Source organism: Trachurus trachurus, assembly GCF_905171665.1.
Source record: "Trachurus trachurus genome assembly, chromosome: 11".
NCBI classification, from domain to species: Eukaryota; Metazoa; Chordata; class Actinopteri; order Carangiformes; family Carangidae; genus Trachurus; species Trachurus trachurus.
Window position 1 is genome coordinate 11,900,139 of NC_139904.1, and position 144,179 is coordinate 12,044,317.

Here is a 144,179-nt window from a genome sequence, read left to right on the forward strand (position 1 = left end):
ACAAATAAAGTAAAATAATAATAATATTAATTAATTAATAACAGTATTCTCAGTGTAAGTTACAGTGTACATTCCTACAGTCTATGGTACATTCCCAACGATTAATTAAAATATTTTCTCATTATCTAATTTTCCCATTGCCTCTTCCATATTCCCATTTTTAATCAGTTCCAGAAACATCTTCCAAATGTTATAAAATTCAGAAGCCCTCTTTCTTACAATATAGATTAGTTTTTATTATATGATTGCTATTATATTATTAGTAGTGGACCAAGCTACTAAATACTGGCTCATGCACTTACCATAATGCAACTTGATAACATCTTCAGTTTGTGTGAAGTGAATTGTTTTGTAATGATAATAAAGGTCTACATCTGTGGTTCCCAACCATTTCCAACTCAAATCTCCAAATAATGCCTTTTTTTAATTTTAATTTTAATGGACTAGTCTCTTTATTGTTTGACAGAGGGAAATTTAGTTCTTTGCTTTTAATGTTTCCTGAGGCTAACCAGCTGTCTATTTTTTCACTAGCATGTGGTTGTCATGTGGTTATCATGTGGTTGTCATGCGGTCATCCAGTGACGACCACATGAAAGCTTTTGTCACTGTCTTATCACTGTGATTGGCCTTGACAGGAGACTCTTTTTTTTTTTTAACTTATTTTTGTATTTGTAGTTATTTTTTCTTCCAATTGCATCTTTTCACCAAAATTGTGCCCCACTGTTTGGCATATAATTTGACGGCCCAACCTTTAGTCTCTGTACTTATCCTACATATCTTGTGTGTTACTGTATGTATTTGGATTTCAATTTATTATATTGTTGGAGTGTGGAGTTTGCATTCTTTCACTGTGCAGGATGCAAACCACCCAACGTTTACTGACACTGGGTCCAACAACAAAAAGCCCTTCCCCATCAAGAAAACACTCCTCAAGTTTAGGATAAAACACATTTATATTACAAAAGTAACGATCACACAGTTCTTGATAGGACACAAATGGCATCTCTATATATTAACATAATACATTTACATCCCTTTTGTAGATACTTGCAGCCTGTCACAACACCTTTCCGCTGGAAGCAAATTGTGCAGTAGGCAGCGACAGAACTGGGCCGTGACATTGTGTACATTATGTGAACAACATAATAGTCCCATTCATTCAAGCAGTATACAGATCTTAGGAGGAGACAACATAATAAATAATCATCAAGTTCATCAGGTCTAATGTCCAGAAGTCCATGAAGTCACTGCCGTTCCAGGTTGGTTGTAGTTATTTTGCTGTTTGAGTCTCTTGCAGCACCTTCAGCTGCTCCTCGATGGTTTTCAGTTCCTGCTGCACGGCCGACATCTGAACACAGGAGGAAGGAGGGGTCGGAAATGTCAGTCACATGAAAACTCTGACTGCTCATATTTGCTGGTATGAAGTAGACAACCATGTAGAATGATAGTAGTAGTAGTAGTAGTAGTAGTAGTAGTTTATTCTATCTTTTACACCGAATTATTTACAGTTGACCATCAATCCCAGTCAGTCAACCTTCCATAAAACCATCATTCGTTCAACTAGTTCATAAATAGATCGAAAAGGTGTAGGCTGAAGCTATCTAGCTTATAGATGCCTAACCTTTAATTCAATTTTCCATTATATCCATTAGAGCTCTTCATGATTTCAAAGTCATAGAAAGAAACAAGTATCCAATAATTAACAAATGTAGCCAAAAAATAAAATAAATAGATAATTAAACAGTATTACAGTTGCAATCAAAGTTGTAGATAGAAATAATTATCCAATAATTAACAAATATAGCCAAAAAAATAATAATAATAATTTAACAGCATTGCAGTTGCAATCAACACCCAATTATTCAATCCTGTTTATAGCTTTCTATCAAAATAAAATAAAAAGACAATTAATCATCTGATCAGAGATGAAGGTGTAGCAGTTTGTATTTGGGTGTTTTCTTTACTTGATGTGTATTCAGTTGTCAGGGCAGCCATTAGGACCACATCAGTCAATCCTATAGCTATAACTCCCTGGCCCCGAGTGTCCAGTTCTCACCTTACTCTCCGTCTGCTGCCGGACGTGAGCAGGAACCTTGGTCAGGTAGTCTGAAGACCCGACCCTGCGCAGGATTTCCTCCAGCTTTGGAGCGAGCTTGTCTCTGCGCTGAGAGAGCTGCAGGATCTGTCTGTCCACGTTCATCCCACTCTGAGAGAACAAGAAACATATTACTAGACGTCAGACATAATCCTAAATAGTGGAACCAACCAGCGTGAGGATGTGCCACTGCCTTTTGCTGTCAGCACATAGTAAAGTCGATGCTAGGCACATTTCACAATCAATTTCTGGTCAATATGGCAGGACTATACTTGGAATATTACTATCATCATCCACATGCACACACGCAACTAAAGCTAATGCAGTTTAATATCCATCAGTCTGTAAATGGAGTTTATGATGTTCAGTATTTATTGAAACTGCTTCAGACCAGTGCTCAAGCAGCTTCAGTGTCCCTTTGGAAGCTGCAGTTATTTCTATTATTTTATCATATTGTTTCTATTCATATTCAGAGGTTGACAGTAACAATGTACAATATCTTTTTCTTTTCTTTTTTTTTCACAGTGTGTGTTCTTTACTTATAGTATATATATAGCACTTTAACTCCACTATATTTCTATGAAGGACTCTTACTTTGAAGCAGAGATTTTAGTCAGTGGGATTTATTTTCTTTTATTTTGAAAAGGTGATAGAAAAACCAATCAGAGCCACTCCTTGTCTTCATTTGGCCCTGGCTCTTTGGACTCAGTCTCAGACTTTAAAATCCACTTGTGTACTTTTGATTCAGTGTGTGGATTGACATGCTGCATAACTGTAACTTTTACATGATTATATTTCTGTGGGCTGGCAGTTTGTTTTGTCTTGTTGTATATTATCTGTGTTTTTTATGTGGTTTAAACTTAAAAAACTTAATAAATAAAGTGTCCAAAAAAAAAAAAAAAAAAACCAATCAGAGCTGATTCCTCCACTATCAGTCATGTTTGAACCTGTCAGTGTCCTAATGATACTATGTTAAATGAAGAAGCAGAAGATTCTTCACCATGATCTGATCAGAGGTCTGTGTTTGAATTATTTAAAAATAAAGCAAGATGGATTTAATTTTTAATGTTTGCTGTGTTTACCACAACCAAACATCAAGAAAGAAGAACAGGTTTTACGGCTGTATGTGCTTTTGAATTATCTATGATATTAAGTGTTTTTTAAATCAGGTACTTAAGTGCTATAACTGCTGTGGACTTTGCCTCTATTTATGTTTAACATTAAACATCTCACTCTGCAACTGTGGGTCAGTAACAATAATAAATCCTCTAAAGCAGTTTCAACATCATGAAGCAGGATTGACTGCGGTGCTCTATATATTAGGCTGCATCAGGTGAGTGTGTGTTTGTACTACACACTGTTTTTAATTAATCAGTCAGTTGGGGGTCCGGTATCACAATCTGCTCTCCAAAATCCCACTTGAATTAACTACAACTCAAGCAGCTGTCGACTTCCACATGTCTGTGCTTCGGAGGGAGGCTGAGGTTGAGTTGGTACCTGTACGTGGAGGTGCAGCTGACACGTGTGGTCCACCACGTCGATGAGGCTTCCTTCAGGCGGAGCAGTGGAGCGGAGGTCGTCTTCACCATGAGGGCAGAAGATGTGGAGGTCGGAGATCCGGCTTAAGGTGCAAACAGCCGACTCAAAGTGAAGGAGGACCTGGGCCTGGCTGGGCGAACACACTGCCCACACTGAAACACACGGAGCAACATGAAAACAAATGAGGATCTCATTAAAACCGATAGTTTTGTCTCCGTCGTCCCGGATTCACATCAAACTTTTCTGTGGTTTTGAAGCGGTCGCTTTCAGCTGTTTAATGACTCACTGGCAGGTTTTTCTTTGGTCATGCCGCACTGGGCTCGTAGCGAGCGGGCCGCGCGGATCACTTCTTGGACCAGCGGGAAAGATCTTTCCTCTTCAGGGAAATGCCAGTGAGTCTGGTGGGATGGAGATGAAGTTATACAAAAATAACATCAACCTGTCAGCAGAAACACAAGGAAAGTTGAAAATGGATCCGGGCCAACGACTTTCACAAGGAAGATCATCGTCAAGAAGAGCAGATAGCTTGAAATATTTACACCTGTTCACCTGCTTAACTAGCCATTGTGCTATTCATGTGAGAGCGGCCATATACAGGTGCATCTCAATAAATTTGAATATCATGGAAAAGTTTATTTGTGTCAGTAATTCAATTCAAAAAGTGAAACGAATACACTATATAGATCCATTACACACATAATGAAACATTTCATGTCTTTATTTATTTAATTTATTTTAATGATTGTGTTAATTGATGTAATGATTATGGCCAGAAAGTATGTCCATCTATAGTATGTACTCAATACTTGGTTGGGGCTATTTGGCTTGAACTACTGGAAATTGACTTTTCCATGTTATTCTAATTTATTGAGATGCACCTGTAGAAACAGAAACACATACAATTAATTAATAAAGGATCTGGAGACATGAAAAAGACAAAAAAGGGAGGAACAGCCCAGTGTTAGTGTGGTGTTCCTAATAAAGTGCTCTGTCGGTGTATGTTGTACAATCTAAATGTACAATACAACTGTAAAGCAATGAAGGTGATCCACAGTTCAGTTCAGAGTAGCTGAGTTTAAAGGCCTGGTGCCAACTGTAAACACTGTAATTAAGTTAAAGCAGATATCAGCTTCACGGCCGTTTCGGCTAATGCTGCGTTCAAGGCAGGCTTTTGAAACCGTAAGTTACAGCTTCAAGTCACAACTACGACTTGGTAGCGTTCCAGGTAACCCGTAGCTCGTGTTTTTACCATCCTGTTGTCTGTGAAAGTTCCCTATAACGGCCACTCGTAACTTCCGACCCGTGAACTCGTACCAGATCGAACTGGTATGACTTCACAGGAAGGAAAAACACAAAGTACGAGTTTCTTTGAACGCACCATGAGTTAGCAGCCCCCGCCCTTGTCAGGCATCAATTGGTCCTCGTGCTACGTCACCACATTCACGCGCATCCCTTGGCTGCACACACAGCCCTTCATGCCGTTCTCTCTCCTCATTGGATAACACTTGTATCCCACAAGGAAAATTTTCTCCTCGGGTTACAGCAGAGCAGAGTGACGGAGAGACTCGTGTTTAGGCTGAAATACTTCATGTAAGTGATTGCTGACGGAAAATAGGACTATTTAGGACTTATATTAACAAAAACATTCCACTGATATCTGCTTTAAGTTAAATATATAAAATGTATCAGCCTATGTGTTTATATCGTTTTTTTTAAATAAATGTATGTACATGTGGTGGTTGTGAGGCGGTTCGGTGGCTGCAGGCCTACCAGCTGAGAGGAGCAGGGGTACGGCTGTAAATACAGGCTGCTCTGAGCAGCAGCAGCTCCGGGTCTGAGCGGCTGCAGCCTCTGCCACAGCTCCTCGGTGATGAAGGGCATGAACGGGGAGAGCAGGGACAGGGACGTGGACACGCAGTGGTAGAGGACGCTGCTGGCCACCTGCCTCGCTCTGCCACCGTCATGCTCCTCCTTCTGGGCCAGCACCGGCTTCACATGCTCCTACAGAGGACACACACACACAGCAAAGGAGCTGACAAACACGACATAGGTTTCCACACTGACACCAAATCAGCTTTATTTAGGTTAATCTGTCTTCTTTGATTCCCTGTGACTGTGACTGAGCCTCGCTGTCGCTATGAATAAATCAGGTAAATATATCTTCCCCTGTGTCTATTAGACGGGAAGCAGATTACTGCTGATACAAAGGAAATGAGCAGGGATCTCATTTCTAATCTGTGCTTCAAAGTGCAACCTACGACGCCTCTCTCACCATGTAGACGTCACACAGGTTGTGGACCCAGAAGGAGTACAGGGCCGACGTGACGGCGTGGAGCTCGTAGGCCTCCAACGCCTGCTCACACTGGACTACAGTGCTGTAGAGTCTGGAGCAGATCCAGCGGTCCATGCTGCTCAGAGGAGTCGTCTACAGATTGGAAAAAGAGGAAAAACTGTGAAACAACAGATACACAAACATACTGTCAGCTGAGTTTGTGTTAATGTAGATTCATTTAGATTATTTTTAACGTCTTTTATGATGCCACAGAGGATCTTGGTTTGAATCCCACCTCGCTGGGTGTTCACTAGGAGCACCAGGCGACTCCATGGTCTTATCAGCAAATACATAAATTCATATCCTGGCTCAAAGTAGCTTCCAACTTGCTGATATAGGGAGAAACTCCTAAAAATAATCTCCTCACGTAGGACCCTGATTTCTTTTTGACTAAGAGTGACTCACTAAGCGTCTTAGCACTGAAAATAGCTCCTAAGTCTGAGAGAAGTTGGACGTAGTGGAGAGGAGACGACTCTATACGCACCGAGACCAAAATCACAAAGAAATTTTGTCTTAGATTTTTTTTTTTTTATTGTGTAATTAAATCTTCCCTGAAACTCAAACCTTATCATACAGGTGCACTACTTTTATAAACACCAATCTTTTATGATTTAATAGTATTTTTAAGCTATTATTGCTGTAGGGGATGTTACACATGTGTTTTCAGACCATGAACTAATCACTGTGGTTCTTGGACGAAGCTCAGCCATAATAACATCATCACATTATCACTTTGCTCAGGAGTTTTGCTGTCGACAACTTGTCACATTAAGTGCAATTAACAATTGCAATTAACTGGGAACAGTGGAGAGACTGAAGACGGGCAACCTTAGGGACACACACTGCAGTGTGTAGCTCCATCCAAGTTCGATTAAAGACCCTTCATTGTATATTTTTGTTTGTTGTGTGATGTTACATCCCCCTGTTTCCCTCCTGACACGTTCATGAACTTCTCCAACAACAGTTGAAGTAAACACTTTAACACACAGTCCAACAGGCTGCAGGGTTTCTTTCCCGTACCTCCTCCAGCGTTCCCACTGGTTCCACGTCGTCACCCAACACTCCCAGTGTGAATCTCAGAGTCTGCCACATTTTATTGCAGAAGTGTCTGGAGCTCAGGACCTGAGAGATGGACAGACTGATGTCTTCTCCTGATAAAGAGGTGGTTAAAAACACAAACACATAAAGTTAAGTTAAATAGACTTTTATGTTGAAAAGTTTCCCTTCGTTGCTGGACGGTTGTAGGGAGTCAAACAGTGTCTGTATGTTTTCACAGTACAAAGGACTAAACACAACCACAATCACCTCCTCGTGGTCGTCGGCCTCCTGCACTCGCACTAGATTCAGGTTTCATCTCCGTTTATGCCGAGTCAGATTAAATACGAGCCCTTTGTGTGAAACCTTTGACCTTTGATCACTAAAAACAGCTCATCATTGAGTCCCAGTGAACCTTTGTGGCAAATTTGAAGATGTTTCAGCGAGGTGTTACCGAGATATTTAGTCCATCGGAATGGGACAGACGTATGGACAGATGGACTTACGGACTTACGGTGGAAAAACAACAAAACTTTTTATGTTGGCACTTAAATTAGACAACAAAAGAATTTCATTTAATGAAAAGAAGCTGAGGTTTTAAATTTTTTTATGTTTTTTTAATGTTAAAAAAAATGTGTAAAACCCCAACACTTCATCTCACTCATGTTTAAATCAAAACACATCCACCCAGAGAAAAAGGCAAATAGATGATCACAACACGCACAATGCTGTTTCTAAGAGACACTGCATCACTGTTGCATCAACACCAGTGCAGTCTGCGTAAAAGGAGAGGTGCAGAAAAATGGGTGAGACTCTTCTATGCCTCACAGTTGGAGCAAATTGAGGGTCATTAAAACACCTCAGTCAAAAAAAAAGCTTTAAAAGCAGCTGTGAAAACATTCACTGGTAAATCCTCACAGTCTTTGAGGGGGTGAATATTTCAGTCCAAACCAAAAGGAGAACTGAGGTGACATGTGCTGCAGGCCTATTACACAATCGCATCAAATCTGCCTCGCGCATTAATTATCCCAGAGGACTAACGAGAGCCATTTAACAGCTGAACTCCAAATATTTCATGGAAGAGTGTGGAGAAAAAAAAAAGAGAAACTGAAAACACAAAGCAGCTCGTCTACAAAACTGGGTCGGGCGACCAGCGAGCGACAAAAGACGTGAGAAAACTGATCTGCGGTTCTGTCACAAGAACTTTCTCTCTCTCGGCTTCGTCTACTCTACACATTGGCACATTCATCCTCCTGACAAATGGTCTTCCTCCTCAGATAAAGGCAGCAGTGATGAGAGTCACTCACCCTGCATCTTGTGGGAGCAGAGGGCGAATCTCAGAGCGTCAGTCCCACACTGAGGGATCCCCCTGGGGAAGTCTGTCCTCTGTTGGGGGGGAAGCAGATGGAGCGGCCAGATAAGACAAGGAAGTAATGAGTCAGTGTGCTCAGTCAGCCACAAAGAAGACGGAGAGGAGAGGGGAGCTGACCTGTGCTTCCATGGCAACTAGCTGCTCCCTGGGGTGAAGGTTTCCCTCCGCCACTTTCTCCTGAAGTCTCTGCGAGGAAAAAGCAAAAAAATATGAGGAGTTTCATAACAAAATGTGTTTTTGAGAGAAAGAGGACAGAAGTCGAGGCAGGAAATCTCCAGCAGGAAATCCTCATCACTTCTCTATGGAGGATAAATCCTCCCATCATCTTTCATACACTTAGACATCTGAGTGTGTATGAAAGATGGGAATTTGTTTTTTTGTGTCAACCCAGTGTTTTTAAGCAAAGATGTCACGTGTTCTTTGTTTTCGAGGCAAATGCAGAGACTGCTTGCCAAAGAACTGCCCCCGACAGGAACGCACATCAGCGGTTTTGCATGAATTTACCTCGAAAACAACTCTGTCTCGTAACGTTCTGTGATTATCTCATAGTGTGGTGAATGTGCAGGTCACAACTTGTCCACCAGGGCATTTTGGAGTTGTTGGATTGTGTATTTGATGAGTTTGATGAGGGAAACCAAGAAATCCCATGAGCCTCCGTAGCGTAGCTCTGAGCAGCTCGCGGCTCTGCTCCGCCATTCTAAAAATAGCTTGCACCGACAATGAAAGGCTACGAACCTACTGCTAAGACTATAGGGATTATGGCAATGGGCCAATTTGCCAAAATGTTGAACTATCCCTTTAAAAGAAGCGAAGTGTAGTGGATTTCTAATCTATTCCTATATTTCTAAGGACTAACAGTGAAGATCCCATAGTAGTGGGAGGTTCAGAGACGTCATTCAAGGAACCAATGATGATGATTACACGCTTCTGAAAGCTGCTAAACAGATATTTTCATTTCATTCATAGGCTTTTAATTTCTCTAAATAACTCCAAGTAGATTTCAGTTACTGAATTATCGAATATCAATAACGTTAATTGGCTGAATAAATGAATTTCACCTCTGGGTGAGTCCATTCATCAGCCGCTGGAAGTGATGAACAAGTGATGATAGCTGAGAGAGAGATGGTTTTTTACTTCTTATTCTTAACCACTAATATCTTTTTATGGATCGACACGTCAATAAAGCACAGGAGAAGAAATGATGGGCTTTTAATATTCAACACGCAAAGCTGTGGTGAAGAAATGAGCAGGGAGAGCATGGAGACGTCTTCTTAACCCAGCATGAATAAAACCTTCTAAACACAACACTGACTGTACACAGATGTAGACATAGTAAAAGAAGAGGCTCAACAGCTCAGCTCGGTTGTTGTAAACTCAGGAACCTGGCGCTACGCTACCTACCTCCAGAGAGACTCCGTGTATGACGTCCAAGGGGTCGATGACATTTCCGAGGGATTTACTCATCTTCCTGCCGTGTTTATCTCTCACCAGAGAGTGAAACAGAACCTGAGAGGCATGATGGGAACAGGACGGTGAGTTGGTCAATAACGATTGTGTACCGTTTTTATTTCTAGGGAGTTCCTCTTCATCTATAAATACCTGCTTAAAGGGCAGCTGTCCCGTCAGCTCTGTGCCCAGCATCACCATCCTCGCCACCCAGAAGAAGATGAGGTCACTGCCCGTCTCCAGAATAGAGTTGGGGTAGTAGCGCTGAAGGTCGGTGGTCTGTGGGGGAAATAAGGCTGGTGAGCGTTATCACATAAAGGCACAGAGTCGTATATATTGGGCAGCAGGCGGAGGAGGTGCAGTACCTGGTCAGGCCATCCCAGCATGGCGAAGGGGAACAGGCCCGAGGAGAACCACGTATCCAGGACGTCGGGGTCTGAAACAGGGAGAATAAAAGGTGTAAAGTAATGAAGAAATACATCATCAGTCAGGCAGCGACAGACTGATGGCCACGTCCACTCTGCTGCATTTTAATTTGACGAATCACACGGCTACGTTTCCTCCTGCAGGAAAACACAACTACACAGTTTTCCATTACCTGACACAGAGATGTCTGGAAACTCTGCTGAAGTTGAAAACTGGGGTTGTGTCAAATGTTTATTATGAGACATTTAGAGCTGGAGAAAATCAGATTTTTACAAAAAAATTAGGAAAGACAGTTCAATCGAATCTGGTAGCAGTTTATTGATTATTTTAATAGCACCATATGCCAAGTTTTAGAAGTGCTTTTAATCCCCAATCGTTCTTTCTTTGTTTAGGTTTGTTTTATGTTTTTTTTCTTTGTGAGTGTATGTATATGTATATATACTGTATATATTTATTTATTTATTCATGTATATTTTTTTTATAATTATTAATCTGTGTTTATTTTTTATTTTGAGATACATGAGTTAATATAACTTTAATGTACTTTATATGTAAACATGTACGTGTAAATGTGTATGATGTCTGTATTATTGTCTGTTGTGTCAAATGAGAAAAATCAATAAAGAGAGTTACAAAAAGAAAGAAAAAAACTGGGGTTGTGTTGTAGTTTGAAAAAATTAAGACCTTCTGAAAGAAAGACATCGACATGACATCGCCCTCGACAACTTGTGGTGAATACAACATGAGTAACAAATTCGTGTTCAGACAATCTGCTTCCTGTTTACAGCGGCTCACATGTGCCTGTGAATGGCCGTGTGAGATGAGTTCCCAGGGTGATACGGAGTGATAACAGCAAATGTATTAGTGTTGGAGCAGGCTGAGGTTGTCATTAGATTCGGCAGGATAAGATGGAGGTGACTCACCCTGAGTCAGAGTAACGGCGTCTGGGCTGACGCCATATTTGACGACAGCTCTCTGTCGAGCCTCGTCCTCGCTGCGTCCCCAGACCCACTGCTCCTGCTCCTGCAACAAACACACACACACACACACACACACGTTAGTTTTGCAGACATGACATAAACTTAGAGTCATTTCCTGGAGACGTCCTTCGACTCTGACCCTTTTAGTGCCAGCACAAACATCTGCTTTTTCCCCAGTCGGCCCAGCGTTTTGGTCGCCACACAGCCTTTTACAACCCCCATAAATATCATTAAAGGGATAGTTCACCCAAAATTCAAATTTCACTCATTATCTACTCACCCTCGTGTCGACTAAGGGCTGGGAGAAGTTTCAGAGTCCTCCGTGCCTTCTCTGAGTTACAGCGGGGCTCCATGCAGCACTGCATGGACTACAATGTCCATATGACGGTTGCGAACGGAGCTCACTTTTCTTCGTCCAAAAAGACACACCAAAAAAACATCCAAATGCCTCCATAGTGCTCGTCTGTAATGTCCCTCTTGTATTGAAGCCCCAGCATGAGAAATTGTTCCGAAAAAAATTAAATAAGTCTATATTTTAAGCTTGTTTGTAGCGGAAGCTCCCAGTGTTGCTCTGCCGGAATCGCGCGAGATTTGGACGGACCAGGAAGAGCAGTGCTGGGAGCTTCCACTACAAACAAGCTTAAAACATATACTTATTAAAAAATTTTCGGAACAATTTCTCATGTTGGGGCTTCAATACAAGAGGGACATTACAGTCGAGTACTATGGAGGTATTTGGATGTTTTTTGGTGTGTCTTTTTGGACGAAGAAAAGTGAGCTCCGTTCGCAACCGTCATATGGACATGCAGTGCTGCACAGAGCCCCGCTGTAACTCAGAGAAGGCACGGAGGACTCTGAAACTTCTCTGAAATTTGAATTTTGGGTGAACTATCCCTTTAAACAAACACACAGGGTGAGGAACCTACGCCACAGTCTGGGACAGATTGCCACCAGTGTGTCATGTGGGGAGTGGATTCATCTCATCACTCAGTCGGTGCACTGCTGCTGTAAAACATACCGACATAATGTTTCTCAGCGGGAATCCCTCACAAAACATCCACATACCTCTCCTTTGACAGCGCGGTCAGGGAGCTCCACTCGGTAAGCAGGGATCTGATGACCCCACCAAAGCTGCCTGGAAATGCACCAATCGCTGCAAAGTAAACAGAGGGACATTGTTGACGACCCAAGTGTTGAAACAAGAGCTTATTTATCATCAGAGTGGTGTCATTTCACGCACGTCGAGCCGGCAACAATGACACAGACGCCGCCATTGTTCCTCCTCACGCCACTGTGCAAGTGCATGAAGTGTTTTTTGTCCAAGTCAAAGGTCAAAGGGCGAGTCTACCTGATGTTTGACAACCAGTTCTTCCACGTCTTGGTGTAGAAGTGAGGGATGATTTTCAGCTGTCCGTCCTCCACGGCCTGACAGGTGAACACAAAAGTCGCGTTTGAGCATTTAATAAATGTCAACAGATGTTTTCCATGATGGAGTCTGAATGAAACAGAGTCGGTGATACAAATGTAAAAGTTGAGCCTCTAACTTACCTGTATGGCTTTTTGAGCCATTTTCTCACAGCGGACGAACCACTGCTTCTTCAGAAGAGGTTCAATGACGTCTCCTGAGCGGCTGAGACAGAAGGGAAGGAAGAAAATATGAAAATAAAAACATCACCACACTTGTTTCAGGAAGGAAAGAAGGTGAACGTGGCGCAGTTTATGCCCAAAGCCAGAGTGATTAAAGGGACTACGAGGAGTTTTGGAAAGCGAAGTGTTTTCACACTACATTTCCCATGAGCCTCCGCGCACACAGTGAAATTCTTGGACCGGTGCGAGATGGACAAAGCGTAACATTTACCAAGAAAGTTTTTATTGATCAAGAATGAAAGTCGGAGGTTCGAAGATGATCGGATACCGTCGCAGTTCCGACCATAAACGGCCATTTGGCGGCGTTATTCCCATGACCCACCGGGCAGCGTCCGGGAAACCGAAACAAGGAAATACTGGGCGAGCCAACCACTAAATAATAATAATAATATCAAAATAACTATAAAGACAAAATGATATATTTATCGAAAATGGACCCATTAACAAGTTTGGGTAATGTAGATTCATCCACATTAATATGAGACTCTTTTATAACCAAAAGCAAACTCCTCGGGGTCTCTTTAAAAAAGCTCATAGCTGTTGTGAAAAACCTTTCAGAATCAGATTGTTTTTATTTCCAAGAGCAGTAAAGGTCACTTTACAGCGCAAGGAATTTGACGTGGTGTCAGGTGCAGACCGAAAAAGTACAAAAATAGTAAAAAAGTAGCAATAAAATAAGATAAAATAAAATACATTTAAAATATTATAATGCAAAAAATACGCATGCATACGCTATAAACATATACTTTGTATGATTAACAGCAGAGGCATAAATGTAAAGACATAAAGTCAGATGTCTGATGATGATACCTGCACACAGGTAATGTCATGGCGTGACTCTTCTTTCCTCTGAACAGCTTCTTCTCCACCAGTGCGTCCACGACGAGCTGCCTGGCATCGAAGCGCTTCACTCCCTAAGATGCAAATATCGAAACATTATAACAAAACCTGCTCAGGGTTTCGGTCCCGACAGACACGTTACTGATGATGCTGCACCTCCAGCCACCGTCCGCACGAGGGAGTCATGGTGCCGTCTCCTCCGATCACGGTGAGGCGCGGCAGCGAGTGTCTCTGTGACAGCAGGAAGTCGGTGTGGTCGTGAGCCGGAGTCACCTTCACTGCACCTACAGAATGAGATGCAAACAGCAGCATCAGCAGCAACGTACAGGAGCTAACAGGCTACCAGGTGTCTTGATGCTCAGTTTGATAAAGATAAAGATGTGACCGTGTGTTTCTGTCACCAGTTCCAAGCTCCATGTTCACCATGGAGTCGGTGATGATGGGCAGCAGTCTGTCGGTGAAGGGGTGTCTGCACAGCTTCCCATGAACAGCCTGGAGAGGAAAGAAGACAGAGCGGAGAAACCTGAGCACAACTGATGCACGTGTGGAGTTTCATTATACAACCTCAACTTTAAATTCCCCCTCAGTCTCGCTGGACGGCTGCAGTTTCAGAAACGTCTTTGTAGCACTCTAGTTTTCACATCACTGCCACCTTAAGTACGTGGATGACAGAACAGCACTTAACGAGTTGGACGACTTATTATTATTCATTAATTTCTTTCTTTATCGCTGCTATAACTGTTATTATACTTGGATTACATGCACACACACACACACACACACACACACACACACACACACACACACACACACACCTTGTTCACACTTTGTATACCGATGTATGCCTCCAATAGTTGTCCAAAACAAATTGGACAACTATCAACTATCTCTGACTAGGAGAGTAATGCCTTCAGCAGTTCAGGAATATATTATGGGCATAAGAAAATATTGATCACTATATTACCATATTTTATGATGTAGAACTGTATCGATTCTCTGAAGGGTTGTATCAATATTTTATAAATAGTTTACATGGATTTTATGTTGTGTTTGAGGCACAAACCAATGGTTATTCATGTGTTCGGGAGTAGTACTATGATGTAGAATGATATAGGCATAAAAAATAATATTTGTTTGTTCGTGCATATAACTTTGTTTATATAGATTTTTGAGGGAAAAAATTGCAATCTATCCTCACGAGACGGCTGTGAAACTGCAGCCACAGCAATATACTGATGCACATGACTAGACTAGAGCTCTAATAGTGGGGAAATATCTCCATCTATAGGTCTGCTGGGGAAGAGGAGAGAGGAGAGGAGAGGAGAGGAGAGGAGAGGAGAGGAGAGGAGAGGAGAGGAGAGGAGAGGAGAGGAGAGGAGAGGAGAGGAGAGGAGGCAGAAAGAGGAGGAGAGATGGTGAGAGGGATGAGAAAGGAGTGAAAAGCACAAAAATCAAGAGGAGAATAGGAGAACTGGAACTTTATTTGCCTTGTTGAGTTGAAGCATGAAGAGGAAGTCAGGTGGTGGGGAAGTAAAGGTCAACATTTCAAAATAAAAGCTAAAGAGAACAGTGCCGACAGTCCATTACAAATCAGCGCTCACCTGATATCGAGGGTCGTCGGGGTGCACGGCTACGGCCACATCTCCCAGCATCGTCTCTGGACGGGTCGTGGACACGGCCACCTCTCCAACTACAACACAGTGTGACGGGGAAATCGTTTTATGACATAACACACATAAACAAACCCACGTCCACGCATTCATCATATCTCCAGGCGGTGGTCACAGGTCACTCACCATGGCCGTCTAAAGGGTAGGCGAAGGTCAGCATTGTACCAAACTCCACTTGGTTCTCATAACCAGGCACAGGCAGCAGGGTCTGTCCAGACAGCTCCTTGGAGTCGACCTGAAGCAGAGCCACAAAAATAAATGAAATGAAACGAAAAACAAAAAAAAATCCATGCAAAATCCATCCTGATGTCTGTGAAGAAGTGTGAGCCGGAATCACCTCTATGTCAGAGATGGCCGACTCCAGAGCACAGCTCCAGTTGACCAAACCCTCGGAGCGATAAATCAGACCGGAGTCGCAGAGTCGGACGAAGGCCTCGGTCACTGCCCTGCTGAAGCCCTGAGACACAGGCAGACACGGTGAGGTGGTGCATGTACATCCGAGCAGTTTGATCATTTCATTTTAAAGGCCCCATGCTGTGCACTTTTCTCTGGGTTTATTTACCTGCTGATATCCCTAACAAGATGTATCATTGGTTTTGAGTACCTGTGATCTGCTTAATATTGTTTATACTGCCCCTTTCTGTTGCCTCTTTCTGGAGCTGGTCACACAGGTCATTTGGCCAATCAGAAGAGAGAATGAGAACCTCTCCTCTGATTGGCTCACTGTTTTTGAGTGGCATGTGGTTGGGCCAATCACAGGTAAGTAACTGAAACCTAAGCTGCATTCATAAAAATTGAAAAAAAAAAAAAACTGGTCACGGTGGGCGGAGTTACCTTGTGTGTGACATCACAGAAAGGAGGAAGTGCTATCCACTCGTCTTAAAGAGAATGTTCCTACAAATGGGCGAATTGCGTTTCTCCGTTTATGACTAGTTTGATGCATGGGGCAGTATATACGTGGCCCAGAGACCTCCCCAAGCACGAAAGAATAACCAAAATCACATTTTTCATGCCATGGGGCCTTTAAACCAAAAAAACATAAAATCAAAGCAGTTTTTGGTTTAAATAAGTTATATTCAGCTGTTTATAAATTCCTTTTTTATTTATCAGTGAAGGCTGAGAATGATGAAAAGCTGTCAGGTGGAACCAGAGATAAATATTTCAAAATAAGAGTCAAGGGAGAAGACTGAATGACAATTTGATAAAGTGTAGCAAATACACACACGTAAATTAGATGTTTTATTTTCTTTGAATTAAGATATGAAAGTAATTTCTCAGACGTGTATGATGTATTATTTACTATTGACGCATGAATTAATATCCTACTGGTATGTGGAAATACACTGTGTGGTTCCTCCCAGGTAGTGTTGTCTCCAGTAACCAGCTGAGGTCGCCACTGTTCATCCTTTCACAACATGACAACCTTTATTCTGAAATCCATTTAGACACCACATGGTGAATAAATAACTCTAACACACAAATTCATCCACTTCAGTTTCATCCACTTGACTAAATGCTTTCCTTTTTTTATTTCAACAATGTAAACATGTAAAAAAGAAACTCTTTCGTTGGATATTTTTTTCTGATTAGATGTTTACCATTTTGTAACTGCTCATGTGCATGTTTTTACGTTTTCTGGTTTAAAACAAACCAAAAATAAAAGGTTGATTACATAGTTTACTAATGTCCAGTAAATGAACATACAGTAACATCTGTATGGGACGTGTGTGACACGGTGCTGTGGTCTTACTGGGTCCATTGTGAAACAGGCTCTGCTCCAGTCCAGAGAGGCTCCCAGCCTCCTCAGCTGCTGATAGATCTCCTCTCCTTTCCTGGGAGACACAGGGACTGAGGTGAGCGAGGGAGACAAACACTCTGCTGATCAAACAGTGGACAGGAAGTCATCATGATGATGATGATGATGATGGTGTGAAGGTGAGGACTTACTCGTTCTTCCATTTCCACACCTCCTGCAGAAACTCCTCTCTGCTGAAGTCCTGTCTGTGCTTCCCTTGTTCCCTCAGCAGCCTCCTCTCCACCACTGTCTAAAACACACGCACGATTAGAGTTACACACACACTTTTGAGCAGTGCCCATGGGCCACATTAAGCCGGTAGTGTCACTTCACAGTTATGTTTCAGACAGATGATAATTAACTTTAATTCTCCGTCTAACAAGCTTCTTCTCACACTTAGCGGCTCGTTTACAAGGAGCCTGAAGACACATCAAGTTCAAATCAAGTTGAATTTACTCATTATGACGACAGCAATTAAACTAAAATCACAGCCTCGCCTCCTCCAACCAACCAAGTTACAGGAAATGTGGTCACAGCCTCTACTCACTGTGGCAGTGTTGAATAAATGTAAGAACAACAAGTGGGGTTTTTTTGCACAAAACTATGTCACAATGAAGTTTGACTGTTTAAATGTTAAATGTAATCATTTCATTTTATCCTCATAGACATCTGAGTTTAACTGTGCCCCAATTTGTGAATGAATTTGTGATTTATGGCGCAAATCATAGAATCTAATCAGCTCGTCCTTCAGCTGAGGGAGACAACAGAGCTACAGAGTGAAGTGACAGCACCGATCACAACATTAGAAAACACCATGATGAAAAGATTGAATAAGTCTCCAGTTTGAAAAGAAGCTAATTTAGATGATGAATGAGGAACAGTGAGTCTGCTTGTGTGGAACAGGCAGAGTGTGTGCACTTGTGTATGTTGGCAGATGTTATGCTATTGACAATGCCCCTTAAGACAACAGTGAGACACTGTGCCAACAATGTGCGTGACCACACCTCACTTTCAGGCCAACACACCCATAGGTGCTCAGATCGTTGGAAGTGTGTTTACTATTTAAACAAAGTGGGAACCGGAGAGGAAAACGGCAGCTTTGTCAGTCTGAACTTAGAGAGGACTTTGTGTGTTGTGCTTTAACAGGTGTAAGATAGTATTATCAAAACTGCAACAACGCCAAGTATAGTATCGAAAATTACTTGCAGTTTTTCTTTTTTTGTGTGTCACAAATATGTCACAATAGACCATTTTCAATGTGATATGAATCACCGATGTACAATCACAAAATCAATTTCAAAAAAATGAAAATGAAAATCAGGACTCTATACCTCAGGAGACATATAGTTCAGATCAAAGATACACGTTACGGATACTTTTACTGATTGCTAAGAAAATGATAACATGATCCAAAACCATAGACCATAACTCAGTGGGTACAGACTGAAATGTCTACATAATGGAGCGAATGACTGCAAGTCTACAACTGAAAATGGACACTTTTGAACAAAGGTGGAACTGTATTACTCTCTATTTGGAGGACTAATGGAGGAATATGGGTTATTATAAGATAGTTGTGCATCTCTATGATTGATATTGTACTGCTGTAACTCCCCTTGGTGCAAATATCTATTTTCCATGTGATTTCCCTTTATGGTATTTCTATTACATTTTATTTACTTATATTTTAATACATAAGGTCCCATGTCAGTGAATGTTTTGTTTTGTGGAAAAAAGAAAAAAAAGCCATAAAACAACAACAAAAGCCTTCAGATTGTTGTTGGTTTTTTTGCACACTGCTCAGTCATATTCTGTGAAAACATCCGCTGATGCAGTTACAGTGTAAGTGATGCTGAGCTGGCTAAACCCACTCTGTGAGTAAACACAGTCTAAAGTAGAGTGAAGCTGATGAGAGGCTCCAGTTACACAGAGATGCGTCAGACTGGTCTGTCGTGCTGGTGCAGCCACAGACCAACAGTTTGTCTCTGTGAAACTGGCCCCATAGTCCTCATTCAGTGACTGCTCAACAGGACTGTGGATCTGTTCAACATCACAGGACCTGAATTAGGAAAAGACTATTCAAGGCCGGTTTGAACTAAACATTTACTCTTTCAAATTTGAATATTTGTTTTGACAGGGATTTCCCTTTAAATCCTGGTTTGTCATGTGAGAGGACGTTGTCATACCTGTGTTGCAATACCTGCATGGTCACATCCAGGCACCCACAGCACTCTGTAGCCCTTCATCCTCTTCCTGATGGATCACACATCAATATATTACCACATAAGTGACGACTGATACTTCTCACGACATGCTGCACCTGATGTACAGAAATGGCAGTTACCATCGAACCAGAGCATCCTCCACGGCCACAGTCAGAGCATGGCCCAGGTGCAAAGTACCGGTCACGTTTGGTGGAGGGATACAGAGAGCAAAGGTCTGATCCACAGCGTGAGACAACCTCTCCTGAAGGGACATGAAACAGACACGGCTCATGTGTGGGCAAGGTAGAAAGATGAATGAGTAGTAAGCATTAACTTGGGCTTGCAAAATAGTGAGCCATTCCCTTTACTTACACTTTTCTGGAATGACACATTTTACATTAAAGAATCTGTTGCTTAAAGTGTATAAGTATTTAAACGCATGTCATGAAATCCTCACGTGTTGCTCTGGACTGAACAGTCCCTCTTTCTCCCACCACTGGTACCAGCTGGACTCCACATAATCTGGACTGTAGGAGGGTGGGAATGGCAGGCTGGTGTCTGCAAAGAAAAAACAACAACAACTTTTTTAAGTCTAAACACAAACACAACATTGAGACAAGCTGGTGCTGGAACACAAGCGACAGGAGTTTGGTCACCTTTCTTTGTCCCAGGAGGTGTTTGAGCAGTGTAGACGATCTTCTGCTTCTCACTCCATTTCACCGACTCAACCTCAGCAGCCTGGAAACAGAAACAACAATGTGAAACAACTTTGTGATTGTTCTGCTCAGGGTGTTTAGGATCAGGTGTTTTAACCAGTACATGAAGTATCCCATTATGGTGCCAACATTTATAAGGACAAAAGTGTCTGGGATGTAGTTCCGGCTACGCATTTGCTCTGAAAACAACTAGTCTCGTAATATTACATCATTATTTCATAGTGTGGTGAATGTGCAGGTCACAATTTGTCCACAAGAGTGTTTTTGAGTTGGATTGTGTATTTGATGAGTTTGATGAGGGACAGGGGACCTCTACCGTTCACCTCCATTGTGTTCACTGAGCAGCTCACGTCTCTGCCCCGCTGATCTCAAAACAACATGCACCAATAATCAAAGGTAATGAACCTACTGCTACGACTATAGGAATTATGGCAATAGTACTAGTAATAGTAATAGTAATAGACTATAGGAATTATGGCAATAGGAGAATTTATCCATCTAAGTCTAACTAACTTTAGTTTCTGCAGTAAGAAGACACTCTAGCTGGATCAACAACATCACTTCAGACCGGACTGACCATGAACTCTCCATGGGTAAATAGATTTTAAATGAATGCAGTGTTACACCTTTTAAACTATTTTCTTGAAGGTTGTTTCCTACTCACTCTGTGTTGACGTGACAGTATGGCTTCCTCTCGCTCTCGTCTGCGTCTCTGCTTCTCAGTTTGAGGCCGCACAGAGGAGGAATTTATCCGAGAAGAAGATGAAGAAGAGGAGGAAGAAGAGGAGGAGGAATACTTGAGTTGGTTGTTGGTGCAGAGTTTGGCTGCTCCTCCTCCTCTCAGCCTCCAACTGAGGACGCGACTTGCTCTCCACATCTTCAGTCACACACTAACGTTACACACGGAAACAAAACACACAGTGTCACGCAAATGCTGACACTTGATAACACAGCATAAGTTTATCTGTATTTTCCCCTCTAATAAAGATTAACATACTTACTGTTTTGAGTCCAGTCAGTGCTCGGATGTCAGTCACCTTCACTTCGCTGCCTCGTCATTGCAAAGAAAACAACGTGCAATGCCACTAATTTGCCGCCGTTACAGATAAATAAACATTACATCCCTTTGTCGCTTTCTCAACTCATTTCGTCATGTTACTTTGATAAAAAATAAATATATAAATCACAGTGAACATGCTGTTTTTTGGGCGGACAGTAAAAACGTACGGACAACCGGAAGTGACCGCTGCGTTGTCCGTCTGGAAATGTCTTCCCCACAATATTAACTGCTGTCAACGGACACTAAACAGGAAACATGCCTCGTTTTTAAAAATAAAATAATTTGTACAAATCGTATCAACTAAAAGGGAATATCCACACCTTAAATTAAATTTCGACACCTTTTCAATATGACGATGATTCGCAATATTTTAGTTTAATTTTGCGGCTCCATAATAATCGTTTTGACCTACAAACATTCAAACTTCCGTTTTGAGTCCGACGAACAAAAACTAACTCAATTTGCAGCTTGACTCCGTGTTGGCCACATCCCACTGAAGTGCTCAACACATCCTAATCGTCTAGTAGTCAACAACCTTCATTTTTTAATACAACAGTTTGTAATTTGAGCAGCCAAGGTGAGCTACTGTAGTTAGCAGCATATAGTTATATATATTTATAAGTTAATAAGTTAAAGCCCGGTGGTTGTTTTACGTCTTGACGCTTTTAACGGTGACGTTAGCAGAGCAGCTCCAGGGATGGCGGAGGTTCCCGGGACATCAAGTGAGACGATAACGGAGACTGTTCAGACCAGCACGCCGCCGCCGCCCCAGCAGGTACATTATGATTATGTGTTTTATTTCCCACCTGGTTGTTGCACCGTAACCGAGCCGAGCCGAGCCGAGCCGAGCCGTGCTACCATGCATCAGTACTGGAGTAATAACACGGCCGTGAGAAGCTGGACAAGGCCCTAACGTGATAAGCTCCTTTATAATGACAGTGACAGTCGTCAGGTGTGATTATTTATCACCACAGCAGCAGTCCCACGTCTCACAGTGCACAAACTGTTCCTGTGCAACGTTGTGTGGGCTATTAAACATAACAATAACTCCGTGTTGGGCTTCTCTGGGCTGGGTCTGCAGGTGTGGCTGGGACACACACTAGCTATCACACTCATGCTGTATAATGTCATTTCATATAGTAATAATAAGATTATTAATAAATAAGGTGGGTTCTGAATTATTTACTAATCTAAATATGATATATCAATATAGGGCTCCAGACTGTCTCTAAATGGGGGCATTTTGCCTCTAAAATTTGAGACAGCACAAGTACATTTTTCATCTACTTGCACATGTACATCCAGTAAATTTACCTTACACTGGTGAAATGTGGAAGGGGCGACTCAAAGAATTTGGTATCTGTCATTACAGGTGTGTGAGGATCATGAATGAAAAGAAAATGTGAATATTTGCCTTGCAAGGTGATTTATGCCCCTAAATATCCTGCTTCAGCTCCTAAAAATTTAAGTCAGGGGCCACTGTGCTCCTAGTGGGGAAAAAAGTTACACTGGAGCCCTTTAGTAATGTGTATAGCATTATGTGGACTGGTCTGGTCTTTGTGCCTCAGGTCTGAGTTTCCCCTGGGTTCACTGTTTTGTTTCTGTTACATTATTTTTGACATGTTTGCCCTTTGCCCTGGATCCATGTTCATGAACTACAAGGGAGAGCTTTGACATGCCTTGACATGTTCTACATTGTTTTCAGCAGCACTGGCAATAGCAGAGAACATAAAAACTCCTCATAGAAAGTCTCAGAGGCTGCTCTTGCTGGACTTGGGGCCTTTTTCTAACGGGTCCTGCATCGTCTTTTAACTCAGAATGAACATTTGCTTCCCAGCATCTCACAGCAGACCTCTCACATGTTACAGGAGGGACGAAGCCTGACAATCAAGCTGAGGAAGAGGAAGACTGAGAAGAAGGTGGAGTGGTCTAGTGACACTGTTGACAACGAGCACCTGGGAAGAAGGTCTTCAAAATGTGAGTTTCATCTTCCTCACCAGGACTCATGCGATGGATGCTTCTCCTTCACCACAGCGTGGATTATTGAATTTAGTAGCTAGAGCTGCTTTTGAGATATTGTTGTTTTATAGGCCATTACACATTTTTATGAGTGGCTGTAATGGCACCTGTATGTTACATGATTTACATATCTGAACCAATAAATCAGACTGAAGTAACTGATTAATATGCTTTTAAATGGACCAAAAATAGTATTTAAAAAATTCAGCCCACAGTCCTGCCATGTACTAGGATTGTTGCTAAACCTGGTGTCAGATAGATTTAGTAAGTGCCACAATTATCTTGCAATGTCCTGACTGGAGGCCCCGTCAGTAGCAGGTGCAGTCATTTGAATGACAGGTCCTTCATTTGTGTAATGAAGCAGTTCTGCATAAAGGAAAAATACCAAGCATGAACCTCTGAGGGTGAAAAATGAAGACCCCAAAAATTACAGCTCCTCTAATGACCTATAGAGTGAAGCTCCAGCAGCTCCAAATCCATCAATACAGTCCTTGCTTGTCAAAATTGAAGGTGTTATCTCGTCCATGAGAATGGGACAGACAGACATTATATATATTTTATCTATATATTGATGGACAACCTGAATATATTTATTTAAAAAAAAACAGTGTAAAGGTGTATTTGGGCAAGAACCACATAAAAAAAGATCGACGAGACAATAAACTTTATTCTGCTGTTTTCTAGGTAGTTACATCACAATTTTTTCCTCAGAATGAATCATGAATTAAATCTATTTTTACCGCTCACACTCACTCCCTGTAGCTGCTATTTCTGTCTGGGCACATTTGAATAATATGTTGTTCTGTATTTTTAATTTCCCCAAGAGAGCTAGACGTTTCCACCGAGGCAGTGAAGGCATCACCTGGATTAACATCTTAAATGTGTGTGTGTGTGTGTGTGTTTTGTCCTCTAGGCTGCTGTGTTTATGAGAAGCCCAAACAGTTTGGAGAGTCGTCCTCCGAGAGCGAGGGCGAGGACGACGACGAAGGCTGCGGCAGCGCTCACTGCATCCTGGGCCACGGCAGGAGAGGCCACGGACAGAGAGGGGCCGGGGGGACCACGGCGCCCCCCAACTCCGGAGGGTCACACTCACACGCTCACTAATGAGGAGCGCCGCCGGTTGATCGCGGTGGGCCTGAGTGGTTTCCCTACTACGACCACCGCCACCGCCACCGTCACCACCACAACGACACATTACAAAGCTGCACTCTTTGTTTTTTTTCTTTTCTTTTTAGGTTAGTTCCATCACTGAGGTACAGACAGGCCTGGCGCTGCTGCGTTCTAGTCGTGAGTCACAAACCCCCGGCTGCTGGAGCGGGCCCCCACTGAATTAGCCTCATTGAAACCCTGCTCTCCTCTCAGCCGCTGAAAGCATGCTCCGCACCGTGCCAACAAACAAACATTACACCAAAAGATAAAAGCAAAGTTTGCTCTTCTCGATTTCTTCCTCCTCCTCCGACCTCTTATGAACACATGCTGCAATGAGAATCAGATTTAAAGGGCCATACCGGTGTTTTGTTGTGTGCATGTTGTTGCACCTTTTTTTGTTTTTTGTTGTTGCTACAAAACCACGCTCACTATGCACTAGCTCTCTAGTGGGTGTAGGATGGTATTGTTTGAAATTGTGCCATATTTTCCAGGCAGACACTGGTTTCCACTCATTTCACAGTGATATGAAGATGGAAGTTTTGAGCAGTGTCCACATGTCACTGCTACACACTGATTTGTATCACTTCAATTTGTATCAATACAAATACAGATGATTTGACACACTCAGAAATCTGCTTTATTGGAGATTTTTCCCTGTGTTTTATTTTTTTAGGATGTCAAAAGAAATAAAAAAAACTTTAATAACCATCACAAGTTTAACATCTTAAAATGTTGTTAAAATGTAACAAAAAAAAAGGGAGTTTTGCTGATAAAATAACTCCAACAATAAACCAGTTAATGTTCATTTCTGACACTGTTCCCCTCCGTTGGGTGCAGGAAGCAGCTGCCAAGTGAATGAAATGTGATTTGTCAGATGAGCCCAAACAGAGAGCATATAACATTTCAGAGATCCCATCGTGTAGGGATACACTGTACATGAAAATATGGATTATTCATTTAATGAATTAATACAACGCCCTGTCCCTGTCGACAAAAGTGCCAACTGTTTCGCCCCTGTACTACACTAAACCACAGACTCACACCGGTACGAAGCGAAGGAGTCGAGTATCATACTGAAGCAGTGAGTGGAAACAAAACAAAGTGTCTGCAATTTGTCATGAATTTGCTAAAAAAAAAAAAAACTTTACAGTGACATTGCCACAGTCAGGTGGTCACTGAGCCCCTCTGTCAACATGTCACACCCCCCCCCCCCCCCCCACCCGCCACCCCGCCACCCCCTCCTCCAGCAGTGTGTAGGACAGTGAAGCGCCTCTGGAACGCAGCATCCAGCGAGTCGGGAGCGGAGGTAGAGAGGCTGTAACGTGTCTATGTTCCCTTCGACAAGTGGCAGAGTTAATTGTATATAATATAGCACATTGCTTTTAATTTCATTTGATTTTTTTTTTTATTAGTAATATTATTATTATTTTTATTTATTTGCTGGTCTTGATTCTGAACGATGCGTTTGCAGCTGCAAACCACGATGTGAGAGAATTTGATCCGAGACCAGAGACCAGAGAGTTAATTCCACCTTTTTGTGAGGATTTCTGACAGGACACATTATATATATATATATATATAATACAGTATATATAGTCTTAATGACATCATCACTGCGCATGCTTCTAGCAGCATCAGTATAAACCGTCAGACAGCTCAGCGCCGGCCCTCATGTGTGACTCACTTTTTTTGAAGTAGATTTCAACGTGAGTCTGGATTTTTTTTTTTTTCTCTCTTTATCACTCCTTCAAAGTTTAGCTGCTGACGCTGTTGTCATAGCAACAAGGCGTTGACCACACATGTAACACAGTCACACAAGATAGTAGTGATGACATGCAGTGACTGATCACAGGCGGAGCTGCAGCAGTGGGTCTGATGAAACCTCACTCTGCTGGTTTTCATAAAATAATCTCTTTGTTTTTGTGTTTTTTTTTTTTTTTGTTTTTGCGTATGTATGACGGAGGGAGGGAGGGGGTTGGGGCTGTCGCAGCAGTTCAGACTGATAAGTGCTCACTCACTTTAATCCCTTGGGTGAAGCACCTGTAGGTTTCCTGCTGCGTCCAGCTGGCTGTGTGAGGGTGACTGACTGACTGACGTAGAGGGGGATGAAGCTGTAAAGATGGCGCCTCCCTCCCCCTCCTCCTCCTCCTCCTCCTCCTCCTCCTCCTCCTCCTCCTCCTCCTCCTCCTCCTCCTCCTCCTCACTGACTGACGTGGAGAGCAGGACGGGAGACGAGGAGATGCATGACCGCCGGCCCAGGCTTTATACTATGTCTCAGCTATGACCAAAACTCACCTGATACAGGTTCCATCATCATCATCTTCATCATCCTCCTCCCCTCTTTCAGTTTCACACCCAGCTGTTTTGATATGTGACAGTAACTGTGGATTACACTTTGATTTATGCCGCCTCCTTTCTGTACTCTATCGACACACATAGACATTGTTACATAATGTACATTGGTCTTGTACTGGTAAATGCACCGTGCTGTATATACTATTAAGCATAATGAGAGCAGATTTAATGTGAATTAAAAGTTTTGAACTGTGATTACGACGCCTCGTTAAGTTATGTCTCACGTTACCAAGAAGGAATGTTGAGTCACACAGACTCCTCTGCAGTCGCCATGGCGCCAATGATGCACAGAGGCAACAGCTAGTCGGTGAATCATCTGCATTTCTGTATGAATGTGTCAAATATAAATAAACATAACCTATAATCATCAATAAGAAGACAAGTCTTATAAAATGTATTAACCAATGCCTATAGATGTACAGATTAGTGAAATATCAAGTGATTCAAAAGATCTCAACTATCTATTGATCATTTACAAATGATTGTTTCATGGTTTACTAAAGATTTATAGATGACTTTTGAAAACCGTTTACATATTAACACAGCTCTTACTAATCATATATAAATAATTTGAGAATAATTACATCATCATTTAACTGAGAGCTGATAAATAACTTGTAAAGACTGTTTTTCTTCTTCAACGCTCCCACAGTGTAACTGGTCGGAGACACTTTGACCTTTAAATGACACAGAGTTTATATCATCATTAATCCAGTCAGACAGATTACGATTCAGTTTTGTGGTTATTCTCTCCAGAATTGAACATCCAGCTGTTATCTGACTATAGAGACTTAAATCTATTGTAGCCCACAGCAAATAGGACTGACTGGAGAGAGGTGCAGGCCAGGATGGTGAAACCAGTCTGAAGCCGAGCTGCAGCTCTCAGTTCAGTCTCCTAGCGTCATGCTCATGTTATTATCCACCTTTGTTTCAGGACAGAGGTTGCTTTATAATCACTGTGTGGAGCCAACCTGCTGCAGCTGTGCAGCTTTAAGAGGATATGAGTCTGCACTTCACCGTTAGTCACTGGGGGATGTTGGGTCACCACGTGCTCGAGCTGGCAGAGGAGGCTGGAGGCGGTTAAAACATTTTGTACATTTCTCTCAGTCACTTATTTTGGACTGGGCCAACCAAACATGTGCAAACCTAATTTGCCAAAACTACATAGAAACTATACGTGACAGATCATTCATATTTACTTGTACGAAAGAACTTACTCTAACTAATCCTGTAGGGCTGCAATATTTTTAAAATACACTACATTTCACACATTAACATTGTATATGAAATACAAATTAAAAGAATGTAGGTATGATTTTAATAATATTTATCGAAGAGCAGTTATTGAGTTTGTGTTGACTAAATCAAAGGGGCTGAGACTCCTCATGTCTCATGTTACTGGTTATAATTATTCAAGTATCCTATCAAAACACTCAGTGAGATGAATTGGACCATTTAACAAGCCATCAACTTATTTTCTAGGCTACCAAAAACATCTGAAGGTCATAAGACAAAAAAACTGCGTCATGGTTCAGTCGGACATGAAAAGACCGCGGCTAATAAATCTCAACAAATGTAATAGTTCATCAGCTCAAAAAACAGGAAGTTAAAATAAATCGTTCACTTTGCTCCAATGTATTTCTTGTAAACAAGCATGGACTCACTGTATCCATGGCTACAAACTTCCTGTTTGTTGGAAAAGTTTAGTTTCTATCAGTTCTGCTATCACGAGTGTTGCCTTCACTGCTTATTATCAGCGACCACTGTGTTTAGACAGACTCTTCTGCACTGGCTCGTCCCTCCATAATCAAGATGTGTGTAGGAAATGAAATGAAAACAGAGACCGGTTGGTAAAACAACATCAGTTTATTGGGGAGTGTTTGAACCTCAGGGGTAGTGTTCGCTTCAAAGTGGCCACTAATGAGACGTACAGAAACAGGTCAGAGCGGACTCCTCTCTAAACTCACACCACTAAGTGTCGGTGCAGGACAGAGTTTATTCAACTATACACTTAGTTGTTAGGTGTTCTGGTAACTCTTAGAAAAATAGTCAGCGTTAATATCACTGCAATTAAAAGCTCCAGACAGGCAAAAACGATGAATAAAAAGGCATCGATGAGTGAGTTCTTCTCCGGACTCAAACTCTTCATAGAAATTTGGTGGAATAATAATAAAAAAAAACAAGATAGTTACATTCTGTCTAAGGAAGTCTGTGGCTGCTGATATCATAACAAGTATGAATTAAATACAATTATGATACAGCTTGAAAGTGTTTCAAGGCTAACAGAATTAGCAGAGAAACCCATTTTCAGGACACTAATAGCCGAACACTGTCATAATAACGTTGGGGACATTGTTGTGCAGTGACCCAGTTTGAACTCAAATGAAATTAAAACCTGGCTACAGACAGCGCAGGCCTCTGTCACAGTCAACTGCTGCTCAATTGACTATAAAAATAAAACATATTTTTTACATTTTCCTAGAAATGTTTTGGCTTTCTTTAATTCACATCGATGTGAAGTGACGCACTTGCAGTGTTATCTTTAGTAGTGTGCTGAAAATGTTTTGATTTGAAGTTTGAGCACAGTTATGTGTTTTCATTCTTGTGCACACAAATGGACCGTCTCATTTCAAATCAAGTGTTTGGTTACAATATTGTCAGGGAGGGTCAAGACTTCCACATCTAACAGGCTGTTTACACAGATAAGATATACATATATCAACGACCCAGGATGCATTTCTTAGTTGGCGCCAACGGTTGATTGGCACATCACATCACATCATCAGAAAAATCATCGTACAACGAAAAGAGTGTCGAGAGCAAAACATGCCACTGTGCGCTAAAAACCACAAGATGTTTGGTCTCTACATTTTTTGTGCCTTAAAATTGAAAGTATGAAAAAAAAAAAAAAGATAGTAGGGGGAAAAAGTGCAGCCTATATTCCCATTAAAGTTTTAACAAGCAAAGATAATTGCACAGAAAAAAAAGACATAAGGCAAAAATACAAGTGTGCACAGAGAAAAGATTCAAATCTGCTGCTGGTATTAATGTGTCAATAGTGAAAATCTCTACGCAGATCAGTGGTAACTTGTCGTTTTAGTCTGTTTCAGTTCAATGTGTGAAAATATATATCGTACAAAACGGTTCCACCTGTTGAAATGAGCGTTTGATTTATGGTTGAGAGCAAACGGCAACAATCACAGCCTAAGCACTGAGGCCTCTTCCTCCATAGTAGGTCAATTGTTCTCAATTATCTAAAAATGCACATTCTATTTTTGAAGAGCTAAAATCTAAGGTCACTGCTGGGTTAAGGAGATCTTATGGCTTCAATACATTACAACTACGTGTGTGAAAATTCAGATTTTCATTCGACCACACACGGAGGTCGAGGACAGGACGATGGACGAAATTCAAGCAAGTCCACCAAAGCATGCTTCAATTTGACTGTGCACAAGCTTCACTGGTTTAAGATGGATTGAATATTTGCAGAGGGGTGGAAGGTAAAGTGACCGTACCTTCACCGATAAGATGGTGGCAAAAGACTAAATAATAATTTAAAAAAAGGCTTCAGGATTGTTTTTCTCTCTAAGTTGACTCCTCGGAAAGAAATCATGAGGCAACACATTAGTCCACACTATGACAGTTTCCTTTTAAAACGCACCTTTGTTACTTTACAAACCCTGACCTCAGAAACATTTTGAAACTCTGACCCTGAATTCATTGTCTCAATTGCTGCTGTTTAATTAATTAGTTTTTAGATTCCAACACTGCAGTTCTTTGCTGTTTCTCATTCATGCTATCTATAGCGATTAATTAACAATCTTCCTGTTCACACAAGTGTTGCTCAGGTGTGGTAGTGTTTTAAAAATGCTGTTTTCAATATTAAAAGGTAGTGGTGTGTGGATGTAGCCTGAATCTAACCAGAAGAATGTAGCAGGTGCTGCGCAGAGTGAGAGTCTCCTTATTTGCTATATTACAGAGCTGACTTAAAAAGGGGGATTATATTGTGTGACGTTCTGGTAGTGGTGATGATTGTCTGAAGCTCTGCCTTCACATCAAGACTTCTCCATCCTCAAACGAACCACATTTTGGTTTTTTAGTACATCAGTCTGTACATTCAGTTGTTTTGTTCCTCTCACCTGCTCCTGACTGTCTTTTGGAGAATCATGACTAAATCAGCCCTGCTGTCTAACAGAGTGCTGGGGAAATGATGTCTCTTTTCATACAACAAGCACTTCCTGAACATTCATGGACCCTATTATTATTACCTGACCCCAAGTTATAGTGGTACTGCAATATACTTTCTGATGCTAAACTTTAAATAGATATCAAATGTCAACACTCTGTTAATGACAAGAAGATCAAGTGAGGACAGACACCTATAAAATGCAGAGAATCAATAGTGTTGAACGTAAAGTGACAAAAGTACAACTCGGAGTTTGTAATGAATGTGCAATACAATTATTAAATCACACTGCAGATCACAGCAGTGAAGTGAAACAGTCTCTTGTGTGTGTGTGTGTCGTCCTCCACCGCGCCGTGATGTCCGACACCTGGACACGGTCTGATACAAAAGCTTCTGGGCATCTGTGGAAAAGACACAAGTCCTTTAATAAACAGGTGAGCACATATTTTTGGGACTTTTGATTTGGTGAATTGATAGTAATCATTATATACCGTTATCTCAGTCTCAGTGTTGGGCATTGTGGCCTTTTTATGGTTGTATTGTTCCAATGTCGTTATGTTAACTGTGATTTGTCCTTTTTTTTCTCTTTCGTTCTATTGTTATGCACAGTTTTTCTTTTTTTGAATTGTCGAACATGTTTGTACAATGAGTTCATGTTTGTCTATATGTTTGGATCCCCTCGAAAACGAGATGATTCATCTCAAGGGGGTTTATCCAAATAAAGAAATTCAACTATATCCGACAGGTCAGAGACGGAGCAGTCAGACGATGAGACGGGCTGGATACACAAAAACCTCCAGGTTGTTTTTGGATGAGAAAACAAAAATGTGCAGTTCAATGACTACTCGATCTGTTGCAAACAGATTCAGCTTCACCTGCTGCTACTGTGGAGGTGTACACAACATGTCTGTCCAACCCTGCCTCATCCTCTGACCGTCTGTAGTCACTGACCAGGCGGCGGCTCCACAAAGACACTTCAGACTGGTCTGCTGTAATCCACTCTTAGATCATTTCACACAAATAAAGACTGACTCGTTTTATCATAACATAACAACATCAGACATCTTACCCCAAGGCTTATTCAGAGCCAAGACCAATGTTACTATGGTAACTATCAGTGACATCTGCACTTACCGGTAGCAACCAGCAACAAAAAAAAACTGGAAAAACATGGCTCATAATGTGAACAGAGAGAAAAGTGTTTTTAGAGACCACAGCAGCTGTTTTGTTCTTTGTAAAATATCGTTGTAACCGCTGAACTCTTGCTCTTGACACTTATTGTGAAAAACTTTGTGAACGTAGCACCTGGTCTCAGCGATGCATTTGAAGGGTACACAGTAGCTTTACAAATAAGACCCCAAAATAACCATCACCTGTCCTCCATACATCTAAATTGAAGGCAGCTAATTATAGTTAGAGTAGCTTTTACAGCAATAAAATGGTTTCCAATGTCTCGGGGCTGGTTAGTGTTAGTTGTTCCCCACACAACTGGTGGTCCATTAATCTGTGAACTGCTAATAATAATAAAACTAAAGCAGTGGGAGCTCAGAGGCTTCAGGCAAGTGAAATGAATTATCTTTGGCTCCCAGATGAATCCTTGTATCCTCTCTCTGTGGCTGCAGCTGGTTTCACACCACTCACACAATGTCACACTCATTTTTCTATGGTAACAGGATCGGAATAGATTAGCAGACTTGAACCAGATACCACAGATAAATTGTTATCAGCCTTAATTTTGCATTTCAAATGTTCATTTTCTTGGTAATTATCCACTGGCACATGTGCATTAAAGGGAAAGTTCAACATTTTGGCAAATTGGTCCATTGCCATAATCCCTATAGTCATAGCAGTAGGTTTGTTACCTTTAATTGACGGTGCAAGCTGTTTTTAGAACGGCGGAGCAGAGCCGCGAGCTGCTCAGAGCTACGCTACGGAGGCTCATGGGATTTCTTGGTTTCCCTCATCAAACTCATCAAATACACAATCCAACAACTCCAACGGAACCTTACGAGATTGAGTTGTTTTTGAGGTAAATTCATGCAAAACCGCTGATGCGCGTTCCCGTCGGGGGCAGTTTTTCAGCCAGCAGTCTCTGCATTCGCCTTGAAAACAACTACTGTCTCGTAATGTTCTGTTATTATCTCATAGCGTGGTGAATGTGCAGGTCACAACTTGTCCACCGGAGCGTTTTGGAGTTGTTGGATTGTGTTTGAAGAGGGAAACCAAGAAATCCCACTAGCCTCCGTAGCGTAGCTCTGAGCAGCTCGCGGCTCTGCTCTGCTGTTCTAAAAATAGCTTGCACCGACAAATAAAGGTAACGAATCTACTGCTATGACTACAGGGATTATGGCAATGGGCCATCCCCTTAAGATCATTTTGGCCAATATTTGGCTAATTTATCAGTTTCATTTTTGAAACTCTGATAGTAGACATCTCGCTTCAGTTTACACAAACCACTAATCCAAGCAATTAAGACAAGAAAAGAGGTGGTGAAACGCAGGAGTGAGAATGGCTTACCTGGTGTTTAACTTGTTTTCACCTTGCCCTTGTCTGCCACTCCATCTGTGCTCTTTCCCTCATCGTCCTTCTCTTCTTTTTCTTCCTCAATGCCCATTATCACGCTCTGTTTGATGCTGACAGAGATCACCACCGCCTGTATGATGCCATAGATCAACGCAAACTGAGGGAGATACTCCTGGATCAACCAGAGTAATCCCGCCATCCCCACTGTGGAGACAAAAAACATGGCCATACCATGCAGCCACAGCCTCAGCGCCCCCTGGACGCCCAGCACCTCCAGGATCAGCTTGGTCGGAGGGGACACGGTCCACAGGAAGCCCACGACGAACAGGTCGAACAAGTGGCGGAGGAAGTTGAAACAGATCTCATAGTGTTCGGGAAAGATTTCCACCTTCCAGCTTTCGGCAAAGAGTCGGAAAGGAGAGGTCAGCTTAGACGGAGGCAGAGGAGACGGAGGAGGTGTCCTGTAGTCTGCAAAGTCCCCATCGATGTCATTGTCCCCAGCACCTCCATTCCTTTGTCTCAGCTTGCTTGCCTCTGTTTTCCTTGGCCACAAATAATAAGTCGGGAGAAGTTTATTCCACCATCTGGGAACTTGTTTGGACTCCTCCTGATTTCCTGCGCAGAGATCTTCGACTTCCATAGGCTGGATCTTCTCCTGCGCCTCCCAGAACTCCTCCGCTGAGCTACTTTGGTCACTTGGACGCCTCCACCCTCCCCAGATCCAGGAGGTCCACCCCCTGAGGCCTTGGCTGCCACAGCTGTGCTTCTCCCCCTCATCTTTTACCACTGTGGTATTCTCTGACACAGCCTTACTGCTGCTACTGCTACTGCCCCATGAGCGCACCCACCCCAGTGCTCTACCTACCACAGCTGTCATTGTTTTCTTGCTGAGCTTGTTGGGAGTTATATATATATATATGTAAAATAAAAAAAATCACAGACTGTCACTTGTCAGCTCTTCTTGCCTTGGCAGCTCTGCATTCACACAGAGAAAGAGAAAAGAGAGCAGGTGATAGAGAAGTTGTAATACTAGTTCACTGCTAGGACCCAGGTTGGGGCAAGGTGACGTCCTCGGGCTGCAGACACACCTGTGGGTGTGTGTCACGTCTTGTCTACATGTCTTTGGTTGAAAACTGGCAACCTTTGAAGCCGTGGACGTTGGTTTTCACTACATTCAGATATATATATATATGTGCTGGATAAGCAGTTAGCACCGGCGAGCTACAACTACAAAAGAAAACTCAGCTGGTGGAGTTGACAAAAGCTTTCAGCTCAACAACGTCAGATAAAGCAACATAAATGCGAAGGTTTCACAAAGTTGTCTCTTTATGTCTGCTGAGACAAACTGCTCCAGTCTTCATACCTGTAATAAAAGGAAAAAGAAAGATATTTATAGTTGTTTTAAACCGTATATCTTATACCTCCAGCTCCACGTCAACAACAATGCGAGTTTACGGGTCTTGGTAATTGTCTCTGCCTCTGCTAACCTTTAAGGCTTTTCTTTAAAAAAAATAGAAAATCAAATTGTTAGTAACTGACGCGAGCTATCTTAACGTTTAAATCTAATCTAAGCAAAACAACATTGTTAGTTTTCAGTGTCACTAAGCGACAGCAGCTAATTTGATAATGTATAAATGTTCACCTCCGGAGATGTTAGCTTCTGCTCCTCTGTTAGCCTCCCGTTAGCAGCAAATAACTCGACACAACGAAGACCAACTTCCTCAACTTCCGGCTGTTGTGTTGTGTTGGAGACACACCAACGTGTTTTTTTCCTTAGCATTTGGGAAAATTAAGACAGACTCCTCTCTGGTTCTGGTTAAAGCTAACCGGCAGGTACAGTTCACAGTACTACTAGTTAACAAGGAGCCACAATAGACACTGGTACAGGTCCGACTCCGCCCGCTGGGTCGGTCGAGGCGTTTACCTCGGTGAAAGTGAACTTCCGGTTTGATTTGGCCTTTCAAAATAAAACTACAGTTCACCGTACTATTGTAAATTGTCCTGCTGTTTATTTGCTCTTTATGAACTTGTCAAAAAGATGGTGTAATGAGTTTTGTAGATAGTTTTGGGCAGCATATGTACTTAATATTTTGTGATTGCATTAACTCATGATGCAACACAACTGTAATTCTGGTATGTTAGATTGAAGTTATTGTGTAGATGCAATAAGATGAATTCAACAACTTTCTGGGATTTTATCAACAGCAACAATGCTTTGATTAGTCATTATCTGCAAAAACAAATAGATTTTATAAGAATGCAGTGGACTACAGAAGTTAGAAACAACTGAGGACCCCAGGCTGCACAGCATATTACAATCAAAGCAGCAGCCATCAACTTCTTGGGATTTATTTATAACCAATATGACAGTGGGTGGATGGGTGGAAGAAAAAGCCAAGTTTGTGTTTTCAATCATTTTATTTCACTCTTGAATCTGCATGTTTAAGTCACATTACATAGACTGGAAAATTGGAAGGTCAAGGTCCCTTCAAACTGTATTGCTACAGTGGGAATTTATCTTCCAACTCCCAGGAATGTTTCCATTTCCTGGACGACTCCCATCTTGCCCTCTAGAACCTTGAGGCAGTCCCAGCTCACAAGTTGCCATACCTGTTATAAGAAATAAAAACACCACATTAGCATCACTCACCAAGGACAAGTCATACAGTCTGTAAGGAAAGTCAGCTAAATTTCAAATACAAACCTGGTTCATCATCTGTTCTGTCTTCCAGTCAGGATCCAGTTGCATCTGAAAAGATTGAAATCAATGATTTCACATCCGTTGGGCTTCATACAACAACTCTTCAACAGAGGATCTGGTCTGAGTGTCTCAGTGCGCTGCGAGTAAACTTCATTATAATCAGTCGAACCGAAAACTGCATCATCATCGATCAAGCCCAGACAAAAAAGCTACAGGGTTAAAAGCCCTTTAAAGCCCCAGTTGGATGGTCTTGATTTATCAAGAGGGTTGGGCAATTTAACATTAAGAGCACTAATGGTTTAGCTTGTCTAATCCCAACAGGTCTTGATACTTACATTTGCCTTCAGGTCAGTCATGGCAACTCCTTTCAGGTCAGTCGTGGCAACTCCTTTCAACATGTAGACAAGCTACAGGAGACAAAACAAAGGAGCCATCAATACAGACATCCAAACATGGCACAAAACACATGTTGAGACCACCACAGTGTGCTTGACTGTTTTAGCCCAGGTACTGCTGTAACGCCGTGTCTTTTCTATTATATTTGTGTTGCTGTAAACTTTGATAATGCACCTTTAAGATGAAATGCCATCATCATGGCTTAAGAAATTTGCATGGCGATTTACATTTATACTGGCAGTAAATGGGCTAAACAGCACACCTGTGGTGTAGTAATGTGGTCAGTGCACTGTGAAATAACTTCATGAGTTTTCAGAGACTCTAGTCTATGAATCATCATCCCACATAACAAAAATGGACAGCAGAGATGCACTTAGATCCTTCACTTACCAGGAAGAGCTGTATCCATTTCCTGGGTGTGGAAACCTGCTGAGCACAACCAAAAAAAATATTAAAATCAGTCCTAAACTTCACAAAATGTATTGAGAATCAGTTTTATACATGCTCAGTGCACTGTGAAAGAGCATCATGGTATATCAGAGACTCTAGTCTAGTGAATCATCATAGTAGCATGTTGGTCGTTTCAGAAACCAGTCAGCAGTTTTCAGTGTTGATACTCACATCAGCTCAATCTGCAGGACTCCACTCCTTCTTGATCAGGAGTTTTACTGCTCCATCAGTGCTCAGGTGGTTGCTGTGTCCATCTTCACAGTGATCTGAAATTATACACGTCGTTGTAATTACAAGATATAAAACACAACCTACTCGCTTAATTTATATATTTAAAAAAAGCATGAACAGAAACATACATTTGTTAACTGCAGTTATGAAAGGACACTGAAGCCCGCCCAATACATGCTATGCAAGTATCTTAGAAGTTGTTTTATTGTATTAGAGCAGGGCTTCATGTTGTCTATGCAGGGAAAATTAAGAGAAAAACTGTAGCTCTTCAACAGCATTTTCACTACAAGTGATTGTAGGTCTTTAGCCACGTGTTCCTTTATCTCTGGGAAAAAAAAGATGCATTTTACTATTAAATTTGCAGCTCCTGCACTGTGGATATTGCACTTGGCCTTATTGAATTTAGCGCCATTTCAATTTTTTGTGCAGACCTTGCCAGAGCCCTGCAGATGGTGCAACAGCTTTGCCTATCTTTGCACACAAGGAGCTCGATTTGTGCAACGCACGCTACACTGGTTAATGATAGAAAAAAGTCTCACTATATATCGATGGCCTAAATATGGATTTATATTAAAACCCTAAAAAAAAAATACTTTCAAAATCTGCGTATGTTTTGTTATAGCCCTGAAATCTAAAGAGTACTCACTTCATCCATATCTGAACCTGGAGCTCCGACTCGGCCTCTGCAGAACAGACCCCGTGCATCCGTGATGGAGATTCATCCTCGGACCTCCTGGAGGAAACAAGAGACCACATGTTAGGCCAGGGCCTTACTCCACCATTACTGTACATGGCTGTTACCACGTGTTGCGCACATGAAAAAGCACAGAGGCGGCTGGTCGCGCCATTTCTTGTGGAGACCATGGTCCATGGCCTCAGATTTAAAATAACTTAACCTGCAATAAAAGGTATCATATTTACCTTGTCTGTTTTCCAGGCAGCTTTTAAAAACTAAAGTTAAAGTTGAGCCCCAGCATCAGTCCGACCAACCCAAGCGCAAACAGGGGAAACAGAGACTGAGGAGGAGTCCGCTCGCGCATTATATAGCAAGGGCCTTCACTACGTCACGTGGTTTGGGCATCCTGACTACTGCCTGTTTCCACGAATAACTACATTTTAAGAAAGGGAAAGATAAACAGCATAACCCACCATATCAACGACCATAAAATTGATTTTAATTGTATATCAGTTTTCGTTAAGCCACATTTTTAGATAGATTTTTTACCAAATTATAACAATAATACACTATAAAAAAGTTCTTAGGATATATCCATGCTGCTTATGGGGCCCATGCTTCCCCTAGTCTGGCCCATATAATTTCACATTTGGGCAGAATTGGGCTTTAATCATTCAGTGTTTTTTTTTACAGTCTATGTTTCAGACTGGAGAAAAGTATTTCCCAGATACTAAATGAAATTTACATCTGCATAATGACCTCTCATATATGTTGATGGGTTTTTTTTTGTTGTACTTTCTCCCATTTAAACCTGACTGACCATTCGTTTTGCCCCTTTATTTATTTCAATATATATATTTCAAATGTATGAACATTTTATAATGTTTTTTTTAATTGGTTTCTGTTCTTACTTATTATGTCATTTATTATCAATCGTATTATTATCATATTTGTTAATTATTTATCATTATTTATTTATATTTTATCATATGTATTCATTCATTCATTCATTCATTCATTCATTCATTCATTCATTCATTCATTCATTTTCCAAGACACCTATTTGTAGTCTAGTTTTAGTCATTGAACTACAAGTACCAGCTGTCATCGGGACTTCCATGGGCTCCAGGTTCACATGGGCTGGGAGGGAAATCCACATTTTACATACTACGCCCTCTACGGGATACACAGCTCGTATCTGGCAACACACACACACACACACACACACACACACACACTCACATACACAACACACTCGCACACACATAACCCACTCACGGCTGTCGTCACTGAGGTCAGGTAGACGGAGCGAAGATGGCGACCGCCTACGAGAGATACAACCTGTAAGTAACATTTAAAGACGTTTGAATTATTTTTCTGTTGAACCGCCGTTATAACGTCAACGGCCGGTAGAACGTCGGTTAAGACGCGGCGGTTACGAGCCGGTACATTAGCCCGGTAGTCCGAGAGTTAGCAGCGGCAGCGGCAGCGGCAGCAGCGGCGGCGGCGGGTTAACGTTAGATGACACAGCAGCTGAAGTTCGCTGACAGGCTCGGCCGGTAGAGCGAGAACCGGCCAAGTTTCACTCCGCTCTCATTCATTATGGAGGAAAATACGTCGGCGTCCTGGATGCGGGTTCGGCGGGAGGCGTGAGGCGGCTGTCAGCGCTCAGCACCGGGCAGTTGTTTGTTGCTAACACGGAGGAGGAAGAAACTTAGTTAACGGGTAACGTTGCTAGCAGCGGCGGCAGCAGGGTTGTTGTTGACGGCTCTGTCCGTCCGGGGGTCCGCTGTTCGACTCCCCTGCTGCGTCTTGTCCTTTTTCTTATTACTTTCATGAAAGTTGACAGGGATCTGTGTACTTTTGTCAGACACACCCTGTTCGATCCCCCAGTGAGCTGCCCAGCCCTGTCCGCCTAGAGATAGATACCTTTGAGCCTGACAGTTGTGTTTAGTGAGAATAAGGAGCTTTCCTCATCTTCTGCATAGTGTGTATCCCTGACATGATGGGTTTACAGACAAGTTGGAATTAAAGGGTTTTGTATTTATCTGGTGAAACATATAGAAATTGTGGAGGAGAGGCAGCAGAGCATTTAATTTAAAGGTCCATACTTGACTCTTTTCCTGCTGTGTTTTAGAGCTCAACAGATCAATCAGTTAGACCAACAGGACATTTAATGAATTATCATTATCTGAAGAAATATCGGATCTGATATCTGGGCTACATCATCTTTATTGCGCCACAGACAGCCAAGGCTACTATTGTTTACCTACCTGAGATCATTTCTACTTACATGAATGATCATTTTGTATAAGACAACTTCAGTCATAAACATTAGACTTAAACTCACGATGACAGGAGGATCTTTGCAGCTCCCTTATTACTTTAAATATACCATGAAGTTGTTAAAATTAGCTACATATCCTCATTTTTCTATTAATTGATTTAAGTTTAGAAATCTTTATATTCTACTCAGTGTTCATTTTCTGGCAGTGTATCAGCCAATGAATCCTGCTCCAAACTATTGTTCTTTTAACAGCCTTTAAAGATCCACTATTGGTCGACTGTGTTTTTTATGTTGAGGCGTAACATGATACATCTGTGGCTTCAAGAACCAAAATAACATCTTGTTTTAGTTTTATATCTCATAGTAACAACAGGTCAGTGAGCCAATCAGAAGAGAGGAGGCTCTGATTTATCGTCTTGTCTGATAGTTTTCTGTGTGATAATAAATAAATATAGCAGATTTCAGGGAAATATCCATAGAGACACCAAATCCTGTGATCACTGTGTGGTGGGTTCAAGTGGGCGGCGGGGGCTCAGAGCTTTGGTTGTGACAGCTATGTTGTGACATCACAAAGTTACATAAGTCCCGACTCCCGAGACAGCTGGTTTTAAGGCTCAGTTTCTGAATACAGGCTGTGTACATTTCTCTGTTGATTCACAGGATTACTATTAAACATAGAACTGCTTTATAATCAAACAAAACATAGACATACTGTATACATATGGGCAAGTTGAAGTAGTGTCTGAGTTCTGACTCTCCAATCAAACAGGTATTTTACAAGAAAAAGCAAAAACATAATGTAAAGTCTGACAAATATATAATATTATTTGTCAGAAATATGTTTATAATCATAGAGGTCATTGAACTTGTAGTATCCACAGGAGTTTCCAAGGGGAGTCCCAGGTTTCTACCATGATAATATATGTGCCTTTAAAATTCAGTTTTCACTATGGTGCGTTGATCATTTTGAGAAATCTTGATCCACTTGATTAACTCCAGTGAAGACTGTGTGTTGGTTAGCTCATTCAGACACATGATGTCGATTGTGGAAGATGCCTAAGGAGGAGTGAATGAAAACCAGCATGTTAAGCGAAGCACATCTGGTTTGAGGAAGATAGGCTGAACCATGTGAAAGGGTCTGCGTGTCCTCGTATAATAGTTATTATATCACTAATACGACTTTGCGTTGTCGTAGCTCAGGCATGTGTAGTGTGTCGAGATTACTCAAGGCCAACAATAGAGCGCTTGTGTGGCTTTGTCACCGCTGCAGCAGCTGAGCTTTTCGCTACATCACCCTGAGCTCCACTGAGGTCACTTTTTTGTGTGTTGCAGGGATTTAAAGCTCAAATAGTTGTTGCTCCATATAACATATCAAATCAATGGACTAAAATCGGCAGTTGTCTTCATTTTCTGTCTTTTTCTTCTCCTCTACTTGATGTTTGGGACCACCCTTATAATCGCAGTCCATCCAGCTGCTGGCAGTGCAGATATAGCCTACATATACTCGATTTTTAGACCCAGTGTTGTTTTTAAACTTGTTCTGTCATGTTGATTTTATTCACTGTTTTGACAGTAGACAGACACAGAGTGAGAGAGTGTGAGGATAACATGAAAGAAGCTGGGGCTGCTCACTGCGCTCCTCGCACTACTTGGCAGCAGGGAGGCCGGGCTGATCATGGGTTAGGCTACATAGATTATGTAATGCTGTTAGTTACCCACAACAGAGAGAAGGACCCTTCCCCAGGGGAGTCAGAGGTCGCTGTCGACTGTAAAGCTGCTCATCCATAGCTTTGCAGGAAGTCATGCAACAGCAACCAGATGATTCGCTAAAACACACAACTCACAGATTCAGACCAGGAGCATGCACCATTCATAAAACAGCACTTAGGATCCAGCAAAACAGTAATAAGATGCCTCAAACTGTACACACACATCCATGCAAGCTCCCTTTAGAAATCGATCAACTTGAACTTGAAAATGCCTCTCAGTCAGTTCAAAACACTCTCCATAAACGGTGAATTAAAACGCTGCATGGGTATTGATCTGCATGTTGTTCCTGTGGTGTATTGAGGCAGCGTTACACACAAAAACACAGTGTGAACGGCTGCAGCAGGTGTGTGTGTGTGTGTTTGAGCACTGATGAAATAATGCTCGAGTTGGTTCACATCTTTTATATTTGTATCATGGAGCAGCAGCTCTGCTTCACTGGCAAAACAAAGTCTGAATGTTTATGATAAAGTGACAGAGGATGCGACAGGCTCCTCCCCAGTTCTCCTCTTCCTCCTCCTCCTCCTCCTCTTCCTCCTCCTCCTCCTCCTCCTGCCCACCGGCACTGCCAATCTCTGCGGTCTCCGAAATATAACAGACAGCTGCTTGTTGTGTCATCATCGATTTATTCATCTCTCCTCATGAGAATACATGACCGAACATAGCGGATGTTTCTCCACTCTGCCTGTGTACTAGCTGCCGAATAGGGAAGTGTGCAGGTGTATGGAGGTACATTTGTGTCTTTACTATTCAATCAAAAGAAAAGTTGATTTAAACAATCAAAACAAACTTGACCTTTTCAATCAAAAGAAAAGTGTTTAAAAGCAAAAAAATATTTGAGACCCAAAAAATTGCGTTTGAACCCTTTTTTTCTTTGATTGAAAAGGTTTTTTTTTGATTGAAGTGAGTTATTATTTGATTGAAAATATCTTTTCTTTTGATTGAATAATAAAGACACAAATGTACCTACCTCCTCCATACAGGAGTTCCTAAAAAATGAAGCACTTACCATCCTCATTCTTCTGGGTCACTTCACAGGATCTTTCCTCCCTGTCCAGAAAGCCACCGTTCGTGCCTTGCTTCATCTCTGTAGGGAGGGAGAATACGATGATTCATCCAGCAGAACCTAATCACAACTTGATATGATCGGGAGTGTCACTGCACCTTTGTGTTTTGGGCGTTGTGTATTTTTAGGTGTTCCAGGTTAAACGTGTCTCAACCTGACAGCTCCGGTCGCCTGGTGTTCAGGCTGCATACCCAGACACCTGCCACCGTCTATGTCTTCACTAATGGTCAATTAGATGACTTAAAATATCACATTATCACATGGTTGCTACTGGCTCTGAGATGTTTCTCTGTAGTTCGTACATCACAGAGTTACAGAAGTCCTGATGGCTCGTTTTAGGGCTCGTTTTCTGAATACAGGCTGTGTGCATCTCTCTGTGGACTGAGGCTTTGATACTGTCACAGCATTAATATGAAACCATGACCTGCTTTACATGGACATCTAACTTTTTATGTTGTTGTATGGACCTTAAATACAGATGTTTTATTTCACCAATTGATCCAATTATACGTTTTCATTTGTCTGTCAGTGTTACTGTCTTTAAACACAGATTTTTACATAAAAGATGTTGAACACCAGTGAAGTGAAGGTGAACCCAATGAAACTTTTGCAAGCTGCAGGTTTAAAGCTCAGGTTGAACTTGTTTTTTTAACACCACCTCTACTTTCTCTCCCAGACACACCACCCCAGAGAAGTTCTTCATCGAGGCCTGCGATGAGGGGGCTGATGCTGTGCTGGCGATCGACAGGGTCTCAAATGAGATGACCCTCACAGGTAGAAACTCTTTGAAAGTTTAATGACATCCAGTTCACAATCATTCAAAAAATATGGCAACTTCTTCAATTAATGCAGTGTCGATCCTGACACGTTCTTAACCGTCATCTTTTGTCTTGCACTTAAATTCACTTTCTCTTGATTTGCATGATTCAATTAGTTTATGGCATGAAGAGATGTGCCAGACAAAAGGTCAGACTTTCCTGCAACATTAAACATTAGTTAATTGGTGGAAGTAAATACCTCACAGAGACAAACATGGGCTTTGCAGAAAGCGTTGATTTTCTAGTTTAACAGGAAAAACCGATGTTTGTAGCTCAAACCACTGAAGAAAAACAACACTGTGCAGCCAGTGGTATGGTATTACATCAGGGGAAAAGCAGCTGTGGCTGTAATTGTGCAATCTGCACTATAATCCTTGTCAAACCACCTTTTATGGGAACTTTATACACCTGGGTGACATGCAGAGGATCCCGTGACGTGCAGCCGGCACAGGGCGGCTCAAGGATGACTGGCACAGTCCAGACCGGTCTGTTCTCTCTGAAATGTTCCTTTAGCCATGAAAACACAGGGTCAGGGGCCATGACTGCTCACCTCCAGGAGGATGATGAAGGGGCCAAAGAAATCTGTGTTTTCTCTAAACACCTTTTCCTCTCTGCATTTCTGCATCTTTTGCACTTTGATGTCTGCTTATTTAATTGCATACATGTGTGTGACTGTTTCCAATAAGACTTTGAGCAGTAGATGTTTCGACATGTGACATGTGGTCCTACATTGTAATTCAATTCCTAATGTAGTACATACATGGTAGTACTACTAAGCAAATTCTCATGTTAATCATCCAACTGTGAGTGTGAAAGTTAGCTAGAGCTGATTACTGTAAATAAAATGTCAGCCGTTTGCAGAGCCAATAAAAACAAATGAAATGGTCACAGTTGTTGAGATGATAATTATCTTAAGTATGTTTTCATAGCCCAGCCTGTTAGCTTAGCTTGACCTCTGTTTGCACTGCAGCTTCCCCTCACTGGATGTTTCCAATGTGGCTTCGTCTGCTCGACTCATCTGCCCACTTCTGCTTTCATTCTTTCAAGACATGATCTTTGTGGAGATTATATCATGCAGTTAGATTTTTAGAGCTAGATTTTCAAAGCTCCTTTTGAGCAAATAATCAACTAATCCTCATTAAAATAACATTCACTCATATGGTTTGTTGACTTTCTTTGTCTGATCAATGTACCGTAGGTAAAAAGGATGTTCCACCCTCGGCGGTCACCAGGCCGATATGTGGCATCATGGGAACCATTCGCCTGGTAGCAGGTAGGCTCCTCTGTGATATGACGGTCATATCTTTGACACCTGTACAGTCAAACAGCTGTGAGTGACCTCACACGTTCACACTCACACCTCACAGGGATGTACCTGATCGTCATCACCAGGAAGAGGAACGTGGGCAGCCTCCTGGGCCACGCCGTGTGGAAGGCCGTGGATTTTGACGTGATCTCCTACAAGAAGACAGTGCTGCACCTCTCGGAGATACAGGTCAGCAAGATTTGTGCTCTCGTTAATAGCGTACACACTGCTGCGGATTCAGCCAACAAGAGCATCTGAAGGCAGAAGTATACTGTTTGTCCTTCCCATTCTGGTATACAAAACTAAACAGGATAGTCTTGTTGACATCATAGCAGAAACATTTTATAAAGCTGACGCCCTCCATAGTTGTAAGTGTTTGAAATACTTCAGTTATTTTATTTATTTATTTTTACCCACAATTTATTTCAAGCTTATATATAAATAAAAAGTGATGATGAAAAGACAACAGGAACTGAAAACCAAATAAACGAACAAATAAGCTCAAAGACGACATGATTCCTAATAACAAAAAGCCTGAAAAGGAGTAGGAGGAAGTGTAACACTTATTTAGTCCTACCCCTACATCCACATAGAAAACTATAATATATCTATCCTGCACACAACAAAGAAGGTTGAAAGGAAAAAGAAAAAAAAGAGAACAAAGCAACAACAACAGAAAACAAACAAATTAACAAACAAAACAGTATAACCATGACCATCAGGTAGTATTTAAACAGCGTTTTCCCTTCTATATTTCATGAACATCGTTTCCTTATGTGTTTTTCATTGATTTGTGTTTATGCATTATTTTAACTGCTCATCCATTGTAATCTTACAACAGAGACACAAAAACTTTTCTTAGTGGTGCGTACCCTTGATGTTTTGAAGTTTTCCCTTCCCCTTAAAGGAGAATTCCAGTCATTTTCTAAATAACGCTCTACAGCTCTAGGTCCCCGAGTGCGACCATAGGAAAAAATCTGAGAAAAATATGTGCAGCCTGGACCTAGCTCTCCTCCTGCTAGCTGCACTACACTGCAGTTAAACAGCGAAGTAGTGTTAGAAGAAGTGTTCTTCTAACCGCGACTTTGGCCTCTATATAATGCTCAAAATATCACTACACAATGCTTTGTAACATCCACCAGTTCCTCACCACACAACACTGAGTGTGCATAACTCTGTTAATGTGAGAGAGCAGTGTTAACGTGTGTTTTTATCACGTAGCTCTGTTTACTCTAGCTTCCTGGGTAGACCTTACTAGTCCACTGTCGAGCTCGAGACTGTTTCCATATCAACAAAGACAAAAACGTGAGGAAAACATGGATTTAGGAGGGAAAAAATGATTTTGGATGGGGAAAAAAAGCAGTTATATTGATATTGATTGATTGATGCGTTACTTAGAAAATGACCGGAATTCTCCTTTAAGTTGTAATTCCCTTCCCTTCTCTACCTCAGTTTGTTGTGTTATTATGTCTCCACTCTGGGGGTCAAAAGTCAAAGATTGTGACCTCACAAAACATGGCTTCAGTCATGTGACTGACCACAATATCTCAGTTACATCTTGACGCGATCATTCAAATTTGGTAAATATGTTCACTTGGACTCAAAGACAAACTGATGAGGTTATGGTGGTCAAAGGTGAAGACTGACGTGATGAGCTAGCTGAACACTTTACAGCCATAACTCGAGTCTTCACACAGCAGTTATGACTAAATTTCCTGACATGACATTTGAGACCAACAGCAGTCGCTTACTGTCTCTGACCTGGCCTCCCACTGAAGTTAATGATGAGAGTCAGCCTGTGAACACCATTTGCGGTACAGTGTGATGGATTGTGGGTGTCTCTCAGGCGTGCACTCTCTCTGACTGAGACCTCATGTTTCAGTCTTTGCAGTCGGTGCTATCTCATTTCAGCGAAGCAGGCAGTGCATTATTAATCTGCTGCTGCTTCTATTCTTGGTGTACTAATTGAAGGATCAGCCTTGGCTGGAAACGTGATTCATGGTAAAACACTGTGTATCCAGTGTCCAAATGATAATGAGGAACTGGATGTGACAGAATAGTGTTTGGCTTTTATCAAGCTGATTTTATTTAATGATACTAGTTCTTTCCTGCCTGTTTTTTGTCTAATAGTATCTAGTGAGGCTCTAAGTCGTCGGTTTGAGGCTAATCTATGGTAACAGTGGACAACACAGAGCAGATAAAGGGACAGGAATGTAAGAAGTAAAGGATGGAGGTGTAACGTCAGGCTTCACTCTCTGTGCTAACTGGCTTAGCATCCAGATCCTATTAACATGACAGACACACACAAAGCACGAAACTCTCTTCTGAGTCTGAATGGGCAGGTGGGAGGAGGGGGAGCTGAGCTTCACCAAGCAACAGTAGCACAACAACAACAACAACAACGGCCAAAGTCAAAACTGACCCCTCACCAAACCCATGTCTCTGTTAGTGTCAGACTTTTCACTCAGGCCTGGCACATGGCGGAGCGTCTAGATTTGAAATGATTGCCCCTTTGAAACAATGACTCCTTGATATGAGACAGAAAAACAAAAAGCTGATTCTCATCTCAAGTTTCCAGCCATCAAGTTTGTCATCTGGCAGATGCAGTCAGTCTCCTGTAGCTGTAGCTGACACAAAACCTTGACCTCTTGTCTTATCCAATAAACATCTATCTGTAAACACAACACTGTAGCCGTGCTGTCAGTCGCTCAAGATTCATTGAATGACTGTATCCTACCACCAGCCAAGTTAAGTGTTCAAGTTTAGCTGATTCCTCCATCAGCCATGTTGTACATTTGATTATATAAACAGTCGTTACTGTCTTTAGTCGAGCAGGTGAAAGAAAGAAAAACACAACAAGGAGCTCAGCTGAGTGGAGTTACTCTGTGAACACAAGAGCCAACAGAACCAGTCTAACCACAACCACTAGCACATGTTAGCTATGCTGTGATATGCATCAACAGTTAGCCAGTCAACTATTTACACTTTTAGTGTCAGAAATAGCTGGTTAACTACAGTAACTCTACCATGTCTATTGTCTAGAGAAGCTGTGGCTGATGCAAACAGACCTATAACATTATGAACCATCAAGAAAAAAGACTTGAATTACAAAATATGTTGAGACACCATGGCTTTGTTCAGGATGCCTTCACTGTACTATTTATTTACATAGAAAACAGGTGTGTGCTGCTGTAATATTGTGTAAAATCTCTGGTATAAAACCTTTAAATCGCCAGTAAAAATGAACTGGGAAAATAAATCAAGTCAGTTTAATAAACCTTTAAAACTGTGAGGAGGAGAAAAGTGCCTGAGTGCAGCGATTTGTTTGAGAAACGCGGAGCTCGTGTTCATATTTACTTTAGAGCATTCCTAAGTGTTGTTCTTGAAAGTTGTATAAACGCAGGCCCACAGCTTTTTCTCCCCTGGCAGTCAGCAGATAGAGCTGAGATAGATGAGAGAGGAAAAAGTCGCATCTGTGCATCCCCAACACAGACAGTACAGGCGGTTTCCTGCAAAGTGTATTGTCATGACTTTTCCCTGAGCACTCAAAGTGTGTTTTCTTTCCTCTTCCAGTCGCAGGAGAATAAAACCTTCCTGTCGATGATTAACAATGTGCTGACCACGGATGGCTTCTACTTCTGCACGGACTACGACCTGACACACACTCTGCAGCGGCTGGCCAACACCAGCCCTGACTTCCAGGAGATGAGTCTGCTGGAGAGGGTGAGACGTCCACGCAGAAAAGTGCTGCATCAAAGAAAAAAGTGCTGTCTGTTGTTGTTTCTATGACAAGAATATCGAGACATCATCACTGCTATTGCATGAGCAATACTACTGAACTACAAACACTTCCTTTTTTTATTTTTATCTTTATTTACCTTATATTTTTTCATTTTCTCTTTTTTCTAACAATAGAATGAAGGGTAATTAAGGAAGTGGGACAAGTAATCGATTTATTTATGATTTTATATATATAATGATAGACAATTAGGCTCAGGATACGTCTTTACTTTGTGACTTCCGGGCAACAGACACACAGAACAACTACTGGTGCCGCTTGGCTCAGTAAACACATCCAAAAATGTTTGGCCAACCAAAACATAACACAGCAACTGCCTTTGCAGTAATGACCCACAATGTGACAACCTCAATTGTAAATCACTTAAATCTACAGTCTCCTCTATGCTCCTAACTTTATTATAAATATAATTAATATAATTAATTAAAGTTGGTGCATTCTTGCAATTGTTCAATTGTCATACCAGCCATCTGTGTCATCTGTGGTATGTGTATGCATATCGTTGTGTGCATAACTGTAGAGCACAATGTGTTGCTCTACACGACCACTAACAGTAACAAACATTACATTTGTGTGTATGCGAAAGCCTGATTCTGACTCTCACCAAGCACTTCATCAGCAGCACCACACTGACACTGGGCACTTCCTCCCTTTGTTTTAAATATGTCACGCATTCTGCAAGATGTTGGAAATAGCAGCACTGCACAATGATCATTACTATGTCGCTTTTGCTTTCCGTGACTGATGAATCGCGTGTGTTGACGTCTCGACTGTCTCGTGGTTTTCAGGCAGATCAGAGGTTTGTGTGGAACGGGAACCTCCTGAGAGAATTGGCTGCACAACCAGAGGTAACGCATGTCATTCTGAAACCGTGGCCTATTTGTCAGTGTTTCTGACCTCATTTTATTTCATCAGAATAAATGTGACTATTTCCCCTCTAGCTTCATAGGTTTGCACTTCCTGTCGTCCATGGATGTATCCTTTTTTCATCGATTGTCTTCTGATTTTCTGAGATGAGATACAATGGGAGGTAACACTTAACAATAAGTACACACTATTAAGCATTAATAAATTCTGAATTCTTCATTTATAACACATGAATACTCTTTAGTATGTAGTTTATAAGTACAGTGCTTAGAGTAAAACATTTTTAACATGAGATGAGATAAAACAATCTTATCTCATTGAGATCAGATCAGCTTCAGAGCCTTTCCTTGACCCCTCTGGTTCAGTCATCGTCATGAAGCCATGTCGTATAAACGGAAAGATCTTTGAGTGGATCCTCATCTCCAGGAGAAGCTGTTTCCGGGCCGGTGTCAGATACTACGTCAGAGGTAACAGACCCTGGGCGTCACGTCTCGATGAGAGCAAATAATCTGACGGCTTTCACTTTTCGATAACCAGTTCTACTTTAATCTCCAATGCACTTCACTAGTAGCATTAGGTAATGTTGTCTTCCACACCGCTGTCCTGCTCTCCTCTCAGGCATCGACTCTGAGGGCCATGCTGCTAACTTTGTGGAGACGGAGCAGATCGTTTTGTATGAAGGAGCAAAGGCCTCATTTATTCAGGTGAGTGTTATTATTATTATTACGGCGGCTCATACTCTCACTTTTAGATCAGATGTTTCAGAGATGATTTTTTAAATGATGTAACTTTTTTTTTTTCTCTCTGTCCCCAGACACGAGGCTCAATGCCCTTTTTCTGGAGCCAGAGGCCCAACCTGAAATACAAACCTAAACCTATAATCAGCAAAACCACCAGTCACGTAAGAGGAGGCATTGTGCACTTTTGTTTAATCCAAATTCTGATAGATTTGATAAAACCTCTGACCATGTGAAATCTGTCTGTAGCTGGATGGTTTCCAGAGGCATTTTGACTCTCAACTCCTCATCTATGGGAAGCAAACGATCCTCAACCTGGTGAGGACTCTTTTTTAAGATCTTCTTTCAAAAGCAAAGAGAAGAAAGCCTCTGAACGATGTGTGTTTTCGTCTTCTCTTGTTGTTCCAGGTGAATCAGAAGGGCTCAGAGAAGCCACTAGAACAGGCCTTTGCCAAGATGGTGTCAGGCATGAACAACGGTATGCTCAAGTAAGTGTTGCCCAGTGCCACAGTCACTTATAATGACAATAATAATGGTAAGAAAACTAACACCATTTGTATTCCACTTACCTGTATAATTCTAATAAAGTTACAAAGAGCTTTAAAGAGGAACTATGCAAGTTCAGTTTCTTTTCCGCTGTTTTGCTAACCCTCCTCTCAGCCATGTGCATTTGTTTACAACAAAGCCGGCGAGAAATCAATCAACAGAGCGGTAGATAACATTATATATCATATATGATGTTACGACATGTTTGTGTAGTTTAATCTGTCATAAACAAGAGATTACGGGTTGCGGTGCGCAGAGACGAGAGCTAGGACACCGGGGCGGGGGCCGCGATCTTGAAAAGTTGTTTATCAGCCAAGAGACGCTACAGTAGGTGGAAGGCAGAGAGCCTCCAGTCTCCCTGTAACAAGTTAAAAGTCATTTATTAAACCATCATAATTATTCCAAAACTGTTTAATTAAGGTAAAAATGTATCATAGTTACGCTACAAATCCTGCATAGTTCCTCTTTAAAAGAAAAAAGTAAAATAACATGAAAGAAACTGTCAAAGAACGAGAGGAAGACGCCTAAAAACCTGCTGAACCACTGATCGCATCCAAAGACAACAACTCCCATGACCCCATGCTGCTTCATGACGTCACCCGATTCCGTCTCTTGTTATTGTTTTGATCGAGAGGCCCCCTTGAGGCAGAAGTTACAGACTTATTATTAGCATTAACTGTTTCGGACGTGGTCTGCTCTTGTCCTCAGTTACATCGCCTTCGACTTCCACAAAGAGTGCAGCCACATGCGATGGGACCGTCTCCAGATCTTAGTGGATTCTGTCGCCGAGACACAAGAAGAATACAGGTAACTTACCGGTAACGTGCGATTGCTGTGGATGGAATATGAAGCTGTAACTCTGCGAGGGACTAACTCAGATGCTTGTCTGCGCGCAGCTACTATATGGTGAACTCAGACGGGAAGACGTTGGTCCAGCAGAGGGGAGTCTTCCGCAGCAACTGCATGGACTGCTTGGACAGGACCAACGTCATCCAGAGCCTGCTGGCCCGACGCTCCCTACAGTCTCAGCTCCAGGTACGTCTAACCCTGCTGCTGCTGCTGCTGCTGCTGCTCTGAGCCTCTAAGAATAGCAAGAATAGCAAAAAGCTGGAACTCCAGCCTCCAGGTCAAGCTCGTCGTGTGCAGAAATGAGAGAAGAGTGCAGATAAATCACATCATGGCAGATTATATAAAACGATAATCCAGTTTGGACAATATCTCCAGAGCTCTCAGGCGCATCCATCTACTCTCTATTGACATGAGGTTCACAACATTATATCCTTGAGCCCCCCCCCCCCCCCTCCCTGCTTGTGTCCAAGACAAGCCAGGCCCTCCCATCCACAGCCCCTGTAAAACAATAAAGTGATCAGTTACAAACTTTTATTTACAAAACTAAACTGCAGCTGTAGGTTTTTGTTCCTATTGTCTTTGTTTATACATAATTCTGATTAGCCAATTGGGTGTGTTATTTTTTTTTAAGGGCGCACTCACACTAGGGCCAGTTGATCCGTACCGTGCTGAAGCCCGAATGCCCCCCCTCCCCTGTCCCCCGCTGGCCCGCACTCACACTACCTCGAACCCAAGCATGCTGAAGCACGGTTGTCTCCGACACATACGTCATCACGTTGATATACCAACACGGCGGATGCGCTCTGACTGCTGAAAGAACGGCGCTTTGACCGGTTGTCATGGTTATCTTGAAGTTTAATCAAAGCGACGTTAACTAGCGATGTTTACGGCGCGACGTAATCGTTAAGTGACTGTTGTTTACATGCGGTTGCAGACACGTGGTGGAGAACGAGCCCGCAGCGCATTACGTGTGCGCATTCCTGGCCAAGCGTACCGTGCCCAAGCACACCTCTCCCAACCGTGCCGGGCCAGGGAAGTGTACCGTGCTCAGGCACGGAACGCTTGCACTCACACCAGCAATAGAATCCGGACTTTAGGGGGCAAACGTGCTTGGGCACGGTACGATTGCCTAGTGTGAGTGCACCCTAAGTATACTTTTTGGGCTTTTTTATTGCCTTTAATTGACAGCACAGTAGAGAGAGAGAGACAGGAAATCAATTCAATATGCACCAATACAATTTTGATAACCTCACAGTCTCAGAACAGGCAACGGTCTGTGGAGCTCCTGAGATCTGAGGTTGGGAACCAACGCACAAGGAGATACATGTAGGTGGATTGTGCTGCTTTAGGCAAGGCAAGGTATCTTTATTTATATAGCGCATTTCATACCAAGGCAACTCAATGTACTTTACATAAAGACAAAACTTTTTTTTTTTAAAGAACAGCATAAAAACAAAAAACACAGAGTTAAATGCAGGAGCAAAGAAGAATAAAAAAGTAAAACAAAAGAAAATAGATAAAGTTTAAAGTTATTAAAAAGAGCTCAGCTATAAGCACATGAAAAGAGAAATGTTTTTAACCTGGATTTAAAAGTGCTCACAGTTGGGGCTGATCTCAGTCCTGCTGGTAGTTTGTTCCAGTTGTGTGCAGCATAACAACTAAATGCTTTAGGGTGGTGTGTCCCCTTTTTTACTGACCTGTGTGTGTGTGTCTTGTGTGTGTGTGTGTGTGTGTGTGTGTGTGTGTGGACAGAGGATGGGCGTACTGAACGTGGGCCAGCGGATTGAAGAGCAGGCCGAGTTCGAGAAGATCTACAAGAACGGTAACTCCTCTCTCTTCTGCGCCAGACTGTTAGCATGTGTGGTGTGTTTTTTGTTTTGTTTTGTTTTGTAAAGTAGAAGCTCCGACCTCTTGAGTGCGTCCTCACTGTTCTCTGTGTGTGCTCTCTAACCAGCATGGGCTGACAATGCCAATGCATGCGCTGTACAGTATGCAGGAACCGGAGCCTTGAAAACAGACTTCACCAGGTACGGTACCGTTACAACCTCGCAACAACACACAACACATCAGTTGACTAATGTGTTTTGCATTGTGGAGTGCAGCTGCTGCATCATTATTACTGTACCATCCGTGGCCGGTGTGTAATCGGAGGTTGATTTCTCCATCAGGACGGGGAAGAGGACCAGGTGGGGGCTGCTGATGGACGGCTGGAACTCCATGATCCGCTACTACAAGAACAACTTCTCTGATGGATTCAGACAGGTACGATGGAGATGTCAATCAGACACAATGTTAACTAGAAATTTACGGCTTAGATACTGAATTTAAATGATTTTCTTCAGTCTGATACCTGTTGAAACTCATGTAAAACAGCAACATTACTGTATATGTAGTGGTTGTTTTGCTCTTAATGATACGAATAAAGAGTCTAAAAGCTGATTGATATGATATAATTATAGTCAAGTTGGCCGTGACAGATTGATTGATGAATTTTCAAAATAAAGGTTGTAGTGTCAACCAATAGCAGATAGAAGCAGGGAACATCAGTTTGAGGATGTTGTAGATGTTATTTGGTGAAAGTGTGAATGATGATCTGGGATCAGCCGTGGTCACAGGGGACAACACGACCTCTTCAATCACGCCACAATAGTAAATAATACATCACACTTAGGAAAATATCAACCTTGTAGAATAGTTGCATTTTTTCAGAGACATTCTATATTGTACTTTGATTATTTCAGGGTTCCCACGCGTCCTGGAAAATGGTTCACCAATTTTCCAGTCATGGAAAACACATGGAAAATGAGAAAAAAAAGTCACATGTCCTGGAAAAGCTTGAGTTGATTTATCACAGCTACCAGAGCTCTATTTGACTTTTTCAGACCCTTCTAAGGTTTTCGTTTCCAAAAAAAAAAACATGTTTGTGCTGCTATGATAAGTTTGTCACAATTTCTAAGCATTTAAGAGATTATTTCATAAATTACAGCCATAGACTGCATATTTTTTAAATCAGATTTCTGGGAGAGAGAATGAGAGAGAGGAATAAACATAGAAACAAACTGATTAAATTTACAAAATAAGGTACCATTGTCGAAAAGAACACTTCTCCAAAGCATGAATGGGACGGGATGAATCAGTGTATGGCGTAAAAACTAATGTCCGTCAGACTGTAGTAGCTGAAAATGTCCTGGAAAACGATTTCAAGAAAAGAGTCGGAACCCTGTATTTTATCTATTGCAATCACAACTTTGTCATAATTATTTTAATCTCAATTCCTTTGTGTTTCTTGTTAACCTTAAATGATTAGCATCAATAGTAGAATGATGTGTGTGTGTGTGTGTGAAGTGCAGTCACAGTGTTGCTGTGTTTCTGTTGGTTTCAGGACTCCATTGATCTGTTCCTGGGTAACTTTGCCGTCGACGAGTCAGACGGGCCGACTCCTCTCCGTGTGCAGAAGGACTGGAAGTTCCTCACAGTCAGTACAAACGTGTTTTTCTTCATTCATCAGCAGCACTGATGTGACTGTTGTTCATCCACTGATCTCGTTCTCTCCTCTGTTTTGCAGCTGCCCACCATCATGCTGGTGGCGTTCTCCATGTGCATCGTGTGTCTTCTCATGGCGGGTAAGTTCAACCTGCACTCGTATCGTCTTTTGGACACTTTGAGTCTTCGACTACTGAAGCACAATCAGATCAAAGTGATGCTGGAAGTCTTCTGATATTTCACAAAACAATGGCATCAAAAAAACGTATGTCTCTTTGCAGCATAAAATATTTATGATGACATGAGCAACAATGAAACTTTGAAGTCTGGAACTTAGTTTTGATTAAATTAGAGTGAACAGAAAGTCGAAAAACTTCACACAGCAACTAGGACAAACTCTCACCCGGGTGGTTAATATTTAATAATTCTCGTCACATCGGTGTTTCTACTTTAAATGATTTTCTGATGAACAGAATATAAGAAAGCACATTTACAGTCTGTGATCGTTCAGCACTACACAAAAATGTTAAATTATATCTGAGTCATGTCTGCATGGAAAACCTCCAGAGGCACCAAAACACATGTAAACATCTATTGTTTCTGCTGTAATTTTTATTTAACTCACTTGTTTACATTTTATTAGTACTTATATATGAGAGCCAAAATCTCAGCTCCTCAAGCATTCCTCCTTTTTCACTATTTTAAATGAGTTAGCAGTAAGGGGGCGGGGTCAGACACTGCCAAGATGGCGATGGTGCAGCAGCTCACTCTGAGCAGCTCTTCAGAAACCTGTATGTGAAGTCATGGAGACTACATCCATCATCAGCTGTATTACCGGCTGGAACAGATGGCGAGTGGGAGGGTGTGAAGGGAAGTTTCACGGCTTCAGGTGACCGCTGCTGTTTGTCCTCCAGGTGACACGTGGACAGAGACCTTGGCCTACGTGATGTTCTGGGGCGCCTCCAGCGCCATCACTGCCGCCATCATCATGTTTAACGGCCAAGACTTTGTGGACGCCCCCAAACTGGTTCACAAGGAGAAGATGGACTGAGTGGGGATGTTTCTGTGTGTGCGTGCGTGTGTGATAGTGTGTGTGTGTGTATGCGTGGAGCAGCTGGGCCCAGCAGGCTCATATACCTCGTCATCTTCACTGTCTTCTTCCTCACATCTGGACTCTAGACTGATCTGCCTCCACACTGTCCTCCAGATGCTGTCAGTCAGTTTGTCATTGTTCGACCTTTCCTCTGCTCACACTCCTTCACACGGTTTGCTTTTACTCACACTGTCTCTTTAGGTCGGCTCTGCTGGTGTTGGGTTAGGTTGTTGGTTGCACAGACAGTGTATGGTGGGACTTCTTATTTGTTTACCATTTAAAAACCAGTACACTCTGCAGTGAAAGGTGTTTTCAGTCAAGTTTTCAGGCAACGAACACGCTACAATAAAAACCATAAACGGTGTAAGGTGTCACAACAGAGGAGGGAGTTGTTGAAGTAGTTGTTTGGGTGTATTATATGTATAGGACTCTTTAAAGCTGCATTAATTGTTTGTCCATTGATTTGGTGTGGGACAGGTGTTGTGGTTTTGCTGCTTTTAATTTGATAGGGACAGGAAAGAGAGAGAGAGCAAAGGACACTTTCAAAGTAATAATACAGGACCAGGATCAACCAAGGACATCTGTCTTCTTACTATGTGGACCTTCCATATTGGAAAACAATGATCGCTGCAGCTTTAAAGATACTTAACCGAAACAGATGATTGTTTCCTTAAAGTCAATCAGCCCTGAACGATCTCATTGAAAGATGTGGCACTTAAATATATAGAGAAATCTGTACATCTAATTGTAACGAGCCTTACGGAGTTGCACATTAAATACAAGTATTTGGCTAATCTTAATGTAATTGAAGTGAACAGTATAGTATGTCTTCCTATTAAGATGATTTAACAAAGATTACATTTTTATTAACACCATACTACTTTCCTTTCTCACCATCTTTTTTTTTGCACTTTGGAGACCCATGAAACACAGCTGCACACAGCTGTATATGATATATCCAGACCTGTGCACCTCAGCCCACGTCTTTGATTTGTTCGGTGATTTAAACCAGTGCTGAAGTAGTTTTTTTGTTTTTTTTTAAAGCAGAGATGTTCGGGCTCCATGATATCGTACAAACCTATTTACTTATATCCCTGTCTCCTCACCGAGTTTGGGGTTTTTTATGGTTCTCTAGTGTAGAACAGGACGAGTTGGACTCTTCTCTAGATCACTGCCTTACAGCTGCCCCTCAGTGGAGAGGGCGCAGAACCTTTCATATCGTCAGTAAAAAAAAAAAAGAGCTGATGGGGCTTTGAAACCGTCCTCTGATGTTGAGTTGAACTAGTCGTATGAGGATCGGTCACCGTCCCTTCTTGGTCTGCGTGTGGTGTGGTGTGAGGTTCGTCTTCTCTCGGATCAGGCTGGCCAGCGTTCTGCCGTTTGGTGATCGATTCAGTGATCAGTTTCACTTTCACGCTACTGTCAAAGTCCAACGTTTTATCCAGCTGGACCAAATCAGGGCGGCATTTCCAAAAGGTTGCAGGGTTTGATCTGAACTTAGTGAGTTTGTGTCAATCAAGGTCTGTATCAGTACAGAGTCCTGAAGTGCTGATTTTATTCCTCTGTGTTGGCGACGGTCTAAACCAGAGACGTTATGCCCAAAGCTTGTCTGCCTGGCGACCCATTCTCATGATACCTCGGTTACACCGTGGAGGAAACCAAAGGACAAACCCAGTGGATGTTAGTGGCAAAAGGTCAAGAGGTTAAGGTCAAACAGTCTGTTTTTTTTCCCTTGTGAACGCAGTATCTTGGGAGCTCTTAAAGGAGATCCCTTCACATTTGGCACAGACATTCACAAGGACAAAGTGGTTCGATTTATGGTCGTCAAAGGTCAAGGTCAATGTGTGACCTCATAAAACACATCGGTAACACTTTATAATAACTACACACTATTAAGCATTAGTTAAGCATTAATAAATACTGAATTTTTCATTTATAACACACAAATACTCAGTAGTATGTAGTTTATAAATAAAGTTAGTGCTTATCAATGATGAGTAAAACATTTTTAACTGTGTTTATAAACTACATACTAATGAGTATCCATGTGTTATCAATGATGAATTCAGTATTTAATGCTTAACTAATGCTTAATAGTGTGTACTTATTATTATAAAGTGTTACCAACACATCTTATCCGTAACTCAAGACTTCACACAGCGATCATGACAAAACTCGACACAAATGGTTCATTCATATTTTTTGGACTCTAACTGATGAGGAGGCAGATGACCTCGAGGAGAACTTTTGTCAACACAATAACATCATTATAATGCGTAATAATAACTTGTGTTAACAAGATGAGATGTTGTGCACACAAGTTAATAAATTGTGGGTATTAACCAAAGCACAGAAGAAAAGAAAAAAAAAGAAAGTTCAGGACTTCAGGTGCTCTGTACTCACTACTTTTAACTACATCGTTCATAAGGGCACCGTTGTCTGTCCAACCTTTCACAACCTAATGATGAATGTCCAGTGATGTCATCAGTCATGTCATCTGTGCTGTGCAGGCGAGGTCCTTTTTTGAAATACCTGCACATTTTAAACTGACATCTGTATTGACAGATGTGATTCATGTAATTCATGGGTGGAAATTATGACGAGCAATGACAGCGGGTCATTTAAATATTTTCTGTCTCTCATCCACAACCTGAAGGTTTCAGTTATTCAGTGCACTTTGATTTGTTTTTGATGTGATCAGTATATCTCTACTAATCAACACTGAGTTCATTCATGATATTTTTTTTTTTACCTGTTGTTGTCGTTTTGTTTTTTTGTTTTTTTCCTGGGGATTTGGGACTTTTAGAAATGTGGGGCAGGACTCTATTAAATTTTCAACATCGACACTTTCAACATCTGTTTGCAAGCTGCTCTTGGGATCAAGATGGGGAAACACGGTTATTTTCCCAACATGTTTACAAGTTGTGTTACAGGTTTGCAGATGATGTTACAACCCTGTGCAGGACAGCCGATGTTTTTAATGTGTGTGGGGAATGATGCTCATTAAGAGTCACATATGAAGAGCATTATTGGGGATGTATAGTTCTAAATGTATCATTTTTAAAAAGATAGGAACAATATCTATGTGTCCTAGCTGAGGTACTGGAGGACAGCATCAGTTTAATTTGTGGTGGAACATGTAAATGATCTTGTGTTTCTCCTCAGCGGTTTTCACTGCTCTCCTTCCAGAACGAGACATCATCCAGTGGTTTCTGTAATTGTCAATAAACTTCAATGAACGCACAGTCTTGTGTTTTTTTGTTTTTCTTTTACGTTAACAGCCCATTCCGCCTGAGGTGTTTAGAAGGAGGCAGTTCTTGTTTCTGATTCCAGATTCTTTGAGTCGCCCCTTTCACATTTCACCAGCGTTAACAAAAAACTGGTTGCACATGCGCAAGTACGTAGATCAAGATTTACTTGCACTGTTTAGAAAATTAGGGGCAAAATACCTCTATATCGGGACAGCCTGGAGCCCTGATCCTTTATTCGTCCGACAGTGGGGAAATTAGTCTGAATGATGTGAATGATTTTTGAATTTGCGAGTTCTATACTAGTTTTTAATGGCAAAAAGTGTCTAGGGAAGAGCAAAGTGCTCCTTCTAGCCCTCTGTTAAAATAAAGAGGATGATGTTGTTGTAACTAGGCTGTGGTTTAGCCAGGTATTTGGAAGTTATGGCAAACATCCAGATGGTATCTATCTCTTGAGTAGTGAGATATGGGGGCAGCTGCCGTATTGTATTATCATGAATGACATTTAAAAAAGAAGAAGAAAGGAAACACTTAATAGGATCTGGGTCTTTTAAATCTATTTGTTCATCTGAAGTTAATTTGCTGTGGAGGTACACTTGTGTCTTTATTATTCAATCAAAAAAAAGTTGATTTAAATAAAATTTAAAAAAAAGATACTTTCAATCAAAGCAAACTTCACTTCAATCAAAAAAAGTGTTTGAATGCAAAAAAGATTTATTCAGGCCTAATGAGACCCCCAAAATTGCGTTTGAACCCTCTTTTTCTTTGATTGAAAAGTTTTTTATTATTATTATTGAAGTGAGTTATTATTTGATTGAATTTTTTTTTTTTTTGTATAAAACTTTTTTTGATCGAATAGTAATAAAGACACAAATTAGAAAAGTACCCGTCGCCTGCCTGTGAGGGGCGGTGTTGCGCTTTTACGTGTAACATCCTGCCGGGATTTCAGTCGTAGTAGAAGACGTTTTCCGGTGACGTCACGTCACAATGTCGCCGCTCGTCTCGCGCCCTCGCTGCGCTGCTAACAGTTAGCGTGTTTATCTATGAAGTTTCGTCCCATTTAACAGTTTATATTCTCGGTAAATCCACGTCCACAGCTCCGGCGGCACCATGAGCACGTTATGGATGGGCAACGTGAGTAGTTTATAACTTTTTTTTTTCACCAGAGTAAATTAAAGTGTGGGCACCGTGTTAGCTTTGTTAACAACAACCCGGTGCGTCCTAAGCATAGACTGTAAAAGGTCCTAAGTAGCATAATGATACAAAAAACTGCTTTAAAAATAACTATCACTTTAGTATAAACATGTTTGACAGTTGAGAAATGTTATTATTATTATTGAGCACAACAGTGATGCAACATGTAGCACAAGTTGGTTTCACTCTGGCTACTGATCAGATCACAAAGCCCCAAAGATAATGCTGCAGGATTTATTACTCTAGACTAGACAACAACACCAAATACCTGTTTGTCAGACTCACAAGGTCTCATGTACATGTCGCTGGAACAGTGACATCGATCGTAATTATTGAAAGCAAATCCTGAACTGTAAAGGAAAACGGTACTGGAATAAACATTGGTACTCAAAAAAAAGTTTGGATTACAGTGGCCAACGAGGACAACCCCCAATGACCGAAACAACCAGAAACAAGCAGCAAATTCAGAAATGATGGCTATGCAAAACACATAAGACAATACAAAACAAATGCTAAAATGAAAATGTCTGCTGCATGGAGTGAAAACAAATGCATGAGCATCAAACAACACACTGCAGAATAACTAAGTGTTGTGTGCAATGACATGTTATGGGGTCTGGAGCTCAATTCAACAATCCACTGTGAGCTAAAATTGCATTGTCTTTTGTGCATTTTTAATCATTTGAATCAGATTTCAGAGCAGTGACATGAGTGTGTTTACCGTTAATTTATATAGTATGAATATATTCTTGATACAAAGCTTCACTGAGAGTAGATCCATATTTTTCACATGCTGTCCACAGGTCCACATCATTACATTGAGTGCCATTTATTTTATTTATCAATGTCAAAATGCTGTTGCTGTGTCTGTTGCAGCTCCATACAGGTGCAACTCAAACACTGTAATATGTAAAATTGTTAAAAATGGAGATGAATAGAATAAATCTGATGGTTGTCTGATTGATAGACACTGTGTTGTTTTGTGTCGCTCTGCAGCTGGAGACCTACATGGACGAGAAGTTCATCACCAGAGCCTTTTCCACCATGGGCGAGCAGGTGGTCAACGTGCGGATCATACGCAACAAGATGACTGGGTAAGGGCAAAACCCGCGAGCCGCCATTCGCGTTGCAGTTGCGTTACTCTTAAATTAAATTAGTATGTCCTCTTCCAGGGGCGCCCTGGGCTACTGCTTTGTGGAGATGACGGACGAGGCCACGGCCGAGAGGTGTCTCCGCAAGATCAACGGAAAAGCTCTACCGGGAGCCACTCCGGTAGGAGGAGCATTGAGGATTGACACAGTATAGCTCCAGTTTTTGTGTTCTTGTCGTGGTTTATGATGTTATGTTAAATGTTTGTTTCACACAGCCCACAAGATTCAAGCTAAACCGAGCCACCTTTGGGAAACAGGAACCTGGGTGAGTCCAACTCGAGAAACAACGTATCACAGATGATATGTCAGCACATGTCCTGTCTCTGTGTTTTGCATTTTTATAACTATAATTTTTTGTTTTTAGTGACAGTTACTATTGCTAAAGGTCAGAAACTCATGTTTTTGTGTCGTGTGTCTCTGCTCCAGTCAGATGTATTCTCTGTTTGTGGGAGATCTGACCCCAGAGGTGGACGATGGGATGCTTTATGAGTTCTTCTACAACCGCTACCCTTCCTGTCGTGGAGGCAAAGTGGTGCTGGACAGCATGGGCAACTCCAAGTGAGTAATTCAAGTGCCATCACTCAGAGTGGAGGGAATGGGGATGGAAATTTAAAAGCTATGTTTCATCCATCCCCTTTTCAAGCTAGCTATTGTTATTTTCTAACTGTACTGTTACTGTATTGATATGTTAGTGTCTATTGTTTGTTTTGTCTGGTTGTTAACGGTCTTGTTGAATTGTGTCTATTGTGCACTGTGGTCTGGATTGAAATAAACTAAACTGAAAAAAAAAAAGATTTCTAAAGATGCAGGTACCGATCCTCCATTATTGAACAGCTCCCAGGAAAACCCAGCCAAATAGCCTGAACACAAACAAATACAGCAAACATCTTCATCACTTTGACAACACATGAGCTGCAGACACTCAACACAGGGGGCTGTTATTCACTGCAGCTGTAGAGATGCTGTAGGATTAAACATTGTTTTTCCTTCTGTGTGTGTGTCCCTTCAGGGGCTGTGGCTTTGTTCAGTTCCCAGATGAGCGGCTGCAGAAGCGGGCGTTAGAGGAGTGTCAGGGCGCCACGGGACTGGGTAGTAAACCTCTGAGACTGAGCCTGGCAGCGAACAAGTGAGTTCTTTAAAACCACTTTTTAAAAAAAAATTTTGCCTACTTTTTTGTCAGAAAGCTGATTGATGTGTGCTCTCTGACGATCGATGCAGTTCAGCAGTGTGTCTGTCTCTCCTCTGTGAGTTTAAGGAACCGGCAGCAGCAGCAGCCTCAGCAGCAGCAACAGCAGACAGACAGGTCGTGGCAGCAGAACTCGGGATACAGACAGGGCTACGACCAGTACAACCAGTACCAGCAGCAGGCGTACCCCGGGTATTACCCCAACTGGGGCTACGACCAGACCGGAGCAGGGTACGGCTACAACTACCAGCAGTACGACTACACACAGTACCCCCCCCCACAGGTAAGCTCTCTGTTACACAGCCAGCATTCACACCCATCACTCAGTTGTCGTCGTTAACTCACAAAGTGTTTTTCTTTTCTCTTAGGAGAGCGAAACTCCTCAGGAGGAGGAGGAGGAGGATGGAGTTGAAGGTTGGTGTTTCCGTTTTCTTTGTTGACTTATGTATTAATTTGATTTTTTAAATAGTTTTCTCTATTTAGTGTTAAAAAAAGAGAGAAAAAGACTTGTGACACTGTAACTGCTCCAAATAAAAAAATTGAACTTTATTCTATCATAATATAAAGCAGACAACGTTGCGAGGCTGCCGGCTCTTCATCAGGTCACTCGTGTTGAGACATCTCAGCTGGTCACATTTATAAAATTAGCAGGTCAACACCTCAATAATCAATCAATTCATATAACAACCAAACCAATGTATCACAACAATGTTATCCATAGGGGTTGATCCCGTCGTATAACAGCCTTAAAGGGATAGTTCATAGTTCCACGGGAACACACATCAGCAGTTTTGCATGAATTTACCTCGAAAACAACTCCGTCTCGAAACGTTCCGTTATTATCTCATTAGCGTGGTGAATGTGCAGGTCACAACTTGTCCACGACAGCGTTTTGGAGTTACTGGATTGTGTATTTGACAAGTGATGAGGGAAACCAAGAAGTCCCATTAGCCTCCGTAGCGTAGCTCTGAGCAGCTCGCGGCTCTGCTCCGCCGTTCTAAAAATAGCTTGCACCGACAATTAAAGGTAATGAACCTACTGCTAAAACTATAGGGATTATGGCAATGGGCCAATTTGCCAAAATGTTGAACTATCCCTTTAATGGTCCTGGAAAAAAACAACAAAATAACAATCATAGACAGCCAGACATTATTTTGGACCATTTTGTCTCTGGCTGTCCTACGACTTCTATGTGGGATCAACCCCGATGGTTAACACTGGCTCAAAACGTTGTCTGCTTTATATTATAATAGAATAAAGTTCCATTTTTTTATTGGGAGCAGTTACAGTGTCGTGAGTCCTTTTCTCTCTTTTTGATCATGTTTTTGGACTCAGCACCTGGCAACATGGATGTGCGTGTGTCTACCTCCCCTTTTTACTCTGTTTCGTGCCACAGTGATCACTTCAGATTGTTTATTCTAGCTTTGTCTCTGGTACAGTTCTGTGTTTGGCAGTGAGAGCAAAGCGATTTGAATCTGATACAGCAAAAGGATTTATGGCCTTAAAGGAACAGATGAAGATTTTTCTTTCACAGAGTGAGATGGGCATCAAATCTGTGCTGTTCTGTCTGTGTGTCATTTAGTTTAGTTGAAACATGAAGGCAGGAAGCACAGGGAATACAGTAACTTTGCCCTGTACACAAACACAAATACAACATGTTGTGTAGTAAGTATCCCATTCGCATTCAGCACACTCAACTGTTGCAGATTTAATTTAAAATCTACACTTAAAAATCAATAAAGACAAATCGAGTCTGAGCTCAGGACCACTCAGACCTCGACCCCTCAGGTCACTGTCCTGCTGAACGGTGAACCACGGCCGGAGGATGGAGACTGAAGCCTGGGATTTAACATTTCACGGGGCTGTGTTTTTTAATCAAAGGACTTTAATTCCAGGCTCCGTTCATCCATCAGTCACCCTGTCCCCCCACAGCCTGGAGCTGCCGCCTCCACCATGTTTCACCCTGTTCCTTTAGCTGCAGCATGGTGGCCATCAGGTTCAGCTGTCATGACTGATCACTATACAGTGCTGTGAAAAAGTATTTGTCCTCTTCCTGATTTCTTACTTTTTTGCTTATTTGTTTCACTAAAATGTTTTTAAATCGTCAAACAAATTTTAATATTAGACAAAGATAACCCAAGTAAGTATAAAATGCAGTTATTGAATGATGATTTCATTTATTAAGGGAAAAAAGCTATCCAAACCTACCGGGGCCTGTGAGAAAAAGTAATTGACCCCCTTGGTAAATCATGACGTAACTGTGATAAATCTTTTTTTTTTTTTTGGAAAGCTGAGTTCAATTTCACTTTCCACACCCAGGCCTGATCACTGCCAGACCAGTTGAATCAAGAAACCACTTACGTAGGACCTGTCTGACAAATTGAAGTAGGCTAACTGTGCGTTCACACCAAAAGTGTCCAAAACTTCAAAAACGGCAGAAGTCATTCATTTTCAATGAGAGCCTGGCGACCTGAGCGAACCAAAGTGTTAAAGGGGAAGTTCAACATTTTGGCAAATTGGCCTATTGCCATAATCGCTATAGTCATAGCAGTAGGTTCCTTTAATTGTCAGTGTAAGCTATTCTTAGAACGGAGGAGCGGAGCAGAAGGCTGCTCAGGGCTACGCTATGGAGGCTAAGGGAATTTCTTGGTTTTCCTCATCAAACTCATCAAATACACAACCCAACAACTCCAAAAGGCTGTCGTGGACAAGTTGTGAGCTGCACAATCACCACGCTATGAGATAATAATGGAATGTTACGAGACGGAGCTGTTTTAGAGGTAAATTCATGCAAAACCGCTGATGCGCGTTGCGTTCAGGGACAGTTTTTCAGCAAGCAGTCTCTGTATTTACCCTGTATTTACCTCGAAAACGGCTCCGTTTCGTAACGTTCCATTATTATCTCATAGCGTGATGGTTGTGCAGGTCACAACTTGTCCACGAAAGCGTTTTGGAGTTTTGGGATTTTGTATTTGATGAGTTTGATGAGGGAAACCAAGAAATCCCATTAGCCTCCGTAGCGTAGCTCTGAGCAGCCAGACGCTCCGCTCCTCCGTTCTAAAAATAGCTTGCACCAACAAATAAAGGTAACGAACCTACTACTATGACTATAGCAATTATGGCAATGGGCCATTTTGCCAAAATGTTGAACTATCCCTTTAACTGCTGTCTAAAATATTTTGCCTTTTTGGAAACTTTTGGTGTGAACGTACAGTAAAAGATCTCAAAAAGCAACACATCATGCTGGGAACAGGTGGAAAAAACCAAAGTCACTGACATGTATCAGTCTGGAAAGTGTTACAAAGCTTTGGGACTCCAGCAAACAAAAAAGTAAGAAATCAAGAAGGGGACGAATACTTTTTCCATATATGCAACCTCTGTACACATCTGTATGTCTATGAAGCTTCCACTAATCACCTGTCTCTCTGCTATAGATCCCAGTCCAGCGCTGGATGTGGTGGAGGCCAACAGGAAGTTCATGGAGGTCAGCGAGGAGCTGTACGACGCTCTGATCGAGTGTCAGTGGCAGCCGGCGGAGTTCTCTATAGAGCAGGAACAGATGTTGTCCAGTTTACCAGAACCCATCTCCTGCTGAGACAACAACACGCCCCGCTCCTCTGTGGACTTTATCCTGATGGGTATTTTACTTCCCCCTGTTTCCTGAAATGTTGAAGTGTGGATTATTTTTATAAGGAAGGACACATGGGAACAGATCTTGGTCGCGTGTACAGACTCCGAGTGTGTGTGTGTGTGTCCGCGCACATTTCTGAGTTGCGACAAATAAATATTTTTGATTTAATTGCGGATCTGCAAAAACATGTTACATGTTTCAAGTGAGAAATCGATTTTTCTAATGTTGAAATGTTTTTGAAAAAACATGTTATGATCAATTCCTAAAGGTTGAACTCGGTGCATCAGTATAAAGTTGATTTACTATAGAAATCTGACAGCAAACAACCAACTGACCTAATGCAGGTTTGTGTCACTGTTTGTTATACACATACATACAGAGTATTTGTCATTAAAGCCCCACATGTAGGAATGTAGATCATTCTGTGTTGGTCCAATTTGTTTTCAGGCCTGGTTTAAAAAGTATACCTGGAGCTGTTGTCATTGTAACACGTACTAACGTCCAAACAGGAAAAGTTTAAATATTAACACTGTGAAAGTGTCGAAGCCTCAGTCCACAACCTGTATGCAGAAACTGAGCTTGTAAACTTTGTGATGTCACAACTTCCCCCAAACTCCGCCCACCAGGATCCACAAGTCAACCTTGCAGTATTCGGTTTCCCTGAGTGTTTTAACTAAAGTCGGCTACCAGTATACTTTTATTGATCTATCTACCACAAAACAGCTCAGAGCCTCCTCTCTCTTCTGATTGGCCGACACTGACCTGCTCCAGAGAAAAGCCCGAGAGATGAGATGTAAAACTACAGATGGTTCTTGGTTCTCAAATATGTCTTCTTATGGATCCAACGTCTTAAAACTGCTTATAGAGAATAGGAAATTGTGGAGCTTGAATTTAACTTATTTTCCTAATAAATCATTCCTGCTGTTTCTGAATCATTATCACACCCTCGATGATGTAATGAATTTATTAAGTCAATATTTATGAGTTAGTATAAACATCACTGTCGGTGAACATGTTTGGTTCAGTGACACAGTGAAGTCTATTGACTCCCTGAGACCAGTATAAAAGTTCAAGTTCACTTATATTTATATAGCACAATTAAAAAGACCTGTAACAGTCGTCCAAAGTGCTTCACAGAGCAGAGACAAAAACGAAGAAGAACCCATGTATAAGAAACAAGAAAACATGCATATCATCACATACACACACAAATGCATGTAGTACATGCACATACACACATACGCATACTGCATGGTTACAGTAGTCAAAAAAAGCAGAATGCAGGTTGTTTGAAACAGAGACTGATATAACAGTGCTCTGTTATAGTCTGAGATGAAGATGACATATTTTCTCAGAAATCTTGAAATCAGCAGTAATACACTTTAAAAAGCATTGATTCCCCTTAAGTGACTTTTTACTCCAAATCAGAGGAGGTATCTTACAACCAAAATATCAAACTCTTACATTTTTCTTTATTAATAAACACTTTTTTCTTTTTTTTTTGGTCAGGTTATATGACACTGACATTAACAGTGTTTATGCAAGAGTTTGTTGGCTGGTTGCATGTTATTTTACTTTATTTTGTTAAGTGTCTTTATTATTTTCTTATCTAAAAGAAGTTTCCAGTGTCTCTTTACTTGTTTTCCACTAGGTGGAGACAAGCAGCCGCACTTCTCCCCTGCTCTGTTATTAGTGGCTGAAGCTCTGGACTAAACGTAGCTGCTCTCAGTCTCCACCAGTAGCCTACCACTGAGCTGAGGGTCTAAACATCTCAGACTCGCCTGGGAGACGGAGGCAGCCTCTTTATGAGCTCTACCATGCTGCTGGCTTTTCTTTCTTTCTTTCTTTCTTTCTTTTTTGGACCCGTGCGTGCTTTTATTTTGAAAGAGCGGGCGTGTTGTGAGGCGGAGGTGTGACTTGCTGCTCCTCTTCACTGTGCTGCTGCTGGTCCATGGAGGAGGCGGCGGCGGCAGACGGAGCACGGAGTGGAGCAGGGGCTGAGCTCTGCGGGCTGAGGGTCCTCTCCCAGCTGGGCACGCCGGGTGGTGAGCGGGGTTAACGGGGTCAAGCTGCTCTCTTCTGCACACACACACGTCTGTTGGCCGGGTCCGGTTTCGGTCGGGGGCGGGGGGAGCACCGGTTCGAAACCCAGCAGCAGGATGTCGTGCGTCCGCAAACTATGAACAAGCTGCAACAGGATCCCAGAAATACAGGCAAGTTTCCAGAAGTGGGACTGGAGGCAGTGGAGGCTGTTACTGGGCAGGTAGAGAGCTGCACAAGTGACTGTGTGTGCGTGCGTGTGTGGTTGTGTTGTCGGTGAGGAATGCAGCAGCACGGTCAGTCTCTGTCTCTTCACCTCCATGCAGAAGACACACATTTTTTTTTTTGGGGTGGGGGATAGATAATGCGCTTTTTTCTTTCTTTCTTTCTTTTTTTTCTTTTATACCCCCTGCTGATTGCAGAAGCCATATGCGGATTTTCTGCTCATGTTCATTCACAATAAGCGCGGTTTGCTGGTGTGCATCACAAGGAGCGGTGCGCACGGCTCCTCCAGCCCCCCCACACCCACCCTGTCGTGAGGAGGGGGCATCAAACAGCATCATCATCATCTCTCTCCAAACAAACTGCCTATACTCCCGTCATGAAGCGCAACTTGTGGCTTCTCAGGAGTGACTTGGCCCCGGTCCAGCTCCCTCGGCTCCCTCCTTTCCTTTGGGTGGGGGGGGGGGGGGGGGGGGGGGGGGGGGGGGCCGGTGGCTCCATATAGGACTTAATATGACACAGTGGATGCGCGCCCACCCCGTGTCAGGGTATAAACCTCAGTGGGGGCTGAAATCAAAGTGCGTTCCTTCCCGCGGACACTGCTCTGTGGAGCCTAAAGGGATGACAGCAGCGCAGCCGGGATGTCTGAGCATCCTCTGGATGAGATGTGTGTTTACACTCGGCTGCAGCCTCCGCCAACAGAAACTTGTAGCCAGGGCTGGTGAATGCAGTCCGCTGTGAACCGGTGGACATGTTTGTGTTACTGCAGTCATGATCCAAAAAAGCAGATGATGATGATGATGATGATGGTGGTGGTGGTTACTGGGACTGGATACAGTGAAGAATGATTCAAAAACAAAGCAGCATTAGTAATGTAAAGAAATGTCATGTAATAGGCTAATCAATGCGTAATATCAGCCTTTGTCTAAATGATTCAGAGCTGCAACTTATGAATATTTCATTATGATTATTTTTTATTATCTAAATTCCCCAGAGCTCAAGGTGACATGATCACCTTGGAGTTATAGTCTGGACTTTCTGATATTCAGTCAGTGCACTGTCATTCATAATTATGAGGCTGGGACCACTGCATATTTGGCTAATTAAATTGTTTTTGTTTTTTCTGTTGACAAACTAATCAATTAATTACTCGAACTAACTGAAATAACATAAATCAACACTTTGAATAAAACATAAGTGAATAAAAAAATATGGAGCTTGAAGGAATAATATAAATTTAATACTTAGCCTACTCAATCAAACCTGGTTCATTCTTTAGTTATAGATCGTATTCATACAGCAGCTTTTTAATCTATAGTTATATTTTGTTGCCAGGTGACATCTAGAGGTTATAGTAAATAGGAACAAAAATCATGTGGGATAAAGTTAGAGACATGAAAGATGTGTGTCCCAATTTAGGTGCTCCGCAACTAGTGTAAATCCACATCAGTAGACAAGTTGAGCTGGATCATGGATGGATGTGTCATTAAAACACTTGACTCCCTCTTGAAACTAGCCTGTGTGTTGCTTATTTCAAGCAGGAGTCATAAACACAAAGTTAAACATGTAATTATTATGGTAAACATGACAAACACTCCCGTGCTTCATATTAGACTCTTGAAAAACGACCTGTACCTTAATTGTTTAACATCGGCTGTGTGGTTGTTACAGTTCAGACTTTTATCATGTAGTCTTCATCAGCAGGCGAAGTTTCCATTGTCTTCAACTCTTTCATTTTGTTTGTCTTAGGACTTTAAATATCCTATATGTGCAGATTAATTTTTTTAATGTGAAAAACAACTGTGCTGCCTCTCCTTATTTAGTTATGGCTCAGATTACGGGTATTTATTTCAGGCTCAGATCACGTATTGAAGTATATACAACCTCACTGTCCTCCAAATACCAGGTAGGATGTGTCAGACATGTTAAGTACTAATATTAGTGGGCGCTCAGGTTCTTCAGCTTGTTTAACTTAAAGCTGCATTAGCTGATTCCTTTGGCTGGCTGGAGTCGGTGCCGCCGACTGACATTTGCCAGACAATCTCAGAGGCTGGCACACAGAGACACACAAACACCCACTCTCCCATTCATTTAGAGTGGACTGTGTGGCAGGAAAACAGAGCATTCAGAGAACAACATGGACCCACAACCTTTCTTGCTGTGAGGGAGAAAGTGCTAAATGCTGCACCACTGAGCTGCTGGGTTAGCTGTAAAACCAAAACAATGAGCTGAAAGAGGCAGAGTGTCGCTAAAAGAGTAGTAGGTTTAAATTAAATAATTTAAGTCCCATATTTTTCTCTTCTCCTATGTTTTATTTGTAGTGTTGATCCATATGAAGATATGTTTGTTGTTGTGGAGCTCATGTAGAAACACGTTGGTGAGTCAGTCTCATGGGGACGGTGACTGTTTTGTTGTGACATCACAAAGTTACAGTAATCCTGACAGCTGGTTTTAGAGCTCAGTTTTTGAAAACAGGCTGTGTGGTTTTCTCTGAGTGTCGACCGAGACTTTGTTATTATTTTCACAGTGTTAATATAGAACCTAGAGCTGCTTTATAATCACACCACACATGCACATCTTTATTTATACTATATGGACCTTTAAAGGGATAGTTCACCCAAAATTCAAATTTCACTCATTATCTACTCACCCTCATGTCGACTAAGGGCTGGGAGAAGTTTCAGAGTCCTCCGTGCCTTCTCTGAGTTACAGCGGGGCTCCGTGCAGCACTACATGTCCATATGACGGTTGCGAACGGAGCTCACTTTTCTTCGTCCAAAAAGACACACCAAAAAACATCCAAATACCTCCATAGTGCTTGTCTGTAATGTCCCTCTTGTATCGAAGCCCCAACATGAGAAATTGTTTCGAAAAAAATTAAATAAGTCTATCTACTAAGCTTGTTTGTAGCGGAAGCTCCCAGCGTTGCTCTGCCGGAATCTCGCGCGATTTACGTAGCCGTGGACTGGGTGTCAATGCAAATCGCGCAAGATTTGCACAGACACAGGCAAAGCAGTGAACTGAGACACTGGGAGCTTCTGCTACAAACAAGCTTAAAACAAAGACTTATTTAATTTTTTTTTTCTGAACAATTTCTCATGTTGGGGCTTCAATACAAGAGGGACATTACGAGCACTATGGAGGTATTTGGATGTTTTTTTGGTGTGTCTTTTTGGACAAAGAAAAGTGAGCTCCGTTCGCAGCCGTCATATGGACATGCAGTGCTGCACGGAGCCCCGCTGTAACTCAGAGAAGGCACGGAGGACTCTGAAACTTCTCCCAGCCCTTAGTCAACATGAGGGTGAGTAGTGAAATTAGAATTTTGGGTGAACTATCCATTTAACTGTGAATATACTGTTTACTATAATGACATGATTCAGATGATTTTCAGTTTGACTTTCACGGCCACAGCTTTACTCTCTTCAAACCCAACGAACCAAAGCCCGATCTGAAGAGCACCAACCCTCCAGCTCCCCTCGTCCCTTCTGTACACAATAGGAAGGAGAAATGACTTAGCTGTGAGGTGTCTCACCGTCAGCGTGGTGAGAGCATTTTACACTCATTGTAAAAGGCTCAGGGCTGTACAGTAATTGCAGTCAGAGTATAAGAAGCTGTTTTTCCATTTCACTGGGCTTTGTTGGACCATGTATGGCTCAGGAGGAACAACACATGTGCAAGAGTTTCTTTGGGTCTGTTTGTACCTCATTGAGTTTACAAGCTGCCCACAGACATGGAGGCTTTGGAACGGTTTGAGGAGTTTCACTCTTAATGACTTTCAGTGGTGAATTACATAGAAAATGGGACTGCGTGCGTAAACAACCACTGACTAATGGTTGAACCGAGTGCATTAAGGCCGGGCTAAACGCGTCTGGATCCTCGGCATCTGTGTGTAACGTCTCATCTGTCACGATGACAGATAAAATGCATTTCAGAAGGAAGGCATTTGACGTTTCGGCAAACTCTCTCTGTTGAAAGCCAGATGTACGAGTGCTGCCAGGGAAACCACCCCGATGCGGTGCGATTTCACAAAACAAAACTGGTAGCACCCAGGGGCGAGGAGGACGCCACCAGAGATAGGAGATGGGAGATCACAAGCAGAGTGGCTGGAAGACAATGTTGTTATTGAGGAAACAGTTCAAGCCTTCTCCTCGTGACTATCACAACTCTGGAAGAAAAAAAAGAGAGAGAGAGAGAGACAAATCACATCATCACACTCCTGATATCCTCCCCTTTTATTTGTTTTTCAGTATCTTCGCAGTTACCCACCCATCCTCACAATATCAGGGACAATGTTAACAGTCACACTCTCACACAGCACACACACTCTCTCCCTGTCGAGATAAAACAAGAGGAAAGAGAAACAGAGGCAGAAAGAAAAGGACACATCAGATAAAACAGAGGGTTTAACCCGGTGCTAAGACTTTTGGTGAGTTTAAGAAAGATCTCCCTTCCCTGAAGAGTATGTCCGAGCTGCCTCTTGCCTCATACTTGGATCATTTCCACTCTCACAACTAAGGAATCCCACCTTGTGGTTGTTTCCTCCGCCAACGGGCCAAGTTACAGGAAACATGGTCGCTCCGTGGCCTTTCTGAGTCACAGCACTGAGTAATGGCCAGAGAGAGTTAAGGATGATCCAACCATGTTTTGTTTTTTTTGGTTTTTTGCTGCTGATGCCGATACCATTCACCTATGATTAAGACCAGCTAATTTACAGCCAATACTGGTCTTTTTTTAAATATTGTTATAGCTGATGGTTTATTGGTTGAATGATCACTCTGTTCAGCTTTGTGATAACCTGAAAACCATTTTTAATGAAAATCGTCCAACAATCATTTATTATTATGATGTCTTACCAACTTCTAATCAGTTCACCCTTGTCTTCTTGATTGAAGTGAATGATTTTTACCAATTTTTAAAGAAATTCCTTCAGTGTTATTGACAGATTATGTTTATGAGAGTAGGATGGACATATGTGGACCTATACTGTATATGCAGAAATGTAGGATTTACGCAGACGATACACGACTGTTTATCCAAACCGAACCGAAAGGTGCTGCAGCTGTAAACTCCATCACCACCTGTGTGTTTTGGCAGTAAATAAATAAATGGATGAGCAATGAATTATTAAAGTCAAATGAGGATAAATCCTACTAGTCGACCCAGAACAAAACAAAAAGTGCTGTTTAATCTGTGCTCTTGGTGTCATTTTAGATTCTTCTCTCATTCTCTTTCTGTCAACTTATCTTGCATTATATGATGCTCCCATACTTATTTCTGTGAAATATAGCAGTATCTTTTAAACAATTAAAGTTCATTCAGTGGAGTATTGTAGAGGGAATCTCGCTAAAGATTCACTGTCACACAAACATTTTGTCTTACAGCAGATGGATGCGTGACAGCCTCTTACATTACTGCAGTACATTTGCAGAAATACGCCCTCAGGTATTAAAGGACCAGTGTACGAGATTTGGTGCCATCTGGTATTCACAGATTGCAGTTGATTGAATAACCCCTTTGCCCCTGTGGTGGCCTTCAAATTATGTAAAAACACACAAAAAAATTATCTCTAGCACCAGTGCATGGTTTGTCTGTTCTGGGCTCCTGTAGAAACTTATAATATGTTTTGATAATGACTATTCTGTTTCTGCCAGTAAAACACCCCAAAACCTCACACTGGCCCTTTAAAGCTGCTTTACTTAGACGTGTGTCGCTTTCAGCCCGTTCATTCTGGGTCCCCACCTGTCAGAAATGTAAAGATTATACAAACTGAGGCTTGAAATATCCTTAAATTTCCAGCTTCATCAGAATTACTTCAATATAGTTGAAATGAATTGAAAAATGCATAATTATATTTCCTGTATTCAAGACAGGGATCATATATGTGTGACATTGTGTATATATGTCAGCTGAAATTGCATTTAACTTAATGAATGCATGTACATGCTGTTATTGTACATTAACTCTCGACATCTCCGCCTTTAGTCCGCTGACAGGGTGCGACCAGGAGCAGAAGCCCTGGACTGACCTGCGCCATGAAGACCCAGAAATCCAGAGACGTTAAACCGACGTCGCCCTCCTCCCGACGGAAGTCCCGCTTCACCTTACGAGGCCGGAAGAAGAAGGACGGGGTGATCCGAGGCAAGCTCCGCATCCGCTCCATGCCCGGAGCCTTCCTGGTGCTGGGGGTGATCGTAGTGGTGGTGGGCACGGCCCTGGCTGTGGCGGGCTACTGGCCCTATCGGATAACCAGACCGACCATCCTGGAAGCTCCAGAGGAGGACGGTTTGTCTGAGTCCCAGGGCTCTGGTTGGACTCTGGGCGCTAAGGACCTCTTGTCCACGGCCAGCCTCATCCACAGCGAACGCATGAAGCTGCTGGGGCCGGTCATCATGGGGGTGGGACTCTTCATCCTCATCTGTGCCAACACGGTCCTGTATGAGAACAGGGACCGAGAGACTCAGATGCTGCTGGCTCAGATGCGCAGCGTGATCTGCTCCGTGTCCGCGGCCGTGCCCTCGGCCGACCTTAAGGAAATAGCGACCGCCAACTCGATGGCTAAACACTACCAGTGGGTGAGCAGCCTGCCAGCTGCCCATCTCAACATCCTCTGCCTGCAGCAGCTGGCCAGCTCTGAGCCGCTGCTGCAGACCCGACACGACAGAGAGCACGAGGACAGCGTGGAGGGCATCTACCAACAGGCCGTGCTCCAGACGGAGGCCATCCACCACCAGGAGTCAGAGCCGCCGCCCTCCCTGCACTCCTCCTCCCACTCCAACTCATGTAATTCCAGTCAGATTGACTTTAACACACAGTCTGGAGCTGAGCACAGGTGCAACTTTGGCTTCAACCTGCAGTCCGTCCCGCACGCCAAGCTCAACAACTGCCTGGTGTCTGCCAGCTCCATGTCCACCCTCGGGGGGGACGAGGTGGACATCCCAGCCGCTCAGCCGAGGCGCTGCCACAGCATGAGCTACAGGACTAACCCTTACGTAGGCCGAAGCGCTGTGCGCAGGGACGAAGGTCTTCACACGTCCGCAGCAGACGAGGGACAGACAAATCAGACAGTAGTCACGAGGAGGGAGGCGGGCTCGCAGGTTTGCGTGAGCATCCTGGGGCAGGTGGCGGAGGAGCAGACTCACCGAAGCTGGCCTCGGCTCGACCTGGGCTGCGGCAGACGGTACCTGAAGCTGGAGAACAAAGAGGACTCGGTGGACAAGCTGCTGGACCAGTTAGAGCAGCAGTGCTCACAGTGGGATAAGAGTTTTGGCTCGGGGCCTTTCCAGTGAGAAGTGATATTTTCCCCTGGATTTAAAAACTGCACTGTATTTTTTTGTTTTAAAATTCAGCGTGAGGCCGACAGAAACTGAGCCCGACACCGTGTGGAGTACAGTATTTCTCACAAGGATCTTCCAGAACTTGAGCCTGTTCTCAATCTTCAGTGGAATAATAACGCACCGAGCTCGTGGTCTTTTTGCTCGGCTGGATGCGGCAGATGTTTTGCGTTGCTGAGGGAGAGGAACAATATGCAGATCCTCTACACTGTCAGACATGGGCAAAGCTCTTTGACAGGCCGGTTCACTACAGTTTGGCAGCAGTGCGAGAAATTAACTTGCCAAAATGGGGTCTGCCCGTTTCCAGGACGCAGCGAGCACAAACAAGTGCAGGAGCGAGGATTGTTTTCACTGTGCAATCACTTTTGAACCAAACTACCTGGACCCCCCCGGAGCCCATTGAGCTGTCACACAGAGGGTGCTGCTGACAGCGCTATGAAAATGGGACTTTTTCCCCCTCAGATGATGTCCCATAATCCAAATGCAATGCATGGCAGTGATGTACAGTATGTTACATCTTAATAATTATGCAGACTTATGTCATTGTTGGTTTTATGTGTATAAGACGTTATGGTAGTTAAAGGGTAATTCTGTTTTATTACAGTCTGGGTCTAATTTTCTCATGTTTTGGCCGTTACCCCTGCAGAATCCGTCTGGATAACGTCGTACTCACTTAACTTCATTGCTGCTGAGCTGAGGCCTGGAAACACGAACACAAACACGAACCAGGGGCCAGATGCATAAATGATGCACACATACACATTACACACACAAAAAAACACATGTGTACGCCGTTTCCTGCACCTACGTTGGTCTCAATAAACACATCGTTCATTCCTTCGACCATGTGAATCCACAGTTTTCCAAAGCGATCAAAGAGAAATGAAAATACAAAATAATCAAAGACACATAAGTTAACATAAAACAAAATCACAAACTTCAGAGAGCTTCATTCATTCACTATCATCATTAGAAGTTTTGCTGTTTGGAGCCTCATTAATACGTTTCTGGTCTCAGTAAATGAGGCTCAGAATAAAACAGAACTTTACCTATTTACAGTGATTATACTAAAATAAGCTGATGCAGGTTTTTGCCTCTCATTTGTTCAGCCTGAAACACATTGGATGCACATGTGCATCACATCTGCAGTACGTCCTGGTTCTCTAACGTTAATGGGTTAGAGCGAACACACTGACGCCTTTCGGTTGCACTGGAGTCTCACCTATTAAATCAAATAATCAATCACTGCTCTGTTAGTGACAAACTGGCTACTATTTAGCCTCTTTCAGCTCATTGTTTTGGTTTTACAGTCACAAGTGTTAACACCCAGCAACTCAGCGGTGCAGCATTTAGCACCTTCCCCCTCACAGCACGGAGGTTGTGGGTGCATGTTGTTAGTGCGAGCGCTCTGCTTTTCCTGCCACACAGTCCACTCTAAATGAATGGGAGAGTGGGTGTTTGTGCGTTTCTGTGTGCCAGCCCCTGAGATTGTCTGGCAAATGTCAGTCGGCGGCACCAACTCCGGCCAAAGGAATCAGCTAATGCAGCTTAAAGTTAAACAAGCTGAAGAGCCGGAGCATCCGATGACAGTACTTAAGGCCGGGAACACACGGTATGTGTGGCGTCTGTGTCGCTGCTGTAGAACATCCTCATTTTCATTTCAGCTGCGTAACGTTATCTAGATATTAAGTCTCATGTCTATTTCTTTTCTTTTTTTTTGATGTGTGGTATGACTCCCTGCAGAAACAGACAGAGGAAAGACCTGTTGATGTCATAGTTACATCATAGCAGCAACATCACATAAAACTGATTCCCTCTGCTCTGTCTCGACTCGATCTGAAAATGATAGAGATGGAAAAATATAAGTATATTACTTAACCACTGTAGCAGCCGCATGTGGAGACAGTGGCACTTTAATGATATTTTTTCTTTCAGAAATAAATTTACAATGAAGTGAAATCCCACATTTCAGTAGCCTGCAGACTCGTTGTAGAGAGACAGAGCTGCAGTAGTTCAGTGTGAACACACATGTGATTCTCCACAGCATCTGAAGCACAACATCAGTCGCCTCAGTTTCCCGATCAATGATATTGTTCTTCTGTCTCGTCTTTCTTCTCTGTTTCCGATCTCAGTGAATTTAGACTCTAAACTGATTAAAGGGAGAGTCTTCATCCATTTGTGGCTGATTGTGGGAGTGAAGATGAGGCTCGTGCACATGCACCAAGTCAATTATGAAGCTGAACGATGCGAGTACACGGCTTTATTATCCTGATCGAAAGACTGTGTGGATTCCTGGTTTAGTGTGTTCATGTAGTTTAAAGGGATAGTTCAACATTTTGGCAAATCCATATAGTCATAGCAGTAGGTTTGTTACCTTTAATTGTCAGTGCAAGCTATTTTTAGAACAGCAGAGCTGCTACGGAGGCTAATGGGATTTCTTGGTTTCCGTCATCAAACTCATCAAATACACAATCCAACAACTCCAAAACGCTCTGGTGGACAAGTTGTGACCTGCACATTCACCACGCTATGAGATAATAACGCAACGTTAAGAGACAGAGTTGTTTTCTAGGTAATTGTGTATTTGATGCTCGCGGCTCTGCTCCGCCCTTTCTAAAAATATCTTGCACCGACAATTAAAGATAACAAACCTACTGCTATGACTATAGGGATTATGGCAATTGGCCAATTTGGGCCAAAATGTTGAACTATCCCTTTAAGTCATGAAGCTACAGAGTTTTATGCATCTGGCCCCTGACGTGTTGTGGTGGACACTGGGTAATACCTGTACAGTTTGCATTAGTTTTTATATGGAGCTGGTCTGGATCATGCATTCAAGGCTTTGCTTTATTCATCTACACACACACACACACACACACACACACACACACACACACACACACACACACACACACACACACACACACACACACACACACACACACACACACACACACACACACACACACACATATGCACACAAGTCACCTTCACACACCATGTACGCAAACCACATTTGAATTCTCTCTGTTGTTCTTGCGTACATCAGCATATTTTTACCCATCTTCACGAGTCAAAACAGAAACCAGATGTGAGTAAATAAAACATCCTCCTACTGAGGGAACGCAGGAATGAGACTCGTGCAGTTCGGAGCCACTGCGGGGATCAAACAGGGAAAGAAAAAATAAAAAGGCAGCACAGCATGTCTGGGCCAAATCTTTTACCCAGACCCCCCCTCAGCCCCCTCACAGCTCCTCCTGGACCAAGTCTGAGTCAGTGACCATGAGTGATAGCATGTTCAGGTCTGTGACTTCCTTGTAATGACCTTGGTTCAGCGGTTTAGGTTCCTCCTGGTTTGTGGTGTGTGAAAACGCTGAGGTGATCCACGGATGCTTCCTAATAGGTTTAATGTAGAAACATTTTCTAAATGGTTTACAACACATTTTCATGTAGTGAGCACAGATCCTACAACTCCCAAATGACAAATACAAATACATTTATTAAGCACTTAGATGTGTTATGAACTATTTATTACATGTTAATATACTGCTTGTAAACATGGAGACTTTAGTAGGCCTATATGTAGCCTAACTTTTCCACATCACGTGTCTTAGTTGAGTTGCATTGATTCTCAGACTTACGGTAACTACGTTTAGTGACATCGCTGTTCCCAGGCCTCAGCTACCAGTGAACTTGGTGATCACAAGTGTCGTCGTTGTCGTCGCTGATCAGAGAGACGGCTACAACCGTGAGAATAGAGAGTCTAAGCGGGAGCGGGAGAGAAGCTCGCCATGGGACCTCAATTCGGAAAAAAATCTCCATATACGTAAGTGAATGGGAGTCAAAATTTTATTTTGTGATCTGATTGAATTGTGTCATGGGAAAAATATATGACCTTAAACCTATTCAAAACATTGCGTTTCATTGTTTTATAATAGTTTTACAACAAACTGCTGATTTCTTGGCATGAAACGCAATGTTTTAAATAGGTAGAGGCAGGGCTGTTGCTAGGAATTCAGGGTCCCCTGAAGAATACTAAAGGGCCCCTACCCCCCTGACTTTTCCACTTTTTTTTTTCTTAGGCTACGTATGTATTATCATTTTTTATTTAGCCTATACTTTGTCTATGGATATTCTCATTCATCCAGCTCATCGTTCTTTTCTGGGCGAATTGAATCGTAGGCAACTGTACTTGTATTTGTCTGGGAAGACGTTTCGCCTCTTATCCAAGGGGCTTCATCAGTTCGTAGGCAACGCAACGCAATGTAAAAAAAAAATAGCCTACTTTGTTTTGATGCTAATGCAGCATTACTATAAGTATTAGTCAGGGTCTAGAGAATGGGTGAATGCTGAAAGCAGAATAATTCAGTCATACAAAGATTAGACTACTGGGGTTTTTTGGGGCCCCTAGAATTATCATCACCTTTATATCACCTATACAACGGCCCTGGGTAGAGGTCATATATTTTTCTCATGGCACAATTCAATCGGATCACAAAATACAATTTTGACTCCTGTTCACTTACATGGAGTTTTTTTCCGAACTGAGGTCCCGTGGCGAGCGTTACTTCCTGCTTCCGCTTAGGCTCTCTATAAGACTATAAGTCAAATTATCTTCAGTAACAATGAAGGAGGAAATTTCTCTTTGTTGTCAGTCTCAGATATCAGCTCGTATTGAAACACAGACAGGGGTGCGTCTTCCTGCTCCTCTCTTGTTCATCTACTCCTTCCCTAATGCAGCCCCCCCCCACCCTCTTCCTCCGCCTTGTCAGCCCCGCCCCCACCCCTCTGCCCTAACCAACCTTTGATCAAATGGACAGAATGGATTTTGCGTACGATGGCGAGTCCCCAGTTAGATTTAGTGAGGTGTGTGCCTCTGTGTGTGTGTGTAATAGGAGAAAGAGAAGATAAATCAGCCTCATGCACCCCCCTCCCCCTCCCCATTCCCATCCTCACCCTTTACACCCTGCACAGAGGCGACCCCCCCTTTCCTTCCTTGTTTTAGATCAACAGTCTCTGGTTTTCTTTCTGTCTGTGCTGCCTGTTCTGTATGCCACGTGTGACCCTTTGTGTTCTGTGTGTATTACCAAGCAATATGATGAGTGGTCTCACACAACCATCGACAGCTGTGGCGACCACGTGGTCAAAAAAAACAACATTGCCATGACTTTGTTGCAAATATAAAGGAGAAAAATAAGAAAAAAGAAAGAAAAAAAAAGCTGTACCCGTGTGCTGTCGTCTCTTATATTCACACTGTCAAGGTAACAGCACCTGGTTGTGTTGTGCATGCATGCAGCAAATAATCATCTCGCCGCGCGACCTCATCCCTCACCCCGACGGAGACTTTGCATTCCATCCATATTCCTCAGGCTGAAAACATCCAGCGAGAGACGAGAGAGAGCGAGAGAGAGACCGGCGTTCACTTTATCACCTGATGAATGAAAATGTGTGGAATGAATTTTCTCCCTCTCGCGCTCCACAACGCCAACCTGATATTTCGAAGCGGCCCTGAGCTGAGCTGAGCTGAGCTGAGTGGTGGTGGTGGTTGGTGGGGAACTCCCCAGCTGCAATTACTCAGCAGGAGCCTCATGCAGCCTCCAAAATTTTTCCCCCTTCTTATTACATTTTATGGTTCCTTCCGGGCAGGTATGCAGTCCCTCGTGATCTCCTTTTTCCTTTAATTGGTCATTTACAAGATGGCTTCTGGGTTCGCACCAGCTCGTAAAAAAAAGTCGAGCGGGGTCGGACCTCCTTCTGCCCTCTGTGGCGAAAAAAGCAAAGGAAGGTGGAAGGAAGGAAGGAGTGCATGGTTTGCAGGAGGTCAAGAGGGTGCAGATGTGAAAAACTCTGAGCTCATATTTTTCAGAACATCTGCTCAGCTGATTTTTTCGAACTCTCACCACACTGCCAACCACAACAGAGCGAAAAAAAGAAAAAAAAAAAAACCAGAGGAGAGAGGTTCCTGACTGTAATGAATGGCTCTATTGATTCAAGATGCTACCAGGACCATTTGCACAAGCATGTGAATGTTGCCGTCCATTTGCTAAATACGCCCCGGACGCATTAGAGCTTTGGCAAGTAGGGATTAGTGAAAATGTGGCATCTCCAGGATGAAACGAGAGCAGGGTAATTATTTCCACATTGTCTGAAGTTTGTGTTTTCACCCGTTTTTTTTGTTTTTTTTTATCAGCGTTTCAGCTCATTTCCTACGAAGCGTGCAGACACTGTTGCTGAAGCGCTTCCAAATCACACGTGGGAGTTTCACCGTGTGGATTTCATAATGTGTTCTGTTCTTCCGCTTTCCCCTCAGGCATTTGTTCTTTATTCATTTCACTTCAGTGTGGAAATCAGCTTGTCAAAGTTGGTAATATACAGACTCTGCTTGCAATTCAAATGTAGCTGCTATTAGAGCATTTAAAGCAGCTCTTCTTCTCATCTGTGGAAAGTTGGTTCCCCACATCGTGAACCAACAGCTGGGTGGTTGGGGTCTTCGAGTGCCGCTTTGCAGCAGTCCTGCATCACGCTCAAACCTTCACAAGGTCACCAACCGATACAGAATTAGTTTTTTTTTTTTATCACAATGGCGCCTTTAAACTCAGAAACTCATTTTCAAGATATAACTGACTGCTTGTGCTCTTTTCATCTTTGGCAATAATAACAGAGTAATGAACTAATGTTGTTGTGATTATGGATTTCCAAAGAGAACATGTAGGCTGGAAAACAAAACCACAGAGGCCTTTTAGTGTCAGACAAACAAACAGCTGAATAATTAAACAATTAAGTTTCTCTCAGTTCCTGTTATTTGAGACATATTTTTAAAAAAAACCGCAGCACAAGCTCATAAGCAGAGAACAATGTAAACAAGCTTTCTTGAAGACATTATTGCATTATTGTATTTTGCAGGAACATTTGCTGTGTTCTGCTAGTTTCTCACTTGATGGAAATGAACAAGTTCACATTATATTGTTCTGTTTATTCAAATAAATAGGCTGCTGTTCTTTTTCAATACAACCTCCTGCTACCATCCATCACCAGACCCAAATCACTGCAGATCCCAAACTAAATGGATTATTGTACCGCTGAAGAATCTCAGATATGTCACGAATCAAGTGAGCTGTTCAGGCCCAGGTGAAAAATATCTGAGCTGTGACCACATTTCCTCCATGATGGCTCTGTCCACCAAGACCAGTGACCAGACTCCATGGGGATCTTGTTCTGTCTCCTTTGTTCATCTGGGCCTGTGCTTCATGAAGACGCTTCACATCGATGGAGTCTAAGGGTGTAGTCAGACCTGGCTCGTTTGGAGCAGCTGTTTTGCGAAACGGGGAGCATTTAACACCAAAGATTGGTTTGTTTGGTCATATGTGAGCACAGCAATCGTGCTCGGGTGCGGGATAAAACAAGCGGGCGAAGATCGCCAAGTAGGGGTGGTCTCTGCTCGCGTCCATTTGGGCCCTGGAGCAGTTAAAGCAGAAGTAAGCGATCCGGTCGTTTTGGCTAACTTCTTGTCAGCCGATGGAGTTAGCAGTCCCCGCCCTCGTCCATACGTCACCACATTCACGCGCATCCCTTGGCTGCACACACAGAGAGGACTGCCCCTTTATGCCGCTCTCTCTCCTCATTGGATAAAGGTTGTAGGATACAAGGAAAGTTTTCTCCTCGGCTTACAGCAGAGCAGAGTGACTGACAGACCCGTGTTTCAGACCAAACACTATGTAAGTGATTGCCATCGGAGGATATAACTATTTAAGACTTATATTAACACAAACATTCCTCTTACTTCTGCTTTAATTTGCAGTGAGAACGTAATCGACTCAGCAACCGACACAACTGACTAAAAAAAACACAAACCAGCCAATCATGTTGCTGATGATACATGTTTTTTGTTTTCCCAGGTAAACTCCTCCTCCTCCTTCCAGGTAAGATTTCAGATCAATGAGAGAAGAACAGTTGTTTGTATCGTTTTAACAAAGCAAACGAGCCACAGGTCTGAATACACCAGTGTTTTTCAACCTTGGGGTCGGGAGCCCATGTGGGGTCACCTAAAATGTCTTGTAATTGTTTAAAAAAATGACTGATAAAAATATTTTCTTTAAATAATTATTATTCTTTTTAAAATTATGATTAAAAACACCACACACAATCTTTAACCACTGTATTCTATGCTTTCACTTTCTTGAATATAAATTGAGTTAAATAAAATGCAGCTTATAAAAATATCTGGCGCATTTTGATTAATGCCAGACATTAATTTGTGATGTCAAAATGGGGTCACGAGCCAAAATAGGTTGGGAACCACTGGAATACACCCTAAGCAATGCAGCTCAGTGATCTTAGTGATTCACAGGGTCTGAGTATTATGGGATAATCCATAATTTATTAATCCATTTTCTGGTATTAGAATCAAAAAAACAAACCAACAAGCAAACAAATGAAACTAAAACAAAAAAGGTCAGTTTTTTTGTTTGTGGCAGTTCCTTTTATCATTATTGGATTATCTGATGACCCAGAGCATGTTCCTTCCTCACTAAATGCTAATTAAAAGATAGAATCGTGTTCTCACTCGGTTGTAAACAAGTGTATACGAACAGTGATGTGTTTTCTTGCTGTTGTTGCACTGAGCTGCTGCGGCTGCTTGGCTTAGGGGGGAGAAGAAAAAAAAAGTCAGCGATCCACGAAGTCAGTGACTTTGAATCTCATTCAAATCCACAAAATGACTTGTGATTCCTCTGCAGTTACATTTTATCCTCAGCTGCAGAGTGTTTTGTACTTGCACCCCTGAGGCTCGTGGGTATTGTATTTTGAGCCGTCTTCCAAACTGACGAACACTGGAGATATCTCTCTGAAATGGGAATACAGAGCGGTTCTGTATAGTGTGACTGTAGGAGTTGAAATCTCTCTGCAGCTTTGTAATAAAATGTTTTAAGTATAACTTAACAGCGTGCAGATTCCTGGGGGAACTTATCAGCAGAGTCCTTTTTTGTTTCACCCACCAGGATCGCAGCCAACAAATGACTGAGCTCTTACACAGTCTCTTCACTGATAACAGCACAAACACTGTTCCTGCCTCTGCATTGCTTTTCTCTTCTGTTGAGGAGCAGGAAAGTTATTTGCACAACCTTTCTTAGAAGATATGATTGACAGGTGATCTGAAGGCCTGAAGTTTGTCTTTGTAAAATAGCTGCACTCGCCAAGTCAGGCCAAGTCCAACAGTGACTGCTGCAAGCAAACGTTTTCACTGATTCAGCACCATGGAGACAGAAACTTTACAACAAAAAAGTAACTTACTGGAGTTGAGGGGGAAACTGCAGAGTTGATATTAATAACATACAAAATCTGATGAAAAAGTGATGAGCTTCTTTTCACACATCTCCTCGGTCCAGTTACCTCTGTGGATGTGGATACATTTTAAGATACATGAAGGTGAAAGACCACCTAACCCAAGACTGAGTGAGACCCAGGGGAGCTAGACCAAGTCCAAGACCGAGACCAAACCAATGCAAGACCATTACTGTATTCAGTACCAGTACTCATATGACATGCACTTTATAAGTAAAGCTACCATGCCTTAATGATCATGTAGCTTGGTATTTCTCAATTAAAAGAAAAGATAATTGTCTATAAAAAAAACAAACATATTTAATTGAAAGAAAGTTTGGGTTTAACAGAAAAAGACAACACAGAACCTGCTGAAGGACTCATTCACGTCACTTTTGACACTGGTGCAACCACGTTTTTCAGATGGTTACACAAGCACATACAATTTTAATTATCTTAGGGTTACTGAATTACATTACATAAACAAAAGGGAGCGAGTCACAAAGAGACATTTGCAGTTTAAAAAAAAGATGTCACTGCAGCTGTGGTCTTGAATCCCGAATCCAGCTCAACAGAGACCGAGACAAGATCATGACCTTGAAAATTTGGTCTCAAGACTGGTCTCGAGTACCAAACATACTTGAAGGTTTAAACATAAAAAAAGAATATTGTAATCTCAGTTTCTCTGGATTTGTGTCGGTAGCTGATCTTGAACCAGCTGGCTAACTGTCAGCGTGGCGGGAGCATATTACAGCGATGCTGCCATGGGCTAATGTTTGTGGTTATAATTTGTTTCTGTTGGCTCTTGTGTTCGTAGAGTAACTTCTTTCAGATGAACCTCTCATGTGTTTTAGTGGATGATTTCACTGAGCTCCACAACACCTGCTGACTGAGAACATGAAGGGAGGGGGGGGGGAGGCGTGGCCAATGAAGAATTGATTTTGATCCGAGAAGCCGGTGCTCTCGTGCGACATCTAAGGGTCGGGCGATGGTGTGCAGATCCTTTGACTGAGCGGAGCTGAGCACAGTGCGCAGTGAGATTCCTGTGGATGATCCACCAGAGTAATGAGGAACTCTGTTTCTGCAGAGACCTTTTATGTTGAATGCCAGAAACACTTCAAGTCAAATTCAATTCGGTTTTCTTTGTGCTGTGGAGGAGGCAGAAACCTCAAAACATGGACAAAGAAACCCAGAGCCATCCTCTGTGCTGAAGCAGCTCTGTGCAGGAGCATTAATTGGCATCAGTCCTGTGTGTCTGTGTGTGTGTGTGTGTGTGTGACTTGGCTGTAAAAACTGAGCCAGCTTGTTGTGTGAGGAGGGATTCATCCAGAGCACGTCCTTCATTCATATATATTCATACTCCAGCTTCTATATGGTGGTTTCTCACAGACCGGACCAGTCCACTGCTCTCTGATGGTTTTTCATAAACAGGCTGCAGTTGAATTAAAGGAACGATTACATTACGTGTTCATCTGTGTACAGATTGAGGTGGGTTGATGTTTACAGATGAGCATATCTGTCCATTTATAGATTGTATCCTGGTCTTAGTGTTGTGTGTTTGGTCAAGGCTGCGAGGCGCTCCCCAGGTTCCCCCGACTTGTTTACCAGTCATCTCATGGCTGCAGCTATGAATCTGCAGAGGAGGGGCTGGTGGTGTTGGTGGTGGTGGTGGGGTTATAATGGATGAGAGCTTATGTAGCTGGATCTCTGTCCAGTTTTCCTCTCTCCTCCTCTCACTCTCACCTTTATATCATCCCGCAGAAACTGAACCTAAGACTCAGACCTGATAGTTATTTATGTAGCATTGTCCACTGACCTTCAGCAAAGGGCAACACGACCTCTAGAAGATACCGTTAAGCCCTCCGGCCAGAATGAAATATAACACCACTTTATTATGCATAGATATTATAAATTAAAATATATATATAAGGTAATATGATGCAAAAAGTAATTACAAGACGGTATGGCCTTTGTAGCAGAAATTAAACAAAACCACTTTTGTGACCTCAAAGCATGAATAAATGCAACCTATTTACAACATTAAGCTGGTGGATAATTTGACTAAGCCGCATGAAATCAGCTCCATCCAACCACACTGTATCACAGTTCCTTTAATAGTGCTGCATCTTGCACATATTGAGCAGGCACACAGTAAATCCTCATGCACTGTGACTCACTGCTCCACAAACAACACGCTGTCCTCCGTCCTTCTGTCCACTTCACCTTTCAGCTGCTTCGCTGTATCTTAACCAACCGAGCTCTGCAACCTAAACAGCCGTTATGTGTTGTTTATCCCTTCTCTCTGGGGATAAGACGAGACAGGATAAGAGTCAACATGTGAGTCTACAAAACGAAGCTAATTCAGCAGCTGTGGTTCCTCTAATGACCACTAGAGTCTGGATCAAGTAGTGAGTCAATTAAAAATGTTAAAATATCCAACTTCACAGCAGAAATAAACAGCCTGAAAACAGTTTTTTATCTTTACAGGTAATTTCCTCCTTCATGGCGAGTGTGTGGGAGTTAACTCACCTGTCAAGTCATAGAGATAGTATGTATATTTGGGGGCGTGGCCTCTTTAAGTTACAGATGGGTGAGTGAAGGCTTACCACAAACCAACATAGACTGAAGTCTTATCTCCACACACACAGTTTATTCATGGGAGTGGATCTGAGGCAGGTGTACTGAACTGATTTCATCATGGTAACAGTAATGAATCTACGTTAAACATGCACAGTAATGGTTGAGATTGGTTTGACTGCCACAAAAAAATGGATTAGTTGTAGGAAATGATCAGGGTTGGGGTTTCCACTTGTTTCGGCTTTTTATGGATTTCTTAAGCCCCAAATGAGGCAAAAGAAATGTATTTTCAGTTTAAACACCATAACATATGAATCATCCACGAAATGACCATACTGTGATCAAGTTACATGGTTGTGTGTTTTGTTGTGTGAGCAGCTCACTCAACAAGTGACTCTCCTCTTGCTCTACATGTAAAGCTCATCTTTATACGAACCTCTTGCATTTATTAAATACTGTAGATCTTTTTAGGTGTTCCTCGATCAGCAGGGCATTCCTGGACAATTATCCATGTCTGAATATAGGCTACGAAGCTTAAAGTAGAAGTAAGCAGAATATTTGTGTTAATATAAGTCTTAAATAGTTATATCTTCCGACAGCAATCACTTATATAGAGTGTTTGGTCTGAAACACGGGTCTGTCAGTCACTCTGCTCTGCTGTAAGCCGAGGAGAAAACTTTCTTTGTATCCTACAACCTTTATCCAATGAGGAGAGAGAACGGCATAAAGGGGCGGTCCTCTCTGTGTGTGCAGCCAAGGGATGCGCCTGAATGTGGTGACGTAGGGACGAGGGCAGGGACTGCTAACTCCATCGGCTGACAAGAAGTTAACCAAAGCAACCGGATCGCTTACTTCTGCTTTAATCAGTCGTCCTTCTCATGTTCTCAGGTGAGATGGAGGGACTGAGTGCAGCTTTGATTTATGTAAAAACTTTCCTCACTTTTTCTCTTACCCTATATGTGAAGGCGTCGTGCTCCGTTAGGATATCCACATGACTGCCCACTTCTCTCAGCAAATATTGATTGTCGGGATGACATTATCAGACTGTGCTCACTGTGTGACTCTTCTGAAACACTAACAACAGGGGATCTAAACCTGGACTGGCTGTGTGACAGCTCTGGCAAATTAAAAGACCCGTGACTGAAACTTAATCTCTCGTATAACCCTGCAGGCCAAATGTGAAAAGCCCTCTTAAGTCTACACTGATTGATATCATACTTATTAACAGACCACACCAGTGCTCTGCCTGTGGAGAGTGTGATACTGATGTTAGCGATCACTTTCCTGTCGTCTGGAATGGAGACAGTAAAATCCTTAAATCCAGGTCCCACATTATCACCACAAGTTAAATCTCTAATTAAATAATAAAAGTGATTTGTGCTTCTCTGACAGTGAGGGCGGCGGTTTCTTCTTTATTACTTTTCTCTTTTATACCTGGAAATCATTTTACATCCCTGAACAAGTATTTTTATGAACATCAAATCTAAATTTTGTTTGACAGTTTTCTCTTCTTGTTGCAGCAGCTCCAATACATTTTTTGGTAATAAAAAAATATTAAAAGTTGTAATTTACCATCACGAATCTAAGTATGATCTAATATTTCTGATAGATCACCCATGATTGACAATTTTAATAATCATTTCTCTCATCTGATGTTTTATATTTTATTTTATTTCATGTCCGCAGTCTTTTGTCCAGTTCACCAATGCCCTAACCACTTGACATGTGACGATTGACACTGTCAGCAAGACCATAGATTGACAGCTCATTGATTGCCAGGCTTAGTAGGTTCTTTACCTTTAATTGTCGGTGCAAGCCGTGAGCTACTCAGAGCTACGTTACGGAGGCTAACGGGATTTCTTGGTTTCCCTCATCAAACTCATCAAATACACAATCCAACAACTCCAAAACGCTCTGGTGGACAAGTTGTGACCTGCACATTCACCACGCTATGAGATAATAACGGAGCGCTACGAGACAGAGTTGTTTTAGAGGCAAATGCGAAATGCAGAGACTGCTTGCCGAAAAAATGTTGAACTATCCCTTTAAAGTTAGACTCTGTGAAGATCCTCTGCAATGATTCAGTTTGATTTTGTTTAGCATAGTTTTCACACACGAAAAGTTACGTTTAATTATGTTTAGCTCTTAGGTGACATCTAGTGGCTGTAGTAATTATGACCTTTATATTGTTGGACTTTTCTTCAACTGAAACTATTACCACTCAAATCTCACCAGCAATAATAATCTTCTCAATCATAATCATCTCATTACACATTTGTTTCCATCATTAATTGCGGTCTTGCCCCAAAAGAAATACGACTCTTCCAGCAAAGCCGTCTCTGCAGTCCCTTGTTGACACTATCAGTAATTCCCCCTGCCTCTCTCCTCACTTCTGGATTAAATAGCTGTCAGCTTGCTCAGCATAATTATCATGCGTTATCTGCTTTACGCTATTCTCCTGGCTTCTTGATTTCACCGGCTTGTCAACCCAGAGTATCACTTTGTAACTAGAGGCTTCTCTCACCAGCAATACATCTAATCCCAAACATGGCTGCATTGTTGCACTCAGTTAGCTTATTTCCATTGCAGAGGCTTAAAGAATTAATAACAAGCATTCATCTCCATAGGTTTTTCCTTGCCATTTCCTCTGCATGCCGCCTCTTTCTATGGACACATTCTCAGGACCACATTTGGCCTCAGGGGCTCATACTAAGTGCGGGTATTTTTCTGGAGTTTTCTTGACAGAGCTGCTGATTGTGCAGTACGAAGCAAGTGATACATTACGTTGAGAAAAACACACAGTGGACAAAGCTTGTTGGACGAACCCATACGTCGAGCCATTATTATTGGGCTGTTATTATTATTATTATTGTGAGGAGGCCATTCAGAGGAAGGCGGACAGTCAGCAGTTATGAAACCGAAAGACATTGCAGTGTCTAAGGTGTCATCACCACAGGTTTGCATATGGACGATAAAGACATGTCCCCACCATGAATGGACTTGTTTGCAGTTACCTACATTTGATGCTATGGTTATGGCTTGGTTAGATGTGGCAAAAGATTGTGATTTGGGTTAAAGTAGTTACATTAGACGATCTTTTGTTGTCATGATTACAATACTGACCATGGCGTTTAGGCCTACTGTATTTTTATTGCTGAGGATATTATATTAACATTGACATTACAAATTTCTGGCAGTCACGTGATTGTGGCCGTCAATCAAGTTGCGCCAGCTCAGATATTTTTATATGCTGCAGAATAATAATTTGTTTAAAACAATTTTTTATCAGTAATTTTTTTTCCAATTACTAGACATTTCAGGCGACCCCATTTGGATTCCAGGCGACCCCACGTGGGGTCCCGACCCCAAGGTTGAAAAACACTGGTGTAGATAAAAGACGCAACATGAACTTATGGTTTTATTTAATTTAATTATTTATTAGTTTATTTGAAAAGGGAGAGTGTACATTAATAAAACATTGTAAAAACAAATGTAAATGTCCATTTAGTTAGCTAAAAGGCTAATTTTCATCGACCCTCTGCCTGATGTTTAAAGGGCATCCTTTAAAAAAGACAGCAACAATAAAATACCACATAAAAAAAGGTAACATATTCTATACACATTATTATATACACAATTGAAAGACAATAACACACATCCACAATTGCATCATGGTCTTATATACTCTAAAAAAAAAAAATCTGTTCAATTCATATGGGAATTGAACCCAATGCAGAGTCTATGGAGCCAGTCTCTTGTTGTTATTAGAGGAACTGCAGTTCAGCATTGGCTTCATTTTTCAGCTACTTGATAATTAGAGCAGTGGTGAGTTATAAATCTGGCCCAGACCGACAGACCAGTTAACACACAGCTGGGTCCTGCAGCGTGATGTTTGTGTCACTGTCACATATGGTCTGATTTCCCTCTGAATACAGACGGAGGAGGTTTTAAATCAGAGCAGAGACTTTGCTTTGGCTGCAGAGCTGTAACTCTCAGATGCTCCTCTCTCTCACCACATGCTTCCTTTTCCTCCGGCCTGTGCGTTGCTGCTGAGCAAACTGAAGAAAGAGCTGGAATAAAAAAAACACATAAATAAAACTGCTGAACAGGAGGAAACATCCACTCAAAGCCTCCTCACTCACATGGGTAAACTGAGGAACAAAGATATTCAGCTTGAAGAAGTCAAGGATGATTTAGTGTGACTTTAATAGTCATTTGAGCTTTTGCTCGTACATCAGCAGAAGTATAATCTGTCTTTTGAGAGCACAGTCGCAGAAGCTACGTTGCATTTCCTTACACCCTCCCTCTCTCTGTGTGTGATATATTCAGACAGGCATTACACAAAACAACACAACCGACTGTGTAAACTCCACACACACACACACACACACACACACACACACACACACACACACACACACACACACACACACACACACACACACACACACACACACACTTGGTCCACCCCTCCGCCTGGACAATCATCCCTATATGTACCAATTGTGTTTGACTGTGTGACTAGGAAACGTCCACTGGATTTCACTGACAGATCGGCCTGCAGTCGGTGACGATGACGACGATGATGCACAGTGGAGTGAGCACATCATTTAGTAAACTGTCTGACTAACCAACCAGCAGCGCCTACACATGATCACACTGTGACCAGGGCTGGACTGGGACAAAAATTCAGCCCGGGCATTTTCTGTCCAGACCGGCCCACTAGGCTACTGATCAGCGGACACAGCGTAGAAGTCCACAAATCTTGCGGCGTCTTCTCTAACGTATACTACAAAGGAGTTCAGTTTTATTCATATCCCGAGGGAAATTGGATTTGCAGCAAGCATAACAGACACAAGACAAAGGAGAGTCATATTCCTTGATAGCAGTTAACAAATAAAACACGTAGCTATGAACTCAAGGACTAAAATTGATCAATCAATAAATCTTTATTCATTAGTGTCAAATCACAACAGAAATTATGTCATGACTAGAGGTGGGCGCTACCTCAATTGGGTGAAGGGGGGGGGGGGGGGGGGGGGGGCAAAGAGAGACGGGGAGATAAGGACAAACAGGGACAATAATAACAAAATATCCTGACAAATAATCTTAATAGAAACATATTACAGACAATAGCAGCATTAGAGCTGGAACTCATTTGTATTAAAGGTGACTCAGTCATTATGAAACCATAGAGAATTGAAAAAAAAAGTCTAAGAATTACAGGTCTGAATATATGCATTCTCTTATAGTATGTGTATGTGGACAAGTATGTATTGCCCTACTTCCTCGTCCGCAGCCAGCCAGCTCCACTCCTCACCAAATTTGTGACCTGCAAGAAACAGCAAACAGAACTTGTACTCAGCATCTGTGTACTGACAAGTATATGTAGCCAAGTATACTTTTTGTGCAAACTGCAAAACCTTTTAACCTGCAAAAGCATGTCACATGCTCAAAACCAAGTATTTGTATCAATGAAAGTGTGTGTATCATAAAAAAAAAAGTCCTGTCACCATCATTTATGAACAAGATAGTCAAATTAGGACACTTTAGTGTTTTCCAATGCAAAAAAGTCAGATCTTTGTGACCTGAACATGCTCAAGACAGCACAGCCATTAGAGAAGTACAGTAAAAGTAACACATTTACACACAAATTATACCTATTACTCAGTAAACTATAAATGAATTGAAAGATTACAATAAACTTAATGGTAAATATTGTTAAACTATTATTTCCTATAGGTTTACTTGTATTTTGTGCTAAAATTCAAGTCATCTCAGCTTCCACGTGAATGTTTACTGTTGCTACGGCAACAAGAGACTGCTGACGTTAGCAGCTGTTAGCTAGCTTAGCTAAATCATCTGAACAATAATAATCCATAATATCACAATTCGGCATATTTAAACAAAACCAACCACAACTACCAACAGTCACAGCCCTTCCACTCTGGGCTAATATGTTATCACATGTTAATTTATCAAAGTTAGAAAAATAACGGCTTTAATCCCTGAGGAGCTAACTGTTACGTTAGCTGCAGCTGCAGCTGCATTCACCAGCAGCCTATGCAGTTATCACATTCAATGTAAAAACGTTTTTTACTTTGTTTTGGACATGTCTCAGAAGTGTAGCCAGCCCCAGGCTAATGTTACTTACCATGTCTGCCTCCACTCGCTCATCGTCATTGGGTCCTCCTCGCTCGTCTCCCGGCGCAGCAGCACCTGTGGCTGCTGGGGGGTGGGGGGGTGGCGGTGGTGATCCCCAGCACTAAAGATCCGTCAATTTAGCAGCCTCCACCTCCAGAGACTCCGGCTTTTTAATCGCTGTTTCTCAGCGCCACCCGGGCGTTTCTTACACTAAATACATTTTCAAGTTAGGGAACAGCTTTGAAGACGTTCACTACTCATTAACTGGCTCAGCAGCAGCAGCAGCCCGTCCACCGGCCCATTGAGGTCCCGCCCCACCCTGGTTCGTGTAGTGATTGACAGCACTGTCAGGGCTCTCTGAGCCTGTCAGCCCATGATTGATTGACAATGACAAACAATAGACCAATAATATGTGTCGATGCTGGCACACACGGCTAGCCCTCTGTAGCCTGGCCCAATTGGAAAGAATTTAGAAAAAAAAAAAAAAAAAACACAGCGGACCGGCCAGGCCGGCCCACATTGGGTCAACGGCCCACCGGGCATTGCCCGGTATGCCCGATGGCCAGTCCAGCCCTGACTGTGACATAGCAACAACTGCGACAACATTTGAGCCATTTTTCCCCCTCTCTAATGTTCTCGAGCCACCAATATCTGGTCCTTAGAGGGGGGGAAAGCAGATGGCTGTGTGTGTGCCTGCGCTCACTTTCCATCTCATTGCTAGAAAAAGGCCCGTGGATCAAAGAGGGGAGCTAAATCCTAGAGCCCATCAGCGGGTAGAGGGGAGACTTTGCAGAGAGAGAGAGTGAATGCTGATTGGACTGTTATGTAAGTGACGGGGCAAAGCAAATCTTCCAAACAACGTCTTATAGTTAAAGAGCGGCAACTTTTATGATGCGTCGGCTCCGTGCACTTAATGGTTTCTTTGATCTTACAACAGGACATAGTGGGATAATAAGCATTACATATCTGAGTCAATTCCTTTTAATCAGGGCTGCAACTGTGAAATATTCTTCATAGCCTTCGTTAGTTGACAAAATGGCCGACACAGAGCTGCCACGCACTCAAAGATTGGCACGAGACTTTCTCTCGCCCTGACAGGACTATTTCTGTTGCCTTTTTCACTCTTACTCTTGCTTGATTTCCACTTCCACTCTTCCCCGCCCCAATATGTTTCACCTGTCTTCAAATAGCTTTGCTTCACACGGATACAGGTTTTATGAGTTTCTGCGAAGGTTTTTTAAACCTTTTTTTTTATCGTAGTTTTGTCTAGGCCTACGTGCAGACGATGCTTTTTGGGAGCCCCACAACAGTATTTTTGGAGTCTCAAAACACCACCCTAGCGTTTTTGTGTAGACAACCAAATCGGATCTTTCGTGAAACGATGATGTCATAACCCCACCTTTCTAACCTGTAACCTGAGCCACACTGCTAGATGTCAAGTAACAACAACAACAATGGCGGATTACTGTTGGGCCCCTGCGCCTGAAACATGTCCATTAAATCAGCATCAATTGACATATTTGGACTGGAATGACTCCCAGTCAACATTGTTGTGTTTTGTCAACTTATACTATTTTGGAGTTTGTATAAAGAGTGCAAGCTTTCCTTGTCTTCTTCTCCGTTTTTGTATTTCTGTGGCAGTGTTAGGCTACAGCGCCACATACATCAGCGGTTTCCTGTGTATGCAGACATTTCTTAAACTTTGCAGTGTAAACTTTTTAAGAATGAACAAGAAAAAGACCCCTCTGGGAAAGCTCAGTTTCCATGTGGACAAGGCCTTAGTCTCTGTACTCCTTGTTTTCTGTGTATCTTGCTCTCATGTTCCCAGTGTTTCAGATTTTCTGTTTTTTGTTTCTCACAGGATTTTGAGTTGACTTTGTAAATCTATTAAGGATGTTTTCTCCTTGGACTATATTTTTGTTCAGTGTAAAAAGTCACTATTGCAGACCAAAAACTTCCCTCAAGGAGTTTAACAATCTGCTCAGTAGCACGGCACTCTCTGTCCTCAGACAAAAATAAATTGGAGACACCTCAGTGATCCCAACAGTGGCCCTGGGAGCTCAATACACTGTCATCTTAAGAAAACATGCAAATTCACACAACACAATAGAAACGTTTCCAGGGGACTCTAAAAAGAGATGAACCTGACAGGTGTAATTTACGTATGTGGCTCAAAGGGCTACGGCTTGGATGTGAATATCTGCTGCTGCGCTCAGGATTATGGCCTCATGGTCATCCACCCTATGTCCACTGGACGCTTGGCCCCTTGTGTGTCCGCTGCATTTGTTTATTTGCATGTGTTGTCACTATTTGCAGCACATGTGTGGTCAAATTGATTGAAAGATGTTTTCTCAATTTTGCAGTGTATTTGTCTATTGTCTGTTTAAACATGAATATTAAATACGCTCTGGGAGAATGTCAAATAACTTCCAGGATAGACCACACAAACACATAAGAGGCAAAAAAAAATCATCATTCTCACATCTAGGAGAGAGAAACAAACATACAGAGGAAGAGAAAGAGAGAGAGGGGGTGGGAGATAGGGGGCTCATGAAAGACAAATATCCAGATCCCAAACATGTGGGGAGTGGATGGTCCTGCACGGAGAATGAGAGAGAGATGCTGTGGTTATAGACAGAGTTTCAGCTCTGTTACGTGGGCGAAGAAAGAAGAATTTGATGTCTTTTAATGTGCTAATTCAAAGAAGAGGGAGGGATCAAATGTAAAACCAGAATTCGTAGCTGTCATCCCACAGCTGTTGCTGTCACTTGATCAAAGCAGCGTCTATGTCGGGCCAAGACGATGACCAGCATCTCAGTTTTGTCAGATTTCTAGGCCAGGTTTTTCTTTTAACATCCAGCCTTTCACAGCAGATGAGCTGACCTTTAACTAGATAATTTCAGAAAAGTCACTTTTAAAGGCACATTCAGCTGAGTAAGTGTTACAGTGGGAATTAACTCCATGGTTGTGTAATTTGGCTTCAATGTGAAATATAAAGAGAAAATCTGAGCGCCAATAACAGAGCCCTGTAGGGTGCTCAGTGCTTCACATCACACAATATTGATTACGTATTATCAAACACATTCTGGCTGTGTGTTCCTATAGTTTTAGGGCAAGAATATGAATTCTCTGAAGTGAACAACAACACAGGAATTACACTGCATGATGGGAAAATCTGGTTTATGAGAATGAAACAGTACATTGCTTCATGCCATAATCCATGAGCATGACCCACCGCTCAAAGAAATGCATCAAATGAGCCTGACTGGTCTACATGAGCTACCTGATGCTCATGGAAACCTGAGGTGCCTTACTTAATAACGTAACGTTGCAAGACGCAGTTGTTTTCGAGGTAAATTCATGCAAAACCGCTGATGCACGTTCCCGTCGGGGGCAGTTTTTCGGCAAGCAGTCTCTGCATTTGCCTTAAAAACAACTCTGTCTCGTAACATCCCGTTATTATCTCATAGCGTGGTGAATGTGCAGGTCACAACTTGTCCACCAGAGCGTTTTGGAGTTGTTGGATTGTGTATTTGATAAGTTTGATGAGGGAAACCAAGAAATCCCATTAACCAGGATTAGCCTCCGTAGCATAGCTCTGAGCAGCTCGCGGCTCTGCTCCGTCATTCTAAAAATAGCTTGCACCGACAATTAAAGGTAACAAACCTACTCCTAAAACTGTGGGGATTATGGCAATGAGCCATTTATCCAAAATGTTGAACTATCCCTTTAAGGTTGACTGACTTTAAAGTGAAACAACTCACCATGCAATACTGTATCTCCATCAAAGTATTTCAACTCAGACTTGAAAATCATCAACACATTCCTGGCATAACCAATGTAAACAGTCACTTACTGTGTCATCCTCTCGGGCCAAACTGGCTTCACTAAAGGAAAATAGGCTATTCATCCAAAAACCTACGCAGCATATTTAACCCAATCTACTACACATCTCACTCAAACGGCCACAGTCTCATTAGATGCAGAAAATGCATATGAACGAATAATTTGTGAATTTCCGCTTTGTACACCACAGGAGTCTTTGGTTTTAGTGAATAATTTATACGCTGGGTGAGGGTTTTATACTTCAGTTCATTCACAAATGCAGGGTAGGTCAAACATTATGCAAAGTAATTCATATTCCAGACGCACCAGCTGCACACCAGTCTTGTTTTAAAAACCTTACAGCTCTGACACCAGGTGGAAACTTCCCCAGAGGACAAACACAATCAACCCAGAACATCCAGATGAGATTTTAAGGACCTAAATGTGGCCAAAACCAGTAGATGCTGATCAAAGTTTATTTTCACAGTAAAAAGAAAAAAGGCTTAATGTAATGCAAAAAGGAACAAACTCCTAATTGGTGTGACAGAAAAACCAAAGTCCAAAGAAGAAAATCCAAAGCTGAACGAAGACACAGGGGAAACTAAAGTGAAGTAAACGAACAATAGAAACAAACTGACAAAGACAAGTGGGAGCACAGAGACTATAGTTACAGTCCAGGGAGGCAAGAGTGATTGAACACAGGTGAAACACATTAAGGCAGAGCACATAATCACTGAAGGAGGGAAAGACAAAGGCAGGAAGTAAAACCAACAAGAAGGGAATCTACTTCAAACTAAAACAGGAAATCATCAAAAGTCCAAACAAAAGACCAAATGTAATTAAACACAAAACAATCCAGCATCGTTTCTCACGTTATCATCAAATCATCCATCTTTACTGTATGTCCAGCATCTTAGCCACATCCCTTCTAATACGAGCTCAAATCAAGACCAAGTAGCCTACATCTGAACCGCAAATCCTGGCGTTTGTAAGTGTGATGTCATCTAACGTGATTATTAAACTAAGAGACTGAGCTGTGGTTTCAGCTGTAGTGCGAACACATGGTTACTTAGTTATTCCTCCATGCCCTTCAGTTATAATGATACATGTAATGAAAGGGGTTTATTTGCTGTAATGGATGTGAGACTCAGTGTATTGGGAGTGCTCCTCCTCTTCCCTGCAGCTCCTGTGCAGCAGAGCAGTGGAGTCGGCTGCTGATCTGAAGTCTTAAACCCTACATGCATACAGTACACTCCAATCATCAACCATGCAGGCTTATACCCAGTCTGTTGGAGACATCCCCCAATTGAACATTTGATCAAGAAATTGTAGCGCTGCCCCTGAGGAAAATGTGATTTTAATAAATGCTGTAGGACATCAGAAGAAAACGACACCATCTCCAAATAGAAAAGACCTCAACGTGGAGCTCAGAGATCTGACAGCTCTGGAGTTGTGTCTGTAAGGAAGGAGAGACTGGAGGTTTGTATTGCACAGGACCAGATTCAAACGATTAGGTTAAAGTTTAGATGCTGAAATGAGCCACAATTGAATCAGCGTATAGCATTATATCACAGCTGGGTGCTGCAGTGCTGCTGTTGGGCTGTGGCTACAGGCGCAGGACCTGATGAAAGTAATTGAATGTCTTTGTAATGTGAGGAGAGCAGCTTCCCTGCGGGAGATAGATCAGAGAGAGCTCAACTGAAGCTCTTGTTCAAAAAGCCCACTGACTGCTGCTGCAAGCCCCTCGCACGTCAGCACCTCTGCTGAACGAGAAGACTGCAGAGTGGATGATATTAAAAAAACAAAAGCAACACAGCGTCTGCAAAGTACAGTTTTGTTCTGTTTTTTTCTTAATCTAAAACAAAATCCAAATCCATCCAAACTGCAGCCAGGATTTTTGTCTGTACAGGCTGTGAAAGCTGTCAGCAGTGTCTAACACAGCAGCAGCAGCAGCAGCAGCAGCAGCTCTGACTGTTAATGTGCCGCAGTCAACTCTGACTGAATGCAGCGCCTGCACATTTTGCTTCGTGACACATGTTGATATCTCTGCTTTCGAAAAAAAAAAAAAAAAAAAATCCAACACTGGTGTAATCCCAGTACAGAGCAGCACTGAGTGAAGGGGCTTTATGCGGAGCGTGTTGAGCAGCCCGTCACGTGCTGCAGCTCAGCGCTCGTCTCACTAACATGGCTGAGGTAGAAGAAGAAGAGGAGGAGGAGGTGGAGGAGGAAGAAGAAGAGGAGGAGCCAGGATTTGATGTTGATGAGAAGGAGTTGGTGTGAGTCGACAGTCTGACTCACCTCCTTGTCTGCTCAGCCCCGACCTCAGGATCACCAGCGCCAAGCTATTCGCACAGAACGCAGTGAGAGCTCATTCAAGCTTTCATATTTCAGTGCTGATATCAAACTGTTTCTTCTATATATTTAGTGTGGTCGTACAATAAAATAAAGTTTCTTTCATTGTTAAACTTACTATTTATTTTCAGTTAAACAAAAGTCAAACTAAAAAGGACTCAACGCTGGGTTTAATATTGATGGAGGGACCAGACCAGGCAGCTCTGATCTGGAGAATTTGTTGGAAGAAAAACAGAATAATGCTCAAAATATAAATAAACTAATAGGGTAAGTGCAAGTGGACTGTGTGGGATTGGGTACACCTGCTGTGATGTCTCTGACATGCACATCACCCATAATGTTAAAATGCTGATTGGTGTATGTTAAGAATGATTTCTGAACCATTAATAATGGGTTTTTTAAGTACATTTGTAGTTTTGGTTATTTTCCACATGCATCATGGCTTGATCAAACCAGATACCAGATCACGTCAGATCAGCCACAACATTAAAACACCAGTCTCTCCATCCTGCTATCAAAATCAAAATCATCTCTTAATCCCTGCTCCCCCCTGAGGTCCATGTAACATCTGGTTCCTTGTCATGTCTCTTTGCTTTATAGACGACTTCAGAAACATCAGGTCTTACCTCAGTCAGTCAGTCACCCAGCGTCCTGATCCAGACCGAGGTTATCTCCCACCCGAGCCACTGCAGTGCTTCTCTATAGTGGACCTCCCTTCATTCACACCTTTATGGATAACCACCCTTTTCTTAAACAAATTCAAATCATTAATGCTGCTGTTAGAGTAACTGCTGCCCCTTCTCAGTCCCTGTGTTCCTCTAATAGATGTAGTCTGTCGTCAACGTCCCATATGCAACAAGCTACTGAGTGCTGTCAGAGCAGGATGTCCCTCTTCTATATTCAATAATTTGTTGGACTCTTCTCTAACAGCTTCGCATGACTAACTTTCACTTCTACCTGATCCCTCTCACTTATTAAATAGCCGTAGCCCTTAGCACTCACACAAAGGTCCACTACTGCTTTGAAGCTTTGAAGTGGCGTCCATCCTCCTGTAAGTCGATCTGGATAAAAGTGTGTGACAGATGAGTCGCTTCACTTTCAGAGTTATCTCTGGTGCAGATTTAAAAGCAATGTTAAAATCACAAGACTCCACCTTACCTACATCATGTTGTGATATTTACCCCAAAATCATATATTGCTATAATGTCTAAGGCAAATGTCAATAGCCCAAACATTATAGCAATATATGATTTTGGGGTAAATATCACAACAATATCACAACAATCACCAACCTTATTTCCTTTGTTTATTGCTTTAAATTGCACATTTATATTGACCTTTTTTGTTTGTTTTTTTAATCCTAGTCCTGCTGAAACCTGTATTTTACCTTAGAGCTGCATTGTGGATGCATTAATTAGGTATAATTGAGTTAAAGTGACCTTGTTTAGTTATTATTATTAGTTGATGTTGAAACTGCTAATGTTTTCTTCATTATTTCATTTTATAGGGAACTCATGCACCTTTGTTTACCACTACAGATTCCTGTATCCAGTGTTTTAATGTGTTCGCCACCTCAGATGCTCAGTGAGACATCAGCTCCACCGCCACCAAATGCTATATACGTTTTTTTCCCCCCAAGCAGATTGATTGAAGTAGTTTTTAGTAGTAGATTTTCTTGTTGCAGCACACACTGTGCAGCACACTGAGACATACTCAGATGTGATTCTGAGACTCCAACACACCAACAACCCACTGCTGCGCTGCCTCATTTGAATGCACCTCCCACCTGTTGGCGCCAGGTGGTCGGTGCACCAGGTGTTCTGCACCAAACATCAGAAAACAGACGGGAGAGGTGAATCTCAAGGTCAAGGGAAAAGCCAAACTGTGTTGAGTGTTATCTGATGGTTGCTGCTGTGCTACTGGTTTAAAACCTTGTTCCTTGATTTAGTGTTAAATGACTGAGTGGGTTTTAAGAGTCTCTGTTGTCCGCAGCTGCTTTGAAAAGTTTCTCCTTCACCTCATTAAATCCCTGTTGCCATCTGAAAGGAGCAGTTTGATTAAATTACATGCAAACAGCACCAGCTGCTGCAGAAAAACCACACACACACACACACACACACACACACACACACACACACACACACACACACACACACACACACACACACACACACACACACACACACACACACACACACACACACACACACACACACACACACACACACACACGCTGCCTCTGACTTTATTTCCAAAAGGAGGATGAGAAGATGAAGTCAAACGCGGGGCAATAGGATTGTAAAACTTTGTCTTTGTGGTTTGCCGTATATAAAAGTAGAAACTAGAAAAGAAAGAAAGAAAGAAACTAGAGCCACCTCCTCTTGTTTGTCTGCCTCCTTCTCTCTGACTGGTTTCAGGTTACATCCCTGTTTATCCAGAGTCAGATAAGTTTTTTAACCTTTAGTGTGAAGTTTGGTCATATCTGCTGCTCGTCTTGAGTTGTGGTTGACGGTTGGTTGAGTTTGACCTTGAGTCCTTCTTGGGGACATTTCTACTAAATGTGAAGGGGCTTCCTTGAGTTTCAAGATATTGCATTCACATGTCAAAAGCTGACATTTTGTTATGACACTATGACCTTGACCTTTGACCTTTGGCCACCAAACTCTAATTGGCGATCAGTGATTCAGTCTTTTTTTATTGGATAACTTATTTCGAAGCTGCACCTATGCTCTCTCATCCCTGTGGACTAGAGTGGTGTTGCTGTTGTTACCAGCACCTGGGCAGGTGACAGGTGTGACAACCCTCTGAGGTGTTACAGCGGGAACGTTTTTTTTTTAATATACTGTAATTGCAGGATTGCACAAGTCATTAGTTCATGTTCCAGTACACATCTTTTTAGTCGTTGGAGCATTCCTACAAAATGTATGCAATTTATAGTGAAAAACATCAAAAGAAAAAAAAAAAAGTTCATGGTAAAAGAAAAAAAAGAAAAGCAGAAAAAAAGGGAAAAAAAGCACAAACTAGAACAAAAAAGCAGGAAAGTTAACGTGTTTACCTTACACCAATGGCAGTCGGAGCGGGAGCCACATCTACTGCAGAGTCATGTGACCCATGTGTAAATGCCAATCAAAACACTTTTCCATTTCTGGCAAAAAACATGATATTACCAGGTCTTAGCAGGTGTTTTGATCCATGGAAAACGAGTTTTAAGAGAACATCTGCCTATTTGGATGTTTGCACTTCTCTGGAGATGGCATTATTATGATGGATTGAACAGGTTAGCTGCAGTAATGGAGGAATATATTTAGATTCAGTTTTGGCCTTGAGACAGGTGTTCATTAACCCAGACAACCGAAGAACATGACATCAGCATAGATCCAAACACATGCAGGTATCCTGGGAAATGTACGCACCAAAGAACCAATCTGAAAAAGAAGCTGTTGAAAATTGTTTTCATTTGTTCAAATCAGGGAGGAAGGAGAGACATTCACACTCAGTCCAAAACAGAGCAGGTAGATTAAGAAGTAGGGAAGGGGGCGACCTGACAGCTGAGCAGTCAAAGTGCATCCCATGTGGGCGTAAATACCCCAAGCAACGAGTCCTTGATCTCTTTCCTGACATTTCTCGTCTGTCTTCACTCTCACAACTTAATAAAAGCACAAAATGCCCCCAACAAATAATAACAATAAAAAAGAAAGAAAGAAGAAGAAGCAGGGGAACAAAAAGGAAAGCTCAACTTGTAATAAGCGTACAGGGAATTGGACACAGCAGCCTCACAGTACACTTTAAATCACAGGAAAACATCCAGTGGGTCTCTGTGATCATTTCCTTATATCATACAGGACATTGACACAGGAAAGACGAGATATGATGACACAGTTTCTGAGAATAAAGCAGAGGGGGGATGTTCAAACTACACTAGGATGTGGAGACATTGTTCAAGGGAAGAAATGGTTGTTTAGCTTTTTATGGCCGACTGGACTGGAGAGAGCTTTAACAAGGACGCTGAGGGAGAATAAAACTTGAAGGAGGCAGTAATTTGAGACCATGGAGGCCGACTGCCTAAGAAGAAGAAGAGGAGGCCTCTTCTTTCTCCTGTCATGCTTCATGTTGATAGGTCTCCACAATGGCCCTGTGCATAAAACTGTAGATTCATACATAAAATCAGAAATATAAACTGACCTTTACAGTTATAAAATCGATTGTTTGCATCGTTTTACTTGATAAATATCCCACATTGAGAAATTAGCTGTAAATGGAGGAAGATTCTTCATGGATCATTGACACAGAGTGCATACTGCCTGTTCATCAAATAAAAAAAACATAAAATGGTAACACTTTACAAAAAGGTAAGGGACCCTTATTGTAAAGTGTTTTAATTAACATTAGTTATTATATTATTAAGCATTAATATATAAACTAATGTGTTAATTGCTGAGTAATGCATAGATAATGATTATTCAACTTTTATTATTATTTTATAATTTATTAACAATCTTGAGTAGTAAACATTAACTAACTGCTGCTACATTATTTAATGTGTTTCCTAATCTTAAGTAATACATAATAATGATTGTTAATATATCTGTAAACAGTTAATTAATGCTTAATAATGTATTAAGTAATGTTAATTTAGGGACCCTTATTGCAAAGTGTTACCCATAAAATTATTAATCATAATAATTTTGAATATATTACTAGTAATCTACACTTCTAACCTGAGGACAGTATCTCCAGTCACATCACAGAGAAGCTGAGTTTTGTCATTCATCAACATGCCAGTGATGAGGATTTAGTGTGAAAATGCAAAGGCAAACTATGTGTCAGGCAACATGTCAGACTTTAAACCAACACCAAGAGGGAACCTGAACCTGAAAACACATCGTGACATTAATGAGCTGGAGCATCTGGAGGTAAAAGCTCTAATCTGCAGATCCTGAGCCTGCACACATCTGGTGTAACTGGTGTTGTCATGAGTTTATTACCTGGTAGAAAAACCCTCTTGATTGCGTGCCATCTTTTAACACAACACAAATTGGAACCAGTAAAAAGCTTCGACTTTATACCAAAATCTCATGAGTTTTGTCCCAATTAGTTTTAATTGCATGTTTCCAACATTGTGACATGAAATAATGAGTAGTTGAGCTGTGAGGGTTTGGTTGGAGATGTCAGTGAGGGGCCAAACTGCTGGCTGGAAGATGGGGCAGATGACAGAGATTCAAACAACATGGTGCTGAGCGATCTGGCAGAAAATGGCGAGAAGAACCAGAGTTTTACACTGCACAGCTGCAGAGTGAGGTGTTAATGTTAAAGGGAACTGGCAGCCGGGAACTTGTCAGACAAACTGGTCCAATCCCAGTGTCCTCCCAATGTCCTCAATGTCCCACTGTCACACAACTGAGGACATCGGGGATCTCTGGCAGACATTTTGACCCCTTTATGTAGATTTTTGTAGATTTTGTCTAAGGAAACTACCAAGGTTCATCGTGCTGGGGCAAAAAACTGAAGAAACAAGATGCATGAAAAGGACAAACCCTAATATTAGCATTTTGGGAAGGGCAACATCAGGGAGAGAGAGGCCTAATCCAAACACTGGAGAGTTTGAACTAGACAAGTTCAACTCAAAAGGTCCAGACTCTTGAGGACAGGAGGGTTATTTACAACTGAAACAGCAGCGTCGCTCCTCATACCAACAGCTCAGCTCATGGTTCGGTTTATATACTTTTTTTTTATTGAAATGTGTTGAGATGGAGCTCAATACCACTGTGTTCAACTACTGATATTCTTCTTCTTCATTTTCTCAGACCAGCTATCAGCAACACTCAAATCACTTCAAAGTTTCATCAACAAACAGCAGGACCACTGGTAAACCGTTGAAGGGGTCATAGAGACAACAGTTTTCCTACCAGGATAATAGCCGACACTGATCCGTCATAAGAGAACTGCCATGGCTTCGAGCCTGGCTCAGCATCTTTGTTTGATGTGAAATGCATTTTGTGATATTTATCTGTCCCAACTCCACACAAGTCACGTCCTGTTGCATCTATAAATCAATAAAATGGACGGGACGAGAACGAGAGCACCAGATGTGAACAGTGTGTGACCACTGAAACGAACTATATAAATCCTTTGTGTTGAAGCTCTTTACTTACACACTACATCTTCTCTATGTTGCCAGTTCTCTAACTATAACTCCTGTGCACCAACACACCTTCCAGCGTGCACTGTATTACACCACAGCCGAGTGATTCACAAAGATGCTGTTGTGTTGATACCTTGTCCTGCTAATGGCAGCGGTAACTCTCAGGTAGAAACACCTCAAGCCCGTTCATTATTAGTTCGCAAAAGTTCATCTGTCCACACCGGTTTATAAAGGTGTCCACACATTTTCTTTTTTCAACAATATCGGGAAGATGTAGTAGTAGAAAGTAGAATTTCAAACTGTTTATATATACAGCCTTCATGTTCAAAGACAATGATGGTGTGGTGGTATTTGGGAAAGAAAACTACACTGGATTTACTTCCCCCCGCTCTTTAACATGGTATTTCCCTTAATTAAGATAATATCTGCTTATTAAAAGGCCCTTTGTGCAGCTAATGCCACAGCCCATACACATCATGGAAAATTCTTCATAGGATGAAATTGGTCACTGCTTGTATTGTTCTGCCAGAAGTGATTAGCAGCAGAATTTATCTAATCCTCTGAGGGACTGTGTAATGTTAGAAAACAGGACTAGAGAAATCCTTCCCCTCTGTGGGACATTAGCTTCTGCTTTTCCTAATCTCAACTGTACACTGCATCTTTATAATTGTCTCTGTGGCATTGCTGCTCTCTGGCCAAGAATTTCTGTCTGGGCCCAGACTGATGCTGTGAGACAGCATGAGAAATCTGACAGTGCAAACAGCCTGCGGGCAGGAGAACGCGGCACAGTGTTAGGGCCGCGCAAATGATCTAAGATGTGCTCAACAACATGAACACACGCTCATACCACATATGTGAACTCAGAACACACAGGTCTGTGAATAATCTGTTAGAAACAAGAGACAAATGTCAGAATCAGAATCAACGACACCTTCAGCTTCTGACGTATTAGCTGTCCATATAAAGTGGCATGAGTCAGTGGTCCATTTAGTACAAATGTAGATTATTTCCACAATGTATTTGATTATAAAGCAGGTCTGGCTTCTATATTAATACTGTGAAAGTATCAAAGCTTCAATCTACAGATAAATACACACAGCCTGTATTCAGACCATAGACTGTATAAAGACACTGAAACTGAACCCTAAAACCAGTCGTCAGGACTTCTGTAACTTTGTGATGTCAGCTTGTACCACCATCCAACTTTCGGCCAATCAGAGGAGAGGCTCAGAGCCTTGTCTTCTCTAATTGGCTAACTGAGCTAACTTGTTACTATCAGGAGAGAAGCATGAGAGAGGAGATGTGAAACTAGACTGAGATGCTTTTGGTTCTTAAGACACAGGTAAAAGAATTGAATATGGACCCACACTTAAAATGAAAAGGTCGTTATAGTAGTTATTGGATCTTGCAGTTTCAACCCAAATCCAACCACTAAAAACACAGAGAGGGAAATTAATAAATAATATTAATAGATAAACACATAAAACCTAAAATATAGGAGCTTTAAAATCCAGCAGCGTCTCTATGGTCTCAGGACCTTAACATCAGTGTTTTATTATTCTTTTATTGAGTCTGTTCTCATATTCTCTTTTATTCACTGGATTCAACCTCTCAAGGTCAAACAGAAAAACGTACTAAATAAGGTGATGACTGTCTGTGGAGAAGAAACGTTGGCTCTGCTCAGTAAAATCTGCAGGATCTCTTACAACAAAACAGCTTCTTCAAAAAGTTGAATCCACCGGGCCACATTGTTCCAGCCCGACCCAGCGGAGGTCTCCGAGTCCCAGGACCAGTAACAGTCTAGCACAGCTGGTACCAGGCCTCAGGGAACACATTATTGAATTACTGCGTTTTTTTTATTTATTTCACGGGTAAGATAAAACAATTGCTTGATAATAGGCCATTATTATTGTAGTGCAGGGGGAGCAGTTGAATGGCGTTGGCCAGTAACACAACTTAACACCACCTTTGGGACTTTCACCAAAGTAAAATATTATTAAAGCTGCACCAAGATTTCACTTGTGTTTCTCCTCTTTTCTGTGCTGTTGAACATGGTTTTCTCGTCAGGAGTGCTCCTCTGGGATGGAGATAAAGATGCTCTCCAGCAGCTCCAGTCATCTCTGTGTTTCTGTGATGCTATAGTCAAGAGCTTTTAAACTGAAATTCAAACCAGATTTTACATGCTACACCCTTAAAGGAATAGTTCACCAAAACATTTAATTCAATCATAATGTGGCAAGGTGAAGAGGGCCCGGGCGGGGATTGAACCCACACCTCCCAGGTTAGAGTCATGAGCGCTTGCCAGTCACCCAAAGGGACATCCCCTTGGCCAAGTAGCCAGGGCACATGATCAATTGGAGGCATAGTGACAGGAACCTCAACTGTCACAATAAGCTATTGACTCACCCTCATGCTGATAAATACTCCGGAGTAGTTTTTTATTCCTCAAAGTGCATCTGGAGACCCGGGAGGAGGGTTCGTAGTCCAACGAAATCCTTATATGAGAGTCAATAGCGCCCGACACAAAAAGGTCCATAAAACTACACAAAAACCTTGTAATATTCCTCCATACTGCTCGTCCACTGCAATCCAAGTGTCCTGAAGGGATATAGTCCAGAGTTTACTCGAAATGACGTCACTTAGGACATTTTTACAGTCTAATCAGTCCTGTATTGCGCTCACGTATTCAGGCAAATTCAATACAAGACTGTTTAGGCTGTAAAAATGTCCTAAATGACATAGTTTCAAGTAAACTCTATATCCCTTCAGGACACTTGGATTGCAGTGGACGAGCAGTAAGGAGAAATATTACAAGGTTTTTGTGTAGTTTTATGGACCTTTTTGTGTCTCCGGAGTATTCATCAGTCGATAATGACTGAATTTAATTTTTCGGTGAACGATTCCTTTAAGTGTTGATTTTAATCGTGTTAATGTGCATGTGAATATCGATGATATTGAGGCACTGATAATCAAAACTCTACCTGCGATAAAGATGATTCGTAACTTCTCCTCTCTTATGCACATTTTCTAAGCAGAGAGTCACTGGTTCATTTCCAGATCCCCCCCCCCCGCCTCCCCTTCTGTCCCTTTGTTTTCTGTCTCTCTTCACTGTTCTGTCCAATAAAGTCATTAAAAATGCTGTGTTGTGTATCCCTGCTGCAGCATACCCAATGTGTCCCCACTGGGAACAAATAATGTGATTGATCGATTCATTTTGAGGGACAATGCCAATTAGTGAGATTTAAGCACTTTGAGCTGTACACTGGAATTGGCAGTAGAATGATGTTATCACTATCAAATCTCCCTCCACAGTAAATAATGCCACTGGTTTGGGCCTTGAATGAAGAGTTACTGTCAGGTCATCTTTTTTTTTGTGTTTTGTTTTTTCACATTTTACATTTAGAGCTAAATTCACAGAGCATCTTTTTGCCTCACTCGCCCAAATCTGGGCCTTTCCAGACTCTGACAGTGAGAGCTTCTGGCGGTGACTTTGGAGATTATCGTCACATCACATTTCAATGAGCTCCAGCTGCACTCGCTCCTGTGCTGTCTGTCTTTCCACATCGACAGAGAGCGGCTTTGAAAACAGGTTCATGTCCTTCTCGGCGGCTAACTAATGATTTCACGTGTGCACACACCAACACACACACACACATAGACACACAAAAGCCTCGAGTCTTCTCTTTGTGTCCTTTTATTATTCGATGTGTTCAGATCTACCGACACCTCAGGGTTGTTCACTTCAACACAAGTGTGACTTCTTTTTTTCTCATCTGGGCTCCTGAACTGACCCACAACACAACACAACATAACACAACACAACACAACACAACCGAGCTTGGTGCACATCTGTGTGGTATAGACACAGATGTACTTATCGCTCCACCCAGCTCGGCCGCTTCCTGATGTATAATAACATGCAATTTCAAACTCCACTGCACAGGGATGGCTCTCCACTGCTCTCACCTATCATGGTCAGTGAGTCAGTGCTACCACCGTGTCTGTGACCGGCAATAAGCCTCTTTGATGCAGACACAATAGCACCACTTTCATACACATTAGTAGCTGCTGGTGAACCAGAGCTAATTATAATTTGAGAATGACTGACACCACTGGCCCTCACTTTCTCAGGACTGAGCAAAAAAGCTGAAGGAGCTCAGTTTGTCACTTGTTGATTCAATCTCTCCACTTTTTTTCTGTTTCTAACCATCTCTTCCAGTTGTTGTCATTGATGTGATCTATCAATGCACAATCAAACTGAGATAACAAATAAGTTGGAGCAGCAGCAGTGATGACATAAAAGCTCAACAATGTGATGCATTGTGATGCAAAAGTTACATTTACTCTCGATACTTGTTGTGGGGATTTCAAAAACTGAGTACTCGACAAACAAGATGAGCGTCTTGCTGGTTTATTACACTTGCAAGTGGACGTTCCCGAACAGCAGCAACCAGAATAAGCGTAATAGCATTGAGTCAAGAGCTGGCACATCACAATGTCTCAGCACCTGTCATTTCCTGACAGCTACCCCACACATGGCACCACGCTTTGTTACTGTAATCGCAACAAAAACAGCCACAGGGGGCTGACGGCATGCTGAGCACACACTCTTACTTTTCTACCATACATACAGTAGCCTACTGTAGGTTTTTCAACAGATTAGCCTACATAAGGAAAGTGTAAAGAAAGTGGTTTGATCCCACTATAAAAATATCGTCTTTCAGTGAACTCGGACTCACACTACAGTATCTCAGAAATGAAGACCTGATGAAGCAGTTATGACAACATTTCACACGAATAGTTTGATTGGAGCCCAGCCTGCTGTACAGTTTGTGCACTTCCAGGATCAGGAGTTAGTCCACCTAACGAACAGGGAGCCAGCTGAAATCTGGATCTCACTTGAGAGCTGCACTCAGAGGAAACACACTCACTAAGCTGCAGAAAACATCTTGATGTCACTCACCCTTTTACACTTTAAGAAGAACTCACTTTAACTCACTCCTCCGTGCTCCTGTCTCTCAACAATAAGAAGATGAGTTCTTACAGAGAAGACAAAGCAGACTGTAGAGGTTATGAACTCTCTCCGGCCAGAGGGGAAAGCAAAGCTGTGATCTCTTCCCTGTCTCAGAGATTGTTGTGTGTAGATCAGCTATTTTGTTTTTGCTGGATCTGAGCGCTAAATCAACATATTCAGCTGTCAGTGTGTGTGAGCCGACAGAGAGAAACTTCAACAGAAACCTCCAATTGTTTTGTGGACTTTAGCTGCTCAAACCAAGTCAAACCCAAGCGACGACTGACCAAACCTGACCGCAACGGCTTCTGAATCCACAGTGTGAAGCCGCTGCTAGCACAATAGCATTTATACTTAGAGCTAAATCTCAAAATATGAGTGACCATTAACATACCTGTCCACACCTAGTAAATACCAAATCTATGAGCAGAAATTTTGTGACATTATTGCAACTGAGCAGCCCTACTACTGGTGTTAATAAAAATGATAAAAAATTATATAGTGCTTATACAGAATCCATTCACAACATTCGCACCAATGGTGGTAAACTAGCCTACCTAAACAACAATAAACCAAGGGTAAAACATTTTATAATATGTTTGAAGAAGTGAATATCAATACACAACAGTTCTACAGTAACAAAAATCAACAGATTATTACTACAACACAAATAGTTTTGCAGCTGGTCTGGAACTGGATCCAAGTTTCTCTTCTTCCTTTCATCCTCTTCTGATGACCACACTTTTAATTCAAATTTAATTTCTTGAAATATTTTTGCAAAGTTGCAATCAAAGAGCGATAGTGACCATTGAATTAACAGATTCCCTGTGACGCAGATTGTAGTTAAAAGTCCCAGTTCCGTTGTTCTCTACAGCAACACTCATGAAAAGATTTGTCCAATCAAAGAATCAATACTAACTGTTGAATAATGCCATATCAGAATAGGATTTCAAACAGTCAAACCCACGCACTCTAACAGCGGGGGCAGCTAAGTCCTCCCGACAGTCACACTTTGGCTCTGAGCTTTAATTGTATTTCTGCGCGGATCAACACAAACAGTGGGAATAAATCACAGCGAGGTTGAGTTTCCTGCTGACAGCAGGTGTCAGGGGGGCTTAGCGGTTCAGTGTGTGTCAGAATTTGTTAGCAGCCTCACCGGACTGAAGCTCAAGGACAGAGGACTCAGACACTGGCTCAGAGAACAAGGGCGGCGCTGTCATGGATCCTGGACTGATGAGGGGCAGGACACAGTCAGTCACCACAACGCCTCAGGAAAAATATCCTAAAACTAAAAACTTCTATTGTCAGCATCGATAATCAAGCTGCTCATCCCACCACTGATGGAGACAGCGAGCGGTCTCAGGAATGAGGTCACACTGTTGATCGTGATAAGGGTGGAGATTTGTTCCATAACCACTATCTGTATATGATCAGAATAAAACCTCTTCTAAAACCCTAAAGATGCACTTGTGTCCTCATAATATTTAATAATTCATTCTCTACTGATATTCATCTCTTAAAGGGATAGTTCAACATTTTGGCAAATTGGCCCATTGCCATAATCCCTTTAGTCATAGCAGTAGGTTCGTTACCTTTACGGCGGAGCAGAGCCGTGAGCTGCTCAGAGCTACGCCACGGAGGCTAATGGGATTTCTTGGTTTCCCTCATTGAACTCATCAAATACACAATCCAACAACTCCAAAACGCTCTGGTTGACAAGTTGTGACCTGCATATTCACCACGCTATGAGATAATAACGGATTGTTACCAGATGGAGTTGTTTTCGAGGCAAATTCATGAAAAACCGCTGATTCGCGTTCCCTTCAGGGACAGTTTTTCAGCAAGCAGTCTCTGCATTTACCTCAAGAACAACTCGGTCTTGTAACGTTCCGTTATTATCTCATAGCGTGGTGAATGTGCAGGTCACAACTTGCCTACAAGAGCGTTTTTGAATTGTTGGATTGTGTTTTTGATAAGTTTGATGAGGGAAACCAAAAAATCCCATTCGCCTCTGTAGCGTAGCTCTGAGCAGCTCGCGGCTCTGCTCCGCCGTTCTAAAAATAACTTGAATAGACAAATAAAGATAATGAACCTACTCCTAACACCACAGGGATTATGGCAATGGGCCAATTTGCCAAAATGTTGAACTATCCCTTTGACTTTGATTACATTAAGCCATTTTATACTAACTCCTGCTAGCAACCTGACTGCTAGCCTGCAGACGCCACGGTCAGCTCGCAAGTTGTCATGGTTAAATAACACTAGCTGACATTTTTCCACAGTGAAAAGGCCAGTGACGTTGGTACCAGTGTGATATTCTCACATATGAGCCCTCAGCCCTTTGTTAGGCTATACTTCAAGTTGATTTAATTTGACTTCACTCCAAACACAGTGCGAACAATTTTGGGGGACAATTCTGTCCTCTACCAAAAATGTTTGTAGAAACCTTATATCCTTGCAAACCTATATTCTTGCATTGCAATTAGAGAAAAATTAGTCACAGGCCCGAAGCAGTGTGGATACCCATGGTCTCATTGTGCAGCAGAGTTATTTAGTAGTTAGAGTCATTTAAGATTTTCACAGAGCACGTTTCCTGTCAGGGACTGAGCTGCTGATAGGAGCCTCGGTTCAATTTGGAGGATTTACTCCATGGTGCATTCAGTGAGTAGCACCACCTACACACCAAGAGGAACTATCATGATACCTGACAACATGCACACACACTCTGACGTGGGTGAGACCAACTGCTCTGAGGTGATAATAGCAATGTTTCAAACTAATCTGCTCCGTGTTTGTCACAGTTGTCACTCATCTCTCTCGCAGAATGTGTGCAACACTATTTATCACCCTCGCTCTGCATATTTTGCAAACAGAAAATTCAGTGCTGCTGAAGATTTGTACAAAGGTTTAATAACCACCCATTCATCTGTTTTTTCTTCCACCATTAAAGAGGAACTCTGCAGGATTTCCACCTTAATTAAACAGTGTCTGAGTAATTGTGATGGTTAAATGACTTGTTATGGGGAGAAGGGTTAGCGGTGAGTTTTTACAACAGTGAAAATATGCACTCTGAAACTGTAGGGGGAGCTCTGCAGAGAAAAAAAAGCTACCAAAACAGCGAAAAAGTGACTGACTTGCATAGTTCTCCTTTAAAATATGAAGAGAAAGGAGGGCCTAGTAGAATTAACCTTTAACATCCAGGCTAAAAAATAAAGCGAACGCTGAAGATCAAGAAGCTGCAGTTCCTTGAACAACCACTAGAGTCCGAGGAAGTAAACATAGATCACTAAGAAAACAATTATCATGTTTACATGATCTTTTTAAAGCGGAATTAACTTTAATTCCGAATTAAATGATTTTAATTCGGAATTAAAGCTCTCATGTAAACGGGGCAAATGAGCCAATTAGAAGACCTCTCTTCGCTATTGGCCCAATCCAGTAATTCACTGAGACAACTCCACAAAGAAGAGGTGCTAACATTTCACACATATGTGCATCGTACAGCCAAAATGTTGTGTAAAAACTCTGCAGACTGTAGGTGTTTATATGTATTTACCATCTTAGACAAATGAGAATATGCACAGGCTTACCATCTTAGAATTAGGAAAATGAATGCTGCATTCAGTTGCAAGTCTCAGCTTTGATTTCAGTAGGTTTACAAAGAAGAGTGTGGGAAATTGTGGGCTGTTTTTTTTTTAATAGAGAGAGCCCAAACTGCCAGAAGTCAGAAGTAACTGGACACTGAATGTTTTTTGTGCAGCTTTGAGTTCATGCAGATAAAAACTGACACATGCCTCAGTGTTGATTGAGAGCTGACAGGTTAGATCCAGGTGGAGGTAGAGAAATAATGAGGTGCAAGTAAAGAAAAAATAATTAGGCACAAAAAAAGTTAAGATCTATGGAGGGAGATATCAAAAGGAAGCCGGTTTGCCAAGATAGTTTGGTAATTTATTTTATTTGCTCACTGAAGACTTCACGAGCAGCACAAACCTGGTATAAAAAAAGAAAAGAACCCAAAACAAAACCTTGATAACAGAAAGGCGAGACTGCCTTCACAACACACACAATAAGAAACTGTCAGGGTCTGGGAACAAAGGGCTTTATATGGACTGATGAAAGAAAAATCTACCTCCGTTAAAATGATGGGAAGAGGAAAGTGTGGAGAAAAACAGGAGCAGCTCGTGTCCTGCAGCCATCATCAGACATGGTGGTGGTTGTTTTGTGTTGAATGTACTGTACTGATGAACACAACAGGATGAACATGTGCTCCACCTCAGTGAAATGAAACAAACGCTGGACGACATTTTCCCAATGCCCCAAAGCTTCCAGGCTAAAAAAAGGTGGATTATCTGCAACCGGTTGAGTCAGTTGACCACAACATCCTCCTCCACCGCCTGCAACATACCATTGGACTCTCAGCCAACGTTTTAAACTGGTTCACCTCCTACCTGACAAACAGAACTGAGCATGTCACCCTGGGCAAAGCAAGGTCAGACACCCACAAGGTCATCTGTGGTGTCCCCCAGGGATCTGTGCTAGGCCCCACCCTTTTCACCCTCTACCTGCTTCCCCTAGGTAAGTTCATCAGCAAGCATGGGATAGCCTACCATTGCTACGCTGACGACACACAACTCTACCTACGCACAAATCCCACTTCCACTGCTCCCCTGCCAACATCCACACTGACCACCTGCCTGGAGGAGATAAAGGCGTGGATGAAGCTAAATTTCCTTCAACTCAACAGTTCCAAAACAGAAGCCATTCTAGTTGGCACTCCACATCAACTCCACTCTTCCACCATCACCAGCATCACTTTCACCGGTCAAAACATCCCCCTCTCCACTTCTGTCACCAACCTAGGTGTCAAAATTGATCCACAACTCACTTTTGACACCCACATCAAACATCTTTGCAAAACATCATTCTATCACCTCAGGAACATTGCCAAACTCCGTCCAACTCTCACCCTGGCTGATGCGGAGAAGCTTGTCCACGCCTTTGTCTCCTCCAGGCTGGACTATTGCAACGCACTCCTCATCGGGATCTCTGGCAGGAGCCTACAGAGACTGCAATACATCCAGAACAGCGCTGCCAGGATCCTGATGAGGGTGCGCAAATATGATCACATCACCCCCATCCTCAAAACCCTCCACTGGCTCCCTGTCCCGCTCAGAATTGAGTACAAGGTCTCTCTCCTCACCCACCAGTGCATTCATGGACATGCCCCCCAATACCTCAAAGAACTCCTCACCCCCCACCCCACCACACGCACCCTCCGATCCGCTAATTCAAACACCCTCAAAACCCCGAGAACCAAGCTCCGCACTATGGGTGACCGGGCCTTCTGCTCTGCAGCTCCAAGGCTGTGGAACGCCCTCCCAGACCACCTGAGGGCCCCACAGACCACTGATGCTTTTAAATGAAACCTGAAGACCTATTTATTCAGGAAAGCTTTTTGCTAAATTTTAGTACACTCATTTGTCTTTTCTTAACTTTTCTTAACTTGTGTCCCTTTTTAAATTAAGCTTGTACTGTAGCACTTTGAGATTGCTTAAATGTAAAGTGCATTACAAATAAAATGTATTATTATAGTTGCTTAGTCTCAGTTCCACCTGCTGGAGAAACTACACACAGATAGACCCAACAAGAAGCGAGATCTAATGATGGCTGCAGTAAAGGCCTGGGAGAACATCATCAGGGATGATACAGAGAGAGAGAGAGAGAGAGAGAGACTGCTGCAGACTTCAGGCAGTCATCGATTTTGTTTGACCTTGTGCTTCTGTCCAATTACTTGTGATCCTCTCGGCTTTGGGTGCTGTGTGATAAAAAGGTTCTGCACGTCCATCACAGTTCTTCCCACACTGCAGCAAAGCTATACTCAAATTAAAGCTCAGAGTTAGCACATTAATCCAGCAGTCATTCATTTATTTCAAATTAAATGTAAATGTAGACATATAGGCACTTTCTTCCCAGTCCATCTCTGAATGAAGGCATGTTCACAACCTTTACTGGAGCGGGCGTGTGAAAAGTTCTTCCAGAGATGTGAGTTGAAGACGTCCACCAGGGGCCTCCAACAGATGTTCCCACCCAGTGTTATTTACGTAAGACTCTAGGAGGGTAAAAAGGAAAATAAATAAAAGCTCCCCTGCTCCTCCTCATGAAACTATTATCTCCAGCAATAGCATTTAACCTTATAGCACCTTCAAACTGATGTAATTTGCCTCAGAGTCTGTTGAATTACTTAAAGCAAAAGACAAAGTCTATGTTTTTATATGTTTTTCTCATTAATCTAAAACTAATATAGGCTTTCGGTGAATATATATCTGTGTAACATGTCTTTTAGTTTAGTTTAATAAGTTTATTTGTATCAGGGACAATGTACAAAATAACATTAGTCTCGAAATGAGACGAGATGCCTTGTACCGGATTTAGCTTACTAGCTACTTTCCATCCGTAGTCCCTGGGCAGGTGAATAAGAACAATAGAAATATAAGAATTATCAATTTACATAGCATTCTAAACATCCATACACATATGCATATACACCCTCTCACACATCACAAACACTCAGGACATAGTCATATTTCATATCAGTTAACAAAACATACAGTTATTAAAATACTTCACACTTTGCCAAGGTTAAAAATAATTTAGGCTCATGATTAATGCTGACATGTCTGATTTCTTAGGATCCATTGTTTGACTTCCCGGGAGAAAACATTGAAGTCTGTACAGAGTTTCAGATTAGTTGTAAGATTGTTCCATGATTTGACAGATTTAAAAGAGAAGGCAGATTGAGCAAAGGCAGAGCTACGCTTAGGGATGTTACAATCTCCACTTGAGACAGATCTTAAAGCTCTGGTGGAGTGCTCAGAGCAGAGTTTAACAAAGGTTTTCAATGGGGGAGGGGCAACATTATGAATTATTTTGTACACTAGACGGACATTAGAATACATCATTAGATTATCAAAGCTAAGCATTTTATATTTGTTTAGTATTTCACAGTGATGATACTGTCGTGACTTTCTGTCTAATATTTTCAGTGCTTGTTTGTGTAGTGACCTGATGGGTTTCAGGACAGATGGACTTGCCTGAGACCAACAGGACATACAGTAATTATAATGTGACAAAATCATGGCATTGAAATAAGTTTTCGCGGCTTCAACTGTTAATGAGTTCCTGATGTTTCTAAAATTTAACAAGTTATATTTCAGCGTGTGGCTCATTTTCTTAACATGGCCCTTAAATGTAAGAGTGGAATCTAGTATCACACCCAGGTATTTGAACTCATTGACATTTTTTATTATTTCTCCATTAACATATATATTTGGGAAAATAGTATTTCGTTGCTTATTTGAGAAATACATGGTTACCGTTTTATTAGTATTAAGTGTAAGACGAGAGTACTGAAGCCACCGTGTAACTTTTTCCATTGCCATTGACAGCTTCACAGCTACTTCTTCGGGATCTTTCCCAGCAGTGTACAGGACCGTATCGTCCGCATACATCAGGGTCCCTACTTCATCACACACAGATGGAAGGTCATTAATGTATGTGCTAAACAGCAGCGGTCCTAAGATGGAGCCCTGCGGCACTCCCAACACACAGGCTTTAGAAGACGAAGTTTTATCATTGATCCGCACACACTGAGAGCGGTCAAGTAAGTAAGACTGGATCCAATTTAATACATTAACTGAGAGTTTAAATGTTGACAATTTTGAAAGGAGCACTGAATGATTAACTGTATCAAACGCCTTTCTTAGGTCTTCAATATAAGCTCATTGATATTATGTATTTGTATGTTCTAGGAATATAATGTCACTATATTATAAATAAAATTACAGGACAATTGAAAATGGAAGAACACCAAAGAGGACCAGACAACCGAACGTGTCGTGATAACTAAGGGGATCTGGCTGGAAGGAGCTGAGACTGGAGATAAATAAAGCTATCTGGCGTGAGTGATGAAGGAACCATTTGAAGCTTTCTGACAATTATTCTGATAGAAGAGTGTTCCACATAAATGCTCGGAGCCAACAGGAGCCCCCGTCCTCCCACTCCATCTCCAAATAAAACCTGAGGGCCATACCACACATCAAATCCCAGGGACAGATCACGGATCCATCTTCACGACTAAAATCGCTGCTGCTTTGTCATGGAGCTGAATCATCCAGTCTTGGTGACACAATGAGGTCATTTGATTATAAAATGTGAAAAAAAAAAAAAATGAATGGACAAATGAATTGATACATCAGAAGTCCAGGAGGAGCAGAGGGTGCAACATTCAAGAGCCAGATGTGAGCAATGCTGGACTCCCATTGGGAGAAATTGCCCTTTTCATTGTCTGTCAGTGCACGTTGTGAGAAGAGAGTGAAGACAGGTGGTTCATGTTTCACTTCTGTCATTCAATCATTTATTGTGCTGAATGCTAATATGATGTAATCTGTCACCACATCACAAATGTTGGGGCTTTGTGAAAAAGTTTATCAAGGAGGTCTATTCTAGTTTAATTTTAGTTCATCCATGAGATTTGATCTGTAGTTCTCTGTGATCACTATACAGCAACTGAAGAATTTTTAGATAATAATAATAATCCTTCACAGGAAATTGCAATTGTTGCAGCTATGCATTCAATCATTCATTCATCGTTTAATCAGTTCACTTACCTCACAGCTTTGATTTTCCTCTCTCTGTCTTCCCATGCACCACTTTTTTTTGGGTGTCTAGTAAAAATAAATCACAAACTTTTATAAATATATATATTTATATATATATAAGACTGTATGGTTTTATTTTTAGAATTTTCCCCTTATTTCTGATACAGGGTGTAAACAAGCTGTATGCTTATGTTTTTAACACATTAGTGAGGACGTATGGTAAAAAAAAAAAAAAGTGCTTGGTGAGTGAGTGCATCGCTTATGAATGACAAATGGACTTTTCCTCTCGTGCCTCCGGCAGGTCAGTTATCACAAAAGTCAATAAAGTTTTTTCCTCCGGTGACCTCGGATATCTGCGCCATCAATCAGTCGGCGACATGGTCGGACCGACTGTCCCCTGTTGATATGTTCATCCTGCCCTGATGTTTGTTATACAGTGTGAACGACATCTCAATGTTTTGTTGTGAATGTTTTGTAGACGACCAGCAGCTCAGGTTCATGTATTCGTTTTACTCATGGAAAAAAGAGACTTGTGTTTACTTTTCAGTTTTGGAGAATTAATCTTCTGATCGATAAGCAGCTCAGAGTCCATTAAGTCTATTAACAATCTTTCCCTCTATCAGACCACGGAAGGCAAATGAGGGGCGGATGGGAAAAGCGACATCAAGGATCTGAGACGTGCATGGGTGGAATAAATAACATTCCTCAATTAACGCAATTAAACCCACATAAGTCATCACTGTTATCATCCATCTTAGATAATCTAAAGTGTGACCTACTTAAGACTTCGTACTGTATAATTCTTTATCCGGCACAGATAATAGTTCAGCCCACTGGAGTCAGTCTGACGTTGTAAGATTTAAAAAGAAATCATACTGTAAAAATAATCTGATGGGCCAGACATTATTGCTGACGGGCCGGTTTCGACCCACAGGCTGCCAATTGCCAACCGCTGGCTCTCGATCTTTAAGATAATTGCCCCTTTCAGAGTGGGTTGGGGCATATTGATCACCCACCACAGGTATAAAGTTAAAATGAGCTACAGTACAGAGCCGCCTACTGCACCAGAGGAATTATTCCTGCCCTGGAAAAGCCTCAGTGTGAGGAGTGGTGGGCATGTGTGTGTGTTTTGACTGTAGAGTAAGAGTTCACCCTGCACTCATTGTTGAGGACTGACAGCTTGATGCTTTCATGTGTCAACACACCGGGAAATAAATTACCATGCGTCTTCTCTAAAGCTCTCAGCAGAGCCAGAAGACTGAGTCATTTAAGCTTTAAAAACTTCAAAGGCTGTTTTTTTTGAGAGTCGCTGTCTGGGTGTTTAGCTTTTAAATGGAGCTCGTCCTCAAAGGAACAGATGGATGTCAGGAGTGACCTGACACTTTGTAATGAAAGAAGACAGATGGACACTCTATCTTCACAGAGAGCAGAGCTGCACTTGAACTGAATTCATGTTAAAGGAACAAAACATGAGAGGAAAAGAGGGGGGGGCAATCCAGATGTTTATGTCAGCAGCCATGGGGATTTCTTCCATGGAAACATCTGTCCGAGCCTTCACTGAAACACACCTGTATCGAGCTTGTACTAATCAGGAGGCTCAGAAAATACAGTGTGATGATTCAACACAAAGGCTGCCAGGCAGCGTTGATAAAAAAGCTTTGCGGAGCCAATTAAGTGCGAGCAGGGAGAGCAGCAGAGGTTTGAATCAGCATATTGCAAGAGAAAGACTTATATAACTCATGCCGACGAGAGGAAAGATGCAAATGGTTGTAACTAGTTAGCTGACTGTGTCCCACAGCCAGGAGGCCTGAGTGCACATTACAGATTGCCGTTGAATACAGACATATTTCAGTCCAGTGAAATATGCCTTACTGCAAAAGTGAATTGCCTAGACTTCACAGTTCCCCTGAGTGCAGCTGACTTCGATGGGCCATGAGGTTTAATATACAGTCTCTCCAGTCCAGCCCAGTGAACCATTATCCCTCTGTTTGTTACTGTCTGCTGTGGTGCATTCACTTTCCATATGATTTGTAGTTTAAATTCACAAGGCAATGAGGTGATGAAATAAGAATTATTAAAGGAAAAAGCCCCAAGGAACCCAGGAATAACACAATTTTGTTTATTTTGCTATGCAGAATAGTGGATTTAAACACTGAGTAGAAAGATTATAAAGAAAAAACAGCTTTTACTTCAGTTTTAATTTAAGTTTTATGTAAAGTCATTTTAAAGTCTGGTCTACAGTAATGAAAACAGACAGAGACAGGTCAAAGGTTTAGAAAAAAGTTAGAAGACAACTTAGAAAAGCTGTGGATTGTCAAAAATGGCCCACTATTTGATGATATGGGTCAAAAGAACCATAATCTGTGATCATGGTTACTTCAATGGGAGAAGTAAACATGATCATTACATTTTTTTTTTCAATGCATTATAATCTATTTATTTATATCCCATTGTGAGAACATGTATGTACATGCCAGAAATGGATTAAAATGCCGACTGAAGTGGAAACAAATGGTGTCACATCATAAAGCAACAAGTCCTCGATAACCACACAGGTTGTTTTATTTACAACAACACCGGTCACGACCCATATGAGTGTTTCCTGAAATACTGCACCTATACTGTACAGCGCCACGCCTAATAAGCTCCTGAACAACTCAGCTCAGCTCGATACCCTGTTGCCCAGTCTGCAGCACTGCACCTTACCCCAGCGCCCATCCCTCTGAGCTCTGCGTAGCGACTGACAGAATGAGATTGTGGATATCTGGGCTCAGCCTGAGAGATAGGATGAGGAGCTCTGACATCCAGAAGCAGCTCAGAGCAGAATCTCTGCTCCTTCGTGTGGAAAGAAGCCAGTTGAAATGCTTCAGGCATCTGGTTAGGATCCCTCCTGGACACCTCCCTTTTGGAAGTTTTTTTTTTAGCACGTCCAAGGGGTAAGAAACTCTGGGGTGGACCCAAAACATTCTGGAGGGATTACATATCCCAGTTGACCTGGAAGCACTGTGGGATTCCCTGGAAAACATTGCTGGTGTGTGAAGGATGTCTGGACGTCTGCTCGGCGCTGCTCCGCCTGCAGCCAAAACAATGTGACACTGGACAAACAGAAGAAAATGGATGAGTTTTAAAAGAAAAAGTTGTCCTGCTTTCCTCCAAGTCATAAATGATCTCCATCCTCACATGTGAAAAACACACACACTGACATGATAATTCACGTTCACTGCATGGGCACGTGTGTAAACAGGAAGCAGATCGTCCACTGCAGTTGATTAGTCACACAAAACGCTCTAAACAAGGACCAGCAAAGACACTTGTGCACTGAAACATCGAATTTAACTGAACAACAGCTGCTAGCAAAGACAACAGGGTCGGTAAACACTTGGTTATCACACCGGGGCTGATGAGACCCAACCAGAGAGCGACTGTGAGTGTCCATGTCATCTCTCCAAAGGTCTCAGCTTCTGTCTGTTCACACTATGATAACCTCAGTGTAGCTACACCGGTTCAACAAAAGGCCACGCTTCATACTGATGTCTTGATTTTCATTCTTTTATTCTCCTTCTCCACCGACGTTGGTTAAATCATAGAACACCGTGAAAACTACAAATAAAGCAGAAAGTCCATATGAGTCCATTGTAGCTAAATGCTAATTCAACGTAAACAAATACATGAAGTGTCCACTGTATGGTCAAAGCATTTTGTACACAACCACAAATAAAAGTACTTATGAAACCAAACCATAATTACCGTTTGCGCCTCTTGAACGCAGTGTATTTATCTCTGAGTGTTCAGTGGCATTACTTCCTGCCTCCATTCTCTGTGGTCCCGCATTTTACTTCTGACCCACAATCCCACAGTTCACCCTTAACAGACCAGGGGGTCATGTGACCACACACTTTCAAAATAAAACATCTTCACATGAAGGTTTTTAAATAACAACTGAAATCATTTTTATCAACTTATTTATAAACGTAAGCTCTTTTTAACTCTCTTATTATCATGAATTTATATGTCTATTTATTAATCTTTTTTAAACACTTCATTAACTTCATGAAATACTGTCTCCAACAGTTACACTCCCACCAATTACTATGATTTATGATGACCTTTAACCTTGAATAAATCTAGTAATTTCTGAAACAGTACACAAAACAAGTATAAGAGAAGAACTCAAGAATGGTTTTGCATCTCTCAACACAAGTAAATGTTTTGGTAACTATGGAAGTACATTTAGTTACTTTCCACTAACACAACAAGTTTATGAATAGGACGCTCAATAATGGATGGATTAGAGAGCCTTTGACCTTCCTTTCCTAGTTTTTTGTTACCTATTTGTATGGTGGCTTTACGCACCAGACCATCATCATCTGTACAAACATTTAGTACTCTTCCCAGTCTCCATTCGTTGCGAGAAGATCCCTCTTCTCTGAGAATGACAATATCTCCAATCTTAACATTGCGCTGTGGGGAATGCCACCTTTGCCTCAGAGTGATGTTTGTCAAATATTCTTTCTTCCACCTACACCAGAATTGTTCAGACAAATATTGTACTCTGCGCCACCTTTTCTTGGCGTACAGATCTTCTGCCTCAAATCTTCCTGGAGGAGGCAGAGGGACAGAGGTTTTCATGGTGAGCAAATGGTTTGGTGTAAGTGGCTCTTCACCTTTAGGATCACTGATGCTGTCAATAGTGAGTGGGCGGCTGTTTATTATTGACATGGCTTCATAGAAAAATGTTCTCAAGGATGCATCATCCAACCTCCCAACACTCTTTGAGAGGGCCCAAGTCATAACACTCCTCACTGTCCTGATCTGCCGTTCCCATACACCTCCCATGTGACTAGCATCAGGTACATTCATTACAAGGTCACACTGTTTCTCTGCTAAATAAGCAGCCACTCTGTCTTTGTCCATTTCTTTTAGAGTCTTTGAAAATTCGTTTCTAGCCCCGACAAAATTTGTTCCTTGATCTGATCTGATCTCTCTTACAGGTCCTCTGATAGCTATAAAACATCTCAAAGCATTAATGAATGCATCTGTTGTTAGATCCTCAAGCATTTCAATGTGGATGGCTCTTGATGATAAACAAGTGAATATCAGACCATATCTCTTACTTTCCTTCCGACCCTGTTTAGTTGGAAAGGGTCCAAAACAGTCCATCCCACAGAATGAGAATGGTGGTGAGGGGTCAATACGGTTCACAGGTAGATCAGCCATTTTTTGTGTTTCTGTAGGCCTGCGAGCTCTTCTGCATGGGACACATTGTTTGATTTGATTTGCCACAACCTTACTGCCACCAAGAATCCAGTAGCCATTTGCTCTCAGTTCATTGAGTGTTTGACCTCTGCCTTGATGCTGAGTTTTTTCATGACAGTAGTCCAGGATCAGACGTGTGACAACACCATCTTTTGGCAAGATGGCAGGATGTTTCCGGTCAAGAGGTAAGGAAGCTGCTTTTAATCTCCCTCCCACCCTGAGGACACCCTCCTGCAACACTGGATCAAACTGAAACAACTTATTATTATGTGACAATTTTCCCTGCTTAAGCTTCTGTATCTCCTCTTTGAAGGCATCTCTCTGTGCTAGTCTCACAAGCACTAAACTAGCCTTTCTCCTTTCTTCAACTGTTATGTGCTCTGGTGATTTGTCTTTTTGTGCTAGCCGTAGGATTCGAGCTACAACATTCAATGCAGTGTGCCACTTAGAAAATCTTTCAAATCTCTCCAGGAAATTCTCTTCCTTGACTACATTGATTTGCAGTGCTTGTGTTGTTTTTATCTCAGGATCTCCTACCATGAGCTCTGGATTTGTTTTTGGTGTGGCAATGTCTCTCTCCCAGAGGAATTTTGGTCCAGTAAACCAATTGGAATTGATCAAGTCTGCCACCTTGAGGCCTCTGGAGGCATGATCAGCCGGATTCTGATCAGTATCAATGTGGTACCACTGGGCTGGATCCGTTGTGTCTCTGATTCTCTGTACTCTATTCGCGACAAAAACATGAAACCTACGGGCTTCATTAGCAATGTAGCCTAGAACTACTTTTGAGTCAGTCCAAAAGTATTCTTGGTCGATTTTGAGTTCCAGCTCCTCTTTTAACATGCTACTGACTGCTGCTGACACCACGGCGGCTGTTAACTCAAGTCTTGGTATGGTTACAACTTTTGTGGGAGCGACTCTGGCTTTGCCTATGATTAAAGAGCAATGAACTTTATCTTCACTCACCACTCTGACGTATGAACATTGACCGTAACCATAGCTACTTGCATCCGAAAAGTGATGCAACTCGACTCTTTGAACCTCTCCTAAGGCTTCAGGAGCAAAGCATCTTGGGATGTGAAGCTTTTGCAGGTTCTCCAGATCATCCAGCCAATTTTTCCACTGTGGCTCTAAGTCTTTGGGCAGCGGTTCATCCCATGCTATGCCCTTTTGACACATTTCTTGTAACACTTTCTTTCCCAACAGGCAGGCGCGGATTAATGCACAGGCTGACCTAGGCTGCAGCCTAGGGGCCCCACGTGTGGAGGGGCCCCGGGATTGGTCAGATTATGTGGTCACGGAGCCGCAATGTTATAGAAAAAACAGCGGAGCCCCGACAGCAGAGCGCAAGGTGGGAGAAAGAAAAAAGAGACCAACAACTAGCCTATAACTGAGATCCATATGGGCCAAAACGGACTGGGATCAATCACCTGTCTCTGATGGCCACTGAGAGTGAGTTAAATCATGATTAGCCGAAGCCGGTGCATATTCTCATTTGCCCAGGTCATAGTAGATTTCAAAGGAGGTTAAATCGAAAGCAACTGGACTTAGTTATGTGTTATTACAAATACTGGACTTAGTTATTTGTTATTACAAATAACTAAGTCCAGTTGCTTTAGATTTAACCTCCTTTGAAATGATTAGCCGAAGTTACACGATTATACGGGGGCGATCGTTCATTTGTAGAAGGATGTTGTTGTAGGTTAGTAAAGAGCTGGTTAGGCTATATGCCTTTTTTTTTTTTTTTTTTTCAATTGCCCGTTCATTCGGCAGGGCGGGGGGCAGAAACACTGTGCACCTCAGTGTTATGATGTGAAGGATGTGTTTTTGCTCCTCATGTTCCCAGAAAACTTGTTCTACCTTTCTTGTAGCGCTGCTCCCGCTGCCGGCCTTTTTTTTTCAGCTGCCGTCCTTACTCGCGCTAATGTTTAAATCCCACCGTCACGATCACGTCATGTTTTTTTGTTTTTTTTAACCCTACTGTCTCTAAACAATAGGGAAGACAAATATGCAAGAATAGAAAGTCTCTTAGAGAAACGTATCCAAATCAAATCCGTTTGCAGTGCCTTCTTGTTCTCTAGTCCTGTTAGGCTATTGATTCAGTTATTCACACACGAGTCCTTCCTACAGGGCCGGCCCTAGGATTTTGGTGGCCCTAAACATGATCTTGTTTGTGGCCCCCAAAACACTCTAGTGCAAACACCAAATCACACACACTGCTTACAACTGAATGAACAGACACACACAGACATCCTCTGAGGTCTGAGACCAATTTCTTGACTTTTACTTATTTTCTTAAATTCATCTTTTTAACCCTCTAGGCCCCAGAGTTTATTTAGGAAAATATTAAGTTTGGATTTCAAGATTTCACAAGGCTGTAGCTTGCAAGTGGTGAGGGACAAATCTATGGTGTAAATGAGAAAAATAATCATAATGACCTAAAGTTTATGATAGGAGTAAATTTACTCATCTAATTTGCATATTGTAACGTCACCAGGTGGCAGCCACATTGGATTACATGACTTTCAGTAAAACTGAATTTGAAACATATTTACACAGAAAAATATTTCTGTGTAAATATTTATTTCTGTACATTTACAGTCTGCCACACAGGGACACACACACACACACACACACACACACACACACACACACACACACACACACACACACACACACACACACACACACACACACACACACACACACACACACAGTGTTTCTCAACACCTGGGCCCAGTATTTCAAACGTGATCTGACAGGATTATCCTGGTCGGATTGGATTAAATCTAGATCTGATCTGAAAACTGGGTATTTCAACACAGATCAGGAGAATCCTGATCCTGAAGATCAGGGTTTCAGCTCTGGTAATCCAATCCTCCCTTGAATCCAGATAAAAGGCTGATTTGGGTATTTCAAAAGTTAAGTCAGATATCAGGATCAACTTGATACCAAAATTTCAGGATCATTCTGATCCCACCTCAGAGGTGGATTTGACTTGGATTGACAATGTCTCAGCTCCACTTTCCTTGATTTTGTTACTCAATATGTTCAGTACACTTAATCTAAATTGTTAGTGTTTAAGTTTTAACAAATAATTGAAGTAATTGAAGAAATTTAAAACATGGCAAAAAATATTGTTTGGCCACACATCCTGAAACTGCTGTATTTATTAATTTAAATCACATTCAAGCACTTTCCAAGCATTTACAAGGCATATTTTCATGCTTCTGATTTAATGAAGACAAATGTGACTTCAAAATAAACTTGAAAATGCATTTTTACAATGCTTGTAAAGTGAATGATATTTTAAAACATGCAGTAATGTATTTCAAAACGTGTTTGTATACAAACTGATTATTTTACTTCATCAAATCAAATGTTATTGTGTGATAAATGAACATACGGTAATCATGTTTAGTGAGAGGCTTCTATAAGGAAGACAAATTAAGAGTAAAGTGTTTCTAATCGGGTCACTGACCAAGCTATAGGCTTATGCTATGAAAAATAATGCAATCACAATTTCAAGCAGTTTCAATGGCTTTATTTCAAGTACAGTTTCAAGCACTTTATTCAAAATCCAAACACCAAGGTTTCCAAGGATTTCCAAGACTCTTGTTGCACTGTTGTCCAGTGGTATTGCTGAGTGGTCTATGGCTGTGAGTGGGCTCTGAAAGTAAAAAGAGACGGTGTATGAGTATATCTTTGTCACAGTCAGAAATAAACAATAGTCACAGAAATGGTCAAAACATGATATCACCAGCATTACTGACACTTCTGAATGAACTGTATTGTTCACGTGCTGTGTAAATTAATGTTACGTTTCCTAATTACTACAGCAGTCTGGTCTGCAGCACAGGTAGCCTGCTTTAAAAAGTAAAAAAGTCCCCTGCATAACGTTAATAAACTCTGAACAGATTGGTGTAAGTGTAAAACAGTTAAGGTATGATGTACGTCAGATTAATTCCCTTGTAAATTAAACCAAAGTCCGCAAAATTGATCAACAAAGCAGCTACGTCGCTAGCCCGCTAGCTCCTTAACACACAAGTCAATGGAGCCGAGTTAGCTCCCGTTAGCACGGCCGTGGATCAATTAGGGATCGTTACGCTCTCGTTTCAAGTAGGTGACAAATCAAATAGTTGGCTTGCATGATGTGTTGGTTGGCGTTCGTGTGGTCTTAAAACCGCTACACATTAGACGGCAGTAAACTTACACTTTTGACGTGAAAGTCGCGCTCCCAGCTGCTCCTTTGGTGAAGTAGTCCGCCATGTTTCAGATCCGGAGGCGGAGACTTGAGATTTGGAAATCCGTATCCGGCCAGGTAGGGATCACGGTGATCCACCCTGCCTGTGTTTTGAAATACTCAGATAAAGTCAGCAGGATCACCGTGATCCAAGACTGAGAAAAGGAGGATTTCATTATCCGGATTATTCTGATCCAGATTACAAGTTTTGAAATACTGGGCCCTGAAGATCCCTTCCTGTTCAGCTTCGAGCTGCGGGAGCCCCTGAAAGAGGAGTGGCTGCGCTCCAGTGAAACTCTTCTTTTCTCAGATATTTTGCTTAAAAACATACCCACAAATGACGTCAGGATTGAAACTGAGTGTGTTCGCCAACTAATGGTACCAAGCAGTAACAATATAGGGCAGTAGATTTAAAGATATGGGGTGTTTTAACCAGGAATGCTGCCTGTCGCAATGCGCAATGATGCGACTTTGGCGCACCTTCTAGGTTAAGGTATTTGCAGATGTATTTGTATGGATTTGGTACCTTCCTGATCATAACCCCCCCCCCCCCCTGCACGTGCCTCTATTAGCTTTATATGCCGCTGCTGCTGCATAAGGGGGCCCCACAGAAAGAATAGCCTAGGGGCCCATGACTACCTTAATCCGCCTCTGCCAACAGGAGAAAAGGAGCAAGGAAGCCGAGGGGGTCAAACACAGAGGCTACAGTTGAAAGGATTCCTCTCCGTGTTGCTGGTTTCTCCTCCAGAGATATACTGAAAGAGAAGGTGTCACTGGTCACATTCCACTTTACTCCCAACACAGTCTGAACAGGAAGATCGCCGTGACTGAGATTTACATCATGAACTCCACTGGCTCGTTCACAGTCGGGAATTGACTCCAAGACTTCTCTGTTGTTGGAGATAAACTTGTGGAGATGCAGTTTCCCCTTTGCACACACAGTTTGTGTCTCTTTCACCAACTTGATGGCTTTGTCTGTTGATTCTACACTGATGAGGCCATCATCAACATAAAAATTCTTCTTTATGAAGTTGGCCGCGGATGGATACTCTTTTTCATTTTCATTTGCTAAGAACTTCATACCATAATTGGCGCACCCAGGGGAGGACGCTGCCCCAAAGAGGTGGACCTTCATGCGATATTCTTTTGGCTCTGTATTAGTATCCCCCTGTTCCCACCAAAGAAACCGCAAGTAATTTCTGTCCTCTCTGCTTACATGAAATCTATGAAACATTTTCTCTACATCACAGATGATTGCAACTGGATGTTTGCGGAATCTACAAAGAACCCCTGTCAGACCATTGGTGAGATCAGGTCCTGTCAGTAAGTGATCATTTAGAGCTGTGCCCTCATATTTAGCAGAACAATCAAATACAACTCTAATTTTCTCGGGTTTTCTTGGGTGATAAACCCCTTGATGTGGAATGTACCACACATTTCCGTCCTGGGGCGAGTCTTCCGCTCTCTCTGCTTCCCCACCTTCGATGACACCTGCCATGAATTTAACGTAGTCCTCCTTGAATTTGGGATTTCTCTCAAGTTTTCCTTTTAGGTACTTCAGTCGCACAAGAGCGAGGCGCTTATTTTCTGGTAGGTGTGGACGTGTTTTGAAAGGAAGTGGCATTTCCAGGTGGCCATCTGAGTTCTGCTGTGTTGTCTGGTTCAGGATCTGCATGAACTGAATATCATCCTGTGATATGGTCTTTTCCCCATAGCTTGTGTCTCTAAAATCAGATTCAAGGACTCTGAGAACAGCAGCTGGCGTTAATGATGGAAGCTCTTTGACGGACACACGGTGGCAAAGACCTGTCACCTCTGTTGACTTAGCAATCTTTGGTGAGCTGCCAACAATGCTCCATCCTAAGTCAGTCTTAATGGCATATGGCTCTTCGTCATCACCTGTAATGACATGTCGTGGTGCTAATGCTCTGCAACAGTCATAGCCTATTAAGAGTCCAACTTCACAATCTAACAACTCTGGTATTTCCTGTGCTATAGCATTCAGGTGTTTCCATCTCTTAGCTGTTGCAGGAGTAGGAATGTGTGTGCGTTCAAGTGGGATGAAATCTCTAGTGTATGCAGGTGGCAAGTTAACAAAGCTATGTGAGGAAAACCCTCTGACTCTAAGACCACTAACTCTGTCACTCTGAACGATGGAATCTTTTCCCATCATAGTGGTAAGCTTTAACTTGACTGGCTCTAAACCTGCACCCATTTTCTCACACACCTCTTTGTCTACAAAAGTAGTGCTACTCTGCGTATCTAACAAAGCGTATACCAATGTCTCTGTTTCAGGGGTTGTGACTGATGAGAGCCACACAGGCACTATCATGGATGTGCTCCCACCATCACCTTTGTCTATGGAGCAAGAGAGTGAAGATGACTTTTCTTCTGTCTGCACAACAGCATGGGGAGACGTGTCCGGAGCAGTGCTGCGGTGCTCATGCAACGGTGTTGGATGGTGTTTTTTGCATATACTACATGTTGCTTTGTTTCTGCAGTCCTTTGAGTTGTGTCCTTTCTTAAGACAGCCAAAACACAGATTTTTGTCCAGTATGAATCTTTTCTTTTCTTCTGGTGACTTATTAGCGAATGTCTGACATTTGTAAATGGAGTGACTTTCACTACAGTACATGCATTTAACTGGACTTAAAGAACTGAATGGCATGTTAACCCTCTTTGATTCATTTGTGTCTCTTGTGCTGTTCTCCACAGCACCTTGTGTTTTCATCACTGCGTTGGATTTTTCTGACTCTTTTGTATTTGTGATGAACACATTAGCTTTTGGCCGCTTCATGTCTCTGAAAGGCCTTTCTTCAGATGATTTCAAGGCATAGAGGGATGTTACAGGGTTGCAGGCCACATCTGCCTCATGAGCCAAAAACTTGGCAAACTCTTTAAAACTGGGATATTCATGTGTTTCTTGCAACTGTTTTGTTACATGTCGATTCCAGCGAGATGTCACCCAATCAGGGAGTTTTTGTAGCATCCTCTGATTTTCTTCACAATCATTTAATACTTGAAGACCTTTAACGTGTGGCATGGCATTGCTGCAAGCAATCAGAAAGTCACTGTATTGTCTGAGTTTAACAGAGTCTCTTGAACTAATCTTTGGCCAGTTATTCAATTTTTCTCTGTATGCACGCTGGATTACAAAGGGATGGCCGTAGCGTGCATTCAGTGCTTCCCACGCTTGGTTGTAAGCGTCTTCATCCTTCCTGTAGAAGCTTCCTTCCAGCACTGACCGTGCTTCGCCGCTGATGTACTTCTGAAGGTAAAATAGTCTGTCAGCTGGATTTGTGCATCTTCGTTCTATGAGTGCTTTGAAACTAGTGCTCCACTCTATGAACTTGAGTGGGTCTCCTGAAAAGACTGAGGGCTCTGGTGCTGGGAGTCTGGTGAGTGCCATTGTGTCATGTAATGCTTGTGCTAAAGAAATGTCTTTGCTTACATTGTTAGATTGTTCATTGTCATTGTTTTGATGTAATTGTTCCTTTTTTATCTCTTTGTTTCTGTTAGACACAGGAGGACAGTGGCTCACCTCACCTGCTCCGGGGGCCTCACCTGAGCCTGCTTCAGAATAAGCTTTCATCTTAGCAGCAATCACTTGAAGATCCCGCTGATTTTCCAGTCTTTTAAGTTCTTGCCTTTGTGCAGCAATTGCCTCCTCCATTTCAATTTCTGCCCTTTTTGCAGCGAGTTGTGCAACACAGTCTGCTCTTTTTACTGTGATACTTTGCTGCTCTGATGGACATCTTGACTGGTGGCTGCAAACAGATTTGGGGACTGAGGCACTAAATATTGACTGTGCATACTCTCTGTCAAGCATCATGTGCAATCTTGCATTTTCTGCCTTAGCATCAAAGTCATCTTGCCCCACTTCACTCAAGCGCACCTTCAGCAACACCATCACATCTGCAGTTACTGCTGTGCATGAATCCATTTTACGTCTGATGTCAGTGGAAGGTGCAGATTGTGCTCGGATTTTCTCATATGCATCTTTCACTTGCGCCTCTAGCCCTTCAACAGCGTCCATCATGCAACACAAGTCTCTATCAGAGCACTCATTTTTGAGTGAGGAACGTGTAGCTCTAATTTGCTCCTTCCATTTGTCATAAAACATAACAAACTTACTCTCCTTTTGGGAAGTCTCTTGTTGTTTTAGCTCCAGCATTTTGGGAGTTAACTTTCTCTCCCGTGAGGATTTACGGGGTTCAACTTTGGAGGTTGGCTCTGTAACTGGTAGCTTTTGAATTTGTAATTTAGCATTGATATCATCAATAAGTGTCTCTAGTTTCTCTATTTCAGCCTCATCAATCTGAAATTTTAACCGTTCATTTAATCTTACTAACTCTGCTTTAAGAGACTCAACATGTTCACTAGGACCCTCACATTGTGATTTTTCACTGTGAATTGACATTGCAATGAAATAGAAATGTTACTGTATTTATGACTAAATTATTGCTAAGCATATGTAGCAGAACTGATAAGCAGCAATAGTTACTCTTATAAACCTCTTATGCACTCTTTTGGTAATGCATTTGAACTCTTAAGTCAAAACCCACAGAACATTCAAAATAATATTTGCAGGAATATTTAGCATTTCACTCAAAACCTCTTTTGCTTACTAGTTAAGCTCTTTCAACCTTTAAAATGTTCATACAGTTGAAGGTTGGTACTCTCAAATCAAAGGATTATTGCAGAACTGCTCTGCCTGAAGGCTGGAGACCATGCCAGCTGAAGCCAGGTAAGGATATATGAAGAGCTGTAGCACTCGCTGGTAAACGCTGCCCTCTGTTGGTGAAGTTGCGGTACTTCGCCGTCGACAATGCCGCGGTGCTGCGGTGGCTGACGCTGCCGTCCTCTCTCTCTCTCTGCAAGCCGTGTTGAAGTCGCGGTGCTCCGGTGGTTGACGCTGCCGTCCTCTCTCCCTCTCTCTCTCCAGCAAGCCGTGATGAAGTCGCGATACTCGGCGGTAGACGCTCTCTCTCTCTAGTCGGCTCCTGGACGTTCCGGCCACACGTCGCTCCAGCAGTCTTGCTGCTTCTTGCTTCTGGCAACCTCGGACATGCGTAGCTCTCCTCTTAGCTCTCGTCTCTCGTCTTAGCTCTTGGCCTCGTTAGCGGTACGTTTTCACTGTAGCTACACCGGTTCAACAAAAGGCCACGCTTCATACTGATGTCTTGATTTTCATTCTTTTATTCTCCTTCTCCACCGACGTTGGTTAAATCATAGAACACCGTGAAAACTACAAATAAAGCAGAAAGTCCATATGAGTCCATTGTAGCTAAATGCTAATTCAACGTAAACAAATACATGAAGTGTCCACTGTATGGTCAAAGCATTTTGTACACAACCACAAATAAAAGTACTTATGAAACCAAACCATAATTACCGTTTGCGCCTCTTGAACGCAGTGTATTTATCTCTGAGTGTTCAGTGGCATTACTTCCTGCCTCCATTCTCTGTGGTCCCGCATTTTACTTCTGACCCACAATCCCACAGTTCACCCTTAACAGACCAGGGGGTCATGTGACCACACACTTTCAAAATAAAACATCTTCACATGAAGGTTTTTAAATAACAACTGAAATCATTTTTATCAACTTATTTATAAACGTAAGCTCTTTTTAACTCTCTTATTATCATGAATTTATATGTCTATTTATTAATCTTTTTTAAACACTTCATTAACTTCATGAAATACTGTCTCCAACAGTTACACTCAGAGTTTCCAAACTGGATGACGTTGATGGCAGGAGGAAAAAAGAGTAGATGTGACAACTGCCCCGAGACCCCCGCGGGACACAAAAGCCCCAGATTCAGAGTGAGTGCGAGCGATGATTTAGAGTGGATTGATTTACTGTAATAATGTTTACAGTCAATGCACCAAGATTGAAGAGAACCAAGGTGGATGAATAAATAATGCATAGGTCGGCTGAGGGGTTTAAAGGGATAGTTCAACATTTTGGCAAATTGGACAATTGCCATAATCACTATAGTCTTAGCAGTATAGGTTCGTTACCTTTATTTGTCGGTGCAAGCTATTTCTAGAACGGCGGAGCAGAGCGGCGAGCTGCTCAGAGCTACACTACGGAGACTAATGGGATTTCTTGGTTTCCCTCATCAAACTCATCAAATACACAATCCAACAACTCCAAAACGCTCTGGTGGACAAGTTGTGACCTGCACATTCACCACGCTATGAGATAATAACAGAACGTTACGAGACAGAGTTGTTTTCGAGGCAAATGCAGAGACTGCTTGCTGAAAAACTGCCCCCGACAAAAACAAGCATCGCCAGTTTTGCATGAATTTACCTCTAAAACAACTCTGTCTCGTAATGTTCCGTTATTATCTCATAGCGTGGTGAATGTGCAGGTCACAACTTGTCCACCAGAGCGTTTTGGAGTTGTTGGATTGTGTATTTGATTAGTTTGAGTAGGGAAACCAAGAAATCCCATTAGCCTCCGTAGCGTAGCTCTGAGCAGCTCGCGGCTCTCCTCTGCCGTTCGAAAAATAGCTTGCACCGACAATTAAAGGTAACGAACCTACTGCTAAAACTATAGAGTGCCGAAGCGGAAGCAGGAAGTAACGGCCCCATGGGTCCTCAATTCGAAAAAAGGCTCCATAGGAATGAACGAGACTGCAAGATTTATTTCGTGATCCGTTTGAATTGTGCCATGACAAAAAAATATGTCCTCTACCTGTTTAAAACATCACGGTTCATGCCGAGAAATCAGCAGTTTATCGTAAAACGGCAACAGAAGAATGTATTTTGTGTGACGACGCTCTACGGACTACAGATCTGTGTCCCACAAAAAAATACGTCACCAACTGACACGGGACAGGGCGGCATTTGGTGTGTGACGTCACCTACGCGACTTGTAGTCTTTCTGGTTACGGATTCTTCCGAATTTTATTTTACAATAGTTTTACAACAAACTGCTGATTTCTCGGGATGAAACGTGATGTTTTCAACAGGTAGAGGACATATTTTTTTGTCATGGCACAATTCAAACGGATCACGAAATAAATCTTGCAGTCTCGTTCATTCCTATGGAGCCTTTTTTCGAATTGAGGACCCATGGGGCCGTTACTTCCTGCTTCCGCTTCGGCACTCTATAGGGATTATGGCAATGGGCCAATTTGCCAAAATGTTGAACTATCCCTTTAAGACTTGAACCATCACTCAGACAGAACCTGCTTCTTTTGGTTTTCTCTAAATGGCAGGTGGAGTGTATCATTCAGCAGGGATTTGTTGTTATCTTTTACATCATCAGTGATACTTAATACCCACTAATAAACCTGCTACTTTCGCTCATAACGACAGCTAAGAATAGAGCTTTTGAAATATTTGGTATTTGAGCTGAGAAGCTGTTACAAACAGGCACACATACTGTACCCCTGGTGCTGGGACCAATCAGCCCATCTGGCTGGTGTAAACTATTTATTTATTTATTTATTTTGCAGTTTTGGGCCAATTCTGCTTTTGGTTTAGACTCCAAAACACTACCTGCTGTTACCTGAGCTCTCAGGTGGGAGGAAGCCTCTCCACATAGACACACACGCTGAGCACAGACAGGGTGCTGAGACAAATGAATGCACATGACTCCACTAACCGTTCGTTAACCAGGTGCTATAAATTCAGAATAAACCTCTTTAGCATCTTAAAATGATTGAGTCAGATGTGTCTCTGAAGCAGGACTCACTTTGACAATTAACTAATAACCTCTGAAAACTACTGCATCAATGTGGCTGGAAGGCCATTAACCAGGCAGCTGATTTATTGCATCTTTGACTGCTTCATTTAATTTCCCAGAGGGCCATGAAAGCGGATTGCTTTTCATTTATTAATGTCATGAGGCGAGCTCATAATCAGACGGATTGTTTTGTCAGGGAGCTCAATGCGATACTCAGAAATGGCAGTTCGGACCATGTGATGTGATGCTGTGAGTTTCAGTTGCACACTCACACTCCCGTCCCTGAAGAGCAAGAGTGGGTGAACTGAATAATGCGAGGCATCATCGGGACCCTGCGCACCGAACCTCAGGTTTGTAGATTACAACAGCTGTAGAAAATGAACAGCAAAGTGGTTGAAGTGTGTCAGAGTTTGCTGCAGATATAACACACAACACGTCGTCCAACTAAAGTCTTGACTAAAAGCCTCTCTGGCAGCTCAGGAGGCTCGTTGTCATCCGTCACATCTCAGTGTTGAGCAAAACAAATAACCCCCGTGACAGGTATTTTCTCTCAACATCGTTACCAAATGAAATAAAAAAATAAAATAAAAAAAACACCAACAAACAAAACACTACAAAGGACACACACATTTATTCAGGGAGGGAAAACTGTGACAGATACAAATAGCAACTGCAACTCTCAGGCAGATTGAAACTAATATTTGCTTTACAGATTCAGAATCAGCACAAATGCTGCTAAACATATATGTCAGAGTTGCATATGATAATTGCCTAATCATGCTAAGGATCAGGCAGATACAATATAAAGATGGAGTCATGTTATAGCCTTTGCAGTCACCAGATTTCTACTTTAAAGGAGTTGGAGCGAGGCACAAAAACTTCAAGCTTGTATATAGCTATAGCTATTTATACAATAATAAACAATAATGATAATCAGGAAAGTAAATGACTCCCAGAAGTGTGCAATATGGACAAGTGGAGGTGGAGGAAAGAGAAAGAGGGAGAGAGAAGAGATAACATTTTCTGATTTTAATTCAATATGAATTATGAATTTCCCTGCTGCTATAATTCAGTAGTTTGATGTTGCTAATGTGAGATTAGGTAATATTACATTCCTGCAGTAGCCTACAGAAGGCCTGCAGCTGTGGATTATTCATAATTTTACACAATCTTATTATTATAAATATGTGATGTGGCTATAAATAATGATGTAATCACAGGCTACTCTTCATAAGTTTTTATAAGAGCTGTCATGCTCAGTGAGGTCCTTTTTTCCTGAGGTGGTTGTGTTGTGAAACATCGGGGTCCTACGATCTCATGCGGTGCTGCAAACTGCAGCCTCCCACTGCAGGGGACATCCAAGTGGAAAAATTCAGCTTCAGACCCAAAATATCCTGGTGCCTGGTCTCATCCAGTCTGTTTTCTGTCACTGCAATAAACTCAGAGCAACTTCTCCTCACTCTGAGCTCAGAATAAAACACTTTATATCGCATTTTGGTTGAGTGTGATTGGCTGCAACAACTCCCACTGGAGCCAATAAGAATGTCCCGTACAGTGCCACAGACTCTAGATGTCACAGGCAAAAAACACAGATGGGAATTGATGTATAAACATGACAAGACAAAGCAGCAATGGAGTCATATGTTATGGCCTTTGCAGTCATTATTTCTATTTGAAAGGTGGAGCGAGGCACAAAAACTCACAAAAAGATTGCATACAGCTATAGCTTTTTATACAATAAACAATAATGATAATTAGGAAAGTAAATGACTCCCAGAAGCAAAAAACTACTCTAGATATTTTCTAACTTTTCATATTAGTAAATCGACTCACACAGATGAACGTGGATTTTGTTGGAAACGCAGATTCTCCAGTGTAATGTTCAAATCTCCACTACTGCAAGCCACGGCAGAGTTATGAGGCTCTGAAGACAATGTGATATCAGGGAGTTGATCTCTGTCTGTGAATTAACTGTGAAATAAAGCACCGCCGAGGCCCGATGACACAGGGTTGCATAAAAAACATAAAATACACTCCACAGCGCTGCAGAACATAAACACATGATCCGATACAAACAGTAATGGGATTTATTCTGTATTTTGAGTTATCTTCCATGTCACACACACCAATCAGCCACAACATTAAATCATTTCTTAATACAATGTATATTAAACTGTTGTAAATATTGATTAACATTAGGGTAAAGGCAGAAACTTACACACATAGGCTGATTTATTTGTGTATTGATCTTTTTCACATGGATTTTAATAATAATATGTGTAACTTTGAAACTTAAAAACCCCAATATATATATGTATATATACATATCAACTAGTACAAACACAAAAATGAATTTGCTACAGAAATGACAGCAAAGACATGTGTTGTGCAAGAACAAGCAGACTATTTTTCGTCAATGTATTGTGTACAGTACAGTAGTGTGTATGTGAAACTTATTGCACTATCCATTTCATATTTATCTCAGCACTCATTACTGTACACAACCCTTTTATTTGTTTAAAACCTCAGACACTGCTCTCTGTTTATTTGTGTTTGCTCAGTTTTGTTGTTTTTGTGAATCCTCCTGAACACTGTACTGTGTGTCAGCTCCCTGAGACTCTGGAGTTTCGCTCCGTGTGTGCACAAACAATAAATAATAAATGATAGTGATTCGATTCTCAGCCTCAGTCTTGATGAAGAGTTTTCTCAACTCCTCTATTTTTTTTTTTACAGTGTAGATTGCATTACTGCCGCTTACATTAAGAATCTGAGCATTTCCTCCACCACTGGATTTCTATTGAATTAAATGTTAATGTTAATGCAGTAGTATGACAGCAATGAGAAGACTCAGGGTTGCATGTACATGGCATATTCAGAATAAATTACTGCTCGGAGTAGGCTACCAGTCAGGATGTGGAGCTTTTTCAAAGAGCCCCATGAAATTTTTTGCATTGCAGTTTCCAAGCACTGGCTAATGTACAGTATTGAGCATGTTGTTGTATCAAACCCTGAACTTCCTCCACTGGAGCCATGTCAGGCTCTGCTTACATCATGAGATCTCCAGTGCCAGAGTCTGTTCTGCTACTGATAAAAATACATACTGCAAATCCTGCGTTATCAAAGCGGGGATGCAGAGCTGACAATCTGTTCCGTAGCACTGCCAATGGGCAGAGAGGAAATAAAACACCAGGCGGCAGGAGGCACACGCGCCTGCACACACACACACGCACACAGAGTTGTGTCCGGATGCCTTCAGAGTGCATTAAACTGACTTACATTAGAGACTAAGAATTGCTCAAACCGCAACCATAACTATATAAACCTAACCTTGACCTCAATGGAAACTTGAAATTAACCAAAACACACAGTCACCTCAACCTAAACCTATTCTAAAACCATCCATAAAGACAAGTCTTCATTTTAACATTGAAAGGTTTAAATTAGGTTTTTTGTCCCCGTAAGGAAAATATGTCCCCGTAAATGGATTTAGGTCCCCACAATATGAGGATTACCTGAACCACATGCATACACTCGGGTGCAGACACACACACATGCACACACACAGGGCACTTTCCTCTTTCCACCCCGCAAAGACTTAAAAAGGCATGCGATAATTAAATGAACTCAGTGAGTTGAGGATTATATGCTCACCATTTAGCATCATACAGTAACAAACAGCCCTGCAGAGGGTCAGAGGTGAGTCACAGCTCTACCTGGTCTCCGAGCTGAGGTGAGACCAGTCTGATGTGACAGGAGAGCAGGGAGCGTTAGGTTGTACTACTGGACATATGGATGGAAAGAAATGAATGATGATCTGGTTGAAAAAGTCCAATCATTTCCCCACATTTTCACTTCTCATTCATTTTCTGTAGGAATTCTTTTGCCGTTTTTTTTGCAGCTTACCTCGGAGCTGGAGCCCCTCCACACTTATAATATCCTTAAATCCTTTTCTGTGTTTTCACCACTTAAGGGAAACTGTGGCATCACCCACTGAGCACGCAGGTGTAGACTGGGACTGCGCTGCCAAGAACAGAAGAAGTCTGCTTGTGTGCAGACGTTTGAAGCAAAGAGCATGCACCACATTAGTTTCAGTCAGCGGCTTGGGTAGAGGCCAGCTGTGGGACAGGGAACAGAGGTGATGACGTGACGCTCTGAGTTTTAACCCTGAATCATCTCTGTGTGTCAGCTCAGCATCAGAAACAACTAAAAAGATAAAGGGAGGCTGTTTAGTTCAAGGTCCAGATAAGATAGAGGTAGATGTCTGTGTGTTGCTTGATGATAAAAAGGGTTCAAATCAGCTCCTTTCTCTATTTTGTTGCTTCAGCTTGTATGATGACCGGGTAACCACAGCCAGCTTGTTGGCACCAGTGGGAATATGAATGTAATGATTGCACGTCTACACATGTCAGTTAAAGCACTCGTCATTAGGAGCTTCATAAAGTTGTTAATTAATCGTTATAGAAAAAAAAAGCTATATGGCACTGCAGGTAACAGCTGCTGTCACACGTGTGAACGCACGCAGCTCCCCTCCCATCGTGGAGACGCACGTGTGTTTTCTGCTGTTGTGTGATGGCTGCAGGGATTTTTTATACACACAAACTCATCCTACAGACAAACAGCTGTTAGAAACAAACACACACGTTGAGAGAAAAGTCATTTGAATCTATCTACTATACATTTATAAATCTATTGTCCATAATGCATACTGTTCATATATGCATGTGTCAGTGTAGTGAGGAATATTACACATTCATAATTTCACCAGTTTAATAAAAAATTTTTTTTACTGTAGTTTAAGGATTGACCATAGTGCAGTCGCTCCCATGAAGATTGGACTGTTTCCCATTTGCAATCACAATCAATCAGCATGCATATGATGAGATAAATATGTGCAATAAAACTTTAAACTTAAACTTATTTAATTGTAAATCACAAGCTTTGCTTTGGAACAATATACAAACAAACAAACTTGTCAACTCTCAGCTGGATTTTACCAAAGCATGAGTTTCCCATATTAGATTTCCAGATGAACTAAATGTTAATCCCAAGGGGGCTCTCTGGACCTCATTCAAGCTCAATCCCCAGGCCAGAGTCCATTTACATTTTCTGAGCCTTTAACTTTAAATTATGTTATTTGGTCTTGGGTCAGACTTTAAGAATATAAAGATGAAAACAGTGTCAAATTTTTGTAATACTGTCCTGCTCTATCACTGATCAATACAACAGTAACAAATCTGAAGATGATCAGCCCCCATTCAGAGGTCTGCTAATTTTCCAAAGAACCAAACTCCCAGTGGAGATTACACCATATTATCCACGGAGCCAAACCGCCCTGTGTACACAGTGTTGGCAGGTTATAACATATGATGTCACATACTGTATCCTGCCGTGCCTTGCAGTTGCTTTTTTCAGCCCTATCCCACAGTGCAGTTCTTAAAGCCAGAGGAGCCACTCTGCCCTTCAGAGTGCATTACAGAGGAGGAGGAGGAGAGGAGGATGTTTTTATGCAAAATGGTCTGAAGTGTTTGAGTAAGAAGCGTCATTGCTTCTCTGCATGAGCTCTGCAGAACGCTGCTTCCAGCAAGAGCCCGTGCTCAATGTTATTTCAATGTTGTTGTGTCCCGTGACAAAGGCTGGCAGAGTCGCATAAGTGTGTGTGTGTGTGTGTGTGTGTGTGTGTGTGTGTGTGTGTGTGTGTGTTGTGGGGGGGTTTGGTTAATGACACACGAGAGACAAGTGCGGGGAGGTTCATTTGTTCCACAGCAGCGTTGTGACAGTCATGGCCCAGAGCAGAACGCCTCGGCGATATAGGAGGGGCTGACGGGTGGGAATGTATTTCCCATGAAACCCAATTGATGACAGTACATAGATGTGCACAATAAGCTGTAACGCAGAGACATCACGCCTGAGGTTTGGTTTCCATCCAAATGGATTGCAAAGTTTCAATGATTTCTCTGAAAATCGAAAAAAAAGAAAAAGAAAAATTGTGATTTATGCAAGTTCCCATCCACTGCAGTTACTGTATGTGAATATTATTCATCTACAGCAACTCTTTGTCTCTGATGATTGATGATTTTTGTCATATTCAGCATCTGTTGATGCACGAACTTCTTCACCTCACCAAAAATAAACTTTTTTTCTTTTTTTGGTGGAAATTATAAGATTATTTTTCCCTCTCGGGTTTTTTTTTTCTTTTATGCAAATTGACCATGAACAGCAGCTCTCACTCTGAGCATCAAAACTGATCCTCGGATGACATGTGGGTCATAGAGACTACATCCATCTTCATTTACTGTCTGTGAGAGCTCCATCTTTGTGTGAGGATGAACGCCAAAATGTCCACCAATATACAGCGTTTAACAGTAACTTCATATAGAAGCACGCAATTCAGTCACCAATTGCATATATCACTATACACCGCTATTGGAAATAATTCAAGACAAAATAGATGGATAAAAGAAAAGAGTTACTTTTTAAATTTACATTT

General features: G+C 42.0%; 6 protein-coding genes and 1 long non-coding RNA gene across 12 annotated transcripts; 4 read left to right on the forward strand and 3 right to left on the reverse strand.

Annotated features, from left to right (window-relative positions):
• Positions 1-976: 976 nt before the first annotated feature.
• On the reverse strand, positions 977-21,337 carry vars2 (valyl-tRNA synthetase 2, mitochondrial). Of its 2 annotated transcripts, none has more exons than XM_083982220.1 (30): positions 21,099-21,337; positions 20,762-20,987; positions 20,038-20,119; positions 19,839-19,939; positions 19,522-19,643; positions 19,364-19,430; positions 17,330-17,427; positions 17,133-17,214; positions 15,720-15,839; positions 15,509-15,617; positions 15,314-15,402; positions 14,114-14,204; positions 13,869-13,996; positions 13,683-13,786; positions 12,774-12,855; positions 12,574-12,650; positions 12,291-12,378; positions 11,169-11,268; positions 10,185-10,255; positions 9,973-10,098; positions 9,775-9,879; positions 8,491-8,559; positions 8,309-8,387; positions 6,987-7,117; positions 5,907-6,059; positions 5,405-5,635; positions 3,921-4,032; positions 3,593-3,786; positions 2,057-2,206; positions 977-1,348 (listed from the first exon to the last, which is right to left on the reverse strand). In XM_083982220.1, exons 2-30 carry the CDS (start codon positions 20,972-20,974, stop codon positions 1,271-1,273), a joined length of 3,252 nt encoding a protein of 1,083 aa, XP_083838346.1. In that variant the 5' UTR covers positions 20,975-20,987; positions 21,099-21,337; the 3' UTR covers positions 977-1,270. The 2 variants fall into 2 exon arrangements, with proteins under 2 accessions (XP_083838346.1, XP_083838347.1); XM_083982221.1 differs by having other exon boundaries at positions 21,095-21,337.
• Positions 21,338-21,630: 293 nt separating this feature from the next.
• ppp1r11 (protein phosphatase 1, regulatory (inhibitor) subunit 11) lies at positions 21,631-25,477 on the forward strand. Of its 2 annotated transcripts, none has more exons than XM_083981472.1 (4): positions 21,631-21,734; positions 21,839-21,932; positions 23,026-23,134; positions 24,090-25,477. In XM_083981472.1, exons 2-4 carry the CDS (start codon positions 21,855-21,857, stop codon positions 24,278-24,280), a joined length of 378 nt encoding a protein of 125 aa, XP_083837598.1. In that variant the 5' UTR covers positions 21,631-21,734; positions 21,839-21,854; the 3' UTR covers positions 24,281-25,477. The 2 variants fall into 2 exon arrangements, with proteins under 2 accessions (XP_083837598.1, XP_083837597.1); XM_083981471.1 differs by having other exon boundaries at positions 21,842-21,932.
• Positions 25,478-28,558: 3,081 nt separating this feature from the next.
• Positions 28,559-35,288, reverse strand: cUnh6orf47 (chromosome Un C6orf47 homolog). The gene is made up of 3 exons (XM_083982782.1): positions 35,032-35,288; positions 33,384-34,752; positions 28,559-31,267 (listed from the first exon to the last, which is right to left on the reverse strand). The coding sequence occupies exon 2, from the start codon at positions 34,264-34,266 to the stop codon at positions 33,391-33,393; it is 876 nt and encodes a 291-aa protein (XP_083838908.1). The 5' UTR covers positions 34,267-34,752; positions 35,032-35,288; the 3' UTR covers positions 28,559-31,267; positions 33,384-33,390.
• An 823-nt stretch (positions 35,289-36,111) lies between these two features.
• LOC310994158 lies at positions 36,112-38,176 on the reverse strand. Its single transcript, XR_014595782.1, has 6 exons — positions 38,089-38,176; positions 37,814-37,900; positions 37,108-37,202; positions 36,877-36,915; positions 36,426-36,497; positions 36,112-36,138 (listed from the first exon to the last, which is right to left on the reverse strand). It is a non-coding gene; the product is annotated as an uncharacterized lncRNA (long non-coding RNA).
• Positions 38,177-39,076: 900 nt separating this feature from the next.
• On the forward strand, positions 39,077-59,671 carry sacm1la (SAC1 like phosphatidylinositide phosphatase a). 2 transcript variants are annotated; one of them, XM_083982222.1, is made up of 20 exons: positions 39,077-39,186; positions 43,640-43,737; positions 44,980-45,054; positions 45,149-45,276; positions 48,661-48,810; positions 49,675-49,734; positions 49,828-49,861; positions 50,119-50,220; positions 50,372-50,457; positions 50,568-50,654; positions 50,740-50,808; positions 50,899-50,978; positions 51,745-51,843; positions 51,933-52,071; positions 53,638-53,707; positions 53,840-53,912; positions 54,054-54,147; positions 55,268-55,360; positions 55,451-55,508; positions 56,283-59,671. In XM_083982222.1, exons 1-20 carry the CDS (start codon positions 39,158-39,160, stop codon positions 56,417-56,419), a joined length of 1,761 nt encoding a protein of 586 aa, XP_083838348.1. In that variant the 5' UTR covers positions 39,077-39,157; the 3' UTR covers positions 56,420-59,671. The 2 variants fall into 2 exon arrangements, with proteins under 2 accessions (XP_083838348.1, XP_083838349.1); XM_083982223.1 differs by lacking the exon at positions 39,077-39,186 and adding an exon at positions 39,421-39,568.
• A 981-nt stretch (positions 59,672-60,652) lies between these two features.
• On the forward strand, positions 60,653-67,586 carry LOC310994144 (tRNA selenocysteine 1-associated protein 1-like). 3 transcript variants are annotated; one of them, XM_083982734.1, is made up of 9 exons: positions 60,653-60,843; positions 61,900-61,997; positions 62,076-62,175; positions 62,270-62,319; positions 62,481-62,612; positions 63,064-63,180; positions 63,310-63,523; positions 63,609-63,654; positions 66,675-67,586. In XM_083982734.1, exons 1-9 carry the CDS (start codon positions 60,820-60,822, stop codon positions 66,833-66,835), a joined length of 942 nt encoding a protein of 313 aa, XP_083838860.1. In that variant the 5' UTR covers positions 60,653-60,819; the 3' UTR covers positions 66,836-67,586. The 3 variants fall into 3 exon arrangements, with proteins under 3 accessions (XP_083838860.1, XP_083838858.1, XP_083838859.1); XM_083982732.1 differs by having other exon boundaries at positions 62,061-62,175; positions 63,304-63,523; positions 66,675-67,585; XM_083982733.1 differs by having other exon boundaries at positions 63,304-63,523; positions 66,675-67,584.
• A 7,579-nt stretch (positions 67,587-75,165) lies between these two features.
• tmem200b (transmembrane protein 200B) lies at positions 75,166-76,419 on the forward strand (the record flags this gene model as incomplete). The annotated part of the gene is made up of 1 exon (XM_083982464.1): positions 75,166-76,419. One exon carries the CDS (start codon positions 75,166-75,168, stop codon positions 76,417-76,419), a length of 1,254 nt encoding a protein of 417 aa, XP_083838590.1.
• Positions 76,420-144,179: the final 67,760 nt, after the last annotated feature.

Excerpts from the sequence above, each read along its gene's own strand:
- vars2 (XM_083982220.1), bottom strand. The coding sequence starts at position 20,974 with ATGTGGAGAGCAAGTCGCGTCCTCAGTTGGAGGCTGAGAGGAGGAGGA. Across the intron at positions 15,840-17,132 it reads CCTGTTTCACAATGGACCCA|GGCTTCAGCAGGGCAGTGAC; the intron begins GTAAGACCACAG and ends CCTGTGTCTCAG. Across the intron at positions 12,379-12,573 it reads AACTGGTTGTCAAACATCAG|CGATTGGTGCATTTCCAGGC; the intron begins GTAGACTCGCCC and ends TTTACTTTGCAG.
- ppp1r11 (XM_083981472.1), top strand. The coding sequence starts at position 21,855 with ATGGCGGAGGTTCCCGGGACATCAAGTGAGACGATAACGGAGACTGTT. Across the intron at positions 21,933-23,025 it reads CGCCGCCGCCGCCCCAGCAG|GAGGGACGAAGCCTGACAAT; the intron begins GTACATTATGAT and ends CACATGTTACAG. Across the intron at positions 23,135-24,089 it reads GGGAAGAAGGTCTTCAAAAT|GCTGCTGTGTTTATGAGAAG; the intron begins GTGAGTTTCATC and ends TTTGTCCTCTAG.
- cUnh6orf47 (XM_083982782.1), bottom strand. The coding sequence starts at position 34,266 with ATGACAGCTGTGGTAGGTAGAGCACTGGGGTGGGTGCGCTCATGGGGC.
- sacm1la (XM_083982222.1), top strand. The coding sequence starts at position 39,158 with ATGGCGACCGCCTACGAGAGATACAACCT. Across the intron at positions 43,738-44,979 it reads AAATGAGATGACCCTCACAG|GTAAAAAGGATGTTCCACCC; the intron begins GTAGAAACTCTT and ends AATGTACCGTAG. Across the intron at positions 53,913-54,053 it reads TTGAAAACAGACTTCACCAG|GACGGGGAAGAGGACCAGGT; the intron begins GTACGGTACCGT and ends TTTCTCCATCAG.
- LOC310994144 (XM_083982732.1), top strand. The coding sequence starts at position 60,820 with ATGAGCACGTTATGGATGGGCAAC. Across the intron at positions 62,613-63,063 it reads GACAGCATGGGCAACTCCAA|GGGCTGTGGCTTTGTTCAGT; the intron begins GTGAGTAATTCA and ends GTGTCCCTTCAG. Across the intron at positions 63,655-66,674 it reads GGAGGAGGATGGAGTTGAAG|ATCCCAGTCCAGCGCTGGAT; the intron begins GTTGGTGTTTCC and ends TCTCTGCTATAG.